The following is a 104272-nucleotide window of genomic DNA, read 5'->3' as shown; positions in this document are numbered from 1 at the left end:
TTTCCTCTATAGCAGTTATCACTCGATACAACGTGGCATGTGATAGTGCAATCTATCATTAGATTACCTAAAATAATGACAGGGAGAAGAGGCATGAATAATTGGGTAATGTGATAGTAGATTTATTTTGATATCATCAGTTCATTGAAAGGTAAGTTAATTAGGTAATGGTGGAGTTCACTCAAAACTTGTCTGGATCACTTGATACTTGGCCATGAGCAATTCAATGTACATACTCAGAAAGTACTTCATAGTCCAGGATGTCTTGGAGAGCAGGCTGGCCTACAGGATATCCTGCATCATCATTAGTAGCATCCTTGCTGGTGTGCTTTTTCTTATCATCATTAGTTAGATTCTTTCTCCCAGTAACTCCTAGTTGCCTTCTACCAATCAAGCTTTATCATTGTAAAGTTTTCATTGTGATCATAAATTGTTAACATCAGCATTTCCATGCATTCTACTGGTTGCTGACAATAATTGATTGCAAAGTTCCAAAGGTGAGGGTAAAAGTGTGATCTTGGGTTCCTCCAGTTGTCTAGGTGAAATAAAATCTCCATTTGGACATCACTGAATTCACCTTTTCAAAGTCTTAGCAAAAATAGTTCTCATGCCTCCTGTTCTAGTGCATTTAAGTATGTTATTTTATTTATTTGCTATTTAGCATCCATCCTTTGAGAAAAAACACTGAAGAAGTTTTTCTATCAGTTACTACCTTTTGCATTACACAAGCAGATGATGATGCACACGTAACTTATTTCTCATGAACTAAGTATAAGCAATTGTGTTTCATGTGGTAGAATTTAGAGGCAAAAAAATATCTGATGTAGCTCCTCCTTGAATGATACAATTATTTAAATGTATTGCATCTGTTTTACAGTTACTATCACAAAAATGTCAGTCTTGTCTATGGATGAAGCACATATATAAAGGCCAAGAAATGGATTATACTCCCCCCCTGTGATAGGAAGTGAACTCTATTTAATTGTTAACATTATTCCCATGTAGAATTTGGAACTCGTATCAGAAGCTGATGTTGTGAGTGAAATAATAAGTCGGGCCATTATGTAATGAAATTCCATTTTATAAATCATCAAAGATTTTCCTGAAAAACTCTGTGAAAGCCTGGAAAATTAACTGGTACGAAAGTGATTTCCATTTGGAAATAAAAGGTGGGGATATTCATTTTAATACGGAAGTTAATTTCACTGTAGCCTGCTTGTATCAGAGTTCGGCACAGTGAGAGACCCTAATTTTTCTTTATCTTCTCTAAATCATTATGTATAAATGTTGTGACAATGTCAACTTCATTTGAGAACATGGGAGAGAATACCTATGCAGGGGCGGATCCATGATTTCTTTCTGGGGGGGCACAAGCAAGGCTGTATCCAGGATTTTGTTATGGGAGTGGCACAAGGGTGTGTAGTAATACAAAACGAACGCAATGCTGATGGGACCGTATTAAAAATCTTGCATATTTTTAAAGGATCTGGGGGGGGGGGACGTGCCCCCACCCATATCTGCCTATGCATACCTGTATGACTTGGGATTCGGTTTTGGCTTTTTACCTATTCAGAAAGCCCAGCAACTTTTGTTCTCAATCAGTAAGTGGGAGAGCGTTACACATTGTTGCTAGGGGAGAGATGGGAAAAACGCATTTACTAAATACTAGCAGGCCACCCGGCATTGCTTGGGAGGAATTGCATCCTGGGAAGTGGGGAACTTGGAATTCATGGTCACATGGCAGGATTTTTAGGTAAAGGAACAAAGCAGGCATGATGATAGTATACATTTGTAATGGCAAACAATGGAAAAAATGATTTCTGTGTACGGTGCACGGGATCAGCTCCACCACATTGATCGCTGTGTGTCCGTACGTGTGTAGACTAAAACGTCGTGTGAATGCATACCCCAGCAAAAAGGTTTGCTCCGAAAGGATTAATAGTTAAGTGTAGAATCCTTATAGTTATGTTTTCCCTTTGAGAGTGTCAAGAGGTGTGCAAGATGTCTAACCACAGAAGTATGACATGGCGTAGCAAACGGTTATGAGAAAGTAATGCAAAGGACGCGTCATATCAAACAAGAAGTAGCACTATGGGCTTAGGGAGCATGAGATACACTTACATAATAACTTTGATTGCAATCAATGCAGCCATATGGAAATGCATATAGGACAGACTAACAGACATTATTTCTGTTTTATGCATTTATGTATGTAATAATGGAGGCTGTATGGATACTGAGTGAACGAGATGTGGCTTTGCACCTTCGGCGGGTTACAAGGGGTATCAACTCAGTGCAGCTATTAGAATTCACCTGTTCCTCTGTTCTTGTTAAGTAAATGCTTACTTGCTGGTGAAAATTATTTCAATGCTCCTCCAGTTCACTTATTGCAGTATGGTGCCATTACTGGCAAAACTGGTTGAATATCAAAATATTTTTCAAGTGGAAATTGCCAGTTATTTTTCTAGTGACGGCGTGCATTACTTCCACATCATCTCACTTGAGATCTTGAAGTATGTTCTTGAGCCTGTTTATTAATGAGGTTAAAATTGGATTAGTTTTAGAAATTAATGTGTAGATGTACTGTACATTCCATGTAGTCGGGACTCATCAGGACTGATGAAGTTTGCCCCAATCATGTGGCTGCCCTATTCTTTCAAGCATCCCATAAGTATGAGTGCATGGTCATTGAAATGCTAAAAAGAAGAGACATCTATTATGAGAAAGCTAGAATTGTCTATTATCTATAAGTTAAAATAGAAAAATGAAAAGGTACAAAAAAGCATTATTTCAGAATTTTTCTGACTGGATTAATAGTTATGCACATTTCTTTCTCTCTCTCCACTTATTTAAATGGAGCGTGGAGTATTAAGTAAGAATAATTGATCATCAAAATTTTCATTTTCTCTGCAACCTTGTGCATCTTGTTAAAGGAATTTTTGTGGTGGTGACATTCAATGCTGAGAATGGCCTTCCTTGTTGAATGTGTAAAGCAAAATCAAAAGCTGCAAATTTACTGTTCTTGCTCCGTAGTGAGCGTAGGCAAAAATAGGTTTACAATTTGGATTAACCTATTATCGTCCCATGAAAACACTCAATTCACTCAGCTACTTCTCTGTTCCACCACTGCTCTCTCTATAGCTAAAGGTAGTCGTTTTGATTCTACGGTGTTCAGATGTCATTTCTGTGCCACATCTATCCTAACTGAACTTGGAGCATTAAAATTCGTTGCTATTCTGTGTTTGGTGAAATTTTTTGCTATGAATCCATTTTCATTCCTATTAGCTACAATTTCCAGAATTTCCGTGCTTGAATATTGAATACATATGAGTGAAAGTGGCCCTGATTCATTTTAGAATATTTACCTTAATCTTTGGCTGTCCTGTCTGTACCAGTGGATTATTTCCATTGTTGGTATAATGTGGTAAACTTATCAAAACCAATATCCCCAACATAATTCTTACATTCTGAAATTATTGAAAATCTGAAGTTATGCTTCAACTTCATTTTAAGTTGATGGCTGTTTAGAGGGAGCCATAGGAGCATTATCAAGAGTAAAAACATTTAACAACGAGTAAACTAGCATCAACTCCTTTGCTAATGTGGGTCCTTTGCATAAAATTTAATTTGCCATTTGTGTCATCAATTGGGGGTATTGAAATTGAGCGTCCGTGTAATTAACAATTCAGCTCTGTGATCAGTAGCCAAGTATCCTACCTCTTAGGCATCACTCTCTCCTTCCATCATCATCAATGACTTTAGGTGTATTGTATACTAGCAGGCCACCCGGCATTGCTCGGGAAGGTTAGTGCCCAGGGAAGTGGGAAACTTGTAACTTGGAATTCGTGGTCACAGAAGGATTTTTAGGTAAATGAACAAAGCAGGTATTGTGGCGCATCGAGGGGGGGGGGGTTTGGGGGTTGAAACCCCCCCAGAGCTCAGAGAAATTTTCAAGTTTAATCCATTTTACTTAATTGGATTGATATTACTAATAGAATAGTGTAAAGATTAATAAAATATCCCTCAGAAAGCCGTAAAACCCACAATTTTGAACCGTTTATCTTAAAATTCCGCAATTTATTAATCTCGCAGCTACCGCCTATCCTGGTGGGTATTCCGTGCCCCCACACACCCCGGTATTAGTTACACCTAAACCCCCCCAGCCTTAATTCCTAGCTGCGCCCCTGTGGTGACGGTCCCCCTTAATATCTGCTGACTTTTAATCGAAGTAAGACTGAGCGGAAGACGCTAAACAGCAAACGCACGAATTCCTATTACCGCGCACAGTATCAGCTTATACCCCGCTCCACAACATTGATCGTTTTGTGTGTTTTTGTTGTATCTTTTCCCGTCGATTATGTCAACAGTTTTGCCTAACCGTCAGGATGCCCAACCGCAGATGTGTGACGTGACAAACGGTAATGAGAAAACGACGCAAAAGACAAGTCGGACGCAACCGAAAGTAGCACTACGGAGTGCAAGAGGATAAGATGCACCTGCGTTCTGACTTTGGGTGCAATCCGTGCAGCTGCATGGTAACGCATAGCGGACACACAGGCATCCTCTTTTATATTTATGGATTTCCCTTCCTCTTGTTTAATGCCCAACCAGTTTCAAAGCATTAGTTTCAGTAGCTAAGGACCAACAAACTTGTTGTTTAAGAGTTACGATTATAAGTGCTTTTGGATTGAGGGCATTAGAAAATGATGCCATGTGCTGATTTAAGCTTGTAATAGCTCTCACGTAGTGTTTCCGCCTGAAACCAGTAGGGGAGAGCGGGGTAATAGCGTACACTTAAGCATTTTTTTATATCTTTCAATTGAAAACTTCAACGAAAGGAGCAATCATATAATTTTGAAGGAAATTAGATTTCCCGACAATTATTTGCTTCATATTTGGAAAATTTAACTTATTTTGAGTGTTACGCCTATTTTACAAAACCCTTACACTTCTCGGTATTGTCCCGAGTGCCGTGGCAATACCGTACATCAGTAATACATACCGTACATACCGCTCTGTTCGGTATTGCCCCTAACTGGTGATGAACGATATTGCAAAGACTGTGGGGGGGGGGGGGGGAAGATGGAAAATGTAATTTAAAGTTTTATTCCATCATCGAAATAAGTAAATCATAGCATAATAGTTTACATTAACATTCAAATAATACCAACCCCTATCTTAGTTGCAATAAAAGTGAGCTAACGTAAAACTAAAGTTAAATAAAATCCTTTTATAATTACGATTAAATGTTTTACTACAGCATTAAAGTATGAAAATCCATAATTAGTGCAGGCAAACTGACGACACGACGGATGAAGGCCGTTTGGATTATTGAGCTGTTCCGACTATCGTGGGTTCGGACTATCGAGGTTCGCCTGAACTTGGGAGGATTAGCAGCTCACACATTTAAAGGTCCTTAATTCACATAATCATTTTAATGTTAAAGTTGCTCTGAAAAGTTATAATACTATTTGGGGCATTGTCGATAACACGGGGCAATACAGTACACCTTGTGCCTTGTACGCTATTTCCCCATGTAAAGTGTACGGAGTTGCCCCAAAACGACATGACGCAGCATTTTCGACCCTAACCTAAAATAAGAACAATATAGGACTTGTTTTTGGTATTAAAAAATAGCCCATGACATGGGCTATTAAACACTACTAGTTTGAATGTAGTCACTAATAACATGTTTCCCATACCTCGGTTCGAGTTAGTCTTGAGGGTTAAAATTAGAAGAAAATTTGGCAAAACAGAAAAAAACTTTCATCACATGCATGTGCGTAAAGGCAGAAGCTCCCGGATTGTCTTAATCGGTTTCGCTTTCCTTCTGCTATGCAGCAGTATTACCCAGCGCTCACTATGGATACTCCAGTGGATCTAAAATTATGGTGCACGGTATTGCCCCGCCGTACGGTATTACCTCGCTCTCCCCTATACTCTCTTTAATGAGAAAAATGTTTCGGAGGTACATTTTGCGGGGTTGAGGGGTTTCAGTTGGAGCAGGAACGCCTATAAGGAGGTATCCATTTATTACATGAGATGTTTAGGGGTGGAGGGGGTCAATCCGATTCTCACCCAATCTCACGTGGGGGAGACTTAGTACTGTCCTGGCAAGTATCACGTAATTATTTTTCGTAAGAAACAGTGTAAAATTGCGATCCGTGTAATCTTAAATAATAATCTTTAAAATAATTAAACAAGTTGTTTTTTTGATAAATCCGACGAAATGAAGCATGGATTAACGTATCTACAATGAAAATACGTATTTCGAACTATCTCACTTGAGATTAGAGGAAGTGGGTCGAGCCAACTCTCACGATATCTCACTGAGAGGGTATGGGGGGTTAAAAAATCACCTCACGTAATTAATGGACGCCCCCTGAGACAATCTTCACTGCACTTAGGTGGAGTTGAACCCGTATTCACCTCCCCTGCTCGCTTTAGCCTAGCCTCCTTTTTCCTAAAACCCTCTTTGAGACGACTTAGCGCCATTGACGAAGTGAAAGTGAAGCTTAGTGCTCCTATGTTTTGTTTGACATGCATCCACACTTCTCTTCATGAGACAACCAAAGGTTAAGGTCGCCTATAAAGTGTGAGGTATCTGTGCTGACAGGGGAAACGGGGCTTGACTGCAGAGACTACTTTTAATCTGACTATGTCATAATTATTGTTGAGGAAAGGTACATTTTTGCGAGTGTGTAAAATCAGTGCGCGAGTGCAGTAGTGTAAAGGCCGTTTTACATGGTACACGGAATTACGCAGTCTGACGTACGTGTGAAGGAGCAATCAAAATTGCGTCGTGTAAAGCGGTGAATTGCTAGAACACATGCGAGAATGCGTGGATGCGAGACGGCAAAATAGCCCGTTCTAATTTCGTTCATGCATTCGCGCAATTCCACGCCATTTTAGAATTTAATGCAGCTCTAACCTGCGCAATTCCGTGTACCGTGTAAAACGGCCTTAATAGTTACATTTTGCGAGGATTGGGTATTGGTTTAAAGACCAAATAGTAACACTTTTTTCCTATCCCTGCTAGGTTGGCTGCTCTTTTTTCCATACGGCAGAAAGATAGATGAAAATTTTGTATTAGTATCATGCCATATAAAAATATGTTGATACAATACAAAACATGAAGATGGTACTTGATGTGAATAAGGCTTATTCCCCGAATTTATTTGTCCCTTGGTATTCACACTTTTGTAGTAAAGCCGGTTCAACAGTAATGAAAATCTGTGAAATACGACCAAATATATGTGTTTATTGAAATGCATTATTGGGCTCATGGTGGTAAGGTATTTAGAGGAAGCGACCGACACCAATGAGAACCCAAGGGGGGTTCTTTTAAGGTTACAACCGTTACAACCACGGGGGCCGGGACCCAGTACTACAACTGATACGTCTGCGCTCTAGGCGACTGAGGCAACCGACAGCTTTGGTCATTTGTGCGGCGAGGAAAGGAAGGAAGGGTGGAGAGAAACCCGGCGTCGGCATTAGCCTGCTCTTAACAGAAGGCGCCAAGGGGACCACGGCTTATCATCCCATCCGACGAACGGAGTGATACGTTTAAGGTGCCCAACTTGAAGCACTCAAGCAGCCAGGGCCGGCTCTAGGTATTTTTCAAGTGTAAGCGAACAACATTCCGTCCCCTCAAAAATAACCTGTGAGGTAATGGGATTCTCTCTGGATTTATAAAAATACTAATACTTCAGGAATAAGGGTCGAGACTTAAATGTCAGCGTGAACTTGTAACGTGCTTGCTCTTACATATTGACTGTGATATTTTTAGAGCTTAAAAACCAGCGCTTACTAAATAATGCGTTAACATTTTCGTAAATTGCAAAAAAAATTATGCGTTCTAAAAATATGCCAAAGCGATTTTATTTATCAACATTAATGTTTGCAATTCAATGTGGAAGATGAATGATGTGGACGTAATAGTTTTCCCTAGGCTGAGTTGACAAAAAGGCTAATTTTACGGTACGCAGAGTCATTTATTGCATTGGTGTGTCTACATTTTTGAAGTTTTCATAAAACAAAAAATAAATCAGAAGTTAGGATAAAATGTTCTTTAAAACGACGTATCAATCATTATTTTAGTATGCACGCTAGCTCAGATATAAATTAGCAAAAATAGAGCGGCGCATAATTTTGAAGCCGACAATAGACGCCCTACGCAGCCGCGTACTTAGCTCACCGCTGAAACCGGCCCCGCAAGCAGGAATTGGGTAATCTCTGAAATATCTCTCCCACCGCCGATGTTAATTCGATTTGAACCCAGATCGATTGGGTGCGAAGCATGGACGTACTATGCGGGGGGCAGCAGGGGGCAACCCCCCTCCCTCAAGAAGCAAAAGTAAATTTAGTTCAATACGGAAGTTTTGAACAAATTTTCTTTACATTCATGAAAAGTGATGTTAATATAAGACACGTAATTAAAATGAAAATATATTTTTTTTCGAGCAAATAATTTTAAAAATTAATACAGCGCTGTTATAATTTTCTTGAAATTTTGGTTTAATAAACCATTTCTGTGTTACATCTCAACGACCACGGCTTGCCCCCCTCTAGTTTTGATCCTGGGTACACCCGCCCGTGGTGCGGAGCCCAAACTCTTACCACTACACCAACCCGATCCCCCTTGATGATCTCAACCCGGTAAAGTTCAGCTTCGAGTCACATGAATTCTATAAAATCTTCCCATGCATTGAATGACGCTTTTCAATTACATTCATATTGATGAAACGATGCATGTGGCCCAAGGTCTCGTTCTACTTACCTATTAGGACTGGATGGTGGCGGCGGATGGAGGGTTTTTCGGCTAGGTCGATGATAAGTGATCTAGCAAAGGATATTAGCGATTTGTGAGCCTTGGGTTGGAGGTCGTTGAGAGGAGCTGAGTCAATGGGGGCTGAGAACACATCGACGTTTTGAGATCTGACGTCTGTGACCAAAGGCATTTAGGTTTTCGTTTGTGTGTCACGCTTTTGAGTGGATGCCTCAGCTGTCCTAGCAAGTTCGTTGAAACCTGTCTGGAGCGGCAACCGAACCGTTTGGAGAAAAGAGGCCTCTGAAAGAGGGGACCGCTCGTAAGAGGTGAAGAACAATGGGCAGAGTTTTTGTGGGGCTAGGAGAGCCTGCCCCCCCCCTAACTCAAATGTTAATTTGTTCGAAAAAAGTACGAAACCTGTACATTCAAGTAATATGGAAACAAAATTATCAAAAGTGTAAATAAATTTTAGGCTTGGATAGTATTTAAAATGTTGTTTTTAGAGGCTAATTTAAACAAATGTTGCAGGAACACTTAGAGACTATGGAATAATAATAGAGGATATGGAATAATTTTTAGTGGAGTGTGTTCTATAGCCCCTAAACCCCTAGCAAGATTGCTGCCCACCCAACATAAAACTCTATATACATTTCCCGTGTGAAAGATACAATATTTTCCGGAATGAGTAATAATAAATTAGCTATTAATGAATTTTATGATACGATTATTTGGCTAGAGTTTTAAATTTTACTTGTAAATGTGATTCTGGGATTTGAATGAGGCTTTAAGGGACGCAAGCCGTTGATGGCTGTTTTTATTAATTCGAACTCTTCAGAAACAAGAGTGTCTAGATTTGGATTGATCAATTCCCAGAATGTGTCCCAAAGAATTTTGTGGGATTCTAAGAGGGAGGGGGTCATACACTAACTGATCGTTGGAGTGATGGCTACGGGATGCTGAATGAACCAGGAGCTGAGAAGAAATGAAATCTATATAACTAATTCGGGAAATGAGTTAGGTTTCACGAGGATTTTTCTCTTATGGATGTGCCTGCTGAACAGGGGTGGTGGTTGTGGCATGTTTCAATAATTGTAATCATTTCGTTAGGCAGCCTCACCGGGCAAACCATCCAGTAGGAACGATAATGGCGATGGTTGCAAATGGTCCCTATATGCTGGCTTATAGGCACAGTAGATTCCGGTTAATTGGGACATATCGGGACTTATGCACTTTGCCCCAATGAAGCGGCTGCCCCAATTAGGCGAACTCTCTCGTATATGGGCATAAAAAACTTTGAAATGGTAGAAAGAGACTAAAGAATGTTTGTAATGCAACATAAGTTTATGAAACTATTAATTTGATTAATAAATCAGCGAGTTTAGTTAATTTATTATCATTTTGAAGAATTATAACATTTTTGTTAAAAATATTTTTCACAGCCTCGGGCGACGCTGAATGAATGTCTTTTACTAAGTCCTATTAAAGAAAAGTCCTATCCCCTTACGGATATTCTAACAACAAGAGATTTCAAAATAGGGCAAGAATAGGAACATTTGTGAAAAATAAGAGCAAAATCAAAGGAGGAAAATATAAAAAAAATAGTATTCTGAACACAAAAAAATTTAATTTCGTCGCGAGTATAGAGTCTAGGTCGCCGACTCATGGCCCAATAAAGCGGCATGCTGTCCCAATTAAGCGGAGAATACTCTGGGATATTCCTCCATTGGGCTCTGTTCTTCAAGATCTACCCCAATTAAGCGGCTGCCCCAAGCAACCGGTGGACCCATTTAACGGAATCTACTGTATAATATAAAAGAGGTTGGTCCGATGTTTTTTTATGACCTTCGTAGGTCAGGGGCGCAGCTAGGAATTAAGGCTAGGGGGGGGGGGGTTTCAGGCGTAACTAATACTGGGGAGCTTGGGGGTATTGCATACCTGCCAGGGTAAGTGGGAGCTGCAGAGGGCCCTCCTCCAGAAAACTTTTAAGATTAATGGTTGAAAATGATGAGTTTTACCGTCTTCTGAGGGATATTTTATTGATCCCCACACTATTCTATAAGCAATATTAATCCAATTAGGTAAAATAGATATAACTTAAAAATTTCTGTGAGTTCTTGGGGGCGGGTTTATCCCCCAAAACACCCCCCCCCCCTCGTTGCGCCACTGGCGTAGGTATCAGCGGAAAAAATACTCGAAAAGCGTTGGGTTGCAGCTTTAGTATTTACCTCAGTTCGAAAGTTGTCTGAAAATAGCTCGGATACTTAGGAGGTTTTGCTGATGTTACTTTAAAAATGTGAGGTCATCCAGAGATTACCTAAAAATCTTCAAATTTACCTCAAGAAAACTCCTATCAGGTTCGAAGTTACGTGGTGACCTAGGGTTGTCGAGAGGTAAACCTCAAGGTTCCTGAAGCATTGCTCTGAAAACCCCGGAAAGTCCACAGGTCCACCTCAGGAACCATGAGCTTTTCTTCAGGAACCCTGAAGTTTACCTCCGGAAGACTTTAAGACAGGCTTGAATTTACCTCAGAATAGTCTTAGGGTTTTATGAAGCTTTTTTAACGTTAGTTTTGTCTGATACTTTTTTTCTAAGAAATGCATTCCAAAGCCCGTTGAATATTAAAAGATACTCCACAGTTTGTACATAACATCAATATGTACGAATGTTTTATTTTTATCTGCAAATCTATGTCACGGTTAATAGGTAAATCCATCAATTGGGTAATTCTTACCATTCCTGAGGGCCACTTCCAGACATTTAGGTGCCCCGGGGCTATTTTGACTACCCCCACTCCTTCTCTAGCTTTAAAAACTTCCCCTCTCCTATCTCCACTCCCTGAGCAGCCATGTCAAAACATCCGCTAAAAGCTTTACAACTGTCCCATCGATCTGTACCTTCGAGCATATGGTAAATAGTGAATTTTTGCCGGTGTGAGGTGCCTCAATTATTTTTTCGGGTCGCTGAAGGCCTCAAAAATACATTACCTATCTCTAAAGGTTTTTGTACATATTTGAAGGACCGACTGAAATAATCCTCAGGAGTCTTGGAAATCGGTAAAGTAGCTTTTGTTTTCGTAATTAATCACACAAAATAACCAATAAACTTTCGCATCTAATTCAGGAGTTTCCCAGACTACCCCTCAAAACCTGAATACGGATCTCCCTCCCTCCCCCACATATATTTTTTCACGAGTTGATTTAAGTAGCTGGTATCACTCTTCATCATTTTATAATTTATGTTAATACTTTGATATTTTTATCCCACAGTTGCAGTCCTACGCAACCCCTCACCTTTCTTCCAACTCCCCCATTTGGGCCCCCCAACATTGAGAATTGGCGCCTGCATGGAGTTTAGCGGTAAACTTATCAATCCCGTGAGCCTTCAAAGGAACGAAGCGAAAGTTTCTGTGTATCTTTTAAGAAAAATTAAAATATTTTTTTCATTTTTCCTTTGAGTTTTTATTGCAATCGCCGGGCATTATGGTAAAAAACTGTAAATATGGTAATATACTAAAACGTTGCAAGCGTTGAAAACAAATGTACCTAAACGAAGTACATGAAAACAGTGTGTTGTATTATACTTTTATTTCTTCCCTATTAGCATCTTAAACTGTGAAAACTATGGTTTTTCAATTATGAAGTTAAAATTATTGTTCTGTCTAATATGAAATATTCGTCGACCTTGTCAGAATAGAGCTCATTCTAGAGACAGTTGATTCGCAATTTGTGTCTCACGAGAGCCGTGGTAGTAATCCGTTGGAAACATAAACTTGCTGCTAATATGTGTGGATCTTGAACAAGATGTCGCAAGTATGAGTCGTAAGAAATTAATACCGTATTTACCCGTAGAAGCCCTGCACCGTTTCTCCGGAAATGCCGGTGAAAAAATAGGGGTGCGCGGCTTACACGAACCCTCCACATTTTTTAATGTACCTAAGCCGCGTTCTATTTTCCCTCAAATTCTTATCGTTTATTTCTCCAGAGTTTAGCATTGAAAGTAGGAAACCTTCGCAGGCATTACATTTCTAACACTATTTAACTTGATCAATCATGGAAACGTAAATTTATCGATTTAACAACGAATCACGAGTTCCTCCTTTATTGGACCGCACCCAAAAAGCGTTAGGAAGTTCTTTTTCCTCACGAGCCGCCCCAAAAATGGGGGTGCGCGGGATACACGAGGGCGCGGCTTACACGAGTAAATACGGTAATGTACTCCTGGGGCGTAGGGGGGATATGAGGGGATCAGCTCCACCCCAAATCTGCCAACCTACTGCATTTAAAATATTATGACGGATAGCAATTCGCAGTGATAATTTATTTTCATTTTGAAGGCATCTCTAATAAATTGCTTTCAGGTTCCTCTTCGATTTGTCTGAATGTTATGCTATACTAAAATTAGTAGTCCACGATAAATTAATTGTGACATGCAATTACTCTTAATGTTAATAACTCTTAAACTAAGTTCAATCCGTCAGATTACAGACATTTTTAACTGTTTTATTGCATGCAACTATTTCTCAAAGACTTCCTTACGTATTAAAACATTTAATTGTGAAAGTGAAGAATTCATTTTAATTCCATCTAAAAAAATTCCCTTGCCTCAAGAATTTACATTTCACTGTTATAGTCAGAAGAATACTTATAGCACTGATTACTCCGTGCTACGCTACTGATTGAAGCTCTTATCGCATTCTACGAAATCAGTGCATATTTAGTTCCGTCACACTATAATGCATTCCTCATACTCCTACGAGTCAAATCAATAGTAATTATGGTGAAGAATTCATTTTTATTGCCAACCCGTATGGCCATTCGTCAGGATCTAATGATGATCCTTCGCCTTTCTAAGTAGCATCAACGCAGTCAAGCCGAATTCAAATCGTTCTTCTTGAACGATTTAGATTCGGCGGATTTGAGTCTTCCATCGTTCATTTTGAACGATTTGGATTCGGCGTATTTGAATCTTCCATCAAATAGTTCATTTTGAACGATTCGAGTGGAAAACGTAAATTCAATCGATTCAATTCATTCGGTTCATGCCCTTGAATCGTTCATTTTGAACGATTCATTTATGAACGACACAGCTCTAATGTACAAGGCGCTCACTATGGTCCCCGCGGATTTTCGGATGAAGTGGACGGATATCAGCAATTTAATTTTATTATTATTGTTGCATGTAACTTTAATTCAACATAATCGCACCATATGGTCGCACTCGTGGAAAATGATCGCGGAAGTTCTCACCGTTCGTCAAAATGGCCGGCAATCAACACAAGCGCCCACTCGCGCCTGCCGTCAATGCAGACCCTCAATGTCACCCTCGCATCATAAACTCAATCGAGCGAGACCACATTCGTTTTTATTACGTTATTAGTGACGAAGTGATGAGGGCGGAAAGCATCATTGACCGGGTGGTGGTAGTATGATTTCGTCGGCGATTTCCATACACATGCTTTGGAGATATTTGTTCATTTTGCTGCAAAGATCCTAGGATTATCCTATCCTATCATCATTGGATTTCATGGGCCTTTCATATTTTAAAAGTTATCACGACATCGACCATTTTTGAAAAGTTTTTTTTTTAGATACAATCTTACTAAACAATTTTCTTGTAACTTGGATGAACTTGCAAAGAAAGTAATACAAGAAAGTAAGTACGTAAGTCCAATCACCATTCACGGCCTTGAAGTCTTTAAAGGCCTGCTTGGTGGTGTGGATTGGACTAGCTTACTCTCACACAACGACAGTCATTCAAATTTCTCTTTGTTCTTTGAAACCTTAATCTCCCTTTTTAATGAATCCTTTCCCAGAAAAGCTGTCCCAGTCCGAAAATTCTTTAAATCACGTGGCCACTCAAACAATCCCGAGGTCCAAATACGCAGGGAAAGTGTACTACATGCCTATCATGAGTACAAGCGACTACCCACTGAGGATTTGAAACAAGTGTATAAAAGATTGAATAAGGAGTATCATTTCGCAGCAATAAAAGCGAAACAAAATGCGAACATGGATTTCATTAATAGTGCCTCTAATAAATTCAAAGCTGCCTGGAATGTGATCAATAGGGAAAAAGGCACTTCTATAAACAGATCTCCTATTACAATTGATCCCGATACCTTCAACAATCACTTTGTCAATTCCGTGGACACCACATTATCAAAAATCACAAATAACAGGTGTGATGCCTTAGCACTACTCAATAAACACCTGATATCCCCTCCTAAATTTCAGTGGCAATGGATTAGTACGAGGGATATTTTCAATGTAGTAAAAAAATTTAAAAACTCCACCAGTCGTGACATCAATGGGCTTTCCAATGATCTGATTAAGTCCATAATACATATTATAGCTCATCCTCTATCTATTATTATTAATGCCTGTTTTTCCACTGGATACTTCCCAGACTCCTTAAAATATTCTAAGGTCATACCTGCCTTCAAAAAAGGAGACACTACTCTTCCCAACAGCTATAGGCCCATCACCATTATATCAGTGATCGCTAAAATAATAGAAACTATTGCCTATACACAAATTCTAGTACACTTTGAGAAACACAATCTCTTCACCCCTTCCCAGTTTGGATTTCGCCCGGGGAAATCCACTGAATTGGCAGTTGAGTCAGTGGTAAAAAATTTATCAAGGGCATTTGAAGACAAGCAATGTGTCTCACTCACACTTTGTGATTTAACCTCTGCCTTTGACTGCGTCAATCATGCTACCCTCCTGCAAAAACTCCAATACTACGGCTTTCATAACAGTGAGCTGAAATTCATGACCTCTTACCTCACTGATCGAAAGCAGATGGTACAAGTAAATTGTAACCAATCTGATTTTCTTCCAGTGAAACATGGAGTTCCTCAGGGGTCCGTCCTTGGTCCTCTCTTATTCCTTATTCTAATCAATGACCTACCTTACAATCTTTCTATGGACTGCATGATATATGCAGATGACACCACTCTGGTGCAGAAATGCAATACTCCTAGCCAAGTCAGACTTCTTACAAAAAAGGCAATAGAAGAATCTCAACTCTGGTTTACAGCCAATAATCTCTTTCTGAACAATGGTAAGACACAACATCTTACATGCTGTCTTAAAAGTACTGAGCTAAACAATAATCCTGTCAGGCTTCTAGGCTTCAATATTGACGCTAAATTGACATGGAATTCACATGTTTTCCTAGTCAGCAAAAAACTCTCTAGGGTTTTGTACTTATTGAGGAAACTTAAAACCTGTATCAATGTAAAGTACATGAGATTAGCCTATTTTGCTTTTTTTCATAGTATTCTTGCCTATGGTGTTCGACTCTGGGGACATGCAAAAGAAACCAAAGAAATTCTAAAACTGCAAAAAAAAGCAGTGAGGATTCTGAGTGGTGCTGGGCCCCGTGACCACTGCAGGCCAATTTTTAAAAACTTTCATATCCTCACCATCTACAGCCTCTTTGTGTTTCGCAGCATTATGCACATTAAAGATAACTTAGATACCTACCCCATTCGATCCACCATCCACTCTCATGACACTAGGGCTAAAAATAGCCTAAATACTAATTACTGTAGGCTGTTTAAGACCAACAACCAGTCTGACAATTTGGGAGTAAAATTATTTAATAAATTACCCAGCAAAGCCAGATCAGTGAGCATCACTAGACTGAAAAATGTGCTGGAAAAGTGGCTGTGCAATTATCCACTGTACTCAATTCATGAGTATTTTGAGCTGGACTTTTCTTCTCTTTTATTTTAAATGTAAATTTAAATGTAATCTTTGTAATGTATGTGTTTCTAATGTTTTAATCCAATGTACATGTTTTGTATGTTTCGTTGTATTGAATGTTTTCATAAATGTGTTGTATACAGCATCCGCGAGGGCCAATCCTCGCCGTGGATGAATAAAGATAAAGATAAAATAAAAATTAATAATTCAATAGTTATTGACTTCGCAGCCCTACAAAAGAAATTATTTTTTGGTACCGAAAAATTTTAAGGTTATTTTTGATATATTTGGAGCGCTGGATCTAAATATGCAACCAGTATTTTTTCTATCTGATCTTCTTTTGTAGATATAGAATTTTCACCCCTCAATCAATAATTTTCATTTTATAGGTAATTAGGGATTGATAGCATGAACCATGCCATAATCATATTATTTTAGAATCGATTTGTTTACTTCTCCGTTGCGTCTAGTATACCTACTATTACTGGAGAATTATTTATAATGCATGAAATACTTTTCGATAAACCAAATTAACAAAAAGAGCAGGAGGTATTACGTTTTCATGCATTGCGTGCCAGCATACCTTCATGCATGCAGTGTAATGACAGCAGCAATTCATACATGCTGCACGTTCAACAAAAATTAAAGAAGAAACGTCACTGTTGCTTTGGTCATGGATAAGATAAAGTATCAAGAATGTCAATGGGTGATTTGTGTGGAATTGAAATTGGTTAACGTTAGCCTTTGACAAAAAAAAGTGCCTATACAAAGTAAACCTTGTTTCTCATGTCTTATGGGATAGCAGGAATGGAGAAAACCAATGGGTGTGGAAGGAGCAGCCAGAGAGAAACCACGATTGCTAGAGAGCATCGTAAACATTCCTTTAGTTAACCGAGATAAAATCATTTTGCCTCCATTGCACACCAAGCCTTTGATGTAGTTTGTAAAGGCACTTGATAAACACGGGCAATGTTTGGAAAATGTAGGAATAAAAATGCCACAAATCAGTTCAGAGAAAATCAAGGCTGGAATTTTTGATGGCCCACCAATTAAGCAGCTAATCAGAGATCCCGGGCAGTTCCTGAATGAGGCGGAGCAAAGTACTTGGATGTCAATTTTTGCTGATGTACCAATTTCCTGTAAAATTACTAAGCTTAAACCTACGTAGAGCAAGCAGATGAGATGTTTAAAATTTTTAGAAACGTTGGATGCAATATGAGTATTTACGTAGCCTTTTCGATCACTTTCAAGATAATTTAGGAGAGAAAAGCGAAGTATAAGGTGAGATATTTAATTGGAATATGAAAATTATGGATGGCCACTACCAAGGATGATGGGATACGCACGTAATGGCAGATTATTGCCGGAACCTTTAGAGAGCCTATCCTGCCCAAAGTCATTCTAGAATTTCTCGGAAAATAAGCTTCAGAAGCACTGACAATCGTTTTAATTATTTTTTTACTTTAATTGAAGTGAAGTTGTAAATGCTTGCTCCAAATATATTTTATTCTTCAGTTTATGGAGAAAATAAAAAAATAACAACCAGTGAATTTTTATTTCCTATTTCCATCGATACCTACCTTAATTTTCGCCAGTAAATAGTCAAATTTTAGCTAAAATATTCGAATATAAAAAAGAGCGGTAACGCAAAAACTAATTCCACATTTGGACTTCGAGAGTTTGCTGAAAAATCTGTGCCACCAAAACAAATGTTTACCAATGATCTCATTTTTCCATATTTCGAGGGTTTCAATCTGTATAAAAACGTTTACAACCTTTGAAATATATACCTTTAACTCGCATGGAAAGAAACCTTTTATTGCAAAGTTGCTCTAATTTCATAAAAATGTATTGCACAATATAAAAATAATACATTTTTGATAAATTTAATTTAAAAAATCCACGACAGCCTCGTAAAAATAAAAGTTTTATAGGGATTTTTTCAAGGTGTCTAAGTGTTATGTCTCAATGGTTAAATTTTAAAAAGATCGTGGACCGAAATCTGCGACTACATGTAGGTCTATCGTCCTGAAAATGATGCATCGCCTTTGCATTGTGGTGGTACTGCGCTTAATGTTGCTGAGGTTATTGCATCAAAACGGGAAAGGCCAAGGCTTGTCAGAGGAAAACCAAAGGTCTGGCTGGCAACGAACGTATTTCATCACGAGGAGAAACAATCAGTGGGGTTGGGAATTCGGAGGTTAAGTGAATCCAAAAAGGACAAGTGTTCTCTAACTTGAGGAGAAATAATATTAATTATGACAAAAATGGGATATAAGTAATAGAATTAACCTTTGTTTTCGAATTGCTGAATGAGACGCTTGTGGAGGTAGGTGAAATTCCAAGAATGAGCTCGCCTAACAGCTGAATAAAGATGTCTGTCTGATGAAAGACGTGACCATGAGATAGCAATCAAATCGATCCATACTGCGTCATTAACTCCCCCTGTGTCCTAGGTAGACAATATGTTAATCAATCAAACTCATTCGTAGTAGTGCCCATAGCCAATTTCTATTGAACTTGCGGCAGTAATCGCTGAGGAGCTGATTACATTTGCAACCTAAACTAGAATCTCTTTAAACCTGTGGTTCCTAACCGTTAGAAGGGAATGGGACCACTCAGCCTAAAATTTAATAATGTTCCCACACCCACAGATGGACACTCTCACAATATCCCTTATCAGTGTTGCAATTGCGAAAATAGATAATACCTTTTGGGGGTAGATGTCAATGTCTCATAGCTAAGCAATTCTAAATAAAGACACCCCATCGTGTTATTTTATATTTAAAAAAATATGAAATTAAAATTTGAAGGAAATACGATACTACTTGCGGATGGAAAGGAAGTACTTCATTAGCCTTAGCTACGGGCGGTTGGCAACTTAAAATCTAACCAATTTCCTCAATTCGGAGGTTGAGGGGGTGAACTCCTACGCTCCTGCTAGTTGTAAACTTCCCTCGACACCCTTTGAAAGTGGTCGAGGAAAATAGTTTTTTTAGAGCTCGCTAAGTATTGATTAAGAGCCAAAAAAGAGCCAGTACATATTCTTCTATACTGCTCAATGAACTTGTTTTCAGCATCCCCAATCATTGCCAAGTGTTATGTGTGCCCTTTGGGCCACTTACGGTGCTTCATCATACCACCAATGGCCTGCAGACCACAGGTTGGAAACCACTGCCCTGCCCTGCACCCAGGCATTGGAAGGCACTCATGTGCATCTCCGTGTCTCGTTCGCCCCATTGCGAGTGTATTTGGACGAGTGGGGGTTGACATCGGAGTCGGCTTCTTCTCTGTCGCTATGTTCCCTTGCTCTGTCGTCCGCGATGTGGCGCAACCGTCGACTGCTGCCCCGAGTGAGGGCGGGCGGATATGAGCGCCAATTAGAGTCCAGGGTAAGCGCAGCGGTGAGCAATTCCTCCTGCTTCCGGCACTCAAAGTATATGCTCCAAACGCGAGCCGAACTCGGCGAAAATAAACGAGCATTTTGGAGGAATAGTTGCGGGCGCATCATGCGTTCCCACACCCCATATTGTTTCATGATTTGTCGTCATTCGACGTGCGCCGTATCCATGAGCGTAGAAAGAGGGCGATCATCGAGGCATTTGACTGAGAGCCCAAACATTCCGCCAATCGAGCCAACAACTTGCGATCGGTACTCAGCTTGGCGTAATGGAGCGGAAACATTACGTAAATGTCGTTTCAAACGCTTTTCTTCCGAACGAAACAGCAGAAAGGAATGATGATATGTTTATGTCCTTGGTTCCCTCTTCCTCCGCAGAGCGGCGCATAGTCGACAGTGCGCTAGACGTTCTTGTAAAACGTAGAGTTCTTGGAATCACGTTTACGAGATGTTTTTAGCACTTTCAAACGGCACGATTATCCTCCATATCTCACGGTGCATATGGCTTTGTCCTGGAGGCAGAGGAAGTCCTTTTCCGTCCTGTGGAAGTTTAATTTATGCAGCCACTTAATGCTCGTCTTTTAATCGGTTTTCAAGAACGTCCGCAGCGCGGCGATGAGCAAAGGTCAATCCATTTATTATCAATATTTCCGGTATATTATTTACAATCACGAGGATAGGCATCCAGATGTTACGAATGCAATACATGAAACCATCGCTACTTAAAATTTCGGTCAGCAGGCCTATTAATAGCGTAATTCCCCGTGAAATTCGGATCCATATACCGTCAGCGTTGCGGATGGTTACTCTTATAAACCCATTTAAGTGCGCGGCGGGTTGCAGCCGCTTTTGTGGATGAATGGAGAATTGTGTATCGTAATATTTGTGGCCATATCTTTCCAACCTGGACCCCGAATCCTGGGGACGGCACCCCATCCATCTTCCTATGACTCGCCATCACCCTATCCACGTGGCTCTTCCCCTCCTGCCCGATTTCCCGCGAGTGCCGCGCGCAGATTAACGGTCCAACGAGTCAATGGGCCGCGTTCGAGGTCGCCTCCCCCCTCCCATCCGGCCTGGAAGGAGCGCCCCCTGGCGGCGGCGCTGAGCGGGCCGGGAGTCTCTGCCATGCCGCAGCCCCGGCCCGCCGCCGTGGCCAACAGCCTCGAGCTGCTGCCCAGCTGCTCGTCGCGAGCGCACCTCGAAGAGGCGGCGAGCCCCATCCGGGCGCGCGAGAAGTGGTCCCGCAGCGTCGAGTTCGTCCTCTCCGGCGTCGGCTTCGCCGTCGGCCTCGGCAACATTTGGCGCTTCCCGTACCTGTGCTACAAGAATGGCGGAGGTGAGAGGGCGGATTTCTGGAGGAAGCCTTTGGAATGTGTTTCCGATTGTTGCTAGTTATTGTATGATTGCCTCGAAGGGATTAGAACGGTGGATGTGGTGATGCAATTTATGTGTTTCGTGCCCCTCAAACCGAGACCTTGGATCGATTTCCTTGGTGTTGGAGAGCAGTAATCAGCCTACCAGTGGCTGCTTCGTAAATGGTAGTTCTTCCTTGTTGGAAGCCTTTGTGGAGTGGTGACTATGTGATGAACCTGTATTTTACCCGAATATGGGGAAATATTTTCATCGTATGCATATCCATTCTGTCAGCACAACAGCCGACTAGAATATTACATATGGGATTTAGACGAGCCGAAGATCAGAGAACATTAAACTTCTAAGATGTTATTAGTATCATCTCAAACTTAAAAGTGCTTACCAGTGATTACCGTGCTATATTCTATCTGAATCTGGAGATATTATTCATACGAATGTTCATTCTGTCAGTAGAATTCAATTCCCGACTAAATTGGAATGGAACGGAATTTTACGAAGATCAGGGCGTCTAAGATTTATTTACATCATTTGAAGAGTAGCTAACTACGCACATGGTGGCAAAACTTCACCGTAGCACATACGTAAATATGGGCTGGTGTAACCAAATATTTATTTAAGTAATAGTCTAATATCGTGAATATTCCTTGTAGTGCTCGGTGTAGAATGCCGATATTTGTGGTTCCAAGGGAATTTATCGGATTTATGTGCTCCGGAAATGATAAATATCAGTTTTGTTTTTGGAAAATTCTTTCCCAAAGGCTTCTCCTCCGTCCTTTGCACAATTTTTCCTTCAACGAAGCAAGATCCTTCTGCAAACTAAATCTCGTATGCGTACTCTGTTCAGTATAAGTGATGTCAATCAGTCTTATCTCTGAAACTGTAATTAATATTTACCTAAATAATTTCGTGCGAGAAGGGCCATTTTTCCGTAGACTTATTAGCATATATGTAGTCAAAACATCTCGTCCGGTAATGAATATTTTTCCCAAGAATTCCTCTAAACGCAAGATCCCGCGAAGTTTAATTACAGCCGTTTAACTTAATAAGTCTCTAACTGGAACAACTGGATCTATAGCTAATATTTGCTTAAGTACTGGCGCTCGAGAGGGGTCATTTTTTTCCGTAAAATAATTAGCGAACATGTAGCCAAAACCTTTCGTCCGATAATGAATATTTCTCCGCGGAAAATTCCTTGAAACGCAAAATCCCGCAAAGTTAAATTACAGCCGTTTAGCTGACGACAATACAGAATAATTAAGGCTTCACGAAATGTAGAAAATAAACTTCATAAAGTCGGAATTTAAACTTACACCAATGTTTTTACGCGTATATTTGATTATATGGTTATCATAAGCTGTGGGAAATACTCTCTCAAATAATGTCCTTGCGATATGTGACTTAGGAGGTTACATTATATCTATTGTCCTCTATACTTCAGCGAGAGCATTATTATCTCACATCTCAGTTTCTATCGCGAATGAGGATTAGAATTGACTGTGTTTTATGCCGTATGTGAATGGTTAATGGTGAATGGATTACAAGCGTTTATCCTGAAATATCATCGAAGCATTCTCGTGGGCATGTGTGGGTGTGTTCGAGTTTCGATATTCACCCAGGACTTCAAGTGAGCTCTACAAGTGAAAAGGCGTATTTGTTAATTATGCTGAAATACAGTGCTGATGTCTGTTGTTCATAGAGGAATGTCCTCCCATTTCATAGTTTGAAGCACGAATTTAGATGAGTATTTCCCGTGTATTTGAGTGAAAGTAAACTGATGCTTCCGAGTTCAAACTGAGAGTGTAGGTAGATTGTATATTGCCTTTTTTCGTCACGTAATATTTGTTTTAAATTTACGCCATCAACGTGAAATTTTTAGGGTTTAAGGACAGAACATTTATTTATAAATATGCTTGTATTTCAAATTTGAACATTTTACATCTGGGGATGAAATATTTATCGACGTAAAATATTCCAATATGAGATGGAGGCAAATATTGACAAGTGTCTTCTTTATATACCCTGAAAATTTCAAGATGATAGCGTGAATTAAAAAAGTAATACGCCACGAGTAGAATCTTATTGAACGATTGCGATTCTGTCCCACAGTCCGAGTGATGAGCGTGAAGGAACTTTGTTCTGCGTTTGCAATTTTTGCAATTCCCGCGAGAATTGCGCGCTCATGCTTCGGAATGCCCAGCCCATGATAGGCTCTAGAAATTCACCTTTGAATTGAAATTGAATAGGGCCGTTTTACATCTACATGCTACCCTTACACACCTCTCTGGGCGTGCGGCGGAGGATGACTCCAGCCGTTTACCTGAAAAAGATTACATACCATTAAAGTTGTAAGTATGCGTTGGGAATTTATTATGCGTCCTTTGCACTTGTCATTTGTTTTCATCGAGAAAAAAATAATTCCCATCCATATCTATTCGTAACTGTGTCTCCACAATTATGCCGTCTCTACCGGGTCAAAATAAAGTGTGCGGTTCCAAAACGAAATTCTCGGTGTTACATTGTAAGATATTAACTCATTTTCAGTGGTCTAAAAAATATCGCTGTGAACGAGAGATTGTTTTTTCAGAGCGTCCATTGCAATTATTTAATCCTCGATTAGAAATTATGTTTTCATCGATAGAAATTTCGCTACGGTTAAATAGCAAATTATCTATAATTATAAAAATCAAAGCAAGACTGGAGTACTTATGGATTTCACCGTCAATAGTGTGACATGAACCTATGACTATGCATTCTCGTATGATAGGTCTGGAAATTGCTCCCCAAGGAAGCTTATGATATTTCAATGATGACCATATAATTGAGTTGGAATGTTAATATATAGTACAATTGCATAAATAACAAATTACATTTTATAATTTAAAATGTGCAGATGATAAAAGACAGTGCAGATGATATTGCCTTTGTTGTTCAGTGAAAGGAACATTATTCCATTTCAAATTTGCAAGCACGAATTTAGATGAATTTATATATTTATATGAGTTTGTTTGAGTGAGAGTGAAGTGATGCCTCCGAGTTGAAACTGAGAATGTAGGCAGAGCGCGTCAGCTGTGCGCTTTCTCGTGCCGAGGTTGAGGTGAAAGTGAGGATTCATGCCTTCTGGGTCACGGCATAAAATAACGTGCGAAGGGGGCGACACGAGTGTCGCCTGCTGCCAAGATTTGGTCCGGATATTTCCGGGTAAAGCAAGGAAAAATCACTTCCTTTTGGCGATTTAATGGACTTTTGAGTGGGTGAGGGTGTTTGAGCAGTTTTGGCGGTGCCCAGTGAAAAATCTTTAAAATATCTTTTGTTTCCAAATATGTACTTTTCGTAGAAAAGCAATGCTAGAATGACAGGGGTTCAATAAGGTTTCATGTGCGAATTTAGATGAGAATTTCGCGCGTGTTTTGGTGAGTAGAGTAATGCTCCCGAGGTCAAGTGTTGAAATAACTAAGACAGATAAAATTAAAGTTTATCCTTCCGTGAACTGTGAAAAAAGTAATTTCCTCTTTGGCTGTTCGATACAAGAAATAACTTAAGGCTTAGTCGTATACAGGTGGGTTTCGAGGATTTCAATATTCCTCACTAATAAAACGTAACCCCATTCGTTAAAAATTGATATTTTTGAAATCTTTGATTCTAGTCATTCAATTATTAAAGGAATTTCAGGGTTCAGAACACCATACAAACGTCATTTAAGAGAACTGAGAGTGAGAACTGAAAACTGTGGTGAGGGTCACTACGGAGTGATCACCCCATTCAGACGCTTCTCACTCACTCAGTGCAAGGGTTGGTTTGGGCGAGGGTAGAGCTCGTCCTGGATTAGGCCACGGACGTGTGAATTTCACTCATTCAGGGTGGGAGGAGGACATTTCCATTCCCAGGGCCACCTCGCACTTCGAGGATTTTGATTCAGGGCGTCCGAAAGCTTCGCCCAGGACCTGAGTCCGAAACACTTCGATCAGGATCCAATCGCTTCTAAACACGCCAACAACTTCAGGCTACTTTGCTAAAACTTCTATCTTCAGAGTTCAGACACATCTCAATTTTCTGGCTCTAACTATCTTCAGGCACCTCTTATTTTTGGATGTGGAAATCAAAATTTGGTCCATCGAAAAGTTTAATTTATACTTCCCCGTTTGAAAGTAGAGTAGCTGCGTAGAGTAAGGCCGGCTCATTTTTCAGAATTGAGAAAAGTTATGTTTTCCTAGTCTCAAAATGATGTTTATATTCCCGTGTTAAAATTTTGTTACTTTAAAATAAAGGCAACCCGTGCCCCAAGGGCCCTAAGTACTGAGGACCTTTAATTGAGTTTTTTGGGACATAAAAAGTACTTTTCATACGTAGAACGTGTAAGTATAGATTTTCAGGACCGAATTACCGTTTGTTTTGACCTATCTCTAAGCGTTTACGAGATATCGTCCGTCGTAATGCAATACATCCCCAGGGCGCTACCCCGCACCGCGGCACCGCTGAGGTTCGGCCCGCACCACCTACTAGAGACTTCCCCTCCACCCCCTCCCCTCCCTCGGCAAAGAATTTGCTCCTGCTGGTAAGATTTACATGCTAGTGGTACAGACTTGAACTGGTTGTTCCTCTTGTGTCTTGATTAATGTTGTTAAAGCCTACAATGTCAATTTTAACCCTTCAACGCCGTCCTAAGTACTGGGTACCGACCCCTTAAACCTTAATTTGTTGCCACCATACGGTCGCGCACCGTCCCAGCATGCTTAGTTTCAAAGTGCTTTTTATGTACGAAGTATTATAATCATGTGACACATTTGTGTATGCGAATTATTAAAGGAATGAAGGAAATGAGCAGGGGTACTAGGGCTCCAACAGTAGATAGAAATATTCATGGAAATTATGCAGTCACGTCATGGATGTAGATCAATGTGGAGGGAGAGAGTTAGTTTTTTGCATAGTGTTCAAAGGATTAGAAGTGTTTGGTTTTTTTACTTGACCACACCGCCATAGAGCACTTCCATTCCCTGCTCTTCTGCATAACGCTTTCTTCCCAGTCTTTTCGCCCACTTGATCTTCACTACAAGAGCGAAGAACGGAGCGAGTATTCTTGGTGGAGTCTTTTTATGGACGCTTGTCGGGCGCCTCTGAACATGAGAGGATTCTAGACCATATTCTTCGGAAATTTCTGATCGGAAGAATTACAGAATGCACGTATATGATTTGCCTAGAATATTTTACTGTTAGGACACAATCAGAATATTCTAGAAAATTTTAGTGTTGGGAGGATCAATTTCATGATAGATATTTTTCTATTGTCTCAGAAATTATGGATGCATTACTTCTTCACACCTGCAAGTGTATTTTCCGCAGAAAATTTAGGGTTTTACTAATTTTTCCACAGAAATAAAACTGAAATATATTAATCCGCTCAAAAATTGTAATTGTAGTGATAGGAACCCCTAGAATCACCCATGATACGTAAAAATAATGTAATAATTACAAGAAAAGGGTTTCATGCAAAAATACATACATACAGAGTATTGATGTTATATAAGGTCATGTTATTGGAATAATATCAATAAAGAGTAGAAAAATGGTATCAATATACGGTACTCCCCTTTATTAATGCCACACATTGTAAAAAAACAGCAAAACTGGAATATTTCGTCATCAACCACGCCTGAGATTCAAGAGAAAGATAGAAAACAGCTAAATTTGTTCAAGAGCAGAATGTATGGAATACGATGCAAGCGGCGCTCTTCACTTGGAGACACTCTTTATCAGGAAATGATAAAAAAACCAGATGTATCATATATTATACAAAGGGACTGAAGAGGATAGGGCTGGTGTTTGGCCTCCCCAAGTACCTTCGCTAAAACAGACGCGATTCTTCAAATCTAAACTGGAATTCAAGCAAGTTGGGGTTGGGAATTTTCTTCCTATTTTTAGACTTCTGTACGAATGCAACACCTTAGGTTTACTATATCCTGCCAACTTTAACAGGCTAATTACGAGTTAAATATTTTTAAAACTTATAGTCGTATTTTGCCTGCTGAAGTGACTTATTGCTCATTTGGAACGAACGTAATCATTCGAAATTTTCAGGGCACGCAGAGTAGACAACATGCGTCCTCTTAAAAAATTTTTGTGTATGCTTGAAACTTAACACCCGTGTTTTATTTTGTGATGTTCTCACAGAAGTGATGGAATCATATTTCTATATTTAAGGGCGTACATTAAGGAAGCCCCTCCCCCGCGGAATGTGGGAAATTTTTCACGCTGAAACGGTCTAATCTCCGCAGCTTGGAGCTACATTAGTTCTTCCTATTCATCTACTAATACTGCAGCATGTCCTTTATGTTATTTAATTTCATGGTTATATCAGGTATGGAATACTACAGGACGTCCCATTTTATAATTATTTAACTCTGACATTTCCTTTACTCATCCCTACCACAAATAATAAAATCTTCTGTACTAATAGTTCTCAACCTATTATAGCCCAATGTTGCTTCTAAATAGCATTAAAAATGTATACATTTTCAGCTTTATTCAGGAAATATTTGAACTTCGTGTTCTTTTGTGCTGTAAAGTTTAATTTTGAAATATGATTAGGTAGAACACTTTCACTGTTTTTAAAATGAGAAGTCTTGAATTTTTCCCAGAAGCAGCTCTGGGTTAGGGAGGGTTAATAGTACGTAATATGTTTTAACATACACGATGCTGCTGCCCATATTGGCTATATATTTTTAAAATTACGGTATTACTCCGTGACAAAAAGATCTCCTCCTCAAAATAATGTAATGCATAAAATATGTACGATAGAGCAGATTCATCGGCAGGTTAGAATGATGTGTCAGTATGTGTGAGTTCTGCCTGCGGCGCGGACAGTATGAGGTGGAAATCAATGCGGGATAAGTAAGTCCTTCGGGATGGGGTGCCGTAAGGGTAATGAGGAAATACGTGCTAGGAGCGTATGGTGTCTAAAGGCTTGAAGTGGTGAGGCATAAAAAAAACCATCATTATGGTCGAGAGAGGTGTTGGTAGAGCTGAAGTCTGACGAGGGCTGGTATGTCGGGGTGTTGCGTCTTTGGGAAGGGGAGTGAAATTGGGATGGTCGAGGATGTGAACAATTTCTTTAAGAGGACTCGTCAATCCCGCCCCACCAGTCGTATTTTTCCCTTTTCAGTGACGTATTACTCGTTTAAAACGCAAGCCAAGAATATTACAAAAGGGGATCCTCAAGTCGGTCTCATAACGTGTTGGCGACCTCCGCGATTTTAAATAGGTTTACAAAAGTCGCCACTCGTGTCGCTGACGGACAAATTGATCCGAGTTTCACGGCGAAATAATGTCTTTCTAGGGGTAGTAGCCGAAATTTATACATATGATGATGTGATCAATAAAAATGCATAGCTTTTCAGTGCTATTCCTCGCAATTACAAATATTACACAGCAAAATATTGGAAAAAAGTAGATCGCATCGCACTCATCTCCGCCCCGCGGACACTTTCGAAAGCTGATTAAAGTGCGACCGAAGAGGCAACAGAAATAGACTTCCTATGGGATGGATTTAGGCCTCCTCTATGCAGTCACCTTGACACGTGCTATCATCTTGAAATTGTCTGGGCATGTAGCTCAAAATGCTTTTCAACGTATTGACCACAGTGAATTCAATGCAACTATTTCGCATTTTTTAATTTTTCTTTCTTTTATTTGTATATCACAAAAACCTTTGTCTACCTACTGGGGAATCGCTCGATAATTTAGATGAGAAAGTAATGAACCAGTTTTAAATTAAATTGATTTTTTAAATCTCCGAAAATTTTACCAAGGAACTCAAACATGTGATGCGCATCATTATTGAAAGTAGCCCAATAAATGTCCTTAATTTCAAATCTCGGGGTCTGCGAATAAAAAAATATATGAAGTGAGTAAAACACAGCGATTTTTTTCTTGTAACACACACTTTGGGTATTCGGAATGGCCCTTGATGCGGGTGAATGCCATATGCCATGATATTTTTCTGTGACCCAGCTTTGAAAATATTAAGGATTTGCTAAAAATATAGCTGTCTTTAGTGTTTTCCATGGGCCTGAAAAAGCTGATTATTAAAAAAGAGTTCTATACGATTTTATGATCAAATGACGTTACACGTCCTATACGGTTATTTTCTCAATCCACTTGCTAATGCCGAATGTAGGTGACTTGCATTTATCAATCAAAACGTGTAAAAAATCAAACTCAATGTACATAATTATAGCATTCAATTTACCGGTGTTTGACGCTATGAAAAGATTCAGAGACTCAATGTTACAGAGGGCATGAATTTTTCGGACAAAACTCTAGATTTTAAAAAGTATTTTGAAGCATAGTATGAGTAGTAAGTGCAACTACACACAATGTAAGCCTAGCTATTGGTCTGCCTACGATATAACTACAAAATTGCCTCTGTAGAAAGTATTTTTTGTTACAATCCCATATGCTCTGCACCGGTCTCATAGGAATAATTATTTATTAGAGGATACTCTTATCTCCTTATTAATAGAGCGAAGGTTAAGATTCAGAAAAAAGGCGGTCGTGCGTATCTGCCCAGTGCGCCTGGCAATGTTCATACAAGTTCATGTTTCTTAACTTGCAATCGATTATTTGGACGAAAAACTTTTTTTGGTCCCAAAAAAGAAATTTTACTGTCCTTAAATACTTTATTGAATATTTTAGTTCTTTGGATTTATAGGCTTCAATTGATTTTCATTTCTTATGTCTTTTCCTAATAGTTAATTGATAGGTACACGTTATCGTTGATGTGCAAAACTCCCTTTCAAATTTATGGTGTTACCAGTGCACTGAAAAACGATGAACAGCAAAAAATGCATAACCTTAAATAGGGTTGTATTTAAGCTCTGCACCTCGTTTAAAAGTAGGTGCCATATTTTTTAAGTTTGGCGTGTGTTGGGTTGCATACAGCAGGAGAGTCATGCACTTGTTGAAGTCTCCAGCAAAAAATGTGGTTCGCATCATATATTTGGAAAGTTTTTGTAGAAGCGCCAGTGTACACTGGGAATAGAAGTGCAACGAATGGTTGTTATATTTATTAGCTATTCAAATGAGTAAGAACATATCTGAGAATTCAGGATGAAGTGCAAGCAGCGAGAAAATGTATGGCATCAGATTGGCACATAATTTGTTGACTTGTGAGTCGTTTCATCGGCGCTCGTGATCGAATAGCAGGGGTAGTGGAAAATTTTCATGTCTCCTGCCGTCAATTTTCTCATCAAAGCAAATAGTGGTAAACGTAGGGGACACCGGTTTGGTTGGCTCCCGCGTCAGTTCATAATGGACCATAATTTCCTCCCACTAGCCGATGAGGGGAGACAATGGAAAGAGAGAGTTTGAAAAATAAAAGACCCATATTTTTCAGTTTTTCGTTGCCTACTTTGCCTACTAGCCTACTCCTCGAGTTTATACGCGGCGAAAATTCGACAGGGTTATCCTTTTGCTGGGCCGATGCTGTCACGCACTCGTGCCGAACTGGTCGCTTCAGTTACTCCTAGGTCTCGTCTGGTTCGTTGTATTTACGTTTTAATGAGCGATTTGTTCTCCCTATGAGCAGTTCTCCCTTAACGAATTGATGAACCCTAATTCAAGTCATGACGTCACCAACCCATAAAAAGTGGGCGGAAACATTCGTATTTTTCTACTTAAATTGCACGAGAGAGTGAACGAATGGGGAAGTTTCTTTCACAACCCCAACTCACCTTTCCATCTTCCGAATTCCTTGAATGAATTATGATTTCTAGTGTGACACGATCCCGCTAATGAATGGCCAATTCGAGGAATCGTGAGATAATATGGAATTTGCGGACGTTTTTGGGCCCGTAATGCCGATGAAGTACGGCCAATCAGTTGTGACTGTGACTTTTGAATCGATTTAAATCAGACTCAACCTCTTGAATACTTCTGTTACCCGGGAAATAATATGAGGGACGTTTTTTTTCAACCTCCGATGGGTCATGAACAGAAGACGAAGTGAATGATTAAAAATTAATTCATTACTAAATGTTGATCACACCTGTGGTATCCTTTCGACATAATCGACTCGTCAATTGAGGTATTGGTCGTGCCTGTGGACAAGTTTTACTATACCCTCTTCAGAAGATGTTGCCGCCAGTGATCTCCAATGAATTTTTCCTTAGTTCTGAAGCTCAATGCCTGTTTGAAAACCCTTCCCTTCTAGCCACTTCTTCACTACAGTGTTTAGATGGAAGTCACACGGCACTATGCCGACATTGCTCGGCGGATGATCGAAAATGTCCCATTGGAATTGCTCAAGGAGCAGTTGGGCCGCATCAGCGCTGAGATGACGGTCGTTGTTATGGATCAGAACACCTCCTGAAGCCAGCATGTCTCCTCTTTTGTTTTGAATAGGAAAGGGTGTCATATTTCACACTGTTTCACACTCTAGCCACAGTGCACTCAAAATTCTCTTCTACCGGCATAAGCGTCGAGATCTGTCAATGCTGAAGCCATTCGGCAAGTTTTCTGGTTGTCGCTTCGCAAGTGCACACTTGGCGGGAGAATCCATCGAGGCAGTGTAGTTAATGAGATTGCTGCTAACCTTAAACTAAAAACTTAAGATCAGAAATGACTTGAGCGTGCGGTGCGGAGGATGCGCAGTTGCCCTATGCGCGCATTGCCCGCCTGTCGCTTGTATGGTGTTTTTGCTGAGCTAACGGAGGTTGAAAAACACGGCCCTCGTAAATTGATTCTTAAGAGGCGAAATCTTTATCTTGTTGCAGATACACCAAATTAATGCCTCTCTTCGTTTTCTTTCAGGTGCGTTTCTCATCCCGTACTTCATCTGTTTGGTCACCGGGGGTGTGCCTATTTTCTTCCTTGAAGTCGGTGTGGGCCAGTTCATGAGTGAAGGAGGAATAACAGCATGGAATATCTGCCCCATCTTCAAAGGTAACTATAATGAATGCTGAAATTTAATTTCGTGAACTTTTTTTGAACGTTATTAGTATCCCATGTCCTTCTAATGTTAACAGAAGAGATTGATTAACCAATGTTTGTTGAACTAATTACTTCTTCTTACACTTTTATATACCACGATATGTCCCGATTTCCTCGCTTAAGTACACTTCCTGGCTTAGTACACTTTTATTGCTCTAATGAAGGTATATAATATATATAATCTGTGATCATCTCCATCGATATGTGGAGTACCTTTCTGTGATAACCTCATTATTAAATTCGTATAAATTCACGTAAGGGGAAAGGAAGGGGTGGAACACACAAAAAAGAATTGGAGAGGACCGCGGTGAAATGAAAGATGGCGGAAGCCGAAAATCAGAGGATAAAAATGTGTATGACTGGGACTCGACCCAGAATCTTCGAATCCGAAATCTTCCGCACCGTCATCCTTGTCCATTTTGTGCTGTGTGTTCCTATATCTTTCGTTCCATCCTGTGAACTCATATATTTGGATATATTCCTATGTAAATGTATTCTTATGGCGTTGTGTGAGCGGATGAGTGATTATTTTTTTATCAATGCATAATTTTAGAATACCTGTATATCTGGGGGTTTTAGCTTAGTAATCATATTCATAATTTCCAACGCAATGCCCGAATCGTTCAGAGTCCAGGGGCGGTTGAGAGTTGTTTACCTTGGTCTCAACCGTCCCTCGGACGTCGAACGAGTTCGGTTTCGACGCTTACGAAGTTAGGCTATTTTGGATGGACTATTACGAAGAGGAGTTACGGCCTAGAAATGCTATATGGAATGATGAATCAAATACTAAGTGAATTCATGCAAAATATGTGACGGTTTCATATTTTACCCAAATTCACCCAGAGAGGAGAAGACTCATAGTTGGTCATTGATATTGAAACATATAACGTGATATGCGCTTGTCGTGCCCTTTGCAGGCTAATCCTGGCGTCGTTGGTGGCTAATGATTGCAAAAAATCAGAATTTGGGTCGCCTTAAAATCCATAACGCCATTGAAAACTCTACGCTATTGATAATTTCCTATTATTAAGTCATTATTGTATGATCGTTCTGCAGCCGTTCAGTAGTTGTATGAAACGAATTTCTAATGGACGTCCTCTTCAGTGCCGAGCTAAGAGATTGTATAAAGGATGGGATTGGGTAGAAGGATGGTAATTTATTAGTACAAGAATGGTCGCTGGCGTGAAGTCCACTATAACCTGATTGAGTGCGTGCCCGAGACCTATGTAGAACTTTTTCCTTGGAGTAAATCTGCTAGGTGAGTAGATGAGCGATCGTATGTTTGTGTTTTTCTTTTTTTAATATCTGTGTATTTCTCATACTTCGTGAGTCCTATATTAAATGGAACACATTTTACAATTAAATGTTCACTCGAAATAAACTTTGGATAAAGAAAAAACTTTGGTAAATACCACTCAAATTTTGCCTTGGCGACCTAAGTTTTAACACGCCGTGTCGTGCCTTATGTCAAGTTTCCGAAGTTTATTTGGCCCACAATGGATCACCTTCATTTTATCTCATCGGATTCTATTTCCTCGATATAAACAATGTCACCACTTCGAATTGAAAACGTCATGGATGAAACTAGCCAATCACAGTCCTCCATGTCTCGGGGAGGTCGGGGGAGGGACCAAATGAGCTGGGGATTTTTCTTTTGCAATTTTAGCCGCAAGCGTAGAGTCCAATAATCGCTCATTTACCTTTTCTTAATGCTTCGTCATGGGAAAAAACAGGCACTAAGGAAAATACTGTGCTCTTCCGTCAATGGCGGAAAATTAGCGTAAAACCGGGTCGAATCAACGAAAAATTGGCGTTAGATATTCTCGAATGCGCATTGCTTTTGTCAATTGTTTCAGCGTCTTTCTTCGGTGATTTTTCATTCAAACTGCACATCGTTGAATAAGGCTTATCGGGACGAAAAATTATATGGATATTAGAAAAAGTAGTTCCAGACAAACATCAAGATGACTAAGGAACAATTCAACTTAATTTTAATGCAATGTGCATTGGTTTGCTGTTAGTCCTTCGAATAGTGATGAAAGGCACCCAGTACGAGTGAGTTTTTTCTAAACACCCTAAGGTCGATAAAAATTATATATAATAAATAAAATTAAATAAAGGCACCAAAAGAAGATATTATAAGCGAAAAAATAATATTGGAGCAATTTATTGAGTGGGGTCATTAAAATAGGCATCATATTTACTTTTGTTTGTTCACGGTGTATTTTGAGAAGCGGGTAGCAATAAGGAAATTGTCCAAGCAACGAAACAGGAAAAATACCTGGAATTACCTAGGTTTTACTATGAAAAGCTAAAAAAATATTTTTTTCAAAGGGAGGTAAATCGCTGGAATGAATTAAGTGATTCAAAAATCAGGTTTCATTTTAGGTGAAAAGCCGAAGTGAATCTTAAGTGGTCAAGTTGAGGAATTGGGAGGAAATGAAGGCGATTAAGTAAGTCATTCTGCAAAATCCGAAATGAATAATCCGAAAAAAAGCTGAAATGAGTAAGAGGAAAAATTTTCCGTCAATTTTTGTTCTCTAATTAATTTGCACCAAAAATAAAATTCTGCTTGCGGTTGAACTTAAGACAGAAAGTCAGCATTTTCGATTTTTCCTGTCTCCCTAGGCGCTTGTTTACTCACCTGAAACTTTCATCAATCAGGCTTGATTAATAATTCTCAGGAGTGAGCTTAGGAGTGTGATATTTCTTTTTTTATTATTTATCATCGGCACGAGTGTGGTCACTGCCGTGAGAGAAATCTTAGCAAGCCTTGGAGCGTGTGAGTGCGTGACGCCTCCGCGGAAATAAGTTCCTTTGTGCAAATCTGCCGGGCGAGTACCCGAGTTTGTACTTGTTTTTTCCTTTTGTTTTATACGTTAAAGATTTGACAGATTGATGCCTTCCTTTCCACACAATTCCTCAACTTGACCACTCAAGAGTCTGTCTTAGGGGAGTATATTGAGTGAGGTTTATAGTTTCTTACAGGCACATAGCCAGGAATTTATTCCGGGGAAGTCTAATGCAATTCAACCGCCCCAATCAATTCGACCATTTCATGGAGTGAGTCACGCAAAATTTTCGGAATATGCATTCAATAGCAAAATAAGTTTTTACACAGATGATCATACGATGAATAATTTTGTCGCACGCAATATTTTTGGGTAAACTTAACAAATATATGCGGTGCCAAAGGCCCCTTCAGCACCCTCCTCGCCTACATGCGTGGCTTCATGTATGGTCATAGCCAGTGGTGTAACTATGGGGGTGGATGAGGTGGATAGATCCTCCCCCCCAAAGCCTCAGAGAAATTAAAAAAAAATATTTAAAACTATCGTCTGGTAATGAAAAATAATAAATGCAACTTCATAAAGTTAAAGATAATTAATTAGTATTAAATTTTAAGTGCCAAATCGAAGTTCAGGAAATGTAATTTTTCAAAAATTTTCGGACCCCTCGTCGCCTGGGGGGGAGTCGTCCCCCTACGACTCTCCCTCCCCCAAAAGCTTACTCCTAGTTACGCCAATGGTAATAGCTATATATTGTACTTGATGAATTATTTTCATCACTTCCCAGCGACTTTATTTCCATTCGGGGTGGTTAAGAGTGGCGGACAGGGTGGATGCTTGGCGTACCTCTCGCGTTCCCCGCTCAGCGCGAATCACGTGCGACGCGTAATTGAGGTCGGCCGAGTAGGACATGTCCATCAATTGTGCGGCCTTCATTTAAGTCCCTTTTCCTCAGCGGCCACCCGCCCGGAGTAACGAGGACTTCTGCACCGCTGGACCAATGGGCGGGGGATAAAAAATAGCGGGCTCCTAATATGTCTCCATTTCCAATCGTAAAACCTTCGTAAAAACTTCTCGGAAAAAAAGAATATTATGTCTGCGTTTCAATATTCCATTGAGGAAACGTATTGGCCGAGTCCAGTGGCGTAACTAGGCGTTTGAGAAATCTGAAAGGAAATTGTATGCAGCTTTGGAAACTTCAAATTTGGAATCGGAGGAGGAAGCCTCCATAAGAAAGAAGCGAAAGCCAGAAAGGTTCCAATGTCAGGAAGAATCCCCAGAAGACACCCTACCATCACATCCTGATCCACCAATGGGCTGGTCAGTTGAAAATAAACTTTTGCTTTACGGAAAAATATTATATTTTAGTCATTTATCCCGATTTTTCCCAAAGGATCCAATTTGAATATGAATGTCTAGAAAATATCTTCCCAAGATATGTTGTAGATATCAGAAAAGCGGGCATTCAGATAACTACAAAATATCTAGAAGATGTCTAAAAGATATTACAAGATATTTTCTAGACATTAGCTGAAGACGTTCTGGATATTTTTTAGACATCTAGAAGATATTTTATGCTATGTGGGTAGATTGACTACCGGTTATCGAGGTCGTACACGACGTAGAGCAGGGGCGCAGCTAGGAATTAAGGCTGGGGGGGGGGGTTTAGGTGCAAGTAATACCGGGGTGTGTGGGGGTATGGAATACCAACCAGGATAAGCGGTAGGTGCGAGATAAATAAATTTCGGAATTTTAAGATAAACGGTTCAAAATGGTGAGTTTTCACGGATTTCTGAGTGATATTTTATTCATCCTTACACTATTCTATTAGTAATATCAATCCAATTAAGGAAAACGGATTAAACTTAAAAATTTCTCTGAACTCTGGGGGGGGGGGTTTAACCCCCAAAACCCCCCCTCGCTGCGCCACTGTGACTAGGAATATAATTTGGGGGTGGGGGATGGTCTGGGGGCGACCCCACCTCCCAGGCAACGGGATAATTTTTTAAAACTAACATGCCTGGAAATGCATTTTACACCATTTTGTCACTTAAAATTTGGGTTTTACTCGTAATTATACGGGAAATCATCATAGCAGAGAAAAAATTAGTATACTATATAATTTTCTGAGGCTTTTGGGGGAGATGGATCTATGCCTTCATGGTTACGCCGCTGGTTGAGTCAAAATGTTTCCCAGCACTGAAGCATCTTGAGTACTAAGTAAAGTTGTTTTAATTAATTAATTTTTATGTCCCAATATGTTTTTCTTTTTAAAGAACAATATATGCTCAATTCGAGGAGAGAAACGTATATATTGAGTCTACATGTTCATTGTTCTGGAATAATATTGGGTATGACCACATTCGTTTTCATGAATGCATTTTGGTGTTCCAAAATATTTTTAAAATAACATTGTGGAAATTTGTTAGAAATAAGTATCTGCTTAGTGCCAATAGGTTTCAGCAAAGATAAAACCTCTTTTTCATGATGGGAAAATCGAAAAATGCGTAATAACATCTCAGCATTGGCTGGAGTGCCCGCACTTTTCCCACGGATCTGATCTGTTGTTAACCATGAATTTAGTTCCAGTTAGCATGCCCCTCCAGCCTACGTCCTGCTTTCCTCTTCATCTCCTCATATAATGTGCAGCCCACATCACTAACGATTCGTGCATTGCAGGACTGTTTTGGCATTCCTCGACGGTTTCTTCACACAACCAGTCCTTCTATAATTGTTTAAATCAAATGGTCACGCCGTAGAATGTGCCCGATTAAAGTGCACGAAGCAATTGTTGATGGAGGCTTTCGCGGGGTAGTGCAGCATGCGTAGCAAGGTTTTCGGGTTGACCTCCGCGTCGTTTCATCTTCTCGACGACAGTTTCGCCGGCGTTGTAGCTGGCGTTTTCAGGTTCGAAGTGTTTGATGCAGGCTTTTGCCCGTCTTATATAGGCCTTGATTTGGGCTAGGTGCGTTCTGATTGGTCCGTTTGGGTAAGAGTCTCTTCCAGGTGTTTGAGAGCGAATAGCTGTCCTCCCTTTTGAATGTGGATACAAGAAGTTAAAATGTAACTGCCATCAGAAAATTATCTTTTGCTACATACTTGTGTGGCCTGACATCAGAACGACTTATCGACTTTAAAAACGAAGTAATCGCATGAATTTCATTATAGCGTCTCCTGTCGGCAGATTTCTGACCCTACTAACGTCGAAAGCTCCGTGACCGAAACTCCTCCACTCGATATTCGTAATGCTACTCGAAGCACTCGAGTCAAGTACCAACGACTCGACTCGAATTTTCGAGTACTCGCGCATCCCTAGATGTTGTAGTTCATGTCTCATTCTCATCTGTTGTGGACCCATGTACAGTGATATCTCGTGTTTCCCGTCATTTTTAAGACGATAGATTCATGGAGTTTGTAATAATTCATGGTCAGATCTCAACTAGAGATGTGTGATTTCAATGTGATTTCTCACCTTGGATTATCACGCCATTATGCCTAACTAAACGAATCAGGTAGAGAGGGGCGCTGTAGTGTCATTCTTGAAAAACATTACAAGAAATTGAACATTAAGAAAATGGAATATAAAATAGTGTACGAAATAGACTTATAGAATTAACAAATTGACCGTCGTGTCATGTGAAGTTTTTGACTCACTGTGTATTCATTCCCATTGTCATTGAATTCCTATAATTATTGTTCATGTTGTTGAACCAACGATTTTGTATTAAATTTTGGGAGCGTATTCTTCCAATTTACGGGGCAAATTTTTTTGAATCTCAGCATGCAATTCCAGTCAGGAGTCCATACCCGTGAACTCAGCATTTGCCTTGTTATTTACCACCTAACTTTTGAGTATCGACATTCGCGAGTCATTTAGGCGGCAAACATTGACACATAGTAGGTGCTTTGTGATGATACATTAAAGAATTATTTCATTAATAATGATTAATTATTAATTCATTCATATTACCCGATGTAAAATATTGGAATTTATTTCATATGGCTGGAGTTCTTTTTCAAGAGTAGAATTATCACTAATAATGCTGCTTCATTAATTCCGGAAAGTCCCTATTACATTATTATTATTATAAATTGGTTAATGTCTATTTTCTGGGGGCTTACCGATGGCCAGGGTTACCCTTGCGACCCTCTTAATAGGATCCTTCCCGCCGCCCGGCTCAAGACCCACCGCACGCCGTCCCAACCAACGTGATTCACTGCTGCAGCACTTATGAACCGCGCCAAGTGTGTCCGGCGTTAAGAACCATCTTGTGCATTCATTTACTACCCGGGTTACCACACGATTAAGGTGGTCTAAGGTAACAGTTGGTCTCCGAGAGCTCTTACCAATAACTACTTTAGAAAACACTCGGGCCGCGTCCTGAGGCAACAAGTTTGCTATTTTCCAGTCTCATTCGGGACCTTTTATTTGATACATTTCTAAAAACGGTCGAACCTCGATAAGTGAGTGTTCAAGGGACTGGCATTATTTTCTCGCTAATTTTGCTGCTTCTCACCTAAAAAGATTCCGGAATGACCTCTCTGTCTCTTACAGAGGTACAAAGAAGGAAGTAGAGAGAGGAAAGTGCAAGGAATTCACAATTAAATACTTATTATGTATGTAATTATCCATAAACTTTGATTATTTACTAAATTTATTTAAAGAAATCGGTTGATGTATTTTCAGATTTCCTTCTATGATTTTTGATCTCATTTCTCTTACCAAAAATAGACTATTATCTATTTTTAAATGACTCTACAACAGTATGTCTTGATTCACTGGAATCGAAGATGCAACAGTTTAAACTTCCGAAATTTTCTTCAAAAATATATTGCTGTCTCTCTCTTTCAATTTGTATGCGTTAGGAATTGATGGAGTCATGAAGCATGTATTATCTTCAGGTCAGAATTAATAAAATATATGCAAATCTAAAGTTTGAGTGCGACATAGCTTTCCCGTCATTGTCGAAACTACACACATTTCCCCATCTGAAATCAGCCAAAAGATCTCTCACTTATAGACGTTGCTAGATTCTCACTTTGGGTAAAATTGAGGGGACCTGACAATTAGTATAACTAATGGAGGTTTCTCACTTAAACAGTTCTCGCTTATCGAGGTTTGACTTTTTTGATTTGGAGTGTCTTTTTTGCATTTCACAATGTTGGATACAACCCTAGCCTTTAGTAGCCCATAAAACACTAGGTCCACATCCAATGGATTCAGGGAAACATCAAATTTCACACCATTGGACACGGAGTTTGTTTATTATTGTAAATTTGTTATTATTATTGCAATTAAAAGCCCCTCAACAGCAATAGCAGTGTAATTTGCAATTCGTTGACTCAAAACTATGTGTGGAATTGATCCCTTATTACCCTGGATATGTGAATTCAGAGGAAATATTACTCCCGCTCGACCAGCCTTTTTCGCTACGAGTATCTTGTTTAAAAATTACGCCATCATCTTGAAATTGCGGGGGTACATACGAGGTGTATTCAGGAAATAACAGGAATTCCTAAATTTCGCTGATTTGGTGTTCGGAGAGTACAATGGTCGCTTTTAAAAATTATTTTTGTATTCTCGCCCCTGAAAAATGATAAAATTTTCAGCTGCATCTATTGTTTACTTTGCCTGTGGCAGGCGCTAAGGTTAGACGTAGGGGCGGTGTGGGGTGATCTGGGGCCCTGGGCTGGGCCTCGTGATGGGGCTCCCGTTACCGGGGGTTCTCCCCCGAAAAATTAAGGAAATTGCACGGCCGGGAAGAGAGTTCGACGCTATTCAGGCTCTTGTAAACCAGGTAAAAGTTTGAAAAAAGCAATTCGTAATAAAAAATAAAATGAAAACTGAGAATTTTACACCTTATAAATTGAAAAACGTATTACGGTTTAACTGTCTATTGTTTGGAGAATTATTACCTTGAAACTGCGCTGAAATCTAATAAAACCTCTAAAATAACCTTCTCGAATTGCCCTTTAAAAAATCATTAGGTTCTCTTTTATCTTCGGAAACTTTTATTTTATTTATTTTTTATATATTCTTTTTACATTGAGTAAGCATAAAGTGTATAGAAACTAATGGAAACTAATAATTTTATAACTGAAAAAAATTGTTTTTTTATTAAGTTTTTATGAGCTCGGTCATTTTCGGCTCATACTTCATTGCTTGTTCGTCAATTGTTGGTCAAAAACAATAGTGTTGCGATGCCCCAGCCTCCATGTTCGCCAGGCATGGTTACATAGGACTTTTTCCTATTTCCAAAAATAAAGAGAACCTTAAAGGGCCGTCGTTTTACAAGCATAGATGACATTAAAAGAAATCACAGACAGAGCCACAGGCTATCCCAAAGATCGAGTTTGAGGGGTATTTCGAGGATTGGAAGAAGCGCAAATGCATAACATCTAATTTTGAAGGCAACAAGTTTAATGTAGACGAATATAATTTTTTTTTAATTCAATTCCCGCGATTTTGTGAAAACCTGAAGAACCCTTCTAAGGATTTCCTCGTAGAGTGGACCCTTTCCAGCATTTACTTCCATATCAAATTTGAAATTTTCACTCCAGTATTTACTAAACATTTTTATGCGTGAGACACAGGAAATTGTCTGTATACCCATTCTGAAAATTCTTATTTGAAAGAATAATGGGAAATGAGGCGAAATATTTCGTAAGGTTCACTTATCATGTTTAAAAGGCACAAATTGGGTTTCATAGCAGGGATAAATTCCCGCGTGGATAGGATGCCTTCTCCAGGACATGGGTGTCTGTGATCGTCTGTTAATGATTGTTTATGATTGTTTATGATTGTTATATGTTTTATTGTTTACCTCCTGATGTAAAGGCCTCATTGTGCTGTTTTCGGGGGTAATTGAGGTAAATAAATAAATAAATCATAAACTATGCTTTGAAATGATTGTTTCTATTGAACATCATAAGTAAATCGTTCAAAGTGGTTTAATTTTAATATCCATAAATAGTGGAAAGGTTTCACACAGTGAAGGCTGAAGTTATCAGTAAAATTATGATAGCTTAAGTTTAAAACGAGTAATGTGTGGGGAGAAAAAAGACAAAACACGGCCAGGCTAGTGGGGAGTGATTCACGCATCTATGCCTTAGTATGGAGCGAACTCTACCCTTACCAAGTAAACCCTAAGGTAATCACTGACAGCATTAATGACTGTCAACTCTAATATTTTCTCTCCTCCCGCTTTCAGGAATAGGCTATGGGACGACAGTGATATGCTTCTTCTTAAACATCTACTACATCGTCATCCTAGCGTGGGCCATGCACTACTTCTTCAACTCCTTCACATCTGATCTCCCGTGGGCCACGTGCGGAAACTGGTGGAACACACCGACTTGCTTCCAACACGGAGATAACTCATCGATGAGCTCCGAATCTCCAAACAATGCATCTCAGGGTGGAGTCACAGAAGTAGTATCAAATCTGCAGCGGAAGGACGCTGTGATTGAATATTGGGAGTGAGTAATCAATTTCTTTCTTTTTTTGAAAAATTAAGTGGAGCCACCGATTAGCTCAGATGAAAATGTCCAAAGTTTAGAAAATCGGAATGCCTGCAGTTTTAGTTGGATATAATAAATATCTCCGAAACCGGTTTATCGATTGACTTCGGTAACCATACGTGGGGAGTTCAATGTCAAGTTTTTTTTTCACGGCGTACAATGGCAGAAAAAAATTTCACACCGAGTAAGGTCCTCCATTCAGGTTCAGCCATCCAATGGATTTGGATTCCTGAATCCCTGATGACGATGGGCGAGTTACACATCGAAACGTCGGAAAAAGGTATGGAGGGCATTACCCAGTGTGAGACCAGAGAAATCTTCACTGTCATTTGTGGAGAGGATAATGAGTATTAACGAGGTAGGTTCTCTGATGTGTCAGCGAAAACAAATACTTTTAATTAATGTAATTAAAAAAGGTTTTTTTGATAATGGCTGAAATCGATTGAGGCTAAAAGGTAAACTTAGCGCACGCAGAATGTTGATACATATTCTTTATATTTTTAGTTATTACTCCATAGACTTTTAGCCAATTGCAGCGCCATTTGCATTTGACTGACGTGATTTAATCTCAATTATACCATTCATTCCCTACGTGAAGAGTTCTCGAGATCGCCACCGCGTCAGCAACTGCATTGCTGCCAAAGTTTCGATGTCCAACTCGGCTGTCGTCCTCAGGTCTATGAATCTCAAGTGAGAATTTTGAGCTGTTTATTGAACAGTTGCTCACAAGCAAATCAATATTCTCACTCGACCAATAGGACGATGGCCGAGTCGGACATCGAAACAGCGGTAGTAATGCAGTTCCAGACCCGGTGGCGATTCCGAGAACTCTTCACGCAGTCTATTCGCCGGGAAAGCACTAAATCTTTCTCCATTCGTTCCCTAATAACTCCAATAGTAACACTGCGACTTAAAAGTTTACTTTTATCATAATCATCATGATATTACGAACATGTTTTCAATTTTAGTCAAAATGGCATACGATCTCACACTATTCATAAGTTTTTCCCATGCTTACTCGGAAAAGAATCACTTTGTGAACCTCTATTGAATTGCGAACTTATAAAAACGGTTTACAGATATTTTAGCACGGAAAGTCTATTTTTTGAGGCTATCAGTCGATGTAGTACAACTAAACGAGTACATTTTAAAGTATTCATGAAAATGAGATACTTTTCTTCTCGCCCCAGCCTCCTTAAATCAGGAAATTTTTAGCATTCCACACTCCTCCCCGTACATCAAAATCGAATACCGCTGTCGAAGATATTATTTTCACGGAGATACCTATTCGAGAATCTCAGTCATGTCATGGGAATCAAGGAATGTGGGTAGAGTTGTTGTCTTCTCAGTGGCCCGTTAGTTCGGTTTCGATTTCATGCTCAAGGACATTTTTTGCTTTTGATATTAATATGAATTTCATCGCTGTTCACGCGGCATATTTTACAAGTACCACACCATATCTCTCTGATTGTATCGTTAGAATAATAATAAAATGTATCAATATCGTGATGTAATATCATTAATTGTTATATTGTTGAGGTATTTTATTGATTCTGTACTTTTCAGCCTACTCTGTCCAATGGCCTACGTATACTGAGGATAGGCTTCCTATTCCCTGGAATGCAACAATACGAATTTTTCCAAGTATAAATTACGTCTATCGATTCGCATATCTAATGTGTGTTACATATTATTTTACGTGTATTTTTTCATGTACTTACCATTTTTCGTTAAAAGAATTTGATCATTTGCTCTTCTTTAATAATTTTCCCAATTTAATTCAATAGGAATCACTCCATTTAGTGCATTGCAGTTTAAATAAAGAGATAGTAGTCGCCCGAAAACTTAAATGCTCACGAAGGAGGTGAAATATTAGAAAGGCCACGAGGTATTTCGAAAAGGGCATGAATGTCACTCCGCGAGCGGTATTATTCCGTACACCACCGTGTCATCTGGGAGCTCGTTGGCAGCGGCGCAAACGTAATGGGGAGATACGCGAGCGGATCGGAGGTTGAGCGAAGATGGAGAGGAATGAGGCTGACACCGAGCATGTCGTTCCGATTGCTGCATCTCGCTTTCCCTCCCGCTCTTGTTTTCCTCTCGCAGTGCTCCGTGAAGATGAAGTCATACTCCGTAATGACGAAATGACGGGATCCTCTTCGAGTGACTGTGAGCCTTAGCGTAGATTGGGTATACAGCAGTTCATCAAATAGCGTACAAATTAGGCAACACCAATGTCACCTTTTCTATCGCCCAGTGACAGTGGGGGATCTGGTAGTTTCAGTGGCCAGAGTGGTGGCTTTCCACCCCGTAGGCTCGGGTTCAAATCCCGGCGGTAGCAGAGAATGTACAGAGAATTCCCGATCCCTACTTGAATGTTGTGTGGAGGACATTATAAGCGCAACACTCCGTCCGTCGGATGGGACGTTAAGCCGTGGTGGTCCCCTTGGCGCCTTCCGTTAAGAGCAGGCTAATGCTGACGCCGGGTTTCTCTCCACCCTTCCCTCCCTTTCATTCCAGTTGTCGCCTCCTCCAAATACCATATACCCAGTGAAGTACTTGGTACCAGCAAAAAAGGAAATAAACTCTAATTCTACGCCTGTTAAACTGAAGTCAGGAAGCGTTAAACCCCGAACCATGAGTACACAGGTGACTAGTAGCATAGAGTAAGTATATACTAACTCTATGCTAGTAGCCAGAGATTAAAAAAACTGTTTTTTGTATTTATGGGTTTTTTGGTGTTGGAGGGAGTTCAAGCAGTTTCGGTGTCATCCAGTGAAAATTCCTTAGAGTATGCATTGGTAGACCTAGAGCTTATTCGATCAAATTAATGAATACGCCCGCTGCAGCAGATTCATATCTGATTCCAGTGGTGGTATTTATGGTAGTCGCTATAGTCGTGCCTCATCGAGAGCAAGCTGAATGTTACAGATGCTATCGGCGACAATAAATGCGAGACAATCCTCAGGAACAGTGGTAAAAGAGGCCGAAATCAATTTTCCGATACTACTAATTTATCTCTCAGGTTTACTGGAATAAGGTTTGAAATTCTTACTTTTTGGCGATTTTAGTTTTAACAGGTAAATAGAGTATATTTAATTACATTTCATATATATAGCATCAATGATCATATGTCTAATGGCTAATGTTCTACTAAGTCTACTCCGAAAATTCACTACACACTCCGAAAATATTTAGATGGCAGCAAAAGTTTTCGACCACTAACTACTACAAAAATACCAAATGCCAGCGGTGGAGAGGGAATTTGAGAAACTTAGAAAGATCTTTTGATTCTGTTTGGTGTTTGTATCATTTTTTTCATGACGCTGATTGCGACAGACTTCTGCTAACCTGACAGGCTAAAGACAAAGAGGGCTTCACTCGGTGGTATGGGATGAGTTATCGTCGAATGACAGCTTCAAAACATCCTCCAGGGTTCCAGTCGGTGGTCTGACGGGAATAATTAGCGGAAGCGTTTGGGTGGCTCAAATCCTTGGACTACATTAGATCTGAAAAAAGAGGGCATTGGGTATGGTGAACGGGAAGAAGTCAATTACGGCTTCGATATTCGATAGAGTCAATTTGGCAGATTGAAGTTAATCAAACAATTTAAATTGCTTTTGCGTCTTATGTTTATTCTTTTTAGTCAATTCAGACGGTATAACAGTTTAGTAAAATAGGAAACAAACTTCAAGCGTACAGCTGTATGTCAACAAAGTTTTAATAATACTTCTCAGCTCTTCACTAAACATGTTAATCGTGTTTCGTCGATTTTGTCTATCCCTCAATCTTTCTCATCTAAAAATGTATCTAAAAACTTAATTACTCGAAATGCAAATACGAGCTCAAGGAAGGTTTTTATGATATTTCTTAGACACAGAATGTGTTATGTCGTATCCAGATTTGTGAAGTTAAATACCATTTATTACTTTGTGTAAAATAGCAGGTAGTAATGCACGAAGTAGTTAAGTAAATTTGATAACTATTTCACACAGGTTATTTGAGGAGGAGACTGTCCCTATAATTTTAAATATTTTCACTTCACCTACAATTTTAATTTGTTTTCACTTACGCATCAGTCTGTCAGGACCGGTTTTTTAGCGACGAATTATTTGTTAAAAAATTACGTAATCATTTTTAAGTTTTCTTGGATATTGACTATTGCTTATACCACTTTTTTTAGTAATAGTTAATATCTAAGAACACTTCTGATGGAATAGCACAAAGTTAGTAATAAGTTAGTTAATTTTATTACGTAATCACCTTGAAGTTTTCAGGGTAGGTACATACAATGGACCATTGTCAACATTTACCTGTTCTTAAAATAAAAAGAAGAACTTTGTGCTTTCACAAAGTTCTTCTTTTTAATTTAATTATGAATCGCTTTCACCAAGTTACGCCTCAAACAATCAAATTTACCTGTTCTTCAAATTAAACGATTTTTTCCAAGCCTCTTCTCGAATCTTAAATTTTTAGGTCTGACAATGATATATAGGGAAAAGTATGTACAAATTACTGCTGTCCATACCCACTGGAAATTTGAAGATGATTGGATAAGTTTTAAGGAAGTAATTCCTCGCAAAAGACGACAACATAGACCGGGATGCAAAGGAATGATTTGGCTCTTAACCAGGCGTGCTTTATAGAATACTCAAATTTTTTCTCACGGTTAGCATTTGGATATGAGCTAATTTTTTCCCATCCGTGTGTAGTGACGATTGAAGAGAACATTTATGAGAAGACTGCATTTGACTTAAATCGACTGCACTCGTGCCAATTGACTTCACGTCTGTTATCGGACCCCACATGTGTAACGCACACACAGCACACCCATGACGTCACACCCCATTCCTCCCCTCTCCCCTTAACCACCCCTCACTCTCTCCACCTTGACCTTACCCAAAAATCTCTCCATCGAAAACTGGCTATAATGATCGCCTCAAATACCACGCGCTCCAACACACCTGAGCCGAAATGATAAGTTAACGAAAGCATCGATCATCAAGTGGAAAAAGTCTTCCGAATTTTTTTAAAAGGGAGGAAAAACAATATTATTTAATTGTCCTGCTTAAGTTAATATGTAATGTGGTGATCACTTCTATTTAAAACAACGCACTTGCGGAACCAGTCGCCCGAGTCGAAATTGCCCTAGACGTGATGATGAGGCCATGACCCTCGCGACCTTCTCCCCTCCCTCTTTCTTCCCCTGAAGTAGTCTTTCAGTAATCTCAGGAAAATCTATCTCAGTAAGCACCTCACTTCCGCAACCCTCTGATTTTGTTTTTAAATTCACATATTAGACATCTATGATTGAGTGTGAAGCCACAAACTAATGGAATTGAGATTAATATGCTTTATGAATTGATTTTTTCCAGTTTCCTGCATTAAGTAACCTTTTTTTAGTAAAATTTAGGTACTCTAGCTGAGGAAATCATCGGCAAATCAAAAAAAAGGGATTTTGAACACACAATTTGTTGCTACGCTTTCTGTTAAAAATGTTCCTTCATCAAATGCTTCAAATACTGAATATCTTATATGTTCTGATAATGTTCAGCTCTCTTCCACTGCTTCTCTAGCTGCAGCCATCTGCTACTGAACAAACTTACGACGTTACTGTCACCCTATTAGATTTTTTATTAAATAGCTTGAGACCAATAAAATGCCTTTGGGATAAGTAACCGATATCCTACGTCCTAAACCGACGGAAATAGTATACGTCGGACACTAGAACTTCAGGGACCCTTTGGATCCTTGCATAGCCTTTATTTGAAATAGTGACCTTCATTAATTATCTTTAGCCCTTTAACGCTCAAAAGACTTGCGATTTGAAAAAAAGTTACGAAATTTGGCAGGGTGCATAATGAATATTTTACATGATTAAATAAAAAGTTTTTTTTTCTAAATTTTTATCCCAAAATGTTATTTTTTACTATAAACTTTAAAAAATTTAGAATTTTTGCAAGTATAATATGTCCTCTACATTTTTATCTACAGCCACCATCTTTTACTGAATGATTTATTATTATTTTATTATTAAATAAATATTTATACAATTTTTTCCTCCTGCATTTTTTGTTGCAAATTTAACATTCAACTTATTGAAGTTTCGCGCGTTGAGGGTTGCGTTTCGTTCATGGGACAATCATTACTCCACCTTATACATTTTGGTACAATGATAAACCTTTCTGTGCTGATTCTTTCTGATAAATATGAACAAATTATCTTAGATAATTTTTTTTATTGGGAGAGTGAATGAACTTTTATCTCCTGCGTTTACAAAATACTTTACATTGACAAAATACTGATAAAAAAAGAATTTTCACTCCTATAAATAACATAAATTTGCGCATTACGACGACACAGAGCCACATTGCATTCTTTACATATTACTTTGCTCCTTTTCTCTTTCTTTTTGGTACTTCAACTTGCACATCTCCGATATGTTTCAATTTTTTCTGGCATATGCAAACCTACATTCATAAGTCGAATTGTATTTTTTACTGTTTCAGCACCGGTTGAGCTTCTGCGCTTTTTTGCATAGCCTTTCATTGGCATATAACCTGATTTTTTCTTAGAACAGTAGTTACCAATTAGTTCATTCACCAGTTTTGACCTGTAATTTAGATGACTCAAGTGTTTTTGCCCCTTATGCTTCAGTATTTCTTTACACACAATAAAGCTTTTCACTATGGCACAGTCAAAAAAATAGTAAAGAAATTTTACCCACCATCGACGTGATTTTTTCGCGATACTATATGTAGATAGGTATTGATCAAACCTGTCTACTCCACCCATATATTTATTGTAATCCAAATAGCCTCTGTACATGGCACTTCTTCGCGGTTGCCAATTCTATTTCTCCTCAGAACTTTAGTAGGATTTGCTGGATTGTGCATCGTACTCACTACACATACAGGTTTTTTTCCACGATCGAGACACTTGCATACACTAATGTCCCCTGCCATGGGATAGTCAATATCCATCTTCTTCATCCTATTATTCTTTACCAGCTCGCCATCAGGAAAATATTTTCGGTTTGGTCTTATTGTTGCACAACTAAATAATTTTTTTTCAAAAGATCGGACATAAGCAATAAAGAAGAAAAAAAACTATCAAAGAAAAGACAATAGAACAATCCCTCAAGACCTTTGCTAAGTTTACAAACCACTTTTCCCCCGAGGCCTTTAGCGGGACATCCGTCACCATCCCTCCCTGTATATACATCGAAAGAAACCAAATAGCCTGTAGCAGCACAACACATAAGCCACACCTTGAATCCCCGTTTTATTGGTTTTAGAGGCATATACTGCTTCATTGTGGATCTCCCTTTGAATGCTACCATGCTCTCATCAATAGAAAGGAACCTAGAAGGTGAATATGCCGAGGGAAATGTTTCGGACAACTGATTCAGCAACGGGCGAATTTTATAGAGGCGGTCAAAATTCTGTGACCCTCTGGGGGGCATTTTAGTGTTGTCATTGATGTGTAAAAAGCGCAATATTTTTAAAAATCTATTCAAGGACATGATACGAGCAACTCGTTCACAATGAAAGTTTTCATCTGTCGACCAAAACAACCTGATGCTGGGCAAGTAATGGAATCCCATAAAAATAATAATCCCTAGCCATGCTTTGAGTTCCTCAACGGTTAGTTCTAAATTCTGCTTGTGTTGTTCGGCATACAAATTAGACTGTGCCACAGCTTCAACGAGAAATGCATCCGTGATAAAATGTAAGAGAAATGCTAGCGGAGAATGTAAATCTTTCGGAGCAATATTTGAGCCTATAGGCTGATTGAATGAAGCATCAGTGAACGTTTTAGGATCTCTCCCCCGTTTACTCCATCTGAACTCTTCTGTTTCATCATGGTCGAAGATCCTTACTCCACCTTCAGGTTCACTTTCACTGGAGTTAGAAAATTTCCCTCTTATAGACTGCACTGACACTGAGGACGAATCACTGCTGTAATCTTCGGGAACGTAATCTGAGTCATCAGGCTCCGACTCACCCTCAACAACTGTCTTCAAAGTACTAGCCTCGATGATCCTTTTCCCCTTGGCTTGAATGCCCGATGTACCAGGGATCATGGACTCGGGTGACAATCGCACTGGGATGGACTTCCTTGCTTTCTTTGCAGTACAATCTCTTTTTGATTGAACTGGGTCTCCGTCATCGGCATCTGAGTCTCCGCCGAAGTCTGAATTACATGCCTGATCATCTGTAATTTCCAGCGGTGCAAGCTCTATTTCTCTTGCCGATAAATTTTCCATGGCTAAAATTTGAGGAATCATTTATTCATAAAACGAAATAAAGTAATGTAGAACTGTGTGTCAACGAGAAAAATTATGAAAAGACTTTGGTTATCAACATGTAAGAAAACATGAACGTACCTCTTTGAAAATAATCCCCTATTTTCTAGTATCTCTCTTCCAACTGTGCAGCAGAGGTTCTGCTCTTTGTAAGTTTCTGAGGAAGACTGCTGCGAAATGAGCCTACTGAGAAATGTCCTTTTCATAGCTACGATCTCAAAAGGACACAAACTAGACATATTTAGTTTTTGAAAGATAATTAGCATAGCCTGAATATTCGTCAAGTCGACCACTGTTGAGTGCAAGCGATACAATGTAAATAATTTGAGTTACATTTTACCCACTCTTATATCGTGAAGAGTTCCTCTCCAGCTCTATATTTGTCAACAGCTGATAAGTAAGCGGTTCACCTAGCCGAAAAAAGAGCCGTCCGTCTTGACTGCTGAGCTAGTTCATCGCGTGAAAAAAAAAATGACGTCACAACTTGGAGGAGCCTGGGGAGGAGAGACCACCCAAGAGCTGCGCTAATCGCATAGTTACGTAATAGTTGCAACAATTGTTATTTGAAATATTGCATATTATATTAGAATAATTGTAAAGAATGAAATAACTTGAATTGTGGTATAATGAAAATAACTTCAACATGTAAATATTCGTAAAAAAAAATATTTTGAAAATAAATTAATAATTATCATAAATAAAAAATATAAAGTGAATAAAAGATAACGTAATTGAATAGTATTAATTTCATAAATGTCAATTACTAAAAGAGTGGAAAATATAAATACCAATTTTATCGCGCAAAAAACACAGAAATTGGATTTTGAGGAAAAACGATGAAAATAAGGAATTGTCAATACTTAAAAAATGCTCCTGTCTAATTAATAACTTTTAAAAATACATTTAAATTAATTTTACAAAGATAGAGAGACAAAGAAACGATAACAATCAGGGTTTAGATGAGGTAGCAAAGAATTCATTCACGTTAGAAGGGGGTGGGAAATTATTATCCCAATGACCTATAAAGGGGGATGAATTTTCAATTATGATTTTTTTGCATTTTTTACAACTAAATATTTTTGAGCTGGACGCAGGAAATGTATTAGTTCATCTTTTATCTTAGTATTCAAAACAGAAATATCTCTTTCGCCGCAAAATCAAAATTTGATTGCTATAATTTGTAGCCATAGTTTTAATTTGTGAATGTAGGATGATAAAATGTTGCTATGTTTGATGCAGTTACATGTTGATACTGTTAAATGTTGACAAAGTTAAAGTTGTTCATATTCCAAAAAAAAAGACGATAGCACAAGTTTTTATCCAGTAATATATCGCGGTATAGGACTGGTCAAGGGCGTATAATGCTCACGGTGGGGTCATCAGCCATGTGTTTCATAATGGAATGCGGAAAATATCTGCCAGTCTTCTATTAGAAATCATTTGTTTGCGGACGGCCAGAGGGGAAGCAAGCGGACGTCGACGAGGTGAGCGAGATTCTGCTAAATAACGACCTTGAGTGATGGAGCGAAAGGTGGGCTGGAAAAGCCTTCGGGACGTAAAGATGCGGAGTCTGACTAATCTAAGCCAGCGGCCAAGGAATGCTCTCTGGGAGAGGAATCCGAACGCGCAGAAACCTAGAGGCTATCATTGCAGACTTTTGCCTTCTCGAAAGTAAAACTTGGAAAATAGAATCGCGATATATCCTCCTTCAGGGTTTGCTTAACCGTTATCTACATCTACACACTTCCACAATATCCTCCCACAGGGGCGCAGCCAGGAATTAAGGCTAGGGGGGGGGGTTTCAGGCGCAACTAATACTGGGGGGTTTGGGGGTATTGCATACCCGCCAGGGTAAGCGGGAGGTGCGGAGCGGAGGCCTTCCGCCGGAAAAAATTAAGATAAATGGTTCAAAATGGTGATTTTTACGGCCTTCTGAGGGATATTTTATTAGTCCTCACACTATTCTATAAGAAATATTAATCCCATTAAGTGTAAAATAGATTTAAATTAAAAATTTCTGTGAGCTCCCAAAACCCCCTCTCGCTGCGCTACTGTCCTCCCAATAGGCGCGTAGAGGGAGGTGTTAGGGCAACAGCATTTAACAAAAAGAGTTCTAAGAGCATGCAAAAATTAACTATGCGTGGTGATAAATTTGAATGCTTATTATAAAGTCCGTTATCATTCGGAGAAAAACTAATTCCTATACCGATTCGTTCGGCAAAATGCCTCTTATTTGTTTCCCAAAGTTTCCATGGAACCTGGAAATGTAGTGCGGCTTTAAGATGGTGTTCTTCGTGTCGCTCTGAAATCCATCCGTCCTTCATTGCTCAAACAATCTAAGGATAGCTAATACGCAACCTCCTCACTAAAATTTACATTCAAAATAAACTCACCACTACAATTCAAACAATACTATCCATGGAATCAGCAAATCGACGCAGAAGTCAATAATTGCTCTTCTTAGCCTCACTCTTAAGTCTCCACTTACGAGCGGGATGGAACTTTATGTCAAATTTGGATGCTTGTAAATTGGTGGTCTGCTCGTTTGCAACAGTCACACTATTTCAACGCGATGATTGGTTTGGGAGTAGATGTTCGAGCTGACTCATTCATGAACCATCGGTGTTTTAACAGCAGATATACTTTCAACAAGACAATTAGATTTGCGAATGTATATTCAAGGCTTGAACTTCGCTATCATATTGCTATTAGGTTTCAACGAGTTTTTTCGCTAATTTCATAAAGATCAAAAAAATTATTTTCGCGTCCTCCTTGTTCACAAATCGCGGAAATGTGTAAAAGTAGTGATAAAGAAGTTTACTTAAATTTAATGCTATGAGTGAAAATTTTCTGTTGACAGGATCTTATTGCATTGTTTACTCTTGCTTTTGAGCACAAAAATAATTACAGAGGCGGGAGAAAAATTACTTATCTTCTCGATCAAACGAGTGTCCACGCTCCTGAAGACAAAATGAGGGGAAAATCGTACCTACCTTTCTGATTGCACGTTGGTTTAAAACAACACTATGAATTGAACCTTCTCTTCAAACTTTGAAAGCTACATGAAAAATTTCATGTTGATTGGTGGGAAAATTTTTTTTTGTTATTCAATAATTGTTCTTTAACTTAGAAATTTCTCGCTAAATTCAGTTAAATATAAAAAAATGCTTCCTACTAGATTGACTTCAAGTTTAGGTTTTCCATTTCCTGTATATCAATCGGGAGATTGGTGTGAACGTTGGGAACCCACGTCGAAGGAATGGACTGTGGATTGCCAACGCAGCAATAGGACTTTATTTATTTGATTAATTATTCACCTTCAGCATTTCTGCCAATTTAAAGTGAAACGTTGACATAATATAAATGGATATCAGTAGCAAGTTTAAAATATATACAGAAACAAGACATAAGAGACGAGATTACAAAAATACTAAGTTTAAAAAATCAACGGAAATATGAAAGGGGAAAAAGGGGGAACTTGGCGCTAACCTCTCCTCTCCATAAATACCTCCCAATTCCACACTGGGATCCCAATAGGTACGTGACCTTCACCACTCCAACCACCAACCTTCAATCTACCTCCTTATCCACATTACCTATTTCCCCTCCCCCCTTGTTGTACTTAAAATGAACTCTGGATTGTTTGGAGACGGCAGTTGCGCTTGAGAATGGCGTAGAACACGTCGAAACCGCTTACCCAGATTCAAAAAAAGCGTGGAAAGTGCCATTTATTTTAGTATGCAACACTTCCACAAAGTTAATTCACTCATCATCAACTTCGTTATGTACATAAGAAATGTGTATGAATTTTTAAATTGCATGAATACTAATTTGGATCGTACATTAGCTTCAAATTTATTTCGAGAAATATTATGGGGGAAAAGAGGGATCTTAGGGGAGGCTTTACAGATGTATGGGATGTAACAAGGTTTATGAAAGAGGCAGATGAGATCAGGAAAGGATCGACATTATCTGATGTAGAGTTAAGAAGTGAGGAGAGGCGGTAATACAAAGAGCGTTTAACAAAAGAAAGTCTGGGGATTGGTAAGCGGCGAAAAAATAAGAACGCGTGTACGGCTAAGGACTCATACATTAACAAACTTAATTCAGGAGAATCGATATTCGAATTGAGAATGCTGTAAATGCATTTTAAATAATTTTTTGCTCTTTCATCGGGGAGGTTCGGGATACCATTGAATGAAGTCGCATTTAATTTTTCTGAAATTCTTCAGTCATTACTCGCATTAATGACGATCAGAGACGTCATAGTCGGATGAGTATCACTACGCCCCTCGTCTCACGGCCTTGCGCGACCTCGACGAGGCATTTCTGTCGGGTTATCATTGAATTTTCCCGGCGGAGTTGATTGACAGAATTATGTATCTGCTCTCACGGACCTTGGATCAGCGAGCTAGGATGCTTTTCCATGTACATATATTACGCGAGTGCCGCATCCAAAGGACAACGGGAAAACGAAATGCATCAAGAGAATAGGGTTTTGAGCTTTGCAGTTAGATAAAAAATCCGCTGCCTTTCAGTATTTGGACTGATACTAGATATTAGGATCCTTCCGGAATTTAAGTTTATTCATGACTCTCGCTCTGCCAGTATGTTTTTAGCTAAGAATTACTTGATTTAAACTAAAGCTGTCATGTTGAAATTTTCAGAATATACTGAGTAGACCCTTGTCCAATTTTTCCGGTATCTAATACTAGAAAATTTCTCTAAAGTAATTTACAAATGTAAAACTTGGGTTATAGAAATATTTTAACGAATGTCTACTTATTTTATGAACTCGTTTCAGGCTTAATGTGGTGGAAATGCGAAACATCCATGATAAAATATAAACGATAAATGGTGATTTCTACTCTTTAATATAATACTCCTCTACCGACCAAGGCTTTGACATGTCGTTTTCCTTGTTTTTTTATATTTTATCATGGATCTTCTGATTGTAATTGAACTTTTCAAGGTGATTACGTCGGTATTAATTGAGTAAATCGTCGCAAATAGGACGGGTCGCGCAGGAGTGGTGGCTCCTTTTAAGTAATTCAAATGTATTCATAGCGATGGAATACTCCTCAATAAACTTGTATAAAAAGCTACACATTTTAATGAATACTCTGTAGTTCAGTAACTTTAAAAAAATAAATCTGCATTCAACTTTACAAATACATATTAACCATACCACATACATTGCAGTAGCATTTATGCATAGCAGTGGTATGCTTTTCAGTCAACCTCTGTGCAAACAAAATGTACTTATCTCCTTCCACCTATCAGGTCATGAAGGTTTTGGAGGTGCTGCAATATGCCATTTTTCCCATCAACTCTCTAAGGAGCAATGTTCCGTAATCAGAGCTAAGTTCATCCATACCTCATCGGCGATTTTCATCCTTAGCATGTTTGAGTAGACTCACACTACTTGCCAAGACGCGTAGCCCAAAAAGCAATACAGCCTATTAGCCAATCAGAAATTGGTTATTGCACGGCTCCCTTTTGTGATTTTTTTTATTTATTCTGAGACCATGATAGTCACTAACCTTTCTTTGAGGCAAGGGCGTACCGTAAGCAATCCCTGATCGTTCAAGTTGTATCATTTTAGCACAGAAAAAAGTTAATGAAACCAAAATTTTACGAAAATGTTGACAACGATTTATTAGTTTTTATAATTATTTGCTTGAAAAATAATGATTTTTATTTTAGCTCCATGTCTTATACTAATATCATTTTTATTCAAAAGAAAATCTGTTAAAAACTTTCATTTCGGGTACGCCCATGCTTTGAGGCACCGTTTTCTATGAATCGAAACTCCTTGAGGAAAATGTATAGGTAGGAACGGCGAGGTTGTGCCATTGAGAGCCTTCTTCGGACCATGGTTTTCGATGGGAAATTTACCACCATGTTTTGGGGGACTGGAAATAATTTTAAGATAAAATTCAGATTTCAACTTTCAATCGTCTGGTTAACGTGAAAATGTTTAATGAAATATACGAACTCCAGACAATATTTTCGAGAAAAATTCAGTAAAATTAATTTAATTTAATTTTTTAACGCTATCTGCAAAATTAAAGCATAGGACCTTACACCAAGGTAGGGTGGTTTTAACTCTTATTTTTAGTTCGAATAAAAAGTGTGATTTTCAAATAAATGTTTTAATTTATTACAATATTTTCTTCCCTTTCACTTTAATAAACCTGCGGTTTTTAGATTGATTTTTAAATCTATTTAAATGTTACTACTAAACTTGACTGTTTACATTCAGCAAGCGCTGAACAGCCAGAAATAGTTTTGAATTATCGCAAGTGTTAACTATTTATGCAGCACATAAGCAATATCTAGCAATTTTAATTGACGAACATGGCGCCTCATACTGCCTCTAATTATCTAAAAATAGCTTAAGGATGCATTTTCAACTCATTCTGATCTGTTCTGAAATTTAAGGGGATTGCAAATCGGAAAGTGGGTTGAACTTAAGTTGCAAGATTTTGCTCTGAAGGACAACCAAGAAGAAAAAAATGTTAATAACATAATAAGAAAGTGGTAAAACGGATTATTAAGGACTGATATGGAAGAATTTTCCATCAAATAGGTGTATTGACTTCTGTACCCGTCAATATCCAGTTCAAATTTTCCAGTGAAAGTTACAGAGAGATGCGAAGATACTACTTGTCCACTTTCTATTGAACCGGGGCAAATATTTCCGTTACCAGACATAATCTTTTCTCCCGCAATTTGAAGGGCATATTACAGTCCTTCAATGTAAGCACCTATTTGGTGACAGCTTAAGGCTAACATTCCCGACGTCGCCGAAGTGAGTCGGAGAAATTCATGGCAGTGGGAATTGCTATAATAAGACCAGCGTGGGTGGTAAAAATAAGTCGAATCGCCCCTTGCGAGTCCAAAATGGTAGAGGTAATACTCGAGGTCGAACGGTAAATGCACATGGAGAGACTGGCATAACCATCTGGCAGTGGGGCTGCCGATAACTCTGTTACAAGTTTAAGTGTGGTGATATGTATGTACCTACTATGAATTGGAAACTTCAAAAAGGTTTTTGATGGTATGAAAAGGTAATACCTGTCCAATTTGGGCTATGCGTCATGAGTCTCCAGGAATACAGGAAATTTTTTTCTAATACACGGGAAATAATAAGTAGCATGCAATACATGAAATCGTTTGCGCCTTGACTTGGTGGAAATGTGATATATCCATGATAAGATATAAACTAGAAATGGTAGTTCCCAAGCTTGAATAAAATACTCCATTAATGACCATGGCTTCGACACTCTACGTCATTTCATGACATTGAATGTGCCAAATCACCTTGAAAATGACATAGAATGGAAAAACCGTGGTAATTAGTGGAGTTTTGCATCAAAGTGTGGTCATGACTATTTGAAGTTTATGTTTTATCATGAATAGCATGAAATATGTCATAAAATTTACAACCTCAAAGGTTTAAGTGGAGTAGCTGATTACTATGCTATAGGTGAGGGACAACGATCACTCCCGTGAAATAGTCAAGCCGTTTCGATCGAAGCAAGGTCAGGGTTATAGGGATAAAGAAGATATTATGACCGAGGAGGAGGATCATTCATCGGTGGGTTGATCCAGGGACTAGGGGAGTGAGGAGTTCAGTGCGGCTTTTGTCATCGGTTGAATGGGGGGAGGATGAAATTGAATGGAGGCACGCAGAAAGGTCAAATGGAAGATCATAGAGGTTCAGCAAACGAATGTACTACACCACTTAGTGCTCATTTCATTACTTTATCATTGAAAAAAGATGAAACTGGAATTGATTAATTAGCGGCATGCTCATGAAACTGCAAAAGCACGAGCTAGTAATGGCGTATTGACCCGCATTATTACGTTTAAAAGGACGCATCACTCTCAATCGATCGGCATTCTTTCGTGACGCCTTATTTCGATCCTGTACGAATACGAAAATTCATCTTCCATTGGCATGCAAACGTATATACGTGTATAAGCCATAGTGAAATATTACAACAGTGGCCTACAAATACTAAAGGAGCAGCGGATTAAAGTTTAAGTAGGCGTGCAATGGTAAAATTAATTACAAAAACCGAGATCTAAAATAAATTATTATTTTCTTACTCAAAGTCATGTACTGAATGAAAAGGATATCCTAAAGGATGCACAGAAGCCAATCGTGAAAGAAGCGAAGAAAACGGTGAAAGCCATTGAACATTTTAGTCGTTTATCATATATTTTTGCGGCGTGCATGAAGATAAACAACTTTGTAAATTTTCACGGAATTTTTATTGTCACGAAGCGTTTCGACGCTAAAGCGTCATTCCCGAGTACAAAGATATTAACCGGATAGTTCTTAAATTTTATTTGCGAGGCATGAAGGATGAAAATTTTAATTGAAAAATAAAAATAAAAAATATCACTTTTTATGCAGCGGAGTGGACTAAATTAGCTAAAAAATTTCGAATGATACACGTTTCATCTCATGTTCCGGGACATAGGTTCAATTTTATGGTAGTAGTTTAATTCATAATCGGTTGTAAGAGTTAAAAATTAAAAGAGGAATTTAAAAAACTCTTTCATTCAATGCTTTGATATGGAAGGATACGAATACTTGAGTCTTGAAGTATAAACTGAATCCCTTTCAACGCTCTTCGGCATTTACAATATAGGAGCCTGATAATAGACACTCGTGTTTTATCCATGAGACACCCTATACTGAAATGTTTACAGCGGAAGTCCGAAATTTTATGAACACGTTTCCCGAACGTGTCCCAAACCATGTGTCTATAGGTAAAAGGTTTATATTAATCGCATTGTTAACTAAGTCATCCATTTTCTAAGGGATTCTTGCTCTCTATTCCAACAAAACATTATTGCTGAATCAATTTGACTTATATCATTTTTGAGCCAAAATAATTTCATTGCTTATAATTGTTTTTAATCAAGATATATCTAATGAGAATTTGCAAGTATATTTCACCAGTTTATAACCAAGTTACTAGTTAGTAACCAAGAGTTTGGTTCTCCAGTTGAAATGGCTGATTCTAATGTACAATTTATGGTATAATTAATTAATAAATTAATAAATTTTAAACAAAAACATTGCCTGGAGTTCATGCGTCTATCTATCTAAAATATATTCATGCGTAATTATGTTCATGCGTATATCTAAAATCTTTTATCATTCAGGAACAAAGTTCTTGGCATTAGCACTGGAATGGATGATGTTGGAGGAATGCAATGGGAGTTAGCGGGGACTTTATTTCTCTCATGGCTTTTGGTGTACTTCTGCATCTGGAAGGGCATCAAATCATCTGGAAAAGTAGTATATTTTACAGGTATGTATTCATATTTATTTACTCTAGCGAGTTAAGGCGAATGCATTATTTCTCTTTTCCTAAGCTGCCATCAAATAACCCCGAAGCCAGTAACTTTTCATTGCCGGAAGAAATATACGCCAGTGGTGGGCGTCTGATTCTGACGGCCATGAGAATTAAGGAAAATACTCAGCAGCCTTAGCACCTTAGCAACGTCAAGAAAAATTGTTGTACCTCAGAATATGAATGTATAATACATATTTATCATGTAGATGGTCATTATAGTGCCACAAGAACACAGTCTCCGGAAATGCTGCGGTGATGTTATTTTCACCTCAATAGCATGGCTATACCCTGTTCAAGATCTTTCGCGAAGTTTGCTCCTTTTCTTCAATAGATCTCCCATTCTAGAGCTTTGAACAATTATTTTTCACTTTTCGTCTTTTTATGTCTATTTAAAATCTATCTAGCCGTTTTTCTGTGCACTTTTACTAAGTTCCTTATTTTCTCTTGTTTGGGTTCCATACAACTTCACCATACTCTAGGATTGGGCGAGCCAGGATTTTATTGGCCATGTCCTCAGCGGTCCTAGTGCTTCCTTTGATACTTCTCCCTTCTGGTGCAGGCTTTTCAAATCTTTTTTAGTGTTGCTCTCCACGTTGAACCATTACATTCAGATCTTAGTCGGGTAGGCACCTAAATATTTGCAGCTGCCAGATTTGAGAATAAAATTACCCTAGAACTTGTAAATCATATTTTCGGTGTTGATACAAAAACTGATGAAATATTAATTCCATTTCGCATGGCAATGTTTTCTGATAAGGTTTCCTCGTCCCACCACTTACGCTATTATTTCGATGACTAGATTTAAAATCATTAGTTTCATGACAAAGGCAGCCTCGAAAGACTTCTACCTTGCATTTTCGTCGTGTTTGCATCTTTTCACATCATATTATTTACTACTGCCTTTTGACGTCAGCAAAATGGAAAAAAATGTACCCGATAAATTTTGACCGATAATTTTCGTGGATTTTCTTTGGATATTTTATAATCATACTTTACTTTTTAAGTAATTCCTATAAGACGATCTATAGGTTTATAATTGATTTAGGACGTGATTTATATTATAATGTACAAGACCGCATGTTTAAATCACATTCAATATCTATAACTCTTTCTCGAGGAAGTATATTTTTACTCTTAAATATCCTGGAATTTGAAAACATCAACAAGCTTACTGAATTTCACTTATATCTGTACATAATCAAGAAAACGCTTTCTCAATGACTTGCTTTGTGTTGTATTCTACAGTCTGGTCGTCTTTCAATATTTATGTATTTTTTCGACTACTAGGAAGGTGACTCCAAAAGGCTTAAAGGTTAACCTAACATGAAGAATATTTTATATGGATACAATATCTTTCAAAGCAGAACCTGTTCATTTAGACGAAGAAACTAATATTTCTTGTGCTGAATGCTGCAGCCTCCCTGTTTCAACTGAAGAGACTTTATTGATGTGAAATCTTTTTCGTTTTTTTCAAAATTTCTGAACATGCAAACAATAAGTGGATTTAGGGGGAGGGCATGGAAGCATGGCCCCCACCAAAGACACATAAAAAATACACAAGATTTATAATACGGCTATCATTAAGTTCATTTAGTCTCGTTTATTTCGGAGTCTCAATGATTTAATTTCATATCAATAACTTAAATATTAAAATAAAGAGAATATTTCGTACAGTAATTTTTGTGTGCTGTTTTTAATCTCAAATATGTGAAGACCGTTTGCCTGTCAGACCCTTGTGCCCCCCCCCCCCCCCAGAAAAAAATCCTCGATCCGCCCTTGCTGTAAGCTGCTAAATTGTTAGATCAATTAATGTGTAGAATACTTTAAGATTGATACTGAACTTCAGCGTTTCAATGTGATACCAATGTGATTTTTTTTCGAAATGAGGGGTGGTACATTAAAATCATGGCCGAAAGAAATCCATTGGTCTCGGATGTTAAAGCTTCATTTTATTCCATCTCGGATATTAATTCATATTTTTGCCTTTTACAGCTACGTTTCCTTATGTGATGCTAACAGTGCTACTTATTCGCGGAGTTCTATTAGACGGTGCGGAAGAGGGAATACTTTTTTATCTAAAACCTGATATGTCCAAACTTCAGGAAGCACAGGTAAGTTATTTCTTCAAAACTAATCAGATCAGCAGTAAGATTTCCCTCATTTTTATAGCCTTTTAACTGGCCCCTTTATTTTCCTTTTCGTTTTCCTCGTAGCCGATGAAAAATTGATTCGACACGGAAGGGGTTTTGTTATTTTCAAGACATATATTTTTATTTTCAAGACATGTTTTGATATTTCATCATCTATGTGATATTTTCCTAATCACCGACAATCTCTTCAGAGCCATGAGTCTCTGAGCTTTTTTATTTATGTTTAATAGCATCATAGTGACATTTGAAAAAATATTTATTAAAATTTATTTTATAGTACCTATGATACACATATATGCAACTCGGGATTTTACGACAGTATTTTTATGCTCTACGGTAATACAAAGAAATTGTTCTCGTCAATAAAACTGTATTATCATATATTATTTTCAATTGATATAATCTTAATAAACATTATTTATTAGTTTTAAACAACTGAATACATAGCTTAAAGAAAACACTTGGCGACGAACACTCATCTTACTAGCCGTTGTGCCATCCATCATGCTTTGCGAATTCAAAACAAAACACATGTGGCATGAAGTGGCAGAATGTTGTACTACAAGGTACAAAGAAGTGATGAGGTGGGTTTAAATGACAATGATTCACACTTGAAGAATCATTATAATAAAAACGTGGAGGTGTACGTGTGTGTTCCTTGGGTCCGAAGAGGATAAACAATACATTCAACCAATTCAGGCGTAGTATAGGGTAGACTGGGTACGGTTGTACCAGGGTACGGTAGTGACAGTCGTCCTATTAGCAAAGCTATTGGGAGTAGAGGACTATGCAAGGGGATAGAGGAGCAGCTTGCACATCTGAACGTATGTCTCAGTATTGCGTCAACCATCGCGCGCCTTAAACGCTAGCAGGGTCCCACATTGATTTTCAACAGTCAAAAGTAAACATTTTTGTTCAATTTCTTCTGATGATTTTTGCTACATGAAAAAGTCTAGTATTTTTCCTCGATATAAGATTAACATTATTGGTTCAATAGCTGTGATTACCTACTTTGTTAGGAAGTTATTTTGTATCGACATGGAGTTAGTGTTTTTGCGTAAGAGTGCTATGGGTACGGTTGTGAAATTTTTCCTGGGTACTGTTGTGACCAGTGGCGGAGAGAGGGGGGGCTTAGGGGGTTAAACCCCCCCCCCCCCCAGAGCTCAGAGAAATTTTTAAGTTTAATCCATTTTACTTAATTGGATTGATATTACTAATAGAATAGTGTGAGGATTAATAAAATATCCCGCAGAAAGCCGTAAAACTCACTGTTTTGAACCATTTATCTTAAAATTCCGCAATTTATTAATCTCGCACCTGCCGCTTATCCTGGTGGGTATTCCATACCCCACACACCCCGGTATTAGTTGCACCTAAACCCCTCCCAGCTGCGCCCCAGGTTGTGACACAAGTAAAAGTTGTTTTTTTCTTGTTTTAGATGTCCATAATGTGCATGAGAAAGACTAAAAGAGGACAGTGTGGCATATTGCAAAATGAATTCGGTTACAAAGAAGTGAAACGAGAGACTCTCTTTATGGAGAGCTGCGGTAATGCGCAGAGTTTACCGCATGTCTTTGCTTGGATATGTTCATAAACGCGATAGCCATGGTGCGGGCGAAATAAAGCATTATCAGCATGGAGTATGTTGCTCTCAACAAAGAGTTTTCACCTTTCGGCAGAAAAACAGCAGCAGCTATCAAAATACTTAACACGTAGCGCGGACATTTATTTTGGACTATATCCTTATGGACTTCATTTTATATTTTGATAGAATTCCTTTAAATCATGACTAGAAATGCTTGCTAAAATTCTTGGCTAATTGTTAATTAAGGCTCATGTATTATCTATAGAGTTTATGTGAAGACTGAAATAATAATTTTAGAAGCTATACTACCTTATCTGGTGTAAATGATTGAAATGTTCCTAGATTTTATTTCTTTTGTAATTGAGTTGCAATGTTTCTGGATAGAAGATAATGCTGTATTATGTTAAATACGTCTTTCAGTTTTAATGAATGTTTAATATAACTTGCAATATTGGAATCCTGTCACTACCGATCCGAATTACTGTCACAACCGCCCTTGGGGTGTGGTCGGTGGTGACACTTAAATTTTATTTTTATAACTTGCTCCTATGAGCTAACAATTGTGTTCTGGGATACAAATTTAATATTTAAACATGTAATAATGTGCAGATTACAATAAGACACACTCTGTATTCAGCTTAGGTGCCTACTTACCTACTTACTAAGGGCCATCAAATGAAAATTGTCACAACCGTACCCAGTCTCCCATATTTAGTGGAAGTTTTACGTATTGAAATAAATGGCAATTGCATTTTCCCACCATAATTTTACGCGTCGTACGCATTGAAATTATTGTGGAAAAGTGCAAATACCTTTTACTCCAATACATTAATCAAACATTCAAAAAATACGAAAGCCTGCTTTGATTCAGCAATTTGATTTTAAGAGTTTACAGTTATTACTAATGTAAGAGCTGATCTCTGATGTACGTCGTATTAACTTCGTTGATATACGTCTAATTTATTTGACTTGCACTGATCAAATATCTCAACATAAATATGAAAGCCACCTATTTTCCAGCAGAATTTCTGGCCGAATTTTTATGTGGATTTCCTTTTCTTGGCATACCACTTTTCGGAAGGGAAACTGTCGCATATTATAAGTGTACATAATTACATGCTTGGAATCATCAGTGGTAAAATTAGCTTCTTTAATTAACCTAATTTTCTAGCAAATGCTATAAAATTTCCTGCTTTTACTGACCACGTGTTAATTTAATGTTTCCAAATTCTGGCTGATAGCGATGATTTGTGTGTTCTTAATTAAAATATTTCATTAATGTACCATTTAACTTTGTCAGCCACTCATAAATTGCATCAAAGATAAAATTATATAATATATCCATTAATAATGATAATACTACTACGTCATCGCTGTGGTGACTCTATAGTTGTCTTTCAAGCTTTATGCATCTTTGCGGCGACTGGGTAGGTGACTCCAAACTAGCTCAAATGCGAAACTGCCATGCAGAATATTTTTTTATAGACACAGTATTCTTGAAAAGTAGAACCATTCATTTAAGTGAAGACACTGAAATTTCAATGAGGGCGTCATCAATCACCATAATTATCAAATTTGATAAAGACACTGCTTGATTTCCAGTTATTTTGAGGAACCATCCCAGGCATGTAAATGGTACCTGCTTGGTTAACAATACAGTTAATCGTACGAAATCAAATTTGGTGCATCCTGGGTCGCTTTAACAATAAATTGAGTGGATTTTTAATGATTAATGTATGTATGTTTACCCATTTATATGCATACCTTTCACCAATTCACACCATATGATCTTTCTATTTTCATTATATTCATTTCCAGGTTTGGATCGATGCTGGGACTCAGATATTTTTCTCATATGCAATAGCACTGGGCTGCATGACTGCTCTGGGTTCCTACAATGAGTTCAATAACAATTTCGTTCGTGACTGCATATTAATATCATCAATCAATAGCTGTACCAGTTTATACTCTGGTTTCGCTACTTTCAGTGTCTTGGGATTTATGGCAAAGGAGCAAGGCGTTCCAATTGAAACAGTGGCTGAGTCAGGTAAGACTCCTTTTTACCAGCTTGTAATTTATTCAACGTTGCATATTCAGTTTTAGCTAGACCTAAACTAAAAAGGCTACCATTCTTTTTGGAATGTGCCTGCAAGGATCGTAATGGAGATCATAAGTTCCACTGGCTTATCGATTCGTAGATGCTTCTACAAGCTATCCAAAATTCTGAACACTTTCATCCTACAGACTACTTCCAATTATCTTCCCTGATAATTTATTACTTGCATAATCACACCAAGCCATCGGTAATAATATGGTTGCTTTCCGTCATGCTTGTTGTTTAGATCCTCAGAAATCTTTCACTCGTAGGATCCAGGAAGCTCATCTGGAGGAATCATTGACTTGTATGAACAAGCAAGTTAAATTCTGCTACTAGGGCTCGCACATATTGTACGATTATCTAAATAATGTCATCTTCGACTAGCAAAACAGCTGGTTAGGCCAGATACTCACCACCATCTGAGTGGTACCATACGCAGAAAATTGTGAAAGTATATATCAGGAGGAAAGGATACCTTGCAGAATAAACACGGCTTCCATTCCTCATTTTTATGCAGCTGCATAGAACTGTTCTCATTTCCAGTTGCAAACGGCCATCCTGGGTAATGTATATCGAAATATCGGAACATGTCGGGATTGATAAACATATCAGGGATCCGATCTTGAGTTTTGACAAAAGACGATACATGGTTGTCCGATAACAATCGTGATACTTAATCGCCCGATAGCAAAAATTAAAATTCGCGCCCAATAGTAATATGCCTATAATATTATAGGTGGAGGCGGAGTAAAGTCCTCGCCGGCCAAGCAAGAGGTCGCGGGTTCGAGTCCCGCATGAGTAGATTGCCATTATTCAGGGCATGGGTGTTCGTGCATGTTTAATTGCTAAATTTGTTTGGCACCCCGATATAAAAAGGCCAATATTTCAGTTTTCAGTGTATGGGAGTAAATAAATAAACATTACAATAAAATATCGTTATGAACATACATTAAAATAGCACGAAACATTCTCCGATAAGGAACTGTTATAACGATAAATCACCCTATGATATTATCCGATATGTTAAAATATTTTACTGGGAGACAATTTGTTTTAAAATGTTTGTATCTGAATTATACAAAATATTCGAAAAAGGTCTCCTTTACGGACCAGAAATTTTTTAGGTGATAATATACGTTAAAAGTGAGTGTTTCTTCGCGAAAAGCAACAAAATATGACTGTAGAGGGAGAGATGCATCCTCTTAAGGTAGATGATTCGCGACAGCGAGATTCAAAACAAATAATTTTGGTGAGCATTGTTTCAAAAATATTTAGTCATCATAGTCGACATCCATCGAGGATAAATTCAAAACATGTGTGCCTGGAATGTGGGTGTTTCGGTCTTCATATTATTCACACGTAGTTTAGGTATTTGAGCTGACTGCTCCACTTTCATGCGCAATTTGACTTCAATTACAGTATTAATTAAAATATTAATTAACTATAAATGATTCGGGCTACCAGCCTGTTTTATTTTTGTCTTGATTTCTTTAAGGTATAATCATATAATCTGTGGAATACAGCACGTTGGCTCAGTTTTGTGTCCAAAAGACGCATATATTGTAGCATTAGTATTTATTATGCTTTCATGGGTATCGTTCTAAGAGCCTGTACGAAAATTCAGATTTTTTAATGCAATTTACCGAAAATATAGGGTGGAATACCTATTTTATATGGTCTCCCGTCTATGAGGCACAAATAGGAGAGCGCACTTAAAAATTTTCATGGAAATGACATTAATTTCGCATCTTGGACCGACCTTCTTTATGTTTGTTTCAAGGAAAGCTAGTTTCCATTTATGTAATTGCTTTATACTCCGCTAATATGCACGGCTCGACCGTGGTCGATTCTCCAAAAAGTCTTACGGAAATTTCAAAGGAAACGAGAAACAACAGGGTAACATTCCGTTAATAAATAGAATCGTGCGCGAATGTGGGAGTATAGCTACGGTATCGGAGAAGATAGGCATAGGAAGATAGGACAGGCACGGCAGCCTCTGTCACCAACTCAGGCACTAAATTGGCTGTGGGTACATTTCTAGAGGATACTTATATCAAGGTGTGTGAGGAAGCTGAAGATTTCGTAATTTATGGAAAACTATATCTTAGTGATTACTGCTTTGTGTAGACAAAGCTAAAATGAATTTAGACACAAAATCGTTCATGATTTCCTAAAGTCCTAGTCGTGAGTATTACATTTGAGCTGACAGTGAGCATGTCATTGTCATAATATTCTAGTTTTTAGGGGTAAATTTAAACTGATAACAATCTGTGTTGGGAAGTGGCGTTTACTGTGACTTTGAATTTTAAGAAGGCTGTATCGAACCGATTTGAAAGTCCAAGTTACATATGAATTAGTAGTTTCTCGACATTGATCGCTGATATCTGGGCTTTTTAGCTACTCCGAAGATGATTTTCTTCGACTTTGAGATAGTTGAGAGAGATTAGTTGAACCTCACGTGTACCTTATCAAGGTATTTCATGTTTGTTTATCTCCAATACCTCTGTCTATAAATATTTATTTACGAGCGCGCGGAGCGCAGCGAGTATTTATTTATAGAGACGGTTGTCTTTCCCATTATATTTCATGATCTAGCAGTCACCTTATCAGTCGCAATCTTCATAATCACGTATGGCTGTGGTATTCACTAATTACCACTCCTTTGCATGTGTTTTAACATTTGTATGAGTAATTTTCTGGGATAGGACTCATTTTAGAGGCCAGTATTGAATAAATGTGGTCAGGCATTGGAGATAAACCCTCAGCTCAGGGGTAATTATAATTTGTTTCATTTTTTTACCCATGCTTCTTGGTGGTGTCCCCTGTCAGACGAACATTAATAAGAGTTAAATTTAAAAGCACCATGTTGATACACCAAAAAACGATGTTACAGAATTTTTCTCGAAGATGTTGCATTTCATTTAATCACTTTTGGCATTTCTCGCCAGTGACACTCCAAAAAAGATGGCACTAAGAGGGTTTAACAAGTAATTTGTCGCGAAAAAATACTGGTCGAGTGAGGGAGGTGTGCTTCATCTTAATAATGGCCGTACCCACCTTATTTTAATTCAATCTGTAATGCTTGTCGGTGCAATTCTATCCCTTCTACAAGCACCTTTAGAATAGATTTGCCTCGTTAAACCCTCCAACCTATGACCGTCTTTCCATTCATCATGCCAGGGGGCGCAGAGCCAATCAAGGCATCAATATCGTAAATATAGGTTGCAGTAGGGTCCCTAGGCTATGTTCATTGCCATCAATTATACGCCATCAAATTCAATTGGTAGTGGGCGGCTTATCTTATAAAAATCATTGCCCACTGTTAAATGTGTCTAATATTTATTTAAGAGAAGTCAATGTTGGCTGGAGCCGTCTTATTTTTTCTTCACGCAACGGTTTTTAACAGTAATTGTTTAATTGCCGATTAAACTATCAGTATTTCATTTTTTCTCACATTAACAATGAATTTGTCGTTACAATAAATTACCGTTAACAACCAATTTCTAGCATAACCAAGAAATGTCTAACTTAGCTTACTCGTAGAATGAACTTTTCTCTTTCAGGGCCGGGTCTAGCCTTCATTGCATATCCAAAGGCAATCACACAAATGAAGTGGGCTCCTTTGTGGTCAGTTCTCTTCTTTTTCATGATATTGTTAATGGGGCTAGACTCACAATTTGTGGGGGTGGAAGGTTTTATCACTGCCGTGGTTGACCTCTATCCCTCCACCCTGAGGAAAGGATTTAATCGTGAGATATTTATTGCCATTGTGAGCGCTGGCAGCTTTATCATGGGACTCTCCATGGTCACTAATGTAAGTTGTTTACATTTAAATTTCTATTTAATTTATAAAATTAATCTTTCATATGTGTGTGAAGCAGCAGGTTGGTATGGTGGCCAGAGTTCTGGCTTCCCACACAGTCGGTCCGGGTTCAAATCCCTTCTGAGACAGAGACTCTTCTGAGGCTGCCCAATCCCTGCTTGAATGCCTTGTGGAGGGCACCTCGAGTGCACCACTCCGTCCGTCGGATGGGACGTTAAGCCGTAGTTCCCTTGGCGCCTTTCGCTAAGAGCAGTCTAATTCCAACGCCGGGTTTCTCTCCACCTTTCCCTCCCTTCCATTCCCTCTGGCGCAAATGACCTTAACTATCGGTCGCCTCCTCAAAATACCGTACCACACCGCGCTAAAAGAATGAATATCCACTAATGGGCAAATTGCAAGCTGTGCTCATTTTCAAAGCGTGGTCCATGGTGCTGCAAGGTAATTTTTATGCCACAACTGACTAAAACTCTTGCTTCGAATTGAGAATTCTCTTTGAAAAAAAATGATTTTTGTATTTATTTACGCGTGTGAAATGCAGGCAGATAATTAGTGTATCTCCCTTCAAAGTAATTAACCCCACTCGGAAAAAAAACTTCAAAAAGGAAGACACTTGTCTGATGAATTCGATGTCCTGTCGGTGAATGGTGTTTTCTTTGACGAATCGCATTCTGCAACAGAAATCCGTTGCGTTGTATACTAGATATGAACGATTTTCAAGTGGAATTATGAAGGAAAAAATCGATTAGCCAAAATTTTTGCAGTTTATATCTAAATCGGGATAATGGAAGAGTTTTGTCAATCTCGGAAGGAAAATTCGAGTGATGGAAGGCACGTGAATGTAAAATATCTCTCCCTGATAGTACGTCAGGAATAAAATACAGAACGGTATACGAGAAGAGCAAGCAAACCGCAATCAAGGTGCAAGAGATCTTATTCATCATGAGGGTAGCCTGGGCTTATATCTAGGGGTCTATGGGACCACCTCAGGACTACCCTCACTGTGGCAGATCTGGGGTACCCCCAACTTAAAGAGAGAGTTTATCCCCAGAAAATCAAAAAATTAACCTCTCAGAATATTAACTTAAACATAATTAATATTATATTATTATTAATAGTAATGTAATATTGATTTCTGATGACGTCTGAATTTGTTTCAGGCTCGACGTGGTAGAAATGCGATATGGTTATGTGATTATATATATGCGATGCGATATGCGATGTAAATATAAATAACAAATGGTAATTTCCACACTTTAATATATATAACTCCACAGCCAACCATGGTTTCGACATTCTATGTCATTTTCTGCGGGTCCACGGTAATCATCTCAATTTTTTCACATTATAAACCATGGGTGTAGCCAGCGAGGGGCAGGAGGGGCAGCTCTCCCCCCCCCCCTTAGAAGCACAAAATTCAAAAGCTTTTGAGGAAAATTAGTATTGGATTGAAACGAAAGTTTTCAACAAATTTTCTTTAAGCCCTCGAAAAATGATAGGAGTATAGGACATGTAACTGAAATATTTTTTTTTCAAGCAAATAATTTAAAAAACTAATAAAGCGCTGTTATAGTTTTCTTAAAATGTCGGTTTAATTTACCTTTTCTTTGATTAAATGTACAACTTGAACAGCCATGGCTTGCTCCTCCCCCCAAATTTTGATCCTGGGTACGCCCTTGTCATAAACAGTCATCACTCATGAGAGGAGATTGACGCATCTCAATATTCCTCTCGGCTAATAATTTTATTCTTAAGTACTTTCCTTTACACCATTTACCCTTTCTAACCCACAGCTGCTTCTGAGAGAAATTAAATTTCAAAACTTATCAATTTAAAAAATGTGAAAATTTTATACTCAATCATAATTTTATTAAAATAAGACATTGCAATATTTCCACTGAGTTTTATTATTACACAACGCGTTTCGTCGTTACAAACAACATTATGTATACAACACTTGATAATGTTGTTTGTAACGACGAAACGCGTTGTGTAATCATAAAACTCAGTGGAAATATTGCAATGTCTTATTTTAATAATATTAAAAACTTCCACCATATCGTGCCCAACATCGTACAAGATATTCAATCATAATTATTGTAACAGCTTCATATTCCGCCATTAAACTTCACAGTACAAAAAAACACGTAGTTTAAAACTTTCCTGAATAGAGCTGAAAATTTTTAGATTTTTGATGTTACTTAGAAGCAACAATGGATTATAATGGGTTTAGAGGACACATTACTATCGCTCGACTGGTCTTTTTCGGTGACGTATTCCTCTAGTAAAACTTCTGCTGTCACCTAGAAGTTTCATGCTATGGAAAGTATTTCCTTGTCGACATTCACCTTCATCTAGAATTTGAAAATTTTTATTCGGTGTAACATATGTCACTCGCTCACTTAGTGAATCAACCCGCAGGTGTTTTGGGATGGTGAGGATTGAGCTTTTTCCAGACTTTGCCGTAGGCATGTGAAATTAATATATTCCGGGTATTGGGACCAGTATCTTTCAGATGACATATTTTTAGTCTTTTAATACAGATGAATGTACGCGAAATTTTTTCCTGTATACCTAGAAAACTTTTATATTACTATGAAATTTTTAAATGAGTGATGATGCGTCGCGAAAAAAATACCAAATATAATCGGTTGGGAGGGAATGTCGCATCCCTTTAACAGCTTGATCTACATACCTCTTACGAGACCTTCCTTTTCCATTCATCTCGTCTAATTACACTGCGATCATCGTATTCGATCAATTAAGTCGGGCGACGCGTTCTTTTATCGGAGTTTCCAGAAGCCTTCTTCTAATTCCTAGGTCTCATGACGCACTCTTTCAATACATTTGACCTCCATCATTCGACGTTAGCATCACATTTTGAATTTTCTGCTGCTGTCATCGTCCATACTTAGCCGCTATAGAGAATCTTGGAGGGTAGATAGGCACTTATAAAATAGCACAAATAGAGTTTGCTCTAAATTTATCTGAATTATAAATGTTTAGCATATACTGCTATCATATTGGGTCATAATCTTTGTGTCCAATTCCAGGCTTCCCATTACTTGAAGTAAATGGAACTACTATTCATATGCTTAATGAGAATATACTCATGGCATTCTCAAACGGCTTGTGGAATACGGCATGAAATAGGAGAGAAATTGGACTATGTTCCAAATTTAGCATTGCGTAGATATTATGTGTGTAGATGTGATGTTATGTTCCACAGTAGAGTATGGGACTCAATTATTTCAATTAATTTTAATGATGAAATGAGGATTTAATCTGCACAAGTTATATTAGTCATGATGTATAATCTTTTTGGTTAGGATTTTCACGAGCCTCTATTGATAAAATGGTGTTCAATAAATTATAATATTGCTTATTATTTGATCGTAATGCTATAATTTAATTGTTATGATTACCGCTAAATGAGGGTGAATAGGAACGAAATCAAGTATTTCCTTCGTCATTTATGCCAATTTCTACTAATTGACTGTTTTCTATGGATCGGATTAGGTGTGATAGGAACCAGAGAAATATACCACTTTACATACTATTTTCGAGTCGAATCACCCCTATCTCCTTGCGTGATTTCATTCCTCATATCTGCCAATTTTCCGACCCTCATCATCTCACAGCATATATTATTTCATTTTCATCTGGTATGAAATGCTTTAAATTCAGTATTTAGATGAAATTTTAAGGCATAATAAGTACAAAACTACCAAGGTGCTGAAGCTCTCTGTGATGTGATTAAGTCAACGCAAAACTGAACAGAGAATCATAAGCTTTCTTTTGAATTCAAATTGGTATTTTCGTTTGGAGGATGGAGCTCCTAAAACTCGGGGGTCATGTCTGTTCTACAGTCAGTATCGTCAGTATGCACCTAGCCATACTATTTTCTGATTGGTTATCAAGTGTAATGGCGCTTCGGTTGACTGGGGAAATTTTAATTAGAAAAGACTAACTGTTGTCTAAATTCAACATATAAATGGTTATATAACGTCAGCAGTTTTAAAATTATATATTTTAGAAAAATGGAGTCATGTATTTGTTTTGGAATTTTTAGCCGTGGTATACGGGGTTACGCTGTAATATAATCGAGATTTTATTTGTACGATTTTGTGCGTAAAAAATTTTATGCTATATTTTCCGACAATTTAAAGTTTCATAACTGGTTAGAAAAGTATGAATTCCTGAATTTCTAGCGGTGTACAATATAGAATAAACTAAAAATTGTGTGCAATTTCTGTGTAATTTGTTTCAATTTTTGTGTAAGATCTTAAAATATCCGTCTGCATTTTATATGATGTTACTCTTTATTCACAAATGATTCTGCACCTGCTGAGTACATTCAAAGACCAAAGTACCATATTTGCAGATATCACGTGAGAAATTTACATCTGTGGTCACAACTGAATGAATAGGTATCTGTCGTATAGCTGGGGAGGTTTTTAAGTTTATTCTTCCGTAATTCCAATGCTCGAATAAAAACAAATTCTCACAGTTTCTGCTCAAATTCATACTTATCTTAGAAAATTAAGCATTATTCTAGCAAGTTGGTGAAGTTTCTCATGAAATGGGAAATGGCGATGCTTTGCCGCAACGCTTTTCGCCGAGGTTGGGAGCCGCCTGAAGGCGATCTCTTAGAGATCCACGATTAATTTATTTGCTATTATTGATTGCAAGACCAAATAAATCACAATTGATAACCTTCTCATAATGATGGCTCAAGATTACTTTCTCAGGGAGAGAATCAGGGTTAAGATGTACCTAATTTCATTCTCATATTCAATTTTTCAGAGCGGCCATTTAAGACGATGTTTTTAATAAAAACTAAGTTAGTAAGTAAGCCTTGTAGTGTTAAGTGTGGCGTTTCTTCCCAGAATTGTATATCCCAACTTTCTTGTTTTACCTTGCATTAACTTACGAATTGTTAGCTAACATATATACAGTTTTTCTGATTTAAGCTTGCCAGTGAAGTGATAGCGAAGTTAGGATGGGTCATGGATAATACATTATTATATTATTTTACTTCTTCTGCTCTTTCTGCTTTGATCCAGATTGGCCTACCTTCTTCCCCATTGATTCGGAGGCTGCATATATATTGTATAGTCTACCATAAACTTTTACAAAATCACCGGACACATTTCACCCCGTCCATTCTGCGCATTTGCTATGACACTCAATTTACAAAATATTTTTCATGAAGCTAAAATGTTACTTCCCTGTTGCGGCGCCGTTGTGGGAGCCGACTCCGATACCGAATTTTTACTTGGCCGTTGAATTTGGGTAACACCGTGCAAAGCTCCTTTCGCAAGACCATGACATAATTGATCACCTTTTAAATGGCCTCCCATATTTGTGCAGCTTATGCAAAACTACTCTCTTTAAACCGTCATCTATTTTAAAATGTCGAAAACATTGGTTATTCCGGCCACATTTGAAGAAAAGAGAACGGAAGCTAAAATCTCAATACCCAACAGTTTTAAAGGAGTATATTTATTTTTTTATGAAAATTATATAAGTTTACTTTCTAATTAGAAACTGCTTTATGGGAATCATGGTTTTGAGCATCCTTAAAAGAATTCTTGTGTAAATCTATGGAAATCTATTCAGTGTTGGATAAAATGTGCTTTTTATGCTTAGGATTCAAAATATTAAATAAATTTTTGTGATCACTTAGACAATACGATAAAAATGCTTAAAAAACGTCCTCATATTTTTACATATTTATTCTTTCAGGGCGGCATGTACGTTTTTCAATTATTTGATTATTATGCAGCATCAGGAATGGTGTTATTGTGGTATTGCTTTTTTGAAAGCATTGCGATTGGTTATTTCTACGGAGCCAATAACTTCTACGAAGATATTGCATTGATGATTGGCTACAGAATTTACCCTTGGCTGAAGTACTGCTGGCTGTGCTTCACTCCGCTGGTCACAATGGTGAGTATTAGATAGGCATGCTCTGATAGATACTGATGGTTAAATGTGCTTGGATGAATACAAGTAGATGGCGAAAGAATGAGACAGTACACAAAAACACAACAGGACAAAGCGATCGCGCGGAGATGAAATGATGGCCGAGAACTCATGGAAAAAAATTCACCTCGATCGCAAATCGAACCTTAGGCCTTCAGCTTCTCGGGTAGGCAGAAGTTCCGTGGTTCCATTCCCGGTCGAGGACTCTATCCATGTGTTGTCGGCCATCATTTTTCTCCGATGCACCTCGGGGCCCAACGCTTTGTATTTATGTATTATTTTTTACATTTATCATATGTTTTTAATATATTTGTATCGTTTATTTGTTAATATTGTACTTTTCGCTTGTAGCGACCTGTGTCATAGGGTATAGATAACAGTTAAATATAGATGTTCCATTACCGTTAGATGAGTCGCGGACTAATGGGGTGAAAATTTAAAAATTGCATTTGTAATCCAGTGTAACCTACCAAAACGGCCTCATCCACAAGCGTCCACTTTTCCCCATAACCAAACGTTGTACTCAATGCATTATTATCAACGCAAATTCCACCTCTTATTAGGGGCCAACGGTCAATCCTGTAGCGAGCAGCTATTTCTTCCACAAAATGCTTCAGAATACCATTTAGGAATTTATGTGCTCTAGTCTATAAGTTCTGAAAAAGATCGATTTCACAAAAACTCGAAGACCTGCAACCAAGATTGCTGATTTGCAGCGTCATTTATGCATGAAAATAAAATTTTAGAACTCAAGCCAGGTTTGTTAAGAAAATGCCTGGTTTATTAGGAAAATTAATCAATGGCTAATTTTAGAAAATCTCACATCTCTCACCTCTATTCATCGGTAGCCCCCTTAAGCGGCTACTTTCCTTCGACCCGTTTGGTGGCCGCCAAAGATTGGATTAACTGTGCTTACATATATTTGGCAATGAGTCTTTGAGAACACACAAGGTTTGTGTGAAATAATTCGCCATAAAAGCCTTGTAATATTAATCTGTTATAGTGAATCATTACGCGGTATGAGTTCAGCCCTCCTTTGCTAACCACTTAGGTATTCGAGTGGTACACCCATAATCATGATCATGAATTCATAGGTTCTCATCCAGCAACAAATTTCATCCTATTTTCTGTCCTTGAATTCATGCAGTTTTCCGTGGCTCCTAGATAGTGGCACCTTGGAAAAAGGTTTAACCTAATAATTTTTTGTTCAAAAAGATATATTTTTTGCCACTCACAACTTGGGCATGGATAATAATCTCGCCAATAAATCAGGAGTTATATCTATCGCCACCTATCTTATTCTAACGTTCAAAACTCATTAGATAATATATTTTTTATTTATGATATGGAAAGAATAGCACGATATTATGTAATATTAATGGTACCATAACTTTGATTTGACACGATTTGGCCAAATTATTATCGTTGGTTTTTTGCATAACATGAAAGTTTTTGCCATGCGCCTTTCTGACGACAAATCCTGACGATATAGCTCATTGGGGCTTGATCCTGATATTAGAAATGCAGCATGTTATGCATGCGTACTTTTAATTTCGTTGATGTTTGTTTTTTGACCACACGCATTTTTTTCTTTCCAGGGAATTCTCATTTTCTCCTTAGCATCGCATCATCCACTCACATATAATAGGACCTATGTGTATCCTAATTGGGCCATAGCCATTGGATGGACAATGGCTCTTGTTCCAATGCTCACCATTCCAATTTACTTCGTTTGGCATTTAGCCACTAGGCCAGGTGCAACCTTATCACAGGTAATGATAACTTACTATTGTACCATTTCATATATATTGTTTAAAGTATGAATTACCAAATAGCTCAACCCCATTATCCGAATACCTATTGTTATACAGATGGAAGTTAGCCATTAAATGGCAAAGGAATAATGGAGTGTAACATATCGTGAAATAAATGCAGAGATCGGATCTCTTGTTAGTCACACTCACTCGGCGATTCAACCTAAATAAAATGGTTTGGATAGGTGAGCGTAGAGCTCACCCCAGGCTAAGCCACAGGCTTGTGAACAACACGAACTCATGAGGGTGTGAGGGCCAGGTCCTTTCACTCGGCCACCTCGCATTTCGAGGGTTTTGTTTGAGTGTGCCCCAAGACTTCACTCGAGGTTTGAACCCGAGACCCTTCCTACGCTCTACCCATCAGGGTACCACACTCCTCCCCTATTATAAATTAGTGCGTGGTAGGGCGCTTCGCTGCTGATCGAAAGATCCTGTGTTGAAATCCCGGATGAAGCCTTCGGACGCACCCAAACTAAAACACTTGAACTGCAAGGTGACCCAGGGAAAGGAACTGGCTCCACTGAACCGAAAAATATTAAAATTTTAAATATATTTTTAAATATTCTACTTTATAGTGTTTAAAATTTAACAATGTCACCTTCCCCCGCTATGAAGAAAACTAATTAAATATTAAGTAACAACTTAGTTTAAAGGTAACGCGTTAGGTCATGGCATTCTTGTAATAATGGAGTGAGTCGATTGGCCAGGGTTTTGACTGAAAAAGTTGATTTTGTAAGCATTACATCAACCTCTCTACTGTTCAAACTAAATGGTGGTTTGGATGGGTGAGGGTAGAGCTCACCTTTAACTAAGCCACAGGCTTGTGAATTTCACAAATTCGTTTAGTGGAGCCAGTTCCTTTCCCTGGGTCACCTTGCAGCTCAAGTGTTTTAGTTTGGGTGTGTCCGAAGGCTTCACCCGGGATTTGAACACAGGATCCTTCGATCAGCAGCTAAGCGCTCTACCACGCTCCCCAAAACGAAATATAAGTAAATAACTTTAATAATACGCATCCCGGTCATGGATAATAAATAATAATAATGTATATTTTCTTCGATACATCTACATAGTACCCTGCGAGCCATCTCTAGGATGTTTGGCAGGGGGTGATCAATCACCAGCATGCAATTGGATTCCCACGTGCACACCACACGGTCCAAAAAACGTTACGCATACTTAAAAATTATACTACCACATGCTGTTAGAAGTAATAATAAAATTCGGAAACATGCACTAAAGTATACAAAGTCATCTAACCTATTCATGATTTCTAATGCTACCATAATAATCTCTTATTGATCGTGGAAAAAAGACATTCTGAATCTGTCTGTTCTACAGTCTATCTCTATTATTTTATTTACACAATCTGATCTACCGTAGTATGTTGGCGTTCGTAAGATATGGCTAACTTCGTCAGAGAAGACACTGCTCTTGAATTTATCTGAAAGGTTTAGTCTATTGTTCTATCTACGGTCGGACAGAGATTCCCATCCGAGTTTATCTAACAGGTCACTTACACTAACAAGGCTATCTTAACGATTTTTCACGTACCTGGCAGCTCTTCTTTGCACGCGTTCTAATTCTGTTTTTAAGCCTATTTCATGAAGGTCCCAAACACTGGCAGCGTTCTCTAAATGGGGTCTAACGAGGGAGAAGTAGCTAATTTCTCTCACTTTGTCATCGTACTTTCCCGATATTCTAATAACAAAGCCCAATTTACATATGTAGGTGAAGTAAATTACTATTTCTATGAAGAAAAGTAAGGTAGCCTGTTTGGCAATAAGCCTGAATTTAGGCTAACTTCAAAATTATTCAATGTGGAAATGAAAAACATGAAACCCATAATATTCGTTACCTTAAGAAAAAGCAGTAAAGGAATATTGTGTGTAAAAAATTCAAAACTGTAGTGACTGAAAAATGAATATCTATGCAGAATGGACAATATATATTAAATTTAGCACGACATACTCACTACCTATAGAGACCTATACATATGCAAAATACAATGCGGGAAACGAATTGGAACAAGGCAATGGTCGGTGTAAGGAGACAGAGGAATAACAAAAACGTTAATTCACGCGCACCCTTTTGCTAGAGTGGGGTACAGCCGGGCATGAAAAATAATGTTGACATTAAATATTTGAGGCAATGGGGTAGTTTCCTTCATCAAAGAAAACTAAAGGATTGATTGGAAGGAAAGGAACGAGGAAGCATTGATTGCGATTCGTTACCCACCATTAGTGTATTCATAACATACAAATTGTTTGGTTTTAGAAATCACAGTTTAGACCAATGTCAATAGTTAATTTTAACCTCGTTATAAAAAGACCAGATTGGCGCCCACAAGGTGCCACTCGACGTGACGTCACAGACCTAGTTGCTATGCGAGTAGATTGGAGTTTTAGATTACCAATGCATGCATGAGGCACAGAGCTCAGAGAAGCATCTCTTAATAATCACCTATTAAAATTGCCTAAGGTCGGAAAGTTTCCTTCGTTTGATAGGGTATTAATAATCCTTATTTAAGCCAAGCGCTACCTGCTAGCAGGGTACTTTACGCTACCGCCATGCTCGGCTGCAAGCAGCCTGCATCGTAGCGGCGTTCATAGCATCGCACCCAGGTGGCCTCACACAGCGGCAGCCAGACGTCACACGGGCTTTTCCCAACATTCATACTTAGCCGTAGCGTTTTCGCGCGCTTGAAATTTTTCACTTTTTATTTAATCGTGAAAAATAGATCATTTAAAAATCTAAAAGTGTGAAATACGTACTCAAAGAGTACCCACCCAATTAACGTACTCCACCATATACAAAAGAAGTGCGCTAGACTGAGAAAAGATTTTCCAAAGGTGCAAGAAATAGGTAATGTAATGGATTTTTGGGGAAAATGTATCAGCCGAAGAAATCTATCAAAACTTTGGTGGGCAAGTAATTGCAGTATTTCGATAACGATGGAAAAAATTATATTCACCCCAGTTTACTCTATCATAAAGTCGATAAGTAACCCATGCCCTACATAACTTTCCGCCCAATTACATTATTATAATAGTTAAAGTTATCTAGCATATTTTACTGCATAAAAGATTGGTTATACACTGTTAAAGGTAAGTAATGGCATTAAGTGAAGGGTAAGAATGAGATATAATTTCGTGTAGCATGGAGTAGGGTCGATTATAACGATTGGAACGACGTGAATTGAGCAGCGTTGTTTTACAATTTCTAGGATAAGAAGTGCAGAAGGGGAAGCAAAAGGGATACAATCACAATTTTAAAAAACAATACGTTTACAATTTAATTTCCCCACATATGAATCCATACAAATTTCCCAATTCCTATAATGCGTTCAATTTTCTTTCTTTTTGAGACGAAAGTAATTTTTTCGGTTGAATTATCCGTGTTGACGGTCGGGAAGAATAGTCGAAATAGGAATAGGTGATTGTAGATCCTGCTTTGTTAACAGCGACTCCCAATTAGATAATCACTCAGTAGAACATGTGAAGTTTACCGTTTCAAAATGTTTGCATATTTTACGCTGACTGAATTCATTTCAGTCAAACATTTACGAATTTCGAAACCACTCAGTCCATGAAGCGGACCGCAAAGCCAATTTTTTGGCCAATTTGGTTGCTCGGAAATGTAAGATATTTTAGAAAGAATAACTAATTGAGGAAAGTGTTTTTTTGATTACATCAGTGAAAACTGTTCCTTTTCACCTATCCAAAGATTTGATCGATGGATTTTTCTCATTTATAGGAAAATCGTCGGCACATTAACCCTTGCCAACCCAGAGCTGATTCTGGAAGAAACCACATTTCAAGATTTTTCAGTTTGAAAACTTGAAAACTTTGCACTCAATGATAATTATCCCGGCAGCTAAATACTTCGCCATTAAAATTTTCTCTACAAAAATAATAGGTAGTTTAGATAATGCCTTAGTAGAGCTTTAAGTTTAAACGTTTTTGATGTTGCTTAGAAGCAACATTGGGCTATTAAGGTTTAATGGCTGGACCAGGTTTCTCTAGATTCCCACGCCCTCCTTGGTTCTATTTTTGGCCTAGGGGTAAGCGTGTACCTACCTTCCCGCTCCCATCCCTATTCTCCCCCCTTGAGAGTTCGACAGATGGAGCCCACGAGGCTAGGTGCCATCGCTCAAAGGTTTCCTGCGAAAGCATTTTATCAGTTATTTTCACCTTGTCAGTTGTAAGAGAAGATGTAAAAACGCCAATTAGAAACTGTCTTGGTATTGTCTGAGCTTGAGCTGAACGCAGGCAACGCTGTTTCCTCAATTCCTTTCCTCCTTCTTATTCCTTGATTAGATACAAGTTAACGATGAAATATAGAATATAGAGCCAATGCAAATAAATAGAAACGAAAACTTACTCTCGTACAAATTTAGGATTCTTCTTTCATATTCATTGACTATAATGCGTAGTTTTATTGCATATTCCATTAAATTTTTATTGCAAAAAAACGAATGCTATTCTATTTTTTATATTTGAAACAAATAAATCTTTCTCATCGACTTCGAGGAATAGACAATAAAATGGTGGTCCAATTGAACTGTTAAACCAATGGCACTCCAAATGAACTGCTAAAACAGAATTAATTATTTACAAAATACGTCGACACTCATGGTATTTTACGTGCGATATCATTTACTTCAATTTTTACTCAACATCAAGGCTGAAACTAAAGAAATTTGGGGGAGATATTCAAACGCAAGACCGCCCGCTCCGAAAGTTTCAACCATTTAACTCCGTTGCCTTCAATAAGACTTGTGGTTTCAGTTTACGGCATAATTTAAATTTAATTGACAACACAAAGTTAATAATGATCTTATTTCACAGAAATGGCAAGCAGCTATCACTCCAATCATCAGCAGACCTGACACAACTACCAAAGCAGCTGAAGAATCCATTGCGCCAGCCTAATGGATGAAATATGCTTTAATATATTTCTAAGTTTATAAAATGCATTTTTTAAATGCTGACATTTCCAATTCATTCGATCATATCGGATGTGATTTGTACTTTTTGGCGATAATAAAGATTTACCAATAATACTGATATTTTATGCTCACAATAGGCTACTGCCCTCAAATTTAAGTTTGGTTTTTATCTTTTATGGTGTTCAGATCTTGTGTTGACTTCAGTGGCGGTGCAGGGACCATGTAGCGGACAGCGACTTACTCACTATATCACGGCGGACAGTTATTGAGTTCGGGATTTATGAAATAGTTCAGTCCTCACATGAAATCTTTTGTGTTACTGCGTATCAATATAAATGAAAGGAGAAGTATCAATTACATAGTGCTTGTACGCATAAGATTAAGTATATTTGAAGTCTCCTTAGCCTTTTTTATCTATATGCCATATTTTCACCTATTTTAGGATAAATTTGCAAGAATTATTTTCATTTCCATGGGTGGGAGATGCAATTATGGTCCGCTTAAAAGAAGTCACTGCTTATCCTGACAGTATTGGTCATTTATCCCTTTCTAACGCAGAGCTGCTTCTTGAAGAAGTTAAATTTCAAGACTTCTCATTTGAGAAATGTGAAAATTTTGTACTCATTCATAATTATTGTGGCTGCTAGATATTTTGACACTACAATTTACAGAACAAAAGAACACGAGGTTTAAATCTTTCCTTAATAGAACTAATAATTATACTTTTTTGATGTTACTTAGTTGCAACGATAGGTTATAATGGGTTAATATTTTTGTTACATTAAACATTATTTTTTCCAGAGTCTAAGGATGACTCATGCCTTTTCAACTCCCTGTAGACGAACGCGAAATTCATTCCAAAATAGGTCTCGGCGTTTTTAAAAATTCATATTTAACAATCTTTAGAATAAATTATTGCTGAAATATTCGCTGCATCTAACCGCTATGAAAAACTATGCATAGCCTTGTCAATTGCCTTCATATAATTCTCGGGCTGAGAAAGCACAGCGGAGGAATTTTTTTCGAGAACATCGAAGTAGCAGAGTGGGAAACTTGTTATGGCACTAAAAATGGAAATATATGCCTAAATTTCACACAAGGGCGGTGATTTTCGTACTCCTTCCGCTCGGGCCTTCGCTTCGCCACGGCAACTGGAAGCGAAGCGAAAATTTTCTCCGCGATTATTCTCGTTATTTTCGCTTCGCTATCGCTTCAGTTCGGGTAACTTCGTTTTCTTGGCGAAAAACTGTGACGTAAGCGATGACGAATTACCCATAAGTCAATGGGCACAAGATAATTTCAGCGATCAACACACTGCTTCCGCAGTCAGAAAAAATTGAAGAGCGCGAGCACGTTGGTAAGTTCAAATCATATTTCTAATATATATAATGCCATCTTTTGTTAATTGCGTGAGACTATCAAATTGCTACATTACGTATTGTTTTACAATATTGCTTATTCACTAGTCGTTTTCCGTAGTTGAACATAAAACCGTTCCCTTTGTTTTTCATCTTCTTCGTCGATGTAAACGATGAGTCCAAAAGCCACTCCGGTGAAACTTATGGGTTCTTAACTAAAGGCGCCAAGGGGACCACGGCGTAACGTCCCATTCGACGGACGGAGTGTTGCCCTTAAAATATCCTCAACACAACATTCAAGTAGGGATCGGGCAGTCTCTGTACATTCTCTGCTACCGCCGCGATTCAACCTGAGCTCACGCGGTAAGATGCCAACGCTCTAGCCGCTAATTAATCATCATCCCGATCCCCCGGAAGCATATTAGCATATTTCTGTCTTCGTACCCTTGGAAAAAATGCAAAAATCGTTTAAACGCCTATGTTTAAAGTATTTATGGGGATAATGTTTTTATTCCCACCATTAATTTATGGCGCAAAAATCCCAATATTATTGCTATTGTAACAAATAAATTTGCAAGCTCCCTCATGCACACTACATTACATACAATCGTTAGCCCAAAACAACATGAACATATCCCTATCAATAATATACCCATATTATATATTATTAGTAAGTGTGAATGAGAGTGTGAAATTTGGAGTTATAGGAATATGCTGTTTAGTGGTAATGTAGTTTAATCAGGTCGGTATATGAAATTGGATTGTGTGGAACATACGAAGCGTTTTTATTTTATTTTGCGTATCAAACAGCAGTTTGGTAGCCACCTAACTCACTATAGTCCAAATATCGAGACATATAATTTTTTATTTATTCACTTTAATATTATTTGATCAGTCATTATTTAAAAATATTACAAATTAACTACACGTGCTCGCCTCTATCAATGGAAATTGTATTCTGAATGCCAAAAAACTGACATTTCTCACCTTTAATCCTATGTCTATAGCATGAACTTTGAGCTGGCATTGTTCAGGCAAGTTTATCCCGAAATTGTTCCTCACATGTTTCATTCTTGAAAATAATCGTCCAAGCAAATATATTTCTCACGTGTCAATGAGCACCCAAAGGCCTCTCGTACCGTATCCTGCAGATTACTCGAGATCCATGGCAGGAGTAATTTTTGCTGGAGCATGACCCTTTCCCGAACCCTTCCTCGCCCTCTGAGAGATAACCCTGGCTCTCAAGAGGAAGCCGACACAGCCTGAGGTTCCTCCAGAAAATTTGACCAGTCGTAGTACATTTTTACTTTACCAATTCGGAAACTCAGAGGTAAACAAATACACTAACCGTGCGCCTAATGGCCGAATGATGAAGTGCATCTTTTGATCGAGGTTCTACGAATAACGATTTTGCGAGAAATGATCAGATTTTAATGGACTCCATACAGAAGGTTGTCAACGCTGAATCTGTTCAAAAGAGAGTGGCACTCTCGTATGTTCCACACAATGCAATGCTATATAACTACCCGAGTTGCGTCAACTATGTAGGCATTTCAAGCGAGAAGCGAGCCATTACTACCCTTTCTTTGGAGATCGCTAGATGCGTCTTTTTCTCCCCATACTCCGTTTTTTCACTTTTCCGCATGGATGCGGATAACTGACGGCAAGGTTCCGATAGGTTATATGGCAGGGTGTGACTTATCCCTAAAATAAATATATTTCTCTACTTGCAGAGGGATGGATAAGAAAAACCGAGTTGATCGTAGGCCAAGCATACGGAGTGAGTTATTCCATTCAAGAAAGGAATTAGTCGATTATGAATTGAATATAATCCCTTTAAATACTGCATTAATACGAAACACTGCAAATTCGGTCTCAAAGTACCTATGTATTTCTTTACTCTCACAGCACGTTTGCAATTTTTCTGATTACGTTCACGGCGTTCACACATGTATTTGGGAGACACTCATCAGTGTCAAAATGAAATATTATTCCTAGAACATGGAAAAACATTAGTTTTTGCAATAAAAGAAAGTGTGGGATTTTCCGGGTTAGAAACCGTGGTGCAAAGGAGATGCAAAATGCCGATATCGGCGCTTATGATGACGCCTAGTGGAATCCAGGTGAAACTGCCGTACCCTTGAAAAAAACTGCGCGGTGAAGATCAACGAATCAAGAACGCCACGGCTAACTACGAGGCAGCAAAAGAGACAGCGCTTAGATAAAGTGACCGAAATTGTGGTATGAGGCGCATATTTGAATCTCTAGGAGATAAAAAGAATGCTTTCGGTATGTGTCGTTATGTATTTCATTTTATCGATCCTCTGATTCTACTATTAAACTTAAGCGTCATAGTAAGACGTCTTCTAGAGACCAAGCGCGACCTGTCAATGAGACTGACATAGAGAGTACCGATCGAGCCAGAAATATATTCAAACACGTTCAATGAGTGCGCTGTAGAAAATATATATGGAACGTACAGAAGTGAGGAATATTGAAGGAAACCATCAGAAGAAGTGACGGTCACGGGAAAGCGAGGCAGCGTGAAAGGGAACGAGTTGACGGGGAGGTGGTTGGAAGTATCCACGATCGCACAGTGGTCCCAAATCGAAAAAAGCTGGCCAAAAGTCGTTTTTTCGAATTTTTTAAAAGTGATTTTTGAACCTTATATTCGGATTCTATAGGATATGGTCTACAAAATACACTAATAAGTTGGTATTTTTGTTCATTAGAGCGGCTGCAGGGATCCGTCAAACATGGAGCATCCACCGTAAAAATGACTGTTGCGTGAAATCGGTCGATTTTGAAGAAGTTCAGCGTCATGCAGGACAACCTTTACGCGATATATTGAGCCAAAAACATTTTTACCTAAAATACAAACGTTATTACATAGTGGGGTATACATTTTATTCGGATTATACTATGTTTACTATTAAATATATATATTTTTTTAACTTTTAGTGTTTTTTACCCGATTGTTCAAATAAAATGTACAATATCGTTTAGAGCGCCACGTTCCGACGCGGTGTATTTTACACCAATGCAAAGGGAAAAGTATATGCAACGCAGTAGTAAAGAAAATTTTTGCTACTACTGGCTACTCCGACCTCAGCATTGATTTAACTACAATGATGCAATGCGCTGACGCGGGCGGCGGCCTGGCTGGCGCGTGGTAGGGCTCGAGGAAATCCAGTATTTATGGGTATTATTCATTATTGTTGGATATTTTATTTCTATAACAAATGTTTATCCTATGAATAAACATCTCTTGTCATATGTAGAACGTTTTATCATTATTGGTTTCCAGTTGAATTAACCTTTTATTTACGCGTGCCCATGCTCTCCTAAAAATTGCTTAAGGACTCCAGCGGAAGGATGTATTTATGGAATGAAAGTTCGCAGCTGTGCGTATAGTAATCCTCAAAAACTTGAATGAATTCAGGACAAAAAAGAATCCCTCAAATGCTACTCCACCCTTTCCTTCCGTTTGACGGAATACTTTTCGTCTTCACACAGCACATTGGCCCTCTGTCGCCTCCTTAGCGGCCTCCTCAACCGCATGCAGGGAAAACGACTGCCGAAAAGGTCGTCTAAGCTATTTAATGCGCCCACCGGGAAAACCCAACCGCCAGTCTCTGTACACTTGTAATGAATTGCACTTGTGATGAACGGAGTAAGCCTTTTCACCCTTCAAATGGGAATTTTCCTTGAAAATGGAGATAATAGCACTGCGAACCTCACTATGGAAAACCCAAATCACTTCTAGACATCGCTTGCCCAAAATTTTCTCGCCAAAACTCAGTTTTACTAAGATTTGGCAAAATGAAAGACGTGAAAGTGAGCTCCCTCAAGCGTGAAGATCGAGTCTAGAAAAAGTCGAGTATCCTCGAATTTTGTAAAGAAGACTTGTAGGCTTGAAGAAGAGCGCCCATAGTGTTTTAGTGTAGTGTTGTTCGATAACCCCTGCCAAATAATTATTTTATTACTTTTGGTGCAATAAGTGTATTTGATTTAGTTGTCTTTATTAGTGCCTTCGGCTAAGTTGATATGTGAAATTTCACGCGTCTTGAAATGCATGAAAAATTTCTTGAAAGTGGAAAAGAGTCCGTATCGTTTAAAAACCAATACTTATTGGACTGCTTGAGCAACAAGTTAGAGTTAGATGAGGACGTTAATTTTAAAAGTTTTCCTGAAAAAAATTGCAGAGAAGTTTTTTTTGCACATTATCTTCGCCGGTGGAAGGAAAGCAAAAGAAATTACAGGTTTATTATAAGAAAGTTCGCTCATTGTCTAAATGAGAATTTGAAATTTCCTCCGCCTTTATTTAAACGTCTACCCAGTATATCCGCTAAGTTGTTAATGCGGAATTTGGTATGAGTTTAGAGTGATATTCATTCCACTTACTTCAATATGTTTATCAAAATTGCTACTTTTGAAGGTTCATCAGAGTTAGCTGAAATTGGTCGACCAAAAAAACAGTTTGAGAAGTCCAGTGAAAGGGCCGAGAGAAGGAAAACGGAGGATCTTAGAGCCAGCAAATCGTCAGCAGAGCGTTAGGAAGCAGAGTAATCGAAGCAAGGTAATGAGTTCGTGGCGAAAATAATAAAAGAGGTAACAACAACCACTCTCAAGAGCGCGGCGAGTGTTATCGAAATGAAGAGTCAAGGAGGTGAGGCAAAGTCAACTCTCTCTCGAAGAAGCCCTTTCCATGATCGTTTCTGGTAATTTCACGAAGCATCTGTACTTGTTCCTCCGACGGACATCTAAAGAGGCTACCCTTCCTAATGGCCACTTGACCGAGGAGGCAATGGAGGCGAGGAATAGGGACATAAGATTCAGGGAGCACCATGCAAGGAAATTTTCCAGGATTGCAACGAATGTTGCAATCCTGGAAAACGAACCTGTGTTAAACGAACCTGGCAACGAACCTGTGTTAAAGATTACTCCTAACTTATGATCCAATGATATCGAGTATTTCTAAGGTTCAAAGAAGGAAATTACTTCAATTACCAGCCAAGGTAAAGAGTTTATTAATCCTGGAAGAACTGAGTGAGCATAGTGATGACGACAGTGATGAGGATTTGTCGGATAGTGATTATGAATGTATTTAAATTTCTTTCGTAACAATGACTGAGACAAATAAGGAAAAATATTAACTTATTTTTTGACCATTAAAAAAAAACCAAATGAATGGAAAATCTCATTTAAATTTTCGTATCATTTCATGTGCCCGTTAAATTGATGCCCCACCGCGTAAAGAGCTTATTGCAAGCGTATCAATAAATTTGGCTTTTAACTTCAGTTATAGGAGTTATGAAATATTGTTTATGACATTTCAATGATTGTAATAATGTCTCCATTTAAACTTTTGAAATAAGTAACTCCGTTTAAAATTGCTTCCAAATCCATTGGCACGTATCAAGGAACTATAAAATTTTCTACTTAATTAGAATTAGGTGTTATAATTTTTAAAACAATTAATGAAGTACAATAATGTTAATAATAGATTTATAATATAAATTTCCGAATAATATTAACTTATTGTTTGGATCAAATACGATCAAACATATGAGAAAGTAGAAAATGTTCTCTTGGTTCATTCAAAATAAGTTGTTCAAAGATTGTTCAAAAATACACAATGCAGTATATTTTATATGAATATGTGTATATGTTTTAAATACCTAATTCAGTTTCATGAGATGTATTATTTGTATTTACTATCGGGTGGATAGTATCAAATTCCAATGTTAAAAAATTAATTGTTTAAACACAATGTGAAATAACAATAAAAGTATTGCTAATACATAAAAATAGTAATAAATTCAGAATAAGCGGATCAAAAACAATGAAAATAGACGTTTAGGTCAAATTTATACATAATAGCAACGACGTAACTAATTTTGGCCAGCTTTTTTTCGATTTGGGACCACTGTGGATCGTTTATATGAAACTGTTAACGATCACAATACCTGCTTCTGAATGACAGACTGCATCAATTTCGGGGAAGAAAAAAAAACAAGACACACCTTTGTACCGCAACCGGCGAAAGTTTCAAATGCTATAATCAATGTAAATTGTTTATGCTTTGTCGCATTTGAAATAAATTTCATTCTTCCAATCAGCACATTTTTCACCGAATTTATTCAAAAGGTATAGTTTATATTTGAGGTTCCAGGAGAATATCACTAGGTCTGGCGAACCGGATGACCAAGTGTGCACTGAACAACGAGAATGGGTGACTGCAGCATCTATGACGAGACAGTGACCGGCATGCAAGTTGTAACACGTCGCCGAAAGGATATACCCCGGGCGCTCACGGGCCGCCCCACAGGGAACGCGGCGCGCAGGAGGAGCGGCAGTGGGGCGGCGCCTGGCTTGGCTGGCAGCACCTACGCACGAACGCAACAATGAATTTCAGCTAAATGAATGTTCATCACTGCCCATAGAATGCTTAGTAGGCTAGGTAGCAACTCTTCACAGCGCAACATACATTGTTTTTTCTTATGTGAATATCCTTCACATAAACTTAAAATCGCACGTAAAACCTGTTTTAAAGACACGAGAGTCAAAATTGAGTAGTTCTAGTGTGTGATACAGTAATATTTGATGATTATATTTGACTATGATATTTGACGAAATTGACTCCAAAAATCGGCAAAGAGAGCTAAATTTCGGTCTAAAATACAAAAACGGTCAATTGACCGCCCGTGGTCATTCTTGGCAAAAGCTGAAATTTCTCTGGACATGAATTTTTCCCCCAAAAAACTATTTTCAGGTTATTTTTTCAGATATACATAAAAATTCAAAAAAATCTCAGCGTTATTGATCGGAAAATAACAAAATGGTGCACGAAAGAAAAACGCGAACGGTCAATTGACCGCTCCCAGTCATTCGTTTTCATAGTGTTAACGAGGAACCTCGGTAAATAACCTTTGTTTCTAATTAGTAGACCATATGCGATTCGCTATAGTATTGAAATTTTTAAAATATTGTGTGTTATGCTACCATAATGATTGAAAAATTCCGCCAAATTAAAGCTGACCCTAATTTTTACATTAAAAGTCGAGTTACGCCGCTCTAAGTTATTGTGAACCGGTAGACGCTCTTCTTAAGTTTTCAGCAACGTACGCCAAATTAAGGTAAGCTCAGTTGTTGAACTAATGAGGCTTAAAGCGGCGGCAAAGTCATACATTCAAAGTTGAGATCGTCGGTTGTCGCACCTAAAAGGAAGGAGTTTTCAGGTGGAGTCTTAATCGGTAGGTGATGAATATCTTGAGAAATGAAGGTCATGGAAGAAAGGTAATTGGTCGGCTGGGTCTTTGGGAAAGTACAGCGTGCGAATACAAATAAAACAACAAAGAAATGGAGCGGGATCCGTTAAAAAATAAAATACTGGCGAACAGATATCGCTACACAGCTTTGGGACGAAGTTGGTTGGAGGTCACTGGTGATTCAGCGGCTGCGATCTAGGCGGTTAGAGATCGTGAAACATGAAGGATATACATCTATCATGAGTTACGCAGAGGACGGTGCAAGAACCAAGGAGGTTGTAAATTTCTGGAGAGGGCGCTACTATTTTCGAGCGTGGAGCGAAGTGTGGCCGGAATAAGGGTGCTTGGGTAGGACAGGCCGCGCCCAATTTGACCAGAACATTGGCAATCCTTACTATTTGGTGACGTTTTTGGCAATAACTCATCAATACATTAAAATACATTATGGAACGGACAATGTACACATTTTTTTCCTTACTTCATTGGTAGGCTTCGCGAAGTTATGACTCAAACCTCTTTTCCCAGGGAAAATTTTTATCAATCAACACGGTTACGTTCTACAAAAATCTCAGCTGAAAATAACATTTTACGAGAGCCAACTAGTCATTTACCTGCCCTTATACTGGTATTTAATTTTATTATAGCGAACGGAGATGTAACAATTATGTACAAAAGTATATTTTCATGGATATCCTCACCAGTTAAGTGGCTAACAGACAGAGTTTATACATTAATAGAAGTATCGCGAATGATGGGAAAAATCCGATGATTATCAGCGGCGAAATACTAATGATTATGGTAGAATTTTTCACTTGAGGTAGCTCATTTTCAGAACAAAACTTAGACACCTCATAATACCAATCGGTATAAGTCCAAAAATTGTCAAACCAAGATGGCGCAATGTTGACCACGCTAAATCTCGGTAACAGCGCCTCCAGATATTTACAACGTCATTAGCAAGAACCGAACTATATTTTCATGTGGGGCAAAACGATATAATGAGAGAGATACTTCGCTGAACGGATAGGTATCGTAATCCGACTTCCCGCAAACAATTAAGTTGTAGCTAAAAAAATGGGCCTCCCACAAAACACCCAAAAGATACACTTAAAGCTCTTGTCTAGGTTAAGGTCAAGAGCATAATGCAAGAATCGAGCTATATTTTAAGGTCGGGCATAAACAATACAATAAGAGCGATACTTCGCCGAACGGATAAATATAAGAACTTGAATTGCCACGAACAATTAAGTAGTTGTTGGAAAAATAGGCCATCATCAAAACACCCATAAAATACACGTGAATCTCTCCTCCAGTAGGGGCTTTCTCTAACTCGATAGCAAGTCTTATCGACGTTGTTACGTCGTTAGATTATCGAAAATCTTATCTAACGACAATTGGTTTTCTCTACGCTTGCTTAACGATATTTTCTCGGTAGCACTTACGAAAAATGTCGATAGCTTATCCGGGTGCTTGAGAGCACGTCTTAAGCTTATCGACGCCCGCCATAATGTTTTTCGGTATCGGTTTTAAAGTTTTAATTCTGCTACAACAAAGCGATAAAGGTATATTCACTTGAAAAATTGTAGGAACACTTTTGCAAAGGAGGTGAAAGCATAAAACGTTTTGCAGTAATCAATTAGTATAAATAGTGGCAACAGAGACATTAGTTTTTGCGGGGGCGTAAACATGCTGTTTGAAGTAGATTTAAGAAAGTTATTTACCTTGTGAAAATTGGGGTGAAAATAATATTTACACATTCCAATTATGGTGCTTCGATTATTTTTAGTCGGTAGTTTCTTTCGGCTCGATTGATGGGACTTAACTTTTTAGGTAGGAAGCTAATCACTCTGGAGGAAAGAGCAAATGTAATCAAGCATCTAGTGCAGAGAAGACGACTTAGGAATACTCAGAATTCTAATTTTCGAAGGATTTTTTATTCGGAACAACCTTTTGAATAACCCCCGATATGGCCCTAACACTGACGGATCTTTGATGCCTTTTTTTTTGGCTGGCTAAAGCCACCGTTCACGAAATAAATAACGGTTTCCCTCATTTACTCAGAACTCATTAGTCGTCACTTTTAACTTTTGCAATGCTGTTAAACTAAGTCCCAACGAAAAATATGCCTGTGTTTTGGTGGGTACATGCATACACTTATTTTAGTATCATTTGCAGTTGCTGATTGCAGTGATTTTCTATGCCTAATTGTGGCTACCAACGATTAACCTATGCTACGTTTTGCTTTTGTGTGAGTTTAATCAGTAATTCGATGCCTCAACATGGTGGGTGACTATGAAAATATTTATATTACTTCCTTAAATGCACATTTTTTTCTATGTTTACTTTATTGTGCTTATCTTCGCTTTGCGTAGAATATAATTATAAGTGACAACAACACCAACAGCATTAACACTTCCGTAATCTTTACTCAATAAATTGACACTAAAAAGCGTTAAGTATGTGACACGAGTTCACAATCACAACACTCGCGATGATTCCTTCCATGACATCCGCGTATCTCGGTATTTTTTTATCAACGAATTGATTTCAAACATCCCAAAATATGTATGATGAAAGCGTCAATAAGTTTTTTTTCTAATTGAATAACTAGCCCTGTGGAAGTTGTGGACTTATAGCGGAAATAAGGCAAACGATGTAAACAAGCCGTGGCTGAAGATGCAATCCGAAATTTACATTGTTACAATACTAATAAAAATAATTTTGTCACTACTATAATCACGCGAGTAAAATTATTATAGGCGTAGGTGAACGAGTAGGTAGCTGACAAAGTCCTCTTCAAGATAATTATACTTGAAAATTACGAGACATAATGCACCAAAAGTTGCCGATATTCTTTTATCGACGACTGTTAAATCGTTCAATATACACGCTTATTTACACTAATTTCACCCTTATTTTATTTCGTTCTTCATGTAAATATATTACGACACATCATAAAAACAGTAAATGAATCCACTACTAAAATGATACTCATCAGTTTTCTCCATCATTTATTATTCTTTTCCAAATCGACCGGTGCGTTCTTTAGCAGCTTCTTGTTTATTTATGGTGACTATTTATGGTTTACTAGTTACCGTAGTTAGGCACTGCTTCTTGATGCTACCGAACGAATAAATCTAGGCATTGTGATTGGTTGAAAATTCTAGCCTCACTCGCAGGCGCCGACGGTGTATTGTTTGCTATCGACGAGCCGTGGTCTTGTTTTGCAACGACGAGCTGTCGTTAAGGTGAGATACAGAAACTCACTTTCGATAAGAGGGTGTCGTTGCAAGAGAGGAATTTCGTTAACAGCCCGTTAACAACAATTCGTTAGCGAGTTAGAGAAAGCCCCTACAGGTTGAGGTTTATTTGAAGTCTTATCGCTACCGCCTCGCGCCTGTTGATGCACCTTGCGGTGTAAAAAATACATTTTTCCTGCCATTTTTCTCGATTTCCTCGAGTGTTATCTGTTGCAAACTTATGGTACATTCTAAAAATATCAAGAGATTTTAATAAACCCTTATCAGTATGCTTCTGTACATAGAATACAAAAATTTAGTATCAGTATTTTTCCTGCACATTTTGCATAAAAACGAAATATCTGTGATAAAATGAAATGAAGGAGAATGCTTTGGATTTCAATATCCACGGAGAAAGACTTAATATGCTGCGATTTGATGACGACATAGCAGTTATAACTGAGACATAGAATGATTTGCAGAGGAGTTTGACAAATATGGAAAGGACAGTGGGTAGATATCAGCTGAAATCAACAAAAAGAAGACTAAGATGCATTTAGTATGCAGCAAATGAGGAGGATAGGACAAGCATTAAACTAGGAAGACAAAATCTTGAGGAGGTTATATGGTTTTGTTGCGAAAAACGAAGCAAGGAGGAAATAGTAGAATAGCGCAGGCGAAGAGGGCTTTCCACTAAATGAAGAATCTTACAGCTGAGAATACAGGCATAGAAGCAAAGAACTTTGACACCAGCAAAGAAGTCAAGAGTGGAACCATTCGAAATGTGGTGCTACGCAGGGGCGCAGCTAGGAATTAAGGCTGGGGGGGTTAAGATGCAGCTAATACCAGAGTGTGTGGGGGTATCGAATACCCTCCAGGGTATGCGGGAGGTGCAAGATTTATAAATTGCGGAGTTTTGAAGATAAATGGTTCAAAATGGTGAGTTTTACGGCTTTCTTGGGGATATTTTATTAATCCTTACACTATTCTACTAGTGTTAACAATCCAATTAAGGAAAATGGATTAAACTTAAAAATTTCTCTGAGCTCTGGGGGGGGGGGGGGGTTATTCCCCAAAACCCCCCTTGCTACGCCAGTGGTGCTACCGAAGAATGATGAAGATGAAATGGAGCAACCGTTTAAGTAACGAGGAAGTGCTAAGAAGAATGGGAGAAAAAGTAAGTCTTCTAAAAACCTTAAGGTGATGACGGGACAACTCAGTTGGCCACACTATGAGATACGATGGCCTGATGAAAACAATCGTAGGAGGACAGATGGAAGGGAAAAAGGGCAAGGGACGGCCCCGAATGAGTTACATTGGACATATTATAGAGGATGTAAAAGAGAAGGAATGCGTCGCTTTGAAAAAGGCTAGCTGATAGGAGAAAAGAATGGAGAGCTGCGTCAAATTAATCGTGGGATTGACTAGTGAAGATGATTCTCCTTGTGGTAAAATGTTCGTGTACTTCGCGAGGCCTCTATTCTCCTCGATGTCCGAGAGAATTCCTCGATCGCGGTGTACGCCACTCAAAGCCATGACGTTAATATTGACGACGAGAGAAAGTAAATATCATAATAACAGGAAAAAATTCCCATCCGAGGTTAAGGAGGTAGGTGTTTGAAATACAAAACATTACTCCGTTTCGGTCGGGCCTGTAGGTGTTGAGTTAATCAAGAAATCAATTTCAATTTAGAATTTAGGTGGAAAATTTTATATGAAGCGGCTCAATCGATAAAATTTCAGTGAAATATCGTATCGAAGGAGTTGTTCGTTTATTACAATTTGGAATAATGAATTTAAATCCCTAGAGGTGCCAAAAACATACCCCATTTCACTGCTTTACGGCAATTGATAAGTCTGAAGAGAGACGAAGCTAGGTCTGGCGCTTCCCGACGACTTAAATGTGTAAAATTCTCATGAGTTTCCAACCGGTCGAGATAATAGCACACAAATATGTTCCAACGAATAGAGGTCCATTATATTCCCCATCCTCGCGAAAAAATCCGTGAACACGGCTCTAGTTCATTTGCAAAAGAAGTAAAAAGGACGTCACGGAACTAGCAATGTTAAGCCGGATTCCACCTCCCGCTTTGTAGCACGAGAGAACTCACAAGAGAAGGTATCACCAGCATTTTTAAAATCAGTATGTGCTTCGAATATGAATATCTTTATATCTTTCACGCAACATACGCACTTAATAGGGTAGTTTCCTTCATCAAAGAAAACGAAAGGCATTGATTGCGATTCGTTACCCACCAATTGTGTATTCATAATACACAAATTATTTTGTTTTTGAAATACCGGTTTAGACGAATGGCAAGGGTCAAATTTTATCCTCATTTGAAAAAGGCCAGATTGGCGCCCATGCGATTCCACTCCGCGTGACGTCACAGGGACCTAGTTTCTACGAGAGAGGATAGGAGTTATACATCGTCTGAGGTTACCAATGCATGCATGAGGCACAGAGCTCAGGGAAACATGTCTTAATAATCCCCTATTAAAACTGGCTAAGGTCGGATAGTTTTCTTCGTTTGATAAGGTATTAATAAACCTTTTTTAAGCCAAGCGCTACCATTCAGCAAGGTACTCAGCTATCCGCTAGCATCCTGCGTCCTATCAGCGCCCAGAGCCTCGATCAAGGTCACTTCACAAGGAGAGAGGGGGAACCAGAAATGCGTCGCACGGACTTTCCTACTTACGCGTCGCGTTTTTGCGCGCTTGAAAATTTTCACTTTTCATTTAATCGCGAAAAATGGATATCGTCATTTAAAAATCTAAAAGCGCGAAATACGTACTCCAGGAGGAATAATCTTTCGATTTAGGGAATAAAAAATAATAGGAAACCACCCTATTGCAGTTCAATCACAACTTGTGAGATATAAGCGTCATAAGGGGCGAAATTAAATGTATAGTATGAAGTACTACGGGGTTAACACACAATTAGTAGAAAAGAGGAGTTCCAGAAAATCGAAACCAAATTTTTACGAATGATTATTGGCTCGATGACAATGGTTTAAGAATGTTCACTTTTTCAATATATTATTATTTCTATAAACACATTATCACCAATTACTAAGTATTAATAAAAAGTCAAGTGGAGATAGGATTGCTTTCGTCAAGAGGTTTAAAATTACGCTCATTTAAATAATTTACAATTGTCATTGAGGGCACATTTCCCCCCCCCCCCCCCCAATGTCGTGTTTACATCGAGAACGACATCAATAAAATAAAAATGAAAAGGGACAACATACAGCGAAAAATCATTAGTTATTGCGATTTGCGGACGACGGAACAGTCGTAATCTAGTAAGAGAGAGAGGGGTAGGGATTTGAAGAAGATATTTAAATAAATATCGAATGGAAAATGGCCAAATATCGAATAAAAATTAATAAAAAAGGAAAGCAATAATGGTAACAAAAAGAGGACACCAGGACAAAAATTCAACTAGGAAACAAGGGCGTACCCAGGATCAAAACTGGCGGGGCGGGGGGCAAGCCATGGTTGTTCAAGTTGTAGGTAAGATTTAGGCATAGAATAGGTTAATGAACTCAACATTTTAAGGAAACTGTAACAGCTCTATATTAGTTTTTAAAATTATTTGCTTGAAAAAACATTATTTTCCTCAAAGACATTTGCGATTTTTGCTTCTAAGGGGAGGCAGCTGCCCCCCCCTCCTGCCTATCGCAGGGTACGTCCATGCTAGGAAAACTAAAGATGAAAGAGGTAAAATAGTTTTGCCACCTCTGAAGCCGATTTACCAGCAATAAGGTGGTTTCCTATTATTTTTTATTGACTAAATCGAAAGATTATTACTCCAGGAGTACTTATTGCACGCTTTTAGATTTTTAAATGACGATATCTATTTTTCGCGATTAAATGAAAAGTGAAAAATTTCAAGCGCGCGAAAACGCGACGGCTAAGTATGAATGCTGGGAAAACCCCGTGTGACGCCATTCTGATTCCCGCTGTAGCCGTGTGAGGTGACCTTGGGGCGAGGCTTCGAGCGCTGATATTATGCAGGCTACTAGCAGGTAGCAGAGTATCCTGCTAGCAGGTAGCGCTTGGCTTAAATATGGATTATTAATATCCTATCAAACGAAGGAAACTTTCCGACCATAGGCAATTTTAATAGGTGACTATTAAGACATGTTCCCTGAGCTCTGTGCCTCATGCATGCATTGGTAATCTCAGATGCTGTAAAACTCCAGACTACTTGTATAGCATCTAGGTCCCTGTGAAGTCACGTGGAGTGGCATCGCATGGGCGCCAATCTGGCCTTTTTCAAATGAGGTTAAAATTGACCAATAACATTCATCTAAACTGGGATTTCTAAAACCAATTAATTTGTACATCATGAATACACTAATGATTGGTAACGAATCGCATTCAATGCCTTTCGTTTTCTTTGATGAAGGAAACTACCCTATTAACGGAGAAAGAAAAAAAAAGAGAAAAAAAAGGTTGAATGGCGAAGGCGAAGCGGGTATTCTCTGTTCAGAAGGAATCACTTGCAGCCAATATATCAAGTATGAAAGCAGAGAAACAATGGATCAGTTGCTGCATCTGGATCATGTTTCTGTATAGCAGAAGAGAATGTGTTTTGATACCAGCAGCTAAGCTAAAGGTGAAATCATTCGAAATGTGGAGAGATGGAAAAATAATGAAAATAAAATGGATCGACGGATGGATAGAGCAATGGAACGCCCAGAATGAGTTAAATACATTAGTTTGTTAGAAATGTAATACAGAAGACAATCGCAACTATGAACATATTATCTGACAGGAAAGGGGATAGGACAGCCGTGTAAAACCAATCTACGGATCGATGACTGATCGACGAATGATCGATTACTGATAATAATACTAATAAATTTCTTTAAATTTCAAGGACCTTCGTCCTTTTACAGGTAATTCCATACAGTTAGGTTTTTTTTGCATCATGATAATTATAACAAAAATATATTTCCTTGGAGATCTTTGTACGGTAAGTTAACATGAGATTATGTGTTTAGGAAAGTTTAAGTATATTTTAATTATTTCTGCGAAAAATTCCGTGAAACTGCGAAAATAAATGCTTAGAATGGATTTATTTTATTAATTTTTTTCGACACTTACAAAGGGAGGACTTTAAAACGATAAACGTCTTATATATACCCATTGTAACCTGTATTTTGCTACTATAATTTCGGCTATTATTTTTATTTGATGGTAGTAGTAGTGGCCTTGCTTCAAAATTTAATGAAACCTTTGATATCCACGGGCTAGAATGTTAGTTCGTCGTAAATATAACATCGTTTTTACTGATTTGGTGGAATTCCATTTCACAAAGTTGATTGCAAATAATAACTTCTACAATTCCTCTGTGAGGCTTGAAACACGGCTCTCGTTACAAATTACCGCAATCATCAGGTGCTCTTCCAGTATTGACCCTCTCCTCACGGGATTTAAAAATATTCGTCTCGTTATTTTCTCGACTGCAAATATTCCGCAGTGAATGTATATTCAGACTGTGATCTCCAGCTGGTGATGTTCAGGGCGCTGGAGGTTGTTTACTAGCAGAATTGTTGGCTGAAGAGACAACTGTTGGAGGATTAAGGGAAGGAATAATTTGAAAAGATAGCTAAAAAGTGGTTTTACCACAACCAGATATGAACAGGCGCGTCAACAGAATGACCCAAGCAAACGCGGCATTTCTAAAAAAGTACAGTTCCTAAACTGCCAGTAGATAATATAAGCATTGAAATATGGAATAAATTCATAAGTACTTATATATTAGGAGCATAGTTGTTTTATGGCTGCGATTACATTAATATGGCAGCAGATGAGAAGTCGAGGTTTGAAGCTTTCAAAAAGTCGAAAAGGATAGATTTTTCTGGTAGTCTTGCATCATGAGATGCACTCGCATTACTAGAAGAATACAAATTTTATTTCGATCTACTCTTGCGTATTGTTTTTGGAAGTCGTCGGCAATTCACCACTTTAGATAAATCAACGAGATGGGTGCCCGATCCGCCTCACCACCATGCTAGTTTACAGTCAATTGAAGTGAGATAAATGGAGTAAGCCTAGTCGATCTGTTGCTGTTGGCTCCTACTACTGCCCGAGTTCGATTTTCAAGATATAAGTGGAAGCAATTTAAAACAGAACAGGTAAAATAGAGGTTTCTCAACTTTTGCTGGAGTGAATGGTTAACACGGTCAAATACTTTCCTGAAATCGAATAGGACCATAATGGTTACCTTCCTACGATCCACTGCACAACGGATATCATCAGTAAATTAAATCAATGCGGATTGCGCACTGAACCGGGGTGGTCTGGGGTTATTGAGGGCTCATTATGGGACCCTCCTTAGCAGGGGATTCGGGGGTCCGCCCCCCGAAAAATTTTAGTGAATTGAATGCCCGAAAATGGATTTTGACGTCATTGTGGCTCTTAAAAACGAGATAAAAGTTGATAAAAATAGCCATTTCGTAAGTAAAAATGCTATGAAAAGTGAGGATATCACACCTAATAAATTTCAATAACGTATTATAGTTCTATTATCTATTTATTGAACTTCTTCCTTAAACTACACAGAAATCTAAAAAAAGACCTCTAAAGTAACCTTTTCGAAAAACCCTTTCAAAGAAAACATCAGGTTTTCTTTTATCTCCTGACACCTTTACCTTACATTTTTACCGTACGTATTTTGTAAACATGGCCACTAATGGAAACGTAGCATTTTACTGTCGCAAAAAAAGCTATGGTTCAAGTAATCTAAGTCATTTTTATAACACCTTTCATATACGCCTCGCGTTAAATACGAGCGCTGTGGGGGCCCCCTAAGCTCGGGGCCCTCGGCTATTGCCGGCCTAGCCAGACCGCCCCTAGCACTGAAGCCTTCATGAAAACCAGAGTGAATGTGCCGCCTTGGCAGAAAGGTAATCAGTCACTTGGCGATGAACAATTTTCTCCAAGGCTTAAGGTAAGGCAGGTAGAATCGACATTGGCCAGAAATCAGCAGGGGATGAGGGCTTTCGGATATTATTCCCTAATTTATTTGATAAAACAAGACCCGGGTTTCATAACATAGATAACCTAACGATCGCACTATGTCATGAAAACCGGGTCGATTTTTCTCAAATACATAATTGAACCTAACAAATGGAATTCTTTTATTCAAGCTTTTCAACGGAGATAGATAACGGAAGGCCATTGACACGAGGCTGAATGAGATAGAAGGTTCCTTAGATCGCGCCAGGTATGAGTTGCCGCACTTATGCTGAAGAAAATTTGGGAGTAATAGAGGCGGCTTAGCTCCAAAACCCGTGTCTTGACCAAGTTTCGGCGTTCCCAGAATAACTAAAATAGAATATCCGGTGGAGCCGATTTCTTCTGATATTACCTTTATAGTATCGGGGCTGAACTATGGGGATTTGCGACAATTTGGAGTACAAGCCCAAAGAAGAGCAACCATAATTATATTACTTTTAATTTTAGAATTTAAAATATGTAGTTTGACATCAATTTAAATTGGGTTAAACAATTTATTCCAATGACAAGAGGAAAGTTCCCCATGGAACATAACAATATTTAACTTTTTCACATTCCGAAACGATAAAGTAGGTAACGGCAAAGGCGGAAATTTAAAGCGATAGGTTTGGTATGGCAATCAAAACGCGGGAAGAAAGGAATGAAGTTTGAGAATAGGAAATAATTTTCTCAGGGTCGTCAACAAAACGTGTCAATATCGGTAACATTCAAAATGTGATGCTACCGAATAAAGATAAAGAGAAAGTGGTGCGCTGCAGTAACAAATTAGGAAGTGGTAAGAAGAGAGTGGAAAAAGAGAAATATTTTTAAAATCATCCGAAGAAGATGGAACAACGAAATCTGTCTCGTTATGAGGTCATGACGTCTACGTTAAGCCAATAGCATACTAGAGAATAATATTAGCTGTTACACTTAGGCCAAAAGAAAGGCATCGTTAGCCAAGAGAACCTTTCAATTAAAGAAGTCCCTTCGTAAAGGTCAGGGTTAATGGTATTTGTTGGGTTCCCTAAAGGCGGAGAGTTACAATAAATGGGTAGACCGACAGAAAATTAATTGAGAAATTACCGCAAGAAGCCCAGAAGGAAAAAGAACTAACGCAAAAAATCAAAATAAGAAAGCAACAATTACTTATGTCATGTAACTTACTCATGTAACACGACTTCGTACAGAATATTATAAAAGAAAAAAATTCTTGGCAAAAGACAATTGATGACCGAGAACTTCATACGAATAAGTATTGGTGATGGAAAATATAATATACTAATTGTAATTTCTAATGCTTAAATAGAAACTACAAAACCTAATTACTACGTAATGCTAATAAGGCAGTTAAGGCTGAGTTATATTTTAAACTCTCTATCAAATTTCGCATAGCCAATCTCGACGCGCATTTCAATAACCAGTGCTTAAACTTAGAAGTGATTACTAAGTACGTAAATCTGTGGTTCAAATCACCCTCTAGGCAGCAAACCTTTAAATTAAAGTGTTTAAATTACCATTTGTAGTTGTTTATAAGAAAGAGAATAATCAAGGAATCAAGGATATATCGCATTTCCACCAAGTCAAGCCTGAAACAATTACATACGAGGTGCAACATCTTCAGAAAATAAATTCTGCAGTTCTACAGAAATATCTGTGGAATATGGAATATTCTTCCATTTATGTACAGTCGGATTCAAAAGTATTGCAACAAATGGTGCGGCGCCACTTTCGCCACAGTTTTGAAATCGAGTTTCGGTATTTTCTATTGCACCAGTGGGAGGGAAATTTGAACAATACATGGCTCCGTAGCCGAGTGGGTCTATACTGTGCGCTGTAACTTAATGAAAATTTTGCGAGGGTTCAAGTCCGAAGTAATCAATTTTTTCTCTATCTCTCTCTCATATCTCTCTCAATTCGTCGTTTCTGTCGGACCCGGAAATGTAGTGGTATTCTAATATCATGTTCTTCATCCAACATCTATTGAGTGTAAGGTAAGGGAAAAAAATCAGCTCATGTTCGAGAGCTCATGTTCATTTCCTATGGGGTCCTTCAGTCAGACCCAATATTACAATTCTACCAGGCAATTCTGTTAGTGGATGGAAAAGATAAGTCATGACAAAAAAGGTATTTCTCATTCAGTCATTTTCTCATAACTTTTAAGTGAAAAAATGCAAAATTTACCACTTATTTTTCATGAGTTAGTGATGTTGTTAAGTTCTGGTTCATTAATTCATTTAGATAAAGAGGTAGATTTCACTGTTAATTTTCATCCTTTTCAGTAAAAAGAGCGATTCTTGATGAACCTTCCCAGCATATTACAGTTGAGGACCTCAAATCCGGAATCCAGAAATCCAGAGCATTTGAAAATTCCTCTGCGTAGTGTTTTGACTTGCCACTCCAAGTGGCTTCACTTTATGACCATCAAATGATTCTAATATTTATGACGTGGGTTTCAATTCCACCTTCATCAAATTATCACTTTTACAATGTGTCAGTATTCTGTGAGGCAAAACATTCACTTGAGCACCGATATCTAGTTTAAATTTGACGTTTACACCATTAACATTAATAGTCTCAGACCAGACATTCGAATCATCTTTCATTCTTAAATTGTTCACAACACTTTCAATTACAAAATCATTAAGATCGTGTTCAACAATTACGTCTGGGGCAGATAAGTCAACTGATTTTACTTTAGTATTATTATACAATTTTCTAAATTTACATGCAATTGCAAAATGATTTTG

General features: G+C 38.3%; 1 protein-coding gene across 1 annotated transcript; it reads left to right on the top strand.

Moving 5' to 3' along the window:
- The first annotated feature begins 20930 nt into the window (after positions 1-20930).
- LOC124171353 (sodium- and chloride-dependent creatine transporter 1-like) lies at positions 20931-82755 on the top strand. Its single transcript, XM_046550514.1, has 10 exons — positions 20931-21221; positions 32063-32194; positions 42243-42510; positions 60047-60195; positions 62233-62351; positions 65794-66022; positions 69637-69887; positions 75642-75845; positions 77480-77653; positions 82543-82755. The coding sequence occupies exons 1-10, from the start codon at positions 21011-21013 to the stop codon at positions 82624-82626; spliced, it is 1821 nt and encodes a 606-aa protein (XP_046406470.1). The 5' UTR covers positions 20931-21010; the 3' UTR covers positions 82627-82755.
- Positions 82756-104272: the final 21517 nt, after the last annotated feature.

This window comes from Ischnura elegans, chromosome X (genome assembly GCF_921293095.1).
Source record: "Ischnura elegans chromosome X, ioIscEleg1.1, whole genome shotgun sequence".
NCBI lineage: Eukaryota > Metazoa > Arthropoda > Insecta > Odonata > Coenagrionidae > Ischnura > Ischnura elegans.
The sequence above is the reverse complement of the archived record's forward strand: the minus strand, read 5'-3'. Positions and strand labels throughout refer to the sequence as shown.

Bases quoted from the DNA above. Each gene is read 5' to 3' on its own strand.
- LOC124171353 (XM_046550514.1), top strand. From the start codon at position 21,011: ATGCCGCAGCCCCGGCCCGCCGCCGTGGCCAACAGCCTCGAGCTGCTG. The intron at 75,846-77,479 runs GTGAGTATTAGA...TTTTCTTTCCAG, and splicing joins TCACTCCGCTGGTCACAATG to GGAATTCTCATTTTCTCCTT. The intron at 77,654-82,542 runs GTAATGATAACT...CTTATTTCACAG, and splicing joins CAGGTGCAACCTTATCACAG to AAATGGCAAGCAGCTATCAC.